The 144,179-nt window shown below is 40.5% G+C and overlaps 4 pseudogenes; 2 read left to right on the plus strand and 2 right to left on the minus strand.

Annotated features, from left to right (window-relative positions):
* The first annotated feature begins 1,798 nt into the window (after nt 1–1,798).
* LOC148015435 (putative LRR receptor-like serine/threonine-protein kinase At1g56140) lies at nt 1,799–10,255 on the plus strand (annotated as a pseudogene).
* Nucleotides 10,256–18,204: 7,949 nt separating this feature from the next.
* Nucleotides 18,205–19,126, minus strand: LOC148015436 (thiol protease aleurain pseudogene; annotated as a pseudogene).
* A 1,147-nt stretch (nt 19,127–20,273) lies between these two features.
* Nucleotides 20,274–21,179, minus strand: LOC148015437 (thiol protease aleurain pseudogene; annotated as a pseudogene).
* A 2,314-nt stretch (nt 21,180–23,493) lies between these two features.
* Nucleotides 23,494–93,923, plus strand: LOC148015438 (plasmodesmata-located protein 8-like; annotated as a pseudogene).
* The last annotated feature ends 50,256 nt before the right edge of the window (nt 93,924–144,179 follow it).

The following is a 144,179-nucleotide window of genomic DNA, read 5'->3' on the forward strand; positions in this document are numbered from 1 at the left end:
TCAGCTAGGAATCAAGTTGGCTCTAACCACAGCATATAATCCAGAGGGAAATGGGAAGAGTGAAAGAGGGCATCCGCCGATAGTGAAAGCATTAGCCAAAGCATGCAGAGGACGGATTGGAGAATGGCCAAGACTTCTACCATTTTCTTTATGGGCTGATCGTACGACTCATAGTGTTACCACAGGATATATGCCTGCAGAGTTGATGTATGGTTAGAAACCTGTTATGCCGATTGAGACTTGTGCTTTGACTTGGTCAGTTTTACCTTGGCAAGAGGATTTGATGAGAGAGGAGCTCTTAGCTCTTCGGATTCTACAGTTGGAGAGGAGACCAGAGGATATTCAGCTAGCTATTGACAGGTTGAAGGTTGCTAGACTAAGGAATAAGGACAGGTTTGACAGCAGGCATCGCTTGCAGCCTAGAGCAATAGAAGAGGGAGATTGGGTATTGGTCTTTGATAGCAGCCTTGAAAATCAGCATACTGCACTTCGGAAGATGGTGAAAAGATGGTTTGGGCCGTACATAGTCAGACATGTCTTTGATAATGCAACATATGAGTTGACAGAATTGGATGGGACAGTGCTTAGAGTGCCTATTGCTGGAAAAAGAATCAAGATTTTCAAGAAAAGAAATGATGAGGAATATGCATTGGAAGAATTTTCAAGAGAAGAGCAACGATAAGAAATTCCAATGGAAGAAACAGATGATATGACACCGGAAATGCATAATGAAGAGATTGATCTGTTTGTGGATCTAGATGATAATGATCATGGGTAGTTGGCCCATCCGGAGGATGCGCAGGATTAGAGGGGGTGGATGTCATATTGCTGTGCATTCGAGGTGTGAAAACCACCCAAAAGTTGTGCGTGAGATTTGTTACTTTGTACATACTTAGACATAGACGTTGTGCTTTGCTTTGCTTGAACATTTTGCTTTCAGTTGGTTCATGTTCAATTTTACAGAAGAGACAAGCGCTGTTTGGGATTGAATCTGATATTTGGTATAAACAAATTAGAAGGAGAATGGGTTCTAGATCTGCAATGAGTATGGTTTTTCCGAGCTTCCCAAGTTGTTTGCTTATGCTGAAGATACAAATGGTATCGACAAGGGAGTTTAAGAAGACCAGTGAATTTTCAGATGAACATGAGGCTCATGTGCAGCTTGCCCTTGAGCATGGAATCCCTGCCATTTCTGCAGTGATGGGGACTCAAAGGATTGGGAATTGATTGGAAGAAAATCAAGAATATGATGGACAAAGGGGGCGTGAAAAAGCAAAAGCAAAACAAGAACTATTTTGAAAGAGCCTTTGTGGGGGGAAAAAGAATACTATTTTTGAACAGAGAATCAGAAAGGGGGAAAATCTGGTATTCTGCGGCTGAATGAGGAAGAAAATAGACGAATGATGAGGAAAATAGAGGAAGGAGGAAGGGGAAAGACACGCAGAAAAACAGGGAAGGGAGCTTTTTCAAGGACGGTGAACGATATACAATACTCTGCAGTTCAATAGTGGACTGGTTTTGAAGAGTATTCTTGGACTTGAAGGAATGAGAAGGATCGATTAAAGGTAGCATGGAGGGGAGGACATTGAAAATGCAGTAGAACAGAGGAACGAAGGGATTTTGGGAGACGATGACAAGGAGAAGCTGAGAGAGCGAGAGCGAGCAAGAGAGCTATGGCAACCTCCCTCCCAGCGGTGCCTCATACCAAGCTCGGGTCACAGGGCCTGGAAGTGTCTGCCCAGGGGCTCGGTTGCATGGGCATGTCCTTCTCGTACAGCCCCCCAAGCCCGATCAGGACATGAACGACCTCATCCACTACGCAGTCACAAAGCTGGGCGTCACCTTCCTCGACACCTCGCATGTCTATGGACCACATCTCAATGAAATTCTTCTAGGCAAAGCACTTAAGGGAATACGAGACAAAGTCCAATTGGCTACAAAATTTGGAATCACTATAGAAAATGGACAGCGAACATTCAGAGGTGATCCCACATATGTTCGTGCCTGCTGTGAGGCAAGCTTGAAGAGATTGGGTGTGGATTGTATCGATCTCTACTATGTGCATAGAATTGACACAAGAGTACCCATTGAAGTTACGATAGGAGAGATGAAGCTGCTGGAGCAATGCTATCTTTTTCAGCAAACAGAAAAGGTTACTCAAAATTTTCTAACATATGTCAGTAATTTACAAAGAACATGTGCTAGACTTGAAGATGATAATGCTGTGTTGGGCTGTGAGATATGCTGTCCTAGTACTGCAATCAACCAGGCTAAAAGTACGGAACTATATCATTAAAGATGATGCATAAACAGTGGCTGTGTTATACAATGATTGATGTACAAGTGCATGGAGAGGTTACAAAGCATTCAGAGCTGAGTTGGATGATATGAACATGACGATTGTAGTCCTACTTTGTCAGTCAATACTCTATCTACAGTATAAAAGGCTTTGTGCCTATCAACCGTATACTATTTCCAACACTCTAGGCTGTAAACTAGCTGGTCCCATGCAGTAGCTTATGTATGGTACTGTTTGCTATAACAAGCTCTGCATTTGGTGTTATCTACTACATATTCAGTCATGAACAAACTACTTGGAACATTCACTGATTTCACCTTATTTGTTGCTACAAAGTTTTGTTTTGTGTCTCTTACAGACTGGAAAAGGGTTACTAGCTCAACTGGTCACTGTTAAAATAGTGACAACAGCTTTGTACATAGATTTTTTTTTTCATCTTCGCATCTTTGCTGATCTTCTATCCAGAAATTTATCAAAGTCTTCTGAAGACGCGACATTGCTTTCATAAACCCTTCGACACCGTCTCCCTCCTCCCATGGCATCTTGCCTATTGTATGCATTTATACATGTAGTAGGGGAGCAATACCTTTACAAAGTGAGTGTTAATAGTGTTCAATGGTATTAATGTCCACTTGAGTGTGCCCCCATTTTAGTCCCTTAGTCATTCTTCGAGAACCCAAAATTTTTTTTGGTTGGTTTCAAAGGTTTTTGATTTCAATTCAAATCATGTGAGTCTAATTCCAAAAATAATCTTGAAGCCAGTTCTTAAACTAGCTCATGCTTATAATAGCTTACATATAGTGTAGTAGATTGAAACCACCTTCAAGTGGGAGTTTCAAGCACTGACTTTGGGTGATAATAATTGTGAAATTCCTTTTGATTCTCTCTCTTTCATTAATATGGAGTTAATGCTTTTGGTGAAACAATGTAATGATTTAATATTATTTTATTTTTCATGAAAAATGATATAAATATACTACTAAAATAAAAATACAATTTTCCAAAAATTTGATGAAAACATGATTAGAAAGCTAAAGCCAAAACCACGGTCAAAACTAGTTTTTGGTTTTGGCCTACACATGGGCAATTTCTTCTTCTTCTCATAAATGCTATAAATACTTGCTTTCCTAATGTAGTATTTTTTCATTCATGAGTGCATCCTCAATGGTATTTTCCTATAAAGAATTAAGACTTATGTAAGCTTACACATGCATGGTGAGTGGGTTTAATTAAGACATATAATAAGTTTTACCAATGAGGTAGATAAATTCTGAGAAGTGACTGCTTGATGTTGACTAAATCATAGTTAGGATCATAGCAACAAACATACCTTATAAATATTCATCAACATGATAAAGCATGAGATAAGGTAAATCTTAATATTCAATGTGAGATTAGAAAAGGATGTGATTGAAGGTACATTACAATGAAGGAATTAATCCCCTATATTTACAATAGATATTGGGAGATCTCCCATATCTTCAACATATTACCATATAGAAGTCTAAATAATAGAGAAATCTTAAAATTTTGAGCCAACTACTTGCAATCCTGGAGATATTCATCAATGCTTTCACTATGACATGAGGAAATTGCCGATTACAACACTAAGATATGAATTGACTACTTGGCGCATTCTAGAGGTATGATTGAAGCATATTTGCAACAAGCACTTGAGAAATTCGATGGTAACATCGAGTCCTCCAAGTCTTACCTCAAGTTGAATCAAAGTTAGAAGAAGACTACATACTATTTTCATCTGCATAATGAATCTTATTGCCCAAGAATATTCTAAGTAAAAGTGCCAATACAAATTTATTTATTTGGCTTTTATGTATTTTATTTGAAAAAATTGGGCCCTACACAATCAACTCAAAGATTCCATGGGGAAGAAGATACACAATGTGGATGTAATGACATGGATATGGTTAACTACCTCTCAAATTTGGTTTAGGGCTAAGACATGATGTAAAGACCTAGAGAACTAATCCAAGCACGTTACACTTGTTTTGAAGAGTGGAAACAATCATGGATTTGTTTTGTAATTATAGTTAATTCATATATTGGTTACAAAATCTTAGTTATTTCATATCTTAGTGATAGGCTTGAAGGATACAACCACACATTCAAGTGTAGCCTTGGGGATCCATTCTCCTTATACACACATTCTTGTTCCATCAAAATTTATGAAACCCTAAACCCACCATCAAGTGTCTTTGATGGAGTTGATACACCATTCCCTTATAATGAATGAAGCCTCATGACAAAAAAAGAATGCACATATGGGGTGAATCTACACTTGAACATGCGCATTACTTTTCAAGCTTATCACTACAACACGAATACACTTGGACAACAAGCATTATTTGTCAAGCCTATCAATATAGCATGCATTGTTGATTATGAGCCTAAGATATCAATTGAGCACCTAATACATTCCAAAGTTATGATTGATTCAGTCTCAAGAATAAGCAATAGAGTAAATTAGTAACCCAAGTCCTCTTTGTCATCCCTTCAAATGATTAATCAAAGTCAAAAGTGGGATAAAGAGCATCGCTAGTCCCCAAGTGGTTTTTATTTCTCGTTGATTATAAGTGGTAAATGTGTGGGAGTTCATTTAATTCTTGGGCTTTAAGGCTCATTTGAGTAAATTGGGGCCTACTCACCTTAAAGAATTCAAGGGAAATACAATTCATGATGGGGTGCATTTGTGGCTATTGTCTAATACCTTTGATTTTGTTTGTGATTTGAAGGCAAATCTATGAGACTTGGAGGGATGATCCCTCTCAAGTGTTGACAACTTGACTTCCATAGCTTTTTCATATAATTGTAGTTAATCCATATCTTGGTGTATGTATTTGCAACAACTGATTCAAATCCTAGTGATAGGCTTGGAAGATTCCAACATGCATTGAAGTGTAGTCTTGGAAGTCCATTCATGCCTTTTACATGTTCTTGTTGTTGTCTAAGAGGTCAACCATTGACCACACTAGAATATCATTTTCCCACATAAACTTCTAATCTTGATTTTTTGGACTTTCTAGCAAATTCAAAGCCAAAAAGGATGAGGCTTTGACTTCATTGGAGAGTCTTCCAAATCAAGATTGAAAGCTAACATGGTGAATGGGCTTTTTGATGCTACGTCAAGTCAACCTATGCATTCAAATTTTTTGGGCTAAGACAAGTTAATGGGTAAACCTTGAAACCTTCAATGCCATGACCCCCTACTATCACTTTCCATACATAAAGCTCATATAATGACTACAACTAATAATTTAAAGAATAAAAAACTCAAACTTGTTTTGCAATGGAGATTCCTAAACCTCCATCCATGGTTGTAAAAACATAGGACATCCAAAGAGGAGGAGGCAACCTAAAAACAATAAACAACAAAACCTTGTACAACAAAAGTGAAGGAGTAAGGTGCCATACTTTGAAACCTTGAAACATTGAAAGCCTAGAGGTAGATGAAGAGTGTTTTGAAACACCTTTTGTGAGAATCAAAAGGCTTCCCATATATAGCTCATGGAAATGTCATATCTTTTGGTGTCTCTAAGATTTTCATCACCAAATATTTTGATGGGCACATAAATATCAATATTTCCCTTAGGTTTGAAAACGAAAAGGCAAAATAATATTTCAGTTTAGAAACTAGTGCGTCCTCCTCTTGTTGAGAGGAACATCTACTTGTCTTTGTTGGGGCTTGATGGAAATATGGTAGATTTTGATCTCTATAATGAGGAGGATGTTTTACATGGAATATTAGGGGCCTTTGCTCACAAATCTAAGATAATGACATGGTTAAAAAAGACAAGAGTGGAATTAGTAAAGCTTCAAGAGGTTAACTTGGGTGAAGGTAAATGGGAAGGAGCAGAAAAACCTAGGTTGTGATGTATTTTCTAGTTCTTGTCATACAGAGAAGGTGGTATGTGATTGCTTGTCAACAAGCAATAGTTCAAGCCAAAGATTTTGTGCTAGTTAGAGGGTTTTGAGAGCAAGATTATGATGAGGTTGCATACGGGTGATAAGTCCTTCCTTGTGCTTTTGGTATATGAACTTTCTATTGTATCTAGGAAATGGAATGCATTCAAGGAAGATTTCCTAAAATAAGATGTTGTTTTGGTGATGGGGGATTAGAATACAAGACTAGGAGAAAGTGTTACATCACATGGTTCATGATCAATTATTTATGAGGAAAGATGGAGTTGGTAAGCTTGTTACCTCAAGATCATTTAATTAATAGATTCTCACTTAGCATAAGAGCCATGATAATAGTTTGTGGAGGGATGCTAGATCAAATGAGCTCTATTCCATTCATGGTTGGTAGTGGCTTACTCCAATATATAATGTTATATGCTTTACATCATGTTGCACCCTCGAATGATGTGATTTTGGTACTCTCTTTCAATTTGATTAGGACGATGAAATGTATTGGAGGAATTCTTGCTTTTCAATTGGTTTAAAGGAGAAGGATTACTTTTAAGCTACTCAAGAAGCATGGTTTATTAATGGTATTGAAATAAAAGTAGATTAGTGCTATTAATGTTGTTATTTTTTAATTAAAATGGTATGGAAAGAGAAAGACACCTAGCAATACAGTTGTGAGTGAAGGGAAAAATTTCTTGATGTGCTTGCATGCATGAGCTTTGTACCTTTTTGATTGTGTTCTCTTATAAAGCTATATTCAAAGTTAGAATCTCTTAAAATTGAAGGTATCAAAGTACAATTGAAGGTATTAGAAGCATTTAACATTGAAGGCATCATAGAACTTAGAAGGAGATGCACCTAACAAAATATTTCAATGCACTCAATTGTAAACATAAGAGAGAATAGTTGCAACATTAAAGGATGTAGATGGTTACATGTGCTAAGGATAAAAAGGTAGTTGAAAGCTTTGAGTCTTAGTTGAAATTGTACATATTGAGCCAGATTGTGATGGATTGTATGTGAACAGACACACCTTTAGTACTTAATCAACCTGTTTCTCTAGAATAGATAGAATATGTTGTTTTCAATATTTAGAGAAGCAAGCAAAATATCTTGGTCCTAATGGGCTACTAATGGAGTTCTCATAACCTCAAGATGTTTGTTAACATTATCTATGCAAACTTTGGAATGAATGCATGAATATGGGAAATATTTCTTGTAAATGAAGGTCTCCTCAAGCTCATGCCTAAGACTTTGGAGAGAAGGGTAAATTGTTGGAGACCTTTGGTCATGGTTAATTTTTTGTACAAATTAATGGCTAATGAAATGACATTAAGGATTAAAATTTTGGATTTTTAAACTAGTGCATTGTAGGAAACATGGGTATGTTACAATGTAATATTTCCGCCTCAAAATATTGAAGACTCGTAATCCATGCAAAGAGCAAACTAACATAATCTCCCGCATCGGTAAATGTGGTGGTTAAGTGCTTACCCCGCACGCGCGTCAGTAAACTCTAGCCGCGTTGTGCAAAAGAGGCCAAGGCTAAAAACCCGTAGGCCGCACGGGAATGCCTCTTCAAAGGAAAAGGTAAATGGATAATGGTAAAAATCAAGGCAATTTTTTTTATTATTAACCCCCTCCCCCCAGCCGATGCATGATAGGGAGAGGGAGTGTGAGAAGGCTTGAGCTAGAGTGGTGGAAATGCATGAGGGAGGGAGGAGGCATGTGAAGCCATGTGGGTGGCTATCTCTCCCCCCCCCATCCTATATGACCCCCCCCTAGAGCTTGTAAGAGGAGGAGAGAGAGGGAGCAGTCATGCTGCCCGCTATCGCCCCCTTCACACCGTGCTCCTGCCGCCCCTAGCCCGTTGCCACTAGGTGCCACGCTGCCTTCATCGCCACAACCACCATCATCATCATTATTATCATCATTTCCATCATTATCCTCATCATCATATCCTCCATCACTTCATTCTCTCTCCGCGATTTTTGACAGAGACAGAAGCTTAGAAGCTTCTAATTTTAAGCCTCCATAGGCCTCGTTCCCCCGTGCTTCCTCGGGTTTCCTAAAACCAAGTCCCTAAGGCTTGTGTCCTGTGTGGGAGGAGGAGTTTATCGTACAGACATAGATTCGATACACGGAGTAACTCAGTGGAGAGTTGTTGGAACAAAATTACTGCGTCAAATGGCCCCCAAGAAAATGGCGAGAGGCGCACATGCGGGAACTTCTACTCCGAGTTCGCGTGTGGATAACACCCCGAACCCCAATGCCTAGGTTCTTAGAAGATTAATTCCACATAAAAGGGATGCATTAGGCACGTTTAATTTTCATGGGAAAAGTTATGAATGCAATTATTCATTCATCTTACAAGATTTAGTTGCATGTTGCACATTGCTTGCACTTCCAAGTTGCAAACCTAATCCCATATTGCATAAAAGGTGGATTTGTTCTAGTTGTGGATTCGTATGAGATAATTGTTGTTGTCCATTGGATGTTGTCCAAGTAGTTGCATTACATGAAAGGGATTTATGTACCTTGCAAGTTGCATGCGATGTTAATTACATCCTAGGTTGGGTTAAGTGTTGTAGGATCGATTAAGCCAACAATAGTCTTATGACATTCGTCATGCATGAACTTCTTTTATCGAAGTTGTATTTGGAAAAAGATGCATTTCATCTTAAAATTTGAATTCAATGCATTAAGCGAAGGGTTATGAGCATAGTTCTTGTTGAAATTCAACGTAGGTTTTTATATGAATTAGCCCTAAATTGTCAATCATTATAGTTTAGGCAAGAAAAAGAAATGGTCATTGTACATTTTAGTTGCATAGAAGGAAAAAGTCAATGAATCGCATATTTGCATGTAATGTCATGTCTTGCAACTATTTACACCTTTTTAGGAAAAATATTAGCATCCCCAAGAAAAGACCACCTCTTGTCGCAAGACAATTAGATCGATTTAGGTAGATCACTTGTAATGGCATAACCCACATGGGATAGAGGGTATACTGAAGCTAGATTGGCCTACTCGTTTTGGGATCATTTTGGGCATGGCTCGTGGGTTGGCGTACCTTCACGAGGAGTGCCACGATCGTATCATCCATCGAGATATTAAGTTAAGTAATGTTCTATTGGATTACCGTCTCAACCCAGTTATTGCGGATTTTGGCCTTGCGAGGCTCCTCTTAGAAGACGAGTCACATATCAACACAAGGGTGGCTAGAACCTTGTAAGTGTATGACTTATTAATTCCTACAATATTATTGATGGGAGGGGATGATTATTAGATATTGCTTGTGCCTATCATATATATGCTAGCTTTACCATAGATAGAGTAGCAAGTCGAATTATGTGCATAATGCCCTAGTGTACTAATTAATTACATTTTATTCTTCATATGAAAGATGATATCTTGCCCCTAAATATGCTATCCATGGGGAGCTCAGTGAGAAGGTTGATGTCTTCAGCTTTGGTGTCGTTAGCCTTGAGGTCGCAACCAGAAGGAGGAACTTCAATGGAGGAGTTCCTGACTTGGTAAGAGATGGATGCATGAGCCTTCCTTCATCAGCTATTATATATTGGGATATTCATTTACGTAATGCTTCTCATTAGATTTTGCTTAGAAACAAGCACAATGGCCATTAATTAAGTCTTCCCTTCTATAGCATATTATATTATTAAACCAATTGCTTTGTTGAAACTTGTTGTACTAGTAGGCATGGAGATTGTTCCAACAAAGGTGACAGCTGGAGCTTGTAAACCAATGTCTAAGAAGTGATGCCTTGTTTGCTGGAGAATTTTTGCGTGTCATTCATGTTGCTCTCTTGTGTACGCAAGCAAGTCCAACATTGAGACCAACCATGACAACAATAACCATGATGCTTTCTGGGGAGTCTGAAGTATTACAATTACCTACGAAGCCAGCTTTTGTGGACCTTACCACAAATAATGCTAAACCTTCTACCAATTGAATATCCAATCATAGCTCATGGTCCTATGTAGAAAGGGGATTTTAGATAGTTACTCCACACCTACAACTTCTTGTGTTAATCCAAAAAGGAAAAAAAAAGTTATGTCATATATTGCTCTACATACACTAAGCCTTATGATCGAATCGTGTATTTATCTCTATAAAGTTTCTCTTAAACAAATGTGGGTCAATATTGATACAACACATTAACGAAGGTGAGTGGAAGGCTCATTGCTCTTGTTTGCCAATGGAGAATAGATGTATGTTGATAGGTCTCCATTTTGCATGTCTATATGCATTGTATGCATGTGTGTGTGTGTGTGTGTGTGTGTGAGTGAGTGTGTGTACATGCATTGTATGCATATATGTGTATGTATGTGTATATGTGGATGTGTGTGTCTATACATGTGCATGTGCTCATGTTTGTATGTGCATATTTTATAAGTGTGTCTCTATTATCTCTCCGTTTGCTCTGTGTGTGTGTGTGTGTGTGTGTGTGTGTGTGTTCTCTCACTCATATATATTTATGTGTATGAACATGTCTCCACACACACACACACACACACACACACACATGTGTGTGTGTATATATGCATACATGTGTGTATGTGTTTGCACAAGTGTGTACACTCGAGGAGGTCAATTTTAAATGTATGTATGTATTATGTGAGTTCAACGTAAGGGAGTTTCAAAATACCATTTTAACACACTTTTTACATACAAAAGGGTCCCATATGAAGGGTTTACTTACATATTGAATAGAAAAGGGTTATGTTTTATTAAGAAAAAAAATTACAATTAATGATATTTATAAATAGGCATTGAACACATGTGATATAGAGGATATACCGATAGTAAACTACACGACTATGTACATGCTTGCATGTGTATATGTACATATATTATTCGTATCTTTTTATAGTCTATGTATATTTGTGTGTGGTTTTAGAGTATGTATATATTGCATGAATATGTTCAACAATTAAAACTTTTAACCCATCTATAATCTTCAATGAAAAAAGAAATTCAACTCTTTTTTTATTGTATATGTGCATTTGTGGATGTTTTTAGAGTATATATACATTGCATGCATATGGTCAACTATTAAAATATCATTTCATTTAATTTGTCTAATCAAAAAAACAAATTCATCTCTCTCTCTAGAAAGAGAAAGAAATAGAGAGAGAAAGAGAGGGAGGGAGGAAGGGAGAGCCACATACAATTATTCAAAGACTCACCTTTCCCCTTTTCATAATCATATCTCCTTTTCATAATTCATTAAAAAAGAGAAAGAGAGTGTGTGTCTATTCTCTCACTATGTTAGAGGACTTAGCAAAATATATAAGATGGATGAATCAACCATGCTTACACATAGATGTCAATTGAAGATAATAATTAACTATAGTAGGTGCAGTCTTGGGAGGTTCACCCCCTAGGAATAATTCACAAACTTCTCTCAAATTGAGCTAAGAATGATTTGTTTCTTCTTATGAAATATAGTAATAGATTAATTTTAGACATATTTATATCAACCCCTCAAATAGGGGAGATGAAGTCTAGTTGGAAAAACAATATACACCCTTGGTACACCAAAGCAGCACTGGACACACGGATTAGACTACGAATCTACCCTTAGACACACCATTATCAAGTCCGCTGCCACTAGAACCATCACTGTCTAGCCCAATTCCACCCCAACCACCAACAAGTCTTAAGCCTTCCTACGAGCGATGCTCATTTCTATCGGTCCTCGCCGAGGACCTTGCTGAGAATACGGGAGATGACTTGGTGACTTGCATCAAGCTCTTGGATAACACCTTTACCACATTCTCTAGGAGCTACGAAAGACTTAATATCGGCTTGCTTGATGAACCCCTTGTCACTAAGGTTCATTCCTTACCTTGCACTTGGGAAGAATATGAGAGGGCTGTAGGCATCTGAAATAAATCATTATACTCCTCAAGTAAAGCCTTCAAGGATGAATTCTAAGACACTTTGGAGGGTTGATTTGAATTTTTAGTATTCAAGTGCGAGACAAAGATCTGTGAACATTTCTTAAACTCCCTTTTGAGTTACTTTGTTGTAATTAGCCAACAATCAATATTATCATGAATTCCCTCTAAGTGGATGAGTTGTCCATGCATAATAAACTCCATGTAGAGCTGAGAGAAGTCTATAGCAATTTTACTCAAATTTTTTAGCCAGTCACAAAACCCAAGACAATATCAATAGGGCCCATGTCTAATATAATTAGATCAACTAATGCCATATAATTTTCAACCAAGCATAGAGGAACTATGGAGCATACATGTGTATTGATTTCTTCTTCACCATTTGCTACCTAAACTTTTAGGGGGGTGCTATAATTCCATAGTAGTGCATTTCAATTGATCTGGTTGATTTACTGATAAAGTTGTATGTACTACCACTATGCATAAGGATAAATACATGTGTTCCGTTAATACTACCTTGAATGCATAGAGTATTGGAGTTCCTAGAGCTAGTCCATTCATCCATGTAGATGGAGCAAAGGAAAGTGGTAATTAGGTGGGGTGTAGTAGGGGTAGTCAAATCAAGAGCATGAGATGGGAAACCACCTAGGTTAAAGGGAAACCCATCATCTAGATCATAGAACTTCTCTGGTCCAAATCCTTAGCATACTCCTCATTTTCTGCATGCAATTCCTTCTTCTCATTATTTAGATCTTCCATTACATACATGCTATGAATTGGCATGGTTGGCCGTGTACTTGTCACCCCATTTAGAACATAGGCCTTTTTATTTCTACTCCTTCATAGCATCTTGGGAGATAAACTTTTGACCACTTGGATTAGTCGAGGTTGATATAGTTTGGGGTCTATTTTCAACATATTTACTCTCCCAATTAGAGCCAAGTGCTGTCCCAAAAGTACCATGTTTTCTTTCAACATTAAGGGGGGTAAGTAGATACTTTGGGGTTGCTACTAGGCATGGGTTTGCCTCTAAACTAAAAACACCCCCATATGGGACTGACCTCAATGGGTTGCAGGGTTGTCCATAACCTTGCTAAAAATTCTCATTTTTACAGTACTTTCTTGCATATCTTTCAACCAACTAGATTGCATCAAATAAAGTGGAAGGCTTTTGAGCCAATACATTAGTCCACAAGCTAAGCTCTAACCAATAGATGTACTTATGCAATTCTACATCATCACTAATAGTCTCAACATACAAGGTCAAGTTCATGAACTAATCAATATACTACCATACTGTGAGATTACGTTGGTCAATCTGATACCATTGTCTTTCTAACTGTTCTTTCTCCACTGGGGATACAAAAACCTGAATCATATGCATCTTGAAGTCTTCCCAATCAATGAATTGATTATTTTCACGGTAGATGTAGTGCCACCATGTGTGGGCAAATCCCTCTAGATGGAGAGAAGCAAAGAGAATTTTTCTAATCATCAATGCATGGATAAATATTGAAATAGGACTCTAATTTGGATGTCCATTCTTTCAAATTCGATGGGGATGGTGATTGCACATTATACTTGGTAAGAATGATCTTGTCACGAATTTCGTTGGGGCCTTGCTACCCATGGTAGTATTACTATCCATGCATACCATGTTACCCATACATACCATGTTGTCCATATATGCCATATTGTGCATTGAACCCATACTACCCATTTTTACCATGATAGCCATTAATACCGTGTTGTCCATGATGGGGCTGAGCCAGATAAGGCCCACTAGGGCTCTTAGGGAGAGTGGGTGAGGTTCGGCTAGTATGGGGCAAGGGTCTTACAGGGGGATTGGGTGCATGGATGATGGTAGAGCTCAAGAGAGACTCATCTTGACTCTGAGAAGGCTAACCAATCTCAAATGTGGAGGGGGGGATATCCTTACTTCCAAGAATACCATGTGGGCCATGAAGCGGGTCCAATGGTGGAGGCCATCGTGATTCACATTTGGACTCGTTTGCCTTGTCTTATACCAAGGTGGTGGCCAATTGGGCTACAAGGGGGCACTGTATGAGTGGCTGATGGGCTTAGGAGTCTAAGCATTGTAATGAAGGAGATCTAGGAGAGAAGGGAGAGACTATAGAGAGGATGGAGAAAGAGTGAGAAGATGAGAGAATAAGAGAGAGAAATACTGGCAAAGGAGAGAGAAATATAGGAAAAGGGAGAGAAAGACAAGGGATTTCATGAAAGCTGAAAGGAAGGGTAAAAGAGACTTGATTATTGATAATTGATGCTACAATTTGGTCTCTCAACATCTTAAATACCCCATTAGTGTAATCATGTATTCTCATGCTAACCCTGTGTCCTATCCATCTATCTCCACTCTTTTACATTCCATCTTGACTCCAAAGGTTTTTGCCCTCAAATACAAAAAGAGGACTTATTGGTGTGGGTATAGCTCATAGGGTACTTCTCCACTCAACATTTCAAAGGATAATATAGGTATGGGGAAGTACAATCCCATGTTGAATTGGGGGACATAAATATGTATAGGATACATACAACCAGGTTGGACAATCACCTTTCATGTTCACATTGACACTTCTAAATTCATTGTAAGAGCGATGTTGTGCCAGTCTGGTGAACACAGCTTAGACTATCCTGTGAGCTTTGCTAGCAGATAACTCACAAATACAAAAATGAATTATTCGACAACAGAGAGAGAGAGGTTAGTCATGGTATTTGTTGTAAAGAAGTTTTAGCACGATCTTTTGGCTACACCCTTTACCTTCTTTGTTGACCATCAAGCCATGCTCTACCTTGTTAATAAACCATGCGCCATAGGATGCATAGCTCAATGGCTACTTCTACTTTTAGAATTCGACTTCTTCGTGGTTGTGCATAAGGGAAAGCAACATTATATGGCTGACCACATGTCTCACATCCCCACAGGAGAAGCCACTAGGCAAGGCATTGCAGACATACTACCTGATGCACGTCTATTCAGTCTATCCAGCAAAAGATATTTTTTTAGAGCTAATTTGATGCCTTACTAAGTAGTTGACATAGTCCAAGTGCTTGAGCACGAACTCCCTGAATGACCAATAGAGAAAGCCTGGCTTAGGCAGCTCATTCTCAAAATTAAACCTTATCAATTGATAGCAGGCCAACTCTATCGGCTAGGGCAAGACGGATTGTTGCGTAGATGTGTGTGCAAGCATGAAATGCATGATGCACTCACAGAAGCACATGATAGAATAGTAGGAGAGCATTTTAGTAGAGACACAACAGCCCGCAAGGTGCTGTAGCCTCAATTATGGTTGCCTACTCTTTTCCAAGACACAACACGATTCGTAAAGCACTATGATGAGTGCCAAAGGACCAAGATACGAGTTCACAAGGAAAAAATGGTGTTAAGTCCGATCATCACAAGGAAACCATTCAAGAAATGGAGATTCGACTTTATTGGGCCAATCAGTCCCGTAGCACAATAATCACAAGCAAAATACATCATTGTTGCCACCACATACTATCTCACAAAGTGGGTGGAAGCACGAGCTACAAGAAAGAATGATGCTAGGACCACTATCAAGTTCCTTTGGGAGCAGATGATCTCATGATTTGGTTACCCATTGAACTTGTTAGTGACTAAGGCACACACTTCACGAATGAAGTGATTGCTCATCTCCTATCCGCCTTTCTAATCATCCATCGAAAATCCTTAACATACTATCCTCAGGCTAATGGCCAGGCTGAGTCTATGAATAAAATTCTAGTAAATGTCCTGACCAAAGTAGTCTCTACTTCATGCAGGGACTGGGATAACAAGCTCATGGAAGCCTTATGGGCCTACCACACAGCTTATAAAATTGATATGAAACAGACTCCCTTCATGTTGACCTACAAAACTAAAGCAATTCCACCTGTAGAGTTCTTCATTCCTAGCTTGAGAATTGCTCTTCAAGAGAGATGGAATGGAAAGGAGGCATGGACAAAGTGCTTAGTAGACCTACCACACAGCTTATAAAATAGATATGGAACAAACTCCCTTCATGTTGACCTACAAAACTAAAGCAATTCTACATGTAGAGTTCTTCGTTCCTAGCCTGAGAATTGCTCATCAAGAGAGATGGGATGGAAAGGAGGCATGGACAAAGCACTTAGTCGAGCTAGAACGCCTATTGGAGACTCAGCTTCTAGCCACCCATGCACTAATATGCGAGAAGACAAGACACAAAAACTGGTTTGACAAGCATGTCAACCAGTGAGACTTTGAATAGGGCGACTTAGTACTATTATACTCACTCAAGGGACAAAAACAGAAATTTAAATTTTGGCAGCTAGGACCTTTCAGAGTTTGCATCATCAGACAAACTGGCAACATAGAACTTGAAACCCTAGAAGGAAAGGGCATAGGCTTCTTTAATGCATTGATGGATGAGAAAGCTGATTTTAATGTCATGACTCACAATCATTGGCTTCAAATCAACAAACCATAGCTACAACCCACTAATGCCAAACTCAGCCCGTATGGAGGCCAATCACATGCACTCTTGAGGAAGTGCAAGGTTGCCATCTCGATCGAGTCTAAAAGCATGCCAATGATCTTCTATGTGTTGCCAAACACTAAAGATGTAGGTATGGAATCACTATTAGGACGCATGTTTAAAAAGCAAAATCATTGCAATGTCCAATACGAGTCCTAGTGAATTCACCTTGCCACATGCAACGTACGTATTGTCATAGTTTTCAACAATGGCTCCGTAACTCCATCAAAGTCTACAAAGCCATTGATAGAGAATCCCACTATCGAGTCTAAGGAGGGGGGTTGTGACTTGTCACAACTTGCCAAGCTTCAATGCCAACAACCCACTAAACCCAAAGAAAAAGCCCATGAACCCTAGTTCAAATGGTCACCTAAACATCAAGCACCGATGCCTAGGCTTGAATCTAGTCCCACTAGTGCCCCTCAGACCTCAGAAGCACCTAGGAGCGCAACACACGTAGCTCCAACCAATCCCATTGAACATGAGGCCAAGCCACAACCTTAGGAGCAAACCAAGAAACAACCATCAGCCTACTAAACTCTCTAGTTCTATCAAACCTCAACCACCTACTTCTGGCCTTAGACCCTCTTATTGTTGGGAAACATGGATCTAGAGCTATGCTAGCTATGGCAGATGAAGATTATAAATATAAAACATAATTGAGATAAATAATTGTAACTCAAGCGAATTAGGTTGCAAGATAGATTATCTTGGACTCATAAACACAATCTTGAGTAACTCAAACTGAAAAGTACCATTCCATTCAAATGACTTTTAAGTACATGCCTTTATAGCTTTTTGAATAGTACCACTTTTCCTCATCGTGCTTATGGGATTTTGGACATCTCTTCTTAGAGCATTCATCATTGCTTCTCTCTAGTACAAATCCACTTATGGGCAAGCCTTTATGGGAGTACATACAAGCATCATTCACTATTCTCAACAGCCCCTCTCAAATGATGAGTCTACCCTTGCTGGCTTTTGCCCCCCCTGCATGCAAACATGGACCAGGAGACTAGCTCTTTGGCAGCCTAGTCAAGTTAAGGCTTGAAACTTTATATATTGGTAGGTTTTTTACATCCACTACGGGAAGCAGATTAAGATCCTCTATAATAAAAAAAATTTGGTTTACAGCACTGCAAAATATTTTATTCATCTTTTTTTTTGGTTTTGTTGCTTCTTTGGCAACCTTTGATCTTCTTCATCTTTTTGGACTTCTTTATCTTCATGCTCGTTGGCTTTTCTTGTACTCCTTATCCCCTTTGTCGATATGTGGTATGAGCCTTTTACTCTAGTCTTATTGACACAATCTTTTGTCCAATGCTTTTGTGATGCATATACACAGGTACATTGCTTTGACGTTGTAGGTGTTTTCTTGTATCAAGGTATGCTATAAAAGCCCTCCCAAAACCATTGTTTGATTTATTGTCACCAGATTTAAGCCATGTTTCCTTCGAGAACTTCCAAGTGTCGGTTTTACTAATGTTTTTGATAGCATATACCATGCATTTGATCACTGATAGTGTTTTGGGTTGCTGAAAAAGCTTTCATTAACAACATCATACACTTGAGCACACAGTGAGTCTGCATTAAACTCGCACACATCGTCTTCTATCTTATAAGGGTATGTTTCTTCAGTTTCCAAGCAACCGATGTGCTTGACATACTCAAATGCCTAAGAGGGCAAGCCTCCATTACATCTATAGTTGTTGTAATCTCTTATACAATCTACTAGCTACTGCTCAGAAAGCAACACCATCTATCTAGTGGCTTGAGCATGTGCAACTTCCAAAGCACTAGTGGTACTGAATGTCTAGCAGGAGCCACAATGCACTTGATTTTTGACAGGGCTCACAATGCCATCATCACGCCAATATTTCCTTGCAGGAAGGTCAGTAGAGAAGCTCCTTGGGAGATGGATACCCTTGGTGGCTGAACAATTTTGTTGCCCAGATCTCAAGTAGGTTTTCCTGAACTCGTCCCATCTAACATCAGCAAATTGATTAACAGTGAGAGTTTATGGGAGCTTCTTGATGTTGGTGGAATTGATAAGCTTAACATTGCAAACAAATGTAGAGAAGCGATGGCGGACCTCTGCGGTGGTAGAGTTTTAATGCTTCCCATTCGTATGTGGAAAGGATGCGAATCAATGTGCCAATTGAGAGGCCCAAATGATGCTTGATATATCAACATCTTTCTTAGTCTTGAAGAGGTGTTGGTTCCTTGTAGTTGCGGAGACGAAATATCAGAAATAATAGTAGAAGGAGCATCCTGCAAAGAAGCTCCATTTGTGAGGCAGCCATCTCTCTGCTTTGAGGGAGTCTCCCATGGTTTCCTTTGCCAGGACGATCCATTCAAGATCTGCAGGAACTAGACAATAAGGGCATTGCTCTTGGCCTTTGGTGGCACTGCGATCAGACCACTCCTAGGACCATTGTAGTGGGAACAACATTTAGACGGTGGCATTGTCTGGCATGTTTGATAATCGTCTATCTTTAGGATAGACATTAAGTGGCTTGGAGAAGGATCAATGAAGAAGGGAAGAGAAGAGACCTGCTAATGCTTGCTTAATATTCTTGTGTGTTTCAAAGAAGATGGGAGGGGAGCTAGGTGGATTTTAAGTGAGGAGAAGGATATGAGATGGAGAATAGGCCTAAGGTATGGATATGGAAAAGGTCTTAAGGTAGGTTCAACTCCTACTATCCATTCATTATAAAATAGGGCTAAAGAAGGACTCTACTCTAATGAAGCTAGTCATAGCTCACCATGGCTCTGATACCATGTTGGGAAACAAGGATCTAGAGCTATGCTAGCTATGGCGAATGAAGATTATAAACATAAAATATAATTGAGATAAAGAATTGTAACTCAAGTGAATTAGGTTCCAAGATAGATTAGCTTGGACTCATAAACACAATCTTGAGTAACTCAAACTGAAAAGTACCATTCCATTCAAATGAGTTTCAGGTACATGACTTTATAGCTTTTTGCATAGTACCACCTTTCCTCATCGTGCTTATGGGATTTTGGACATCTCTTCCTAGAGCATTCATCATTGCTTCTCTCTCATACAAAGCCACTTATGGGCAAGCCATTATGGGAGTACATACAAGCATCATTTTCTATTCTTAACAACCCCCCTCAAATGATGTCTACCCTTGCTGGCTTCTGCCCCCCTGCATGCAAACATGGACCAGGAGACTAGCTCTTTGGCAACCTAGTCAAGTTAAGGCTTGAAACTTTATATATTGGTAGGGTTTTTACATCCACTATGGAAACCAAATTAAGATCCTCTATAGAAAAAAACATTTTTTTTGTTTGCAACACTGCAAAATATTTTCTTTATCTTTTTTTTTTGGTTTTGTTGCTTCTTTGGAAACCTTTGATCTTCATCATCTTTCTGCAGTTCCTTATCTTCATACTTTTTGGCTTTTGTTGTGCTCCTTATCCCCTTTGTTGATATGTGGTACATGCCTTTTACTTTAGTATTATTGACACAATCTTTTGCCCAATGCTTTTATGATGCATATACACAAGTGCATTGCTTTGGCGTTGTAGGTGTTTTCTTGTATTCAAGGTTTGCTATAAAAGAACTCCCAAAATCATTGTTGGATTTATTGTCACGAGATCTAAGCCATATTCCTTTGAGAAATTCCAAGCGTCAACTTCTATTAGTGTTTTTGATAGCATATACCATGCATTTGATGGTGGCTGATAGTGTTCTGGGTCACTGAAAAAGCTTTCATCGACAACATCATACACTTGAGCACCCATTGAGTCTGCATTGAATTGGCACACATCATCTTCTATCTTATAAGGGTATGCTTCTTCGGTTTCCAAGACACCCGTGTGCTTAACATACTCAAATTCCTAAGAGGGCATGTCTCCATTACATCTATAGTTGTTGTAATCTCCTGCACAATCTACTAGCTACTGCTCAAAAAGCAACGCCATCTATCTAGTGGCTTGAGCATGTGCAACTTCCAAAGCACTAGTGTTACTGAATGTCCAGCATGAGCCACAATGCACTTGATTTTTGATAGGGCTCACAATGCCATCATCACGCCAATCTTTCCTTGTAGGAAGGTCAGTAGAGAAGCTCCTCAGGAGGTGGGTACCCTTGGTGGCTGAACAATTTTGTTGCCCAAATCTCAAGTAGGTTTTCCTAAACTCGTCCCATGTAACATCAGCAAATTGATTAACAACGAGAGTGGATGGGAGCTTCTTGATGTTGGTGGAATTGATAAGCTTAACATTGCAAATGAATGCAGAGAAGCGATGGCAGGCCTCTGCAGTGGTAGAGTTGTAATGCTTCCCGTTCCTATGTGCAAAGGATGCAAATAGATGTGCCAATTGAGAGTCCCAAATGATGCTTGATATATCGATGTCTTGAAGAGATGTTGGTTCCTCGTAGTTGCAGAGACAAAACAACAGAAAAAATAGTAGAAGGAGCACCCTGCAAAGAAGCTCCATCTGTGAGGCAGCCATCTCTCTGCTTTGAGGGAGTCTCCCATGGTTTGCTTTGCCTGGACGATCCATTCAAGATCTGCAGGAACTGCACAGTAAGGGCTTTGCTCTTCTTCTTGAGAAGCTAGTGGCCTTTGGTGGCATAGATTAGACGGGCCTTCACCACTGCTAAGACCATTGCAGTGGGAACAACATTCAGATGGTGGCCTCCTCTGTCATGTTTGATAATTCTCTATCTTCAAGATAGACAGTAAGTGGCTTGGAGAAGGGTCAACGAAGAAGGGAAGAGAAGAGACCTGCTAATGCTTGCTTAAGCTTCTTGTGTGTTTCAAAGAAGATGGGAGGGGAGCTGGGTGGATTTTAAGTGAGGAGAAGGATATGAGATGGAGAATAGGCCTAAGGTATGGATATGGAAAAGGCCTTAAGGTAGGTTCAACTCCTACTATCCATTCATAATAAAACAGGGCTAAAGAAGGACTCTACTCTAATGAAGCTAGTCACAGCTCACCATCGCTCTGATACCATGTTGGGAATGCATGATGGAAAATGGCTAAAAGCACAAGGGCGGCCTCTAAAATCAAGTCAAAGGCAAAAGCGCATTTTTAAATGCAAGGTGCTTCTAAAACTATTGTAAAAGAGCGCCAAGCTCCCTCCTGTGCAAATTCTAAAAGGTAGGTGGGCATAGGTAAGAAATAAGGCAAATAGAAAGCGCATAGAAGGAAATGGAAAAATGAACTTGCTACAATGGGTGGTCATGTAAAAAAGGGGATAAGGGAATGACAGCCCAAAAAAGGATTTAGGATTTTGTATATAAAGTTGAAAAGTGAATGAAGAGCTCATTATTTGGTGTGTGGCAAAGTGGACTCTTCTTCTTCTCTCCTTCTCTTGTCTTGCTTGATTGCTTATGAGTGCTTGAGGAAGGGAGTGTGAGTGAAGGAGTGAGTGTGTGAGGGTGAGGGATCTTGGAGAGGTTGAGATTCAAGAGTTATGTATACATAGACAAAGAGGCAACTACTACTAGTGGTTGTTGTCACTAATGCTAATCTTATCTAAGATCAATGCTACTACAAGTTCCAAACCAATGTAGCCATGTTTCCAATGATTGTTGACTTTATCCTAGGCATCTCCTCTCTTTAATCAATCTCCATGTTGTCACAGGAATTATCCACAATGTATGATGTATATGTCTTGCATGACATGCTAAGAATATCCTCATACATGGGTTGGCATCCACCGCATACAACACCCTCGATATGATTGTCACAGTTGTAGCCCTCCATATCGAGATTTCAACACAGAATTTTGATGTCTCTTAGCTTAATAAATTAAATATCAGTAGCCCTCCAGATTGGGATTCCAACATAGAATTTCAATGTCTCTAGCTTCATAAATAAATAAAAACCACTCCTTTTTAAGGTTTCAGATCTTTAGACTTTCAGAAATCCACCGCCGTAATGTTTGCGCAGCCGTCTCAAAGGCGGTTGAATGGAGTGCAGGCTAGCCATTATGAGCTCCAACTGAAGGTTTCAACCTTCATTTCTGTAGTTAGCGCAGGTTTGGGAAGGGAATGGAATGGCCGATTGGGCTGCAGAAAACACATGTTCTCCAGCTGGTCATGGTGATCTGCCCCTTTCTGATCCTGCATCAGCTGCAGCCTCAGCCAACGCCGTAGGGAAAAAACGCGGCCGAAACCCGAGCTTTTTTTCATTTCTTTTGCTCCATTGAGAGTTTTGAGAGCGAGAGCGAGGGAGAGAGTGACCGTCGTGAGAGAAGGAGAGGAAGAAGACTTGCCGCCGCCACCGTCGCCGTTGTTCGCGAAGGAGAGGAGGAGCCTTCATCGCAAAGAGAAGCCGCCCTACACTCACCATATCTCATCGGTGAGTCTCCCTCTCTCTTTCTTTTGCTTGTTCAAGGTTTAAATCACTCTCTTTTGCTTGTTTAGGAGAGGAAATGAAAGAGAAAGAGAGGGAGAGGGAGAGGGAGAGAAAGAGAAAGAGAAAGAGAGGGAGAGTGCATTCTCTCTCTCCCTCTCCCTTTTGCTTGTTTAATGTTTAAATCGCTTTCTTTTTTGCTTGTTTAGGAGAGTTTTTTGCTTGTTTAGGAGAGGAAACGACAGAGTAAGAGAGAAAGAGAGGGAGAGGGAGAGGGAGAGATAGGGGGAAGAAATGAGAGAGGGAGAGAAAGAGAAAGAGAGGGAGAGGGAGGGAGAGTGCATTCTCTCTCTCCCTCTCCCTTTTGCTCAGGTTACATGAACTGCCTCCGCAATACGACTTCCGCAACAGCGCTCAATAGCAGCGCATTCAAGACAAACCTGAACGCGCGCTGGAGAGGCTGACGGCGTTGGCCGGGACAAGGCGGTACAGCACAGCGTCTGCAGGGGACGACGTTAATCAATGGCGATAATCAGGGGGCGTCATCATCATCATCATGCCAGGAATGCGTGAGGGAGGCCACGGCGTCGCTGCAGGCCGGATGCCCGTCGTCGGTCGGGGCGCGCATCCAGCTCGACCCCTGCTTTGTGCGCTACGACAACACCTCCGACTTTTACACGGCGTCGCCGCCGGACTTCAGCTGGGTGATCGGCTTCTGCTTCGCCAAGACCAGCGACCCCGTGGCCCTGCAGGCCATCCAGACGCTGATGGAGGACGTGATCAGCAGGGCCCCCGCCGAGGGCGGTAACGCCTCCGCCAACGCCAGAGTGGAGTCGGCCCTGGCGCAGTGAGTCGGCTACCTCAACCAGACCCAGTGTGCCTCCTGCCTTACCCAGCAGTCGTGCCGCGTCCTCTGTGACTCCACCCTCGGCCGGCGAGCAGGCTCACTACGCTAGCTGCTACTTCCGTTACGAGCCTTACCCATTTTTCATCCCCACCCCTGCCCCGAGCCCTTATTACGATCCACGACGACGTCGAGTGGAGGCAAACCACAAGGTGTGTGCCATTGCCAGCGCTGCTTGAATCGAACCTAGATTTACTGTAATCCGAACTCTAAATTTTGGAATATTTACATTTAATACTAAAATTAAGATGTGAGGAAGCCTTCGAAATTTGAAAGATTTTAGTATTAGAAAAACTTTCAAATACTTCTATCTTACCTCTATACTTTCAAGCGAAAGGTTTTTCACCTATTGGGGAGAACGTTTGCCTTTCCCAAGAATTGTTTCCATGTGCATATCAAATTACTTACTCCCTTTACCATAAATGTTGGATGAACTATTGTTGGTCATTTCTATATAGGCCACAAAATCTCATCCATTCTAGGTGGGGTTGTCGGTTCCCTTATCCTGGCTGCATCCTTAGTTGCTGTGGTGCTTTGTTACCGACGCAAGAGTTACTCAAGCATTAAAATGGGTTAGTAACTTTCATCTCCTCAAATACCCAATCATTTAATAAATCAAAAGCTAATATTAAAAATAAATAGTCGGCTTTGGACACAGATACATATGGCGATTTGCTTCGGCCCAAGGTCACGGTCTTCTCTTTAAATCAACTTGAAATCGCGACTAGGGGCTTTCATCTCCACAATAAGCTTGGAGTGGGTGGATATGACCCTGTCTACAAGGTATAATCGAGATATAACTCTCTACAACAACATATCTACTATTTTACTAAAAGGCACGCTAATTGTAGAATCTACTAAATTTATTTGTGTTAAAAAACCTAGATTAGAATGCTTAAGTGACTTTAGCTGTTGATTAGTTACTTTTAAATGATTTGAGAAAACTTAAAAAATGTCTCATTGTTCCATATCACCTACATAGATGGAACTTTAAGGAAACCAATGTTCACCACACAAGGCTTAGTATCATGTAAATTGCTAAATTTTCAAAAAAATTTAGAGATCTTTGGGAGAATTTTTTGCATTTTAGGATCTAGGTGACTTCCAAATTTTAAAAACTTAAAAATATTAAAAACTTCAAATCTTAAAAACTTTCAAATTGCCAAGCTTGAAAGTTTTATACTAGATCTATCTTTTGTGAATATTGAAGGAAACTCTCATGCCTACATGACGTGCGTTCAAGGCCTATTTATAAATATACTTATCTGTGAATTTTTTATGAATAATACATAACCCTTTTCTATTCAATCTATAAATAACCCCTTTATATTACACCGTTCTATTTGTAAAAAATGTATACAATTTATATTTTAAAAATACCTTATTTTGAACCCACATGATGCACACATATATTCATGAGTAACTTACCCGAGAGGAAACTTCAAATATGTTCTCATGATTCTCAAGAACCCATAATTTTTTTTTTTGTAATGTGGTCATTTGATATCAAGTTTAAAAAAAGCATCTTACATTGACGCTTTTAGCATAAGGCCGAAAAGCTAAGCTTGGAGTAGCTTCTTATACATAACTTTATAGGATCATGCAATCTTTTATTCTCAAAGATTGTAGCATTTCTATGACTCCAAAGGAACTTAATCATTAGCACCTCTCAGTAGGTGGATATTGAGTTTAATGGTTTCCTCATCAAAGGTTCTAGGGTCACCAAGCAATGTGAAATGTGACATTTGGATTCAACGAGCCATTAAACTTGCCTTTCTCAAGCAATCTTCTAATCTACTTCCATATTGGCTAGCCCAAAAAATATGATATACACACTCCTTTTTCTTGCCATAGAGATGACATAAAGGAGACATCAAAATTCTACAGCAGCTTATCACATGTGGGTAGTTTGTGGGCAGCACTCTCCAAAGCATAAAATTAAGTTACGGAGCTTCCACACTTCTGAGTGAGAGCTCTAGTGGGGGGGGGGATCATTCATAAATATATGTATATATAACGTTGTTGCAGCGCGTAGGGTTGAAGGTCACCACAGGGGTTTGGCAAGAAAAGTGGACAAGATAGATGGAGATGTGTCTTTAAGAGATAAGTAGATTACATTGAATGTTTGAAGGTTCGAGAGGTACTTCACGATCAATCACAGGGTTTTGAGAGAGAAGAATGTATGGGGGTTCAAGAGTTTAGACTCTGGAGATGGTAGAGATAAGAGAAGGGTTGAAGGTTTCAAGCCAAGTTCTTGAAGATGTTGATAGAGCTTCCAATTGCATGTTCTTAGCAAAGATCACAAGAGTATTATCTCATAAGTTCTAACTCAAATCAAGCTTGTTTTCTTGATTGTATGAGCAATCACAAATTATAAAATCAAATACAATATGCTGTCATGTACCATAAACAACTCTGCATCCCAACTTTCATACATGATGCCATAGCATGAATCAACTTTGCATGATTACATTCAATGTAGACTGTTAGGGACAAAAGCTTATGAGTCAATTATAAGGCTTGTAGGGCAAAGAAACTTACTTCAAGAGAGCTTCAAATTGAGTTCCTGATAAGAATAAGTTACCATAGCCAAGAAATAAGAGAAAAAGCTCCTCTTAATTCAACTCAAAGCATCTATGAATGATCTACAAACATTGCCCTGCCATAGGGGCACATAATACTTGCATATTTTGACAAGATGTCTTCTGTAGAGTAAGAATTGAATTAAAAGAACAATGCTATAGCTAATTCTCTGAATATGGTTGAAGATATCAGCCCAAATATCTTTCAGAATTCACCTTTGATAATAGCATAAACTTCCCCTAACACGTTGTCAGAGTGTTTGGTGTCAAAAGTCCACCACGGGGTAAGAGACAGCATGGTGAAGATAGAGTCAGAGAGAGGAGTAGACGGAAGAGAAGGAGTTTGAAGAAATTGAAGATGTAGAAGAATACTCCCAAAAAGAATTAGAAAATGTAGAAGAATACTAACAGAGATGAAGCTTGTCAGTTTCTTTCAACATTATGAGAAGATATAACTCTAATAGACAAAAATATGTATAAAATAATACCTTCATATATACTGCTTAGATCACCAATCTGATGCTTCCATTGACTCTGAAAGGGGGTAAAATACCAGTACACCTGAAGAGAATTCTGCCAGATCACTCTTTCATCTTCCCCTTCGGAGTGTTGTTCGCTGCCTGAAAACAACGATCGTGTGTCGCACGATTTTGTCAATCTCTCTTTTTACATAAAATCTTCTCAAATTGGCTGAAAGCTACATGCTTTCTTTTACATGTCATCCTAATCTAGAAGTTGTCTACAGTTTTATGGATTTTTACAAGAGATAATATCTAAAATATCAAAAATTGACTAAAATCTAATATTTTTGAACCATGGACACTAACACTAATGTCTAAAATGGCATTGACTCTCTAACTCAATAAGAAAGCCACACTCTATAATTTTTTACACAGTGTGCGCATAGTGGCAGGACATCCACCCCCTCCTAACCTGCACATCCTCTGGCATGTGCCAAAGTCTTTTGGATTTGCAGTGTCAGAAGAAGTATCTTCTGCCATTTCAATGTCTTCATCTTCTACCTCTTCTCCTTGCTCTATGTCTTCATGCTCTTGAATTATATCCAAGTCTTCTAACTCATATGTTGAACTTTCTCTTCATTTGAAGAGCTTGATTCTTTTTCCAGCCTACGTGTATCTTCATGCTGATCCCATCCAATTCAGCCAATGAATATGTGGCATTGTCATGAACGACCTTTACCACATACAGGCCAAACCAATGCTTTACCATCTTCTTAGAAGCACTGAATTGATTGTCTAGGATGCTGTCATAAACAAGCACCCAGTCATTTTCTTAAATTGCTCTTGGCCGAAGTTGATGTCGCTTATCAAATCTTCTTTTGTTCTTTAGTCTTGCTGTCTTTAGCTTCTCAATAGCTGCTTGAACATCTTCAGGCCTTCTTTTTAGCTGCCATATACGCAAAGTCAACAACTCTTATCTATTGATGCCTTCCTCCCAAGGTAGAAGACTCCATGTGAGAATAGACTCTTCAATTGGCATAATTGGTTGTTGTCCATGCATAAGTTCAGTGGGCATATAGCCAATCATTGAACTGTGAGTAGTCCAGTCAGCCCATAATGCAAAAGGTAGCATTTTAGGCCATTCTTTGATCTTTCCTCTACAAGAATTTGCTAGGGCTTTGAGAATAGGCTGGTGCCCTCTTTCACTTTTCCCTTTGCCTTGAGGGTTGTAGGTTGATGTTAAAGCCAACTTAATACCCAATTGATCAAAGAAGTTGTGTGCCTCATCAGCATCCAACTCTCCTCTATCTGCAGTTACTTTACCCATACAACCATATCTACAAAACACTTTTTCAAACAAAAAATGACAAACAACTTAAGTGGTCTTGGTTGTTAAGGCTTTTCCTTCAACTTGATTGGGTAGATCCTCTCTTGCAAGCACTAAATACTGCATATTCCATATCCCTGTAGGCATGGTTACAAGATCAATAACCCATCTATAATGTATAGACAAGGGATAAGTCGGTTGTAACCCATCTCGTTGCTTGACCATAGAATACATCTGACACATATAACAAGTTTCAACAAAATGTGCTATATCCCGATACATGTTTTGCCACCAATATTTTTCTTTAACTTTACTAAAGGTTCCCCATATGCCTTTATGGCCAGCAATCTTTTGTTACCTAAAACTTGGACATGCGCTCCTTTATTCTTCTTTGCATGCTTCCATAGATGTCCTTCTTTAAGAAAAAAGCCATATGCTTTCCTCTTAATATGCTTGAACTCTTCATTAGTCCAAGACTCCTCCTCCTTCATTGTGCTCAAATATTGGCCAATCTTCTTCATAATCTTCTTCAAGGAAATGAACTAGAACTTGAGCAATGCAATGAGCATGTTGGCTTCTAGTTGACCACCCTTCTTCCATAGATAAATCTTTGATCTTTGTTGCTGTATGCTAATTTATAGCAGTACCTTGTCATGTTCTTAATGTACTTAATGCTATACCATTAAAAAGATCATCTTCACCTGCAAGATTCAGCTTTGGGTTTGTATATGCAGCAACTAAAAAGGTTCTTTCAACAGCCATGGAATGAAATTCAACAAGTATAGATTCTTTAGCTTTATCTTCTTCATCAGCTCTTCTTCATTGTCATATCTTGCACATGACAGCATATCAGCCTGGATTCGTCTTTCCTACAATATGCTTTAATTTGGGGTTAAGAGATTTAATATATGCAATCCATCTTAGCATAGCAATGTCAGGTGTAGAGCAATTGGCAATCATGCCCAAGAGTGGAAGACAATTAGTTTCTACCACTGCGGAATCACCTATAAAGTATTCACGATCACACTTTAATGCTATTACAACTCCCCACAATTCCCTTTTTACTTGTGCATACCTTCTTTGATGTTCATTGAGAACCTTTGCTCCACAACGAATTGCATACATGTTACCTTCAAGGTCTTCTTGGCCAATAGTCTATTCTATCCCAATGGGACTTGTATCCACAATAAGGATGATGGGTTGACCATTTGAATAATCAACCCTTTTGAGAGTGGGGGCTGAAATTAACAACTTCTTTAGTTTGTGTACAATGAGAGTATGCTCTTTCCCCTAAGAGAATCTTTGGCATTTTCTTAATAATTGATAAATATTTTTGGCTACATGAGCAAAATGTGGTATCCATATGAGATAGAATACACATGCACCAAGAAATATTCTCACCTCTGAGATATTTGTGCATTTTTCTTATATTCTGCTAATGGCATCTATCTTGATTAGTGAAGGTTTACTTCCGTAGGGGCCACATAGATGTTCAACCACTAGGACTTCTTCTACTCCAAAAATCGATTTAGCTCCAGAAAGGGTAAGATGTACCTCTTCTAGCCTTGTCAAAATCCTATCACAATCATGAATATGGTTAAGTACAAATGTCCTGCAACCATCTTCGTCAAGATCCTCATTCTTTTCATTGAATTCACATCCCTTGATAGGTACATCATCAAGAAATGGAAGAGTAAGTTGTGGAATAAAGTCCCTTAAGACTTTGTGTATGACATTCATCATATGGGCTACGAAGTTTGTTGCACCTTGTGATAGAGTGCATATGCGGACCAATCCAAGAGTTGTCTTCATTGTGGTAATGTCTCCCCTTTCTAATGAAAGCTAAAATTGGTCATATCCTGAATATAGGTTGCCCATAGAATAAATTACTCTACCTATAAAAGCTTCATCAAACTCGTCAACAATTGGTCCTGAACCAACATTTCGGATTGTGACACGATTAACAGGCTGTAGATCTTGGATGAATCATAAAGATCCATTTTTCTTGGGCATGATAAACCATCGATTTGAGTAAGGAGTTGAAAAAGGTTCTAAAATCTTCATTCTGATATTCTCATTTAGAAGTTCCAATCATTTGGGCAAATGCGCCCTTGGAACGGGAATGGGCTTGAGGTTCCAAGGCACATGTGGGACCGTAAAATTGACCATAGGAGTCACAATATTTGGATCCACACAGTCTATTTCACTTGGTTGAAATGCAAAAGCTTTTCCATGTTTCATTAGCATTTACATAAAAGAGTGTTTTTTAGCCGATGAAAGGAAAGAATTTTCACCTATTTTGAGCTCTTTTATACTTTCAGATGTGAACTTGTGACCAATGTTGGAAGGATCATGAAGACTTGACTGATTTGCTACCCTATCAACCAGCCCTTCACTTTCAGGAGGCAGTGGGACTGCCACTAGGCTTGACTTTCTTATCCACCATCTTGTATTTTGTCTCCGCTGTAGCCTTGTTGAGCAAACCAATGTCTTCCTGCTCAACAAAATCTTGAATTGTTTGATAAAAATCCAATGTACATACTTCTATGGACTGAATTTCAGCTTGATTTTATATATGAGCATTCGCATATATCTTTGCCAATGTGTCAATAGTAATCAGTCTAAAAAATGCCTGAAATATCTTCATTTTCAACCAATGTCATAAGTTTTCAGCTCCCTTTCTACATGACATAAATATTTTCTTTTAGCTTTAGCCATGGCTGGAAGAGACTTATAACAACCCATACTATTGACTGTACATATATACACATTTTCTAGAGACAGTTTCTATAGCATAAGGAGGTTCAATCTTTTTACATGACGCACTGCCATTGTCTTCTTTTATAGCAGTGCAGCCCGAAAGCCCTTGAATTCTCGGGCATTAGGAGACACATGATAATCAATAGTCGATCTTTGTTTTGATGATGTTTAACACATATAGTAAGCAATTGGACAGCTCGTTCATTATCCTTGCTTCAGATTCGAGCGTAGGAAGAACCATCATCAAGAGCTTTTGTTTCCAGGCAGGCTTCAGAAATGTAAGGTTGCCCAAGAGTGATAGGGTAACTACAAGAGTCTTGAACAAAAAAGTGAAATTTGTCTTTTACATCTCCAATAGTTACCTGCACATTAGGACATGCAACATATAACTCCCCAAAAGATTTTTTTGCAGCCCTCATTTGCCAACCTAGATCAACATCTATGGGCCATCCGCTGTCAAAGGGTTTTCGAAAGCAAAGTCGCAACCACAGAGGTTCTTGAGAAATTCCAAGACAGAAGATCAATCGAAGCAAATAATCAAGACAAATATGATGTCAAGTAACAATTGTATTACTGCCAAGTTATCTCTGAGCATAGAGAAACATCATAACAAACCACATGTGTTCTATGCAATTGACCCATGCCATGTATACAAGTCCAAGCTTATGAGAAGCAAGATTTCAAATGCACACAATTGACAACAGTTTCTGCCTGCTTTGCATCATCTATATGTGATTGCAACAGTTGACAAATCTGTGCCACCCTCTCATGAGCAGTATGAAAACTGAGAATAGCTCTTCAAATCATGACAATTTGACTCTTGAAAATGATGACTTTGTAAACATAATCAAGCTTCTGATTATTATTGTTATAGCTGGCCATGCGGCAGAACTGGTTGAAGATGGTGAAGGAAATTAATGGGATGTTCGCATCTAGTTTAAAGAGATGCATCAAGGAGCCATGGTAAAGTCCTGTTTCCATAAACTACTTGCAAGCATGCGACATAACTTCTTAACATGTGGCCTTCTGGATAGTATACTGCAATTACAGTAGGGGCTTAGAGCCTTTCAACAGTAGCCAATTGCCTTTTTCCCCTTGCCACTTTTCTAAATCTAATAGCAGAGTGACTGATAGCCTTTACTAACGATTCTCAATACATCATGATGGCTCCTCCAATTCACTATCTTTCTACAGGTTGCCATTGATTCATCTGAATAGAAGGGTAGATAGCCAATCAGCATTTCATACATGATAGCACCGAGTAATCACCACTTGTTGCTTTCTCTCCCCCAAAACAGAGGTGAATAGCGAACCATCGTGCTCTGATTAATGTGATCTTTAACTCAACTTGGTCGTCTTGACTTGTGCTAACATTCTTGGCGTACAGTACATGCCACAGCTTGGGCCCAAAATCTTATCTGTTCTTTCATGTCTATAGAGCCATCAATTGGGGCTAAGATTCGCCAGCTATGTAGGGGACGTCTAGGCTTTTGTAATAATCATGCCTCAGTTTGAACTGCTCTGGTTCTTGAAAGTGTGAAATTTGAGCTTTCCAACTGGAAGATACTCCTCTCCACGCTGATGTCTCAATGCAAGAAACATGCTGACAATTCGTGGAGTGAGATCGTCTTGGCTAAAGTTGAAACCCAGGTCCATAAACCCCTGGAGTTCTTCAAAATCTACATCAGTCATACTTCTGGAGTTTTTCCGCCGATACTTTTTCCCTGATTTTTTTGTTAAGACCTCTTGGCTCTGAAGCTTCCAGGGGAGCAATCAGATATTTTGTAGCCGCGTGCTTTGGAATGTCCAGAACTTCAGGTTCCTTCCGAGCCGGAGTAACCTGGCTCATCCACTAATGTACTGGTCCTGGTAATCTGCATACAACCACTGTAAACATAAAATTGGATATTTTCATCTCCCCAAAAAGCCCATTTGAAAAAGCTCCTTCCATCATTGGCTCTAGAAAAGCGGCCCTTAGAAAAGCATACAAGCCCTCATCTTCATATCATAGCTTACAATGGCTCTTTCATATCATATGCTTTCAAATTGCCTCCAAACTTTTGAATTCTTTTGCTTGATCATCACAATACAAGCAAACAAAACCCCTTGTCACCTTCAAGCCAAGATAATGCAGCATTCCACGAGATTACGCTACAAAGTCGATGCTTGTCAAACACTTTTTATGCTTTCGCAAATAAACCACACATGGCATACATACCAACCAATGCACTGCCAACAACAGTATCCTTTTCTAGCCTCTCATTACTATATTACCATGCAGAATAAAGATGCAAACATAACGACTAAGTATGTACAAAGTATCAAATCCCACACACACAACTTTTGGGTGGATTTCACACCTCAGATGCACAGCAATACGACACCGCCACTCTCATAGAGACTCCTTGCCATGACGTTTATCTTCGAGCCACGGTCTAAGATTGAAATACATGGTGTTTCTTTTTCTCCAATTTTGATGATTGTCTCCGTTGTTACTCTTGCCCAATGCGTACGGGAGTACTGACTACTTGGAATGAACCGAGCCTTTTTCTCCTCATGCATATGCTGTAGAGGACATTCTTTTTTAAAGGTGGGCTATCCAACTAGTTTGGACCAGCTGACCATTACATTTTCAGCTTTCACTTCTTTAATTTTTTCATTCATGCTTTTTTATCTTGAGCTTCAATTACTGCGATTAATTCTTCAACTGCTTCAAGATGAATTCCTTGTGAAGTCAGCTTATCTTCATCCTGCACAAAAACTCGAAGAACTTGCAAAAAAGCATGCACTGTTCCTTCAACTTCATCACCAACATATTGTCTTTTCTTTTTGATTGCATTAATAATTACATCATGGAATTCACGTTTGGAAATTCCAAGAATTTCGCCTAAGGTGAATTCAATTTTGCTTCCTAGAATTCATTCTTCTACACTACAAGATATAGACCTTATAGCGACGTTTAAAGCGACGAAAATACAAACAACAAAATTTGCCTCCGTCGTCGCAAAAAGCGCCGTTATTGACGACGCCGTAGAATCGTCGCTATATGCGTCGCTATTTGCGACGCATATAGCGACGGTTGTAGAGAATTTGCGATGCTCATAGCGACACCAATAGCGACGCGTGCAGTAAATTTGCGACGCAAATAGCGACGGTAACAGAGAAAAAAAAATTTTGTGGCAGGGCAGCACATATAGCACTGTGTGCTGTATGAGAGCCATACAAAATAGTTTCTACACTCCTGCATACAAAGCGTTTGCAAACAAAAAGAATGTATACTGAAATCATAAAACTGATACATGAAATAAATACATGATCACATAAAATGCGATTGGTACAATCATGAAACGATATCACTAATACATAGAAAATGTCTACATAGATCGGGTGACTAAAAACTAAAGGTGTGTGAGCTCTAAGGATCCAAGGGCGAGCTACAAATCCTCATTCCCCGAAAGCTCGACCCACTGCAAAGGAGCATCAAACGGATTCTGCAGAAAAAGAAACAACATATCAATCCACCATACAATAATACATTCAAATATCTCATGGTAACTACGGACAAGAAAGATGAGTGACTTACAGAGCCGCCGCGTCTATACAATCGGTCGATCAATGCCCTAAAACCGTGCCTCTCTGCATATCGAGTCTCAAGGCCTTGCGGATCGCGATTTGTAACGGAGTGCTGCAAAGAAAACAAAATGCTAACTGTTAGAAACATGATTGTCAGTACAAAGAATATCTCAAAAAAACAAATAAGCAAAACAAAAGAGAAACTTACAAAGTCCTCCAAATATGTCCTGTGACCGCCACTCCCAAGATGATGCACCGATCCGGCCTCGATTCGTACCCTCGCCGCCTCGTGGTGCTGACTCCAACGTCCTGGAGAATTTGTAGCCTCCTCCCTCAGTCGGTGCCAGTCGTCTGCATCTAACCACTCGGGCTTTGGAGCCCCACTCTTGATTGCCTTGCGTGCGTCGGATCGTCTATGTGACATGTATGCACGCGTGCAATCCATCATCCAGCCCGTAGAGAATCTATCCACTGCGGCTGGTACCGGGAACTCCTCGTGCAAGGATGCTACTATGTAGTCCTTGCTCCCCTCCGGTATGTTCCTCCAATGATCCAGGACGTTGTGCCGAAAAACTTGTTGGCACAACTCCCTCATGCGAGCCATCACCCTCCTCCCCTCATCATTCATGATGATGGCTCCTGACCTGCTATCCACTAGGTATTCATAACCCCTAGGAGTCTGAATAGAGGACGTCTTAATCTCTTTCTGTGAGATCCATTGCACCAAAGTCGACAACTTGTAAATGGCCCCGCGAATTTCCGGAGTTAGGCATCCCGCGATCGCGATCGGTAGGACAAACTGCCATAAATGATAAAGCATTAAGAATAATGGTCACTTTTCAAATTTCAAAATGTCCACGCTAATTAAAATCCATTATGTTCACAAACCTGATATATCTTATGCCAATCATGGGATTTTAGCCCAGACATTTGGTCATCTTTAGAAAATGCGGACATGAGAGAACGCATCATACCCGTCGGAGTGCGGATAGACTTGATTACTTGCTTCACAATGCGCTCTTCTTTGGTAGAAAAAACCCAGGGAGCGCGAGGAAGCTGCACTCCTCCTTCAGCACTCGACTATGGCCAAAGCGCCTCCATCTTACCTACCTCCTTTAAATCCATTCATGACCCTATAGTGTCTCTCTTTCCTGTGATGTGGTCCCATAGCAAGCTGCCCAATTTTTGAAAATATACATGGGATCCAACAAGTGGTTGACCTCTAAGTGGGTCCAATATGGCATCTCGTAGAAAACTGAGAACCGTCGCATTCCATTTGGATGTGATTCCAGGTTTACCATTTTCAGCTTGTACAAGCTTGCAGCGTTCATACGTGCTGGAGGTCGTCCAAGAAAACCTTCCCTGAGTTCATGATCCTTCGGCAAGAAAGCGGTGTGTCCTTGATATACCATCTTCTTCATGGTTCGTGACCTTCGGGAGTCTAACTATGGCCCACACAATGGACATGCATGATATCCTTAGGTAACCAGACCTGCAAGGCGATCCACGACCTAGTGAATACTTAATTGAATGAAATAAAATATAGATATTACCAGCGAGAACAAAGGTCTGCTCACCTGAGCACTCTCCCAATCCCGGAAAGTCATGCATCGTCCATATGAGAATGGCTCGAATGTTGGCTGACCACCGACCATCGCGCCTGCTTATATCTTGCACCGTGACCCCCTCCTCCGACAAAATCTTAAGCTCATCGACTAATGAACGAAGATACACGTCTATATTTTTTACTTTGTAGCGGCTTGGGACGAGCAAGCTAAGGATGAGATGTCCTTTCTTCGTAGAAAGCCATGGAGGGATGTTGTAGTTGACAAGCACTATAGGCCACACACTGTAAGAAGTCGAGCGCAGACCGAATGGGTTCACACCATCCATGGCGAGACCGAGCCGAAGATTCCTTGGCTCTCGTGCAAAGCCTGGGAAGGTAGAGTCAATGTGGCTCCATACGCGCGAATCTGCTGATATTCGTTGAACTCCATCCGTGGACCTATTCTGCACATGCCACGTTGTCAAGCTTGCCATGGCAGACGTGCGAAACATGTGGTTTATGCGGGGGATGAGCGGAAAGTGTCTGAGAACTTTTTGAGGGATGGTTTTCCAACCTTGGAATGCACCATACAATCTTATTTAGACAAGGAGAAAAGAAGTCAGGGATCTAGTTCGATAGCTCATGAGCAACTCTTGGTTCATACTGTCTCTACTAAATGCTCCTTTTTCAAGAAGAAGGGACATCTTGTCAATAATTGTTGGAAAAAATATCCTGAAAAAATGAAGTGCAACAAATGTAGGAAGATAGGGCATATTACCAGTAAATGTTCTACCACCCCTAAAGTACCAAAAGAATTGGATGCCAACATTGTCTCCAAAACATCTAATGATTGAATTTTCTAAGAACTAAAAATCCCCTACTTAGAAGCACTCTTGTAGCCTAATTTATAAAGGCATCCCATTTTGGTTGGGGGGGCATTAACATGTCTTATATTCCAATACCACTCCGGCATGAAGGGGGTGCTAAGAGATAGGCATGTGAACCCCATGTATGCAAGGGTAGATAAGGGTAGCTAGGTGTGAATGAACTGGAGGGCAAGGGAAACCCTAAGCCTAGCCATCTAGAGGCTATTTAAATAGCCTAAATATCACTCTTAATGTAGAGGAGAGTGTACCAATTGTACTTGTGAATAACTCATTAAGCAAGATCCTCTTGTACTTTAGCTCTCTCTCTCTCCCTCTTGTGCACACTCTCTTGCTCTCACTCTGATATTTCAACATAGCCTAGGGCTACTATGTGGATTGCTTATGTTGACATATCGTGTTTTGGCCATCGATGGTGGCTAGTATGGGTTATGAGCCAGGTAGTGATTGACCATCTTCTTATTCTTTCATGGATGCATTAGATCGTCCAATGGCATATTCGCTGGAATCCCCTTGCCATTTATGCAAGGGGCTTACCTAATAATTTGATGCATTTAGTGTAGGGCTTGAGCAACTCATCCCCTTGGTCTAGTTTTGTGCTTCAATATGGTTATGTAGGGACCAAGGGTTTGCTTTCAGCAATAGGTTGTTGAATGATGTGCTTTATGGTTGATTCCATGTTGTTGGAAGAAGATCCATTAGCCTTATCTGCCATGGAGGAGAAGGGTTCATATGCCTTTGCCGAAGACTTTTTGAATGGAGGAGTCTTTGCGGCTATCTCAAAGATTGCTTCTTCCCTCCTTCTTGTGTATTCCCTTGATTATGCTAGAATTCGCCATGCCAATGAAGTTAAGACTGCAAAGAAAGGAGGGGAACGTCAATTCAATGGACTCTTGGATGCCTACAAGAAGACTCGTAGAAAGTTTTTATAAATTTGGGGTTGTGATGGTAATGACACTTACAGAGAATCTTTCGATTATCCGGATGGATCTAGGAGAAAATCCTATAGAGCCTAGTGTTTTGAGAGAAGGCATTCTGTTTCGAAATTTGGAGGGAAAAATCAAAAGCTTTGTATCCTCAAAATGGCCTTATTAATGCTAAGTTGAGATTGGGGGCACTCAAAATTCAAAAGGGGTGCATTGCTATGGAATTTAGGGGGAAGCTAAGAAAAGAGGGGATCATTAGAAAAGGAAGGACGTCTACAGGGGCTAGCTGTCTTCGATGGGGGAACGAAGAGAGATCATTAGGAAAGGCTGCTATGAAAGAGGTGATGCAAAGGAGGGAGTTGACGGCATTGAACTCGAGGAAATGAAGCCGACGATGGTATTGCTACGATGACAGCAAAAGAACGAGTCAAAGCAAAATAATCGAGCTTCTTTCTGATGAAAACAAAAAGACAACTTCAGCGCTCTGCTGCAACAATACCATCGGGTGAGGACGGTCAAGCAGAGGAAGTAGCATGAAGGGATGGAAAGTGGCGTAGTAGGAGACGAGGGACTGAGGTGCGAAGAAGGCTAGTGCCAAAAAGATCCCGCTCTTCGACGAAGGCGAGAATCCTCTCAATGGTGCAATAGATAAAGAAAAGGCGATAAATCTGCAGAAGACATACTGATGGTGATGGAGACGAAGTTGACGAAGACATGGGCGAAAAAACAGAAAAACCAACGAGCAAGCTAAGCGAACTCTAGGATTTGATGACAGGAATTATGGCACATCACTTGGCTCTCCCTTAACAAATAAACCTTTGTCATTCCAGAATGCCAATGATACATGTCCTGACTATCTGAAAGCTATTGATTTTTCTTGGGATTGCACAGGATGTTTGTAGATGCATTGTGGCTTTTGTGCTGCACAAACTAATCAGAATGCTTCTGGATCTTATCTCATATCCTAGTCTACAATTGGTGACGGCTGTAAAGCACAATCACGGGCATGATATACAATCGGCATCTTCCATCTCTTCTATTGATGTAAACATGATATTTGGGGAAGCCACGTTTTAGAATCCTCTGTGGCCGCCGCTGCCTCTTCAAGTGCTAGCGCTCCGTCAGCTTTCGCCAAGGTTGGTGTGAGGAGCCAGCTGAAGCCTTTGTCATCAGATTTTGTGTGCCTTGTTCTATTCTCAATATCTCTGGTCCAAAAAAGGACCCTTGGAACCATATGGATAGCTGCTCATCTTCAGCGCAAGCTTCGCAAGAAGCACATTACTGAGACGGACATTTGTGAATTTGTAAATAACATCATATATTCTGAGTGAGGTGCTTGGTCAGATCCGTCGAGTATTTTACAGAAGTGCAATTAACCTGCTGTTTGATGCTCTTTTAAGCAACTTGGAAGACTGATCCAAATAATGGTTCAGATTGTATGCCTTATGAAAAGCAATTGGAAGGCAGCAGTAGGTGTTTTGGGAGACTTAGCTGATGCTTGGGTGCTAGTGCTGCAACTTTGTTTCACTCTTTATGCTTCTACAAGAACTCTCTGTAGCAGTTCCAGGCATCTAAAGATCAGTATAGCTGAAAGAGACAGCAGATTGGACATCCTTGACTAATAGCCACAATCTATCTAGATGAATTTGAATGCAGTAGTCTTCATCCGGTTCTTCAGTACAGTTGTTGAAGAAGTTGAATCAGAGCTTGTAAAAAAGGAGAAACATTCTGTCCAGCTTGCTTACAGATCGCCCTAGTCTCTGTTAACACCTAAATAAGAGTGGAGATAGAGAAGCAGTAATAAAATAGAAAGATCTTTGGTTACCAAGGTGAGGATCACTTGCTGAGATACCAAAACTGTTCATGACAGCATATAAAGAACATGGGCTTGCTCAGTTTCTTTGTTGTAACTCTACGAATTTGACAAACAATATAGTGATCTTTGGCATCAAAAATTTGACATGAAGCATCTATTTCAGTCATTTACAACCTATATGCAGCAGCAGCAAGCTCACGGGAAACGTGATAGTGATGCCATGGATGCCTTGAAAGCTGTCCAACAGGAGATGAAGCAGTTCAACGGCCAACAAGTGTCAACTTACCTACATTTGTATGAAGAAAAGATGAAGTTTTTTGGGGTTTCTCAAGATGTTTGGAGCCGCTACTTCTTGTGGATCGTGGTTCGCGCACTTGAAGTCCGAATTTCAGAAATTCAAGGAACACATGCCGGTTGGGCAGAGTTTAAAAAAGCATTAAAAGATGAATATTTCTTGGAGGATACAGGTCTTATGAACTGTAGAAAATTTTTAGCATGGGTTTCTATGCCTAATAAGGGACTTTTAGTTACCGCCCTTCTGCGAGAGTTTGAGAGCCGCTATGATCAGTTGGATGGAACTGAGCAGCAAGCTTTGGAGATGCAAAAAGTGGAATTATTTTTACAAGCTGCTGATGCTGATTACAGGAAAAGTTGGATGATCTTTTGGAAGATCAAGCTACCGATTTAGGTTTAAAGACCGAGTGGAGGCATGTCATTGATGCTGTGAATGCGCTTGTTAAGAAGCAGCGCAGGAGAGTACGATTGCATCGTAATACAGGATCTGCATCTGAAAAATCTTTGGAGACCTCTACTTCTACCCCTGCTGCAAGTTCTATGCCTAAGCCTACTCCTCCTGTTGTAAATCCACCAGTTCCTGCTGCTCCAGTGCCCTTATCCGTAGATGATGTTATTAAAGGCTTGGCAGATTTGACAATAGAGGTAGTCAATGCTAAAGTTGGGAGGTTAAAAGAGCAAAACACAATATTAGTGAGTTTGGGAATTTCCCAATTCCCATTTTTTAGATACTAAAAAGGTGGCACACAGATAACATGCCCATAAGTTTCTCAAAACCATATAATGTGACCTATCGTTGGAAAGCTCTTGAAAAATGGAATCTATTAAGCTATCGAGCGCTTGATTTGGAGTTATAGTGTTCAAGTTATGATAAATCCAAAGATTTGACCACGTGTCCCAAACTCATGGAAAATTTCCATATTCCCCAATATACTATTGCAACTTATGTCAGTACCTGCTGTAGCACCTGCTCCAGTGACTGCATTTCCAGCTGGCCAGAGAAAAGGGAGACGATGTATTTGGTGCAATAGTACAAAGCACCAACACTGCAGAGATTGTGATGCTTTTCAGGAAGCGCGTAAGAAGAACGTAGTGTTTTGGGGACAAGATGGGAAGATATGGCTGACAGAGACTGGTGCTCCTCTTGACACGAACTTTGGTAAGGGAGGCATGAAGAAGCTTGTTGATGATATGGCTGCGCGATCAGCTTATGTGAGTGTTAGAGGAGATGCTTCAGCTTATGGAGTCCAGCTTGAGCAGAAATCAGATGGAGACTCAGCTTTATGGTCCTCTGCCTTGGAGATAGCAAGAAGAGGGAAAGTTCAGGCATCCACTATGACTTGTGTGGGCTCTAGCATTCGAGGAGAAACGGGATGGGATTCTCCTGTTGACAGGTATTCTATTTTTGCTTATATGGCGAAAACACAGGGTTTAGATGCCATGGTTGAGAAAAAGTGAAGAAGAGATGAGGAGGGTCTCAGCACCTCCAAAAAGACTAGAGGGGGTGACTTTGTTTCGCCACCTATTACAGCTCCACCTATGACGAGTTCTCCAGCTCAATCAGGTCCTGAACAACCTATGGGAGACAAGCAGATGAAAGAGAAGAGGCAACCAAGAAAGGAGCCAGGATTCAAGCTCTTGTCAGACATTGATATGCAGACGGATATGAGTAAGATTTTCATGAAAGAATTTTGAATAGTGAAGTCACTTTTACTGTTGGAGAAGCTCTTGGGATTGCTAGAAGAGAAATACAGGATCAGATGCAAGATCTTTTGCGGAGGAAACGACATGCGATGGAAGGACCTGCTTTACAGGGATTATGACATGGAGCTCTTGGGGAAGAGCATGATGATGCAGTGATGGTTGAGAATGCTTCTATCAATCCGCAGTTGGAGAAAATAGTTCAGCCTATGCAGTATGAAGATGATGATACCCCTGTCCTCATTCCTCGCAGCCATTTTTCACGCAGTCATTGGGCTAGAGCAACCACTCAGACGGTGGTAAAGATTGGAGAGAAACAGATTTCTTTGGTCGCTTTAGTTGATCATGGTTCCGAGATTAATATTATTGCTCGAGGTGTTTATGAGAGTGGCAAGTGGCCTATGGATGCAGAGCATGGCTGGCGCATGAGAGCGGCCAATAATACTTCTGTTGATATGTATGATGCTTGTCCGAGCATCAGAATTTCTATTGGTAATGTTGAAGAGGATTATCATTGCTTTGTTCAGGATTCTTGTTCTTATCCGATTATTCTTGGACAGCCTTTCATTACAGAAGCAAGAATGGAGACGAAAGTGATGGATGATGGTTCAGCCTATGCACGGATACGCAATAAGGATGGTATGCGAGCTATTCAGTTTATGACTATTGGAGTAAATCATCTGAGAAATAGGAACTCCTTGCGTGAGGCACCACTACCTGCGAAGGAGTTGGATTTTCATTAGGTACTGCTGTCTTGCGAGACGCCAGTGGTACGAAGCGGAGAAAAGAGATCTCGCCTCCTGGCAGCCAGTCTTTCTCCACTAATTTTATTGGTTTTTCTTCAGATAGTTCAGTGAGTTATCAGAAAATTTCAGATTTGTCTAGAGCTGCCAGGCAGTACATTGGTCGTAAGGAGAAAGAGTTGAAGGTTGCTGGTATTTTGCAAGTAGAAGAGCATGTTGATGGGCTATATGAAGGGATGTCTTATGCGGATACATTGGCTGAGATGGGAACTATGCTGAAAACTGATGTATGTAAGGGCTCAAAGATCATACCTATGCAAACCTTGGATATGTTTCAGGAAATTTCTGATTTTATGCTGAAAACAGAGTTAGAGGCTGAGAAAACTCAGCAAATTGAATCTATGGCTGATCTTGATCAGCTTTCAGAGTTGCAGAGGGCTGAAACCTTTCAGCCAGCAGAGTTAAATGCTGGAAAAATTCAGCATATGGAGTATCAGGCTGCACCCATGTAATCCATAGAGCCGAGGGCTGAAACCATTCAGCCAACAGAGTTTAATGCTGAAAAATTTCAGCATACAGAGTTTCAGGCTACACCCATGCAGTCCATAGAGCAAAGGGCTGAGATCTTTCAGCCAACAAAGTTGAGAGTTGCTGAAAATTTGCAGAAATTGCAACAAAGAAAAGAGTGCCTGACTGATGCCAAGGTTGATACGAAGTATAAAACAGTTGATAAGAAGGTTAAGTTGGTTCAGGGCCGCTTCCTTTTGATAGTGATGAGCAGATAGAAAAAGCTATGAAGCAGCCTATGTTGAGAGATCCTGCAAATATTGGACATAAATTTATAGCTGAAACTCTTGCAGAATTGAAGATTGGAAATGATGATTTCTTGCTTCCAGTGGAGAAAGAATGTTTTAGAGAGATGCTTGGACGTCATGGTAAGGCATTTGCTTTCTTTCCTCATGAAATTGGCTGCATTAGTCCCGAATTGGTTGTGCCTATGGTCATCTTCACTGTCCCTCATGTGCCATGGAATATATGTCCTATACCTATGCCTAGAGCACACTTGCCAAAGCTGATAGAGTTGCTGAATGAGAAGATTAAGATGGGGATTTTGGAACCCTCTTCTGCGCCCTATTCTAACACGTGGTTTATTGTACCAAAGAAGAATGGTACCTTGAGATTTATTCAGGATATGCAGCCCATGAACAAAGTGACAATCAGGAATGTGGGAATAGGTCCAATTGTGGATGAGTTTGCTGAGGCTTTTGCAGGACGAGCCATCTATTCTCTAGGTGACTTGTATTCTGGTTATGATCAGTTTCAACTTGCCTTGGAAAGTAGGGATATTACTACTATGCGGACACCTATTGGTCTTGTGAGGATGTGTACCTTGCCTCAAGGTGTCACCAACTCAGTTGCTCATATGATGAATGCTATGCATAGAGTTCTACGAGACTATATTCTGCAGTATACCATGCCTTTCCTAGATGATGTGCCTATTCAGGGTTGTGCAGAAGAAGAAAAGAATGAGAGTCTTGATTTGTGAGGATGTAGACAGTTTGTGGCTGAACACTAGGTTGCTTGTGAGCAAATATTGACACAATTAGAAGAGGTGAACTTGACTCTTTCACGGCTGAAATCTGTCTTTGATGTTAATGAAGTCATCGTAGTTGGACATATGGTTGGTTATTATGGCAGGAAGCCTTCACCTGCAAAGGTGGATGCCATAATCAGGATTGCAAAGTATTGCTCGACTACTTCAGAGGTGCGGAGATTTGTGGGAGCTTGTGTATTTTACATGATTTGGATTCCTCATTTTGCTCACATAGTAGATGTTCTCTATCAGTTGCTTCGAAAGGGGCAGAAGTTTCATTGGGATGAGAAGCATTCGAAAGCCATGCGTAAACTCAAGAAGCTTTTGCAGTCAGCTCCTACTCTTCGCAAGGCGGATTATCAGTGTGGATGGCCAATCATGTTGACAGTTGATACTAGCCCTATTGGCATAGGTTGGGCAGTGGGACAGGATGATGCTGATGGAAATAGATATGCAATCCGCTTTGGAGCTAAAGTTCTTAATGAGCTGCAGAGGAGATATCCGCAGATTAAAAGAGAGTTGTGGGGAGTAGTCACTGCATTGAAGTGTGAAAAGGGTATTTTATTGGTGCTTCAGCTGTTGTGGAAACAGATTGCTTGCCTTTGCTTGGCATGATTACTAGTTGTTCAACTCCAGTTATAGCGATGCTTCAATGGATTTCCTATATCAAATCATTGAATCCAGAATTTCGACATATAGCAGGAAAAGATAATCCAGTTGCTGACATGCTGTCTAGAGCGAGATATGAGGATGAGGAGTCAATGCTTGCAAAAGATGATGAGACAGAGTTTGCAGCTTCTGTCCTTGTTCATGATTGTCATGTATCTACTGTTGAAGCCTTTACTGAAGAACTCTATGTTGACGAGTGGCTGCAAATTGGACAGTATTTAAGTTCATTGACTCGAAGAGCTGATTGGACAGATGATGAATTCAAGAAAATCAGAAGAAAGGCTTATGGGTATTTCTTGAAAGATGGTTTTCTTTGGAAGCATCCAAAGAAGAGAGGCGGCTTACCCTTGAGAGTAGTTTGTGAGGTAGCGATGCAGATACAGATTATGCGAGAGTTTCATGAGAGTTCTTCTGTAATATTCCCACCCGTGAATATTAACTTTCCGCACACGACGTAAACCTTATGCAAAGGTTATCTCTCGTATTGAAATTATTGGCGGTGTAATGTGTGACCTGCACGCGAGAAATGGGGTTCTCCGCATTGGTAAATTAAACCCGGAAGTTCAAAACCGCAAGTCTTACATAAACACCCTCTTGGGAGGGGTAATTTGAATATTCAAGGCAAATTTTTGTATTTTTATCCCTTTTCCCCAACCAATGCACGGCTGGAGAAGAGGGAGTGTGGGGGAATGGGTCAAGGAAGAGTCGTGGGCTGCATGGGAGGGGGGGGAACCCATGCAGTGGCCACGTGGTGGAGCTCACCTCTCCCCCCCATGCCTATATAAACACCCTCTAGGGAGAGGCTAGGGGGGAGGTCGCCGTGCTGAGGGGAGGATCAGAAAAAAAGAGAGGAGACGGACGCTGCTGCCACGCCGTGTTGGGGAAGGGAGGGAGACGTGGCTGCCGCCATCGCCATAGACCAGAGCGGCGTGGGAATAGAAGGGGGGGGAGTCGCTGGCCGCTGGGGAGCCGCCGACAGGGTGCCGCCGCCTCGCAGGAAACCACCAGGCCGCCGCCGTCCTCGCCTCGACCACACCTTTTCCTCCAAATCATTGGGACCCCCCCGACATTGCTGCAGACTCCCAGAAGCTTCTTAGAAGCTTCTTTAAGAAGCTTCTAAGGGAAGGCCATAAGCCTTGGTCCTATGCGGGCTTCTCAGCCTTAAAACCGGGCCTTCCATACTCCCAAAAACCCGTGAGGCCGGTACTCTCAAGGGTCCGCACTAGGGAAGGGATCTCCGGCATACGATTTTAAAGCGGCCCACAAAATTGGAGAAGACTCATCGAACGTGTAAGGGTAAAGGCAACCTGGAAGTCCGTAAGCACGCTAACGATGGCTCCCAAGAAGTTGCAGGGCGCGCCTGCGGGAGGTTCATCTCCTAGCATTCAAGTGGACATCTCCCCGAGCCCACAGACCCAGGTTTTTATGATTTTTGATTCTACGCAAAAGTAATGCATTAGGTATGATAACTCTCTCGGAATAGAAAGCACCTATGCATGTTCAAATTTACCAAGCCGAATTAAAAGGAAATTGAGGAAAATTTGTCTATTCGATTGATTACTAGAATTATCTCATGACATGAAATGGAGTTATTAACATTTTCAATATGATGAACGTGAGTTGTCTATCCATCTTACGACCTTAGTATTATGTTGTCTTATCATGCATTTCAAAGTGACGAGCCTAGAACACCTACCGCCTATCATTATAAGGCTGAAGTTATTAAGTGTATTGTTGACTAGACATGGAAAGAATAAGCTTATGTCACAATTTAGGAAAAATCTTTATTGTAATGGTTCATGGGAAAAAGTTGTTAACACCCGTAGGAGGTTATCCGAAAAGTAATGATGGCATATCAAAAATTGAATCTAGGGATTGGCATGTGGCATGTGCTTGCAAGAAAGAATATACCAACACTAACTCTACAATAATCTCATTTAACTACGTTGTAGTTATGTAAGGGTTGCATGTTGCACTTTCATCGTGCATAAAAATTCATTCATCAAGTGTTGCCGTTAGGAAAGGTTGCAGGATTTAAACAAGCATGAGATTCTAAAGTGAAGATAACAAGGTAGCAGACATGATTGTTTGAAGTAAGGCCTAGTAGGTCCTAAGAAAGTTGGTATCCAACTTATCATGTATTTTTACTTACCAATAAAAGATAGAGTGAGTCGCATGTTTACATGTATTGTGGTAGTCGAAGCCATTTTTCTTCTTTAGATCTAGTTTATTATCTCTAGGAAGGATTCATCCTTGTCGCGAGACAAGCATAGTGAATTACCCAAATCACCTAGCCGCAAAGGATTCGTATGGGCATGGTTCAGTCAATACGATAGATACCCCAAACACTAACTAGGGATTAGCACGTTAAGGATTCGGCCAAGTTTTCCAATTGTCGCTAAGTCGAAACCTTCAAGGCCAATAGTCCTAACCACATTCCCAAAATGTTGAGTTAATTGGATGCTCATGCAAACAATAATCTAGGGTTCCTACCTTAAGGATCAATCGCTCAAAATGATGAAACTCGAATTGAGTTGGAACCCTAGGACTAAACGTTGTCGATCTAATGAAATTAGGGATGGGACGGGTAAAAAGACACCCTAAACCCTGCCTCTCGTCTGAAGATAATTCCGTGACCAAAAAATGCCATCCAATAGTTGAAATGATCTCTTGGAATGGAGGCGACACTTGTGCAACAAGTTGCAATGTCGCATAGCCTTGCAGTTTGATTGTAAGAAAGTTTGCCATTCCTTGGATTGAGGTTGGCAGGTTCTTGCGCAAGTTTAACTTGAAAAGGGATGGGTAGTCATCCTGTTACATCGCCCTCAATAGGGAAAAATTTGCCAAGTTAAGGAAAGTTAAGTAATTGCTCGGCGCAAATGATTAGTCAATAAATTAAAGCGACATGGTCGCCGGGATCTACTATTAATAAAACCTAAGGTATTGGTTAAGTTGGGTATGACCCTAACCCAAGGACGATAGGAATCTTGCGAAGTTGCAATTGATTCCGGATCGAATGCGGGACGCATTCGGTGAGAAGGAGTCACTCCTTAATAGTTTGCCAACTAAACAACCACTGGAATTGATTGTGCTTGTAACAGTTTAGAAAGCACTGTTTGCATTGTTTGTTCAAAGAACTAAAGGATGAAAGATATATAAATGCTTCAGGTTGAAGGCCTGAAGGGAGTGGCAGCTCAGTTACCCCCGACTGCCTGCCTGACCCTAACCAAGGGGGTTGTTGACCGCGCCGGGAACGTGGACCGAACCCGCCGCGTGAGGTCGTTCCGTTGAGCTCTACTTGGAGCAGGAGGACGCTTGGGTGCCAGGGGGGGCTCTGGCCGTAAATCCCTCGCCTTCCGGGTCCTGCACAAGAGGCTGACGTGACTCGGGATTGGATCTCAAGGCCCGCATACTAGTCTACGGGCAGAAGCTTGGAATAGTGATCCCTCGCGGATTACTGGATAGCCTTCGGGCGGATTATGGACTAGCCTACGGGCGGAACTCCTTGTATTTCAAAGATAAAAGGATAAAATGATAATAAAGAAGTTGTTTGACATTGTTTTTCTATGTCCCGTGATAAGATTACGTGAAGGAACCAGTGTTTAACAGGGATAATCAAAGAAGCTGTTTGTTATATGTCAAATTAATGTGTTAGGTAATTACATAACTAAAACAAACCGAGGAAAGTGCGGAGGATGGACCATGGGTCCGTCCTATGGATGGGTGGTCCCGGTTAGCCGGGAACTTTTCTCAAAATCTTCGATGAACAGAGGGATGATCATCATCACCAAAACAAATAACGAGAACGATGACTTAGAATTACCTATTACCCGATTCACGCTGTTTTAGGGGAACGGAATGGGACTATGCCTTATGGCAGAGAGGTCGAGCCTTGCATCCCTCTCATTTCCCATTCTCCTTGAACCAAGTGCAGCGTGAATCCGCTTCGGACCTGGCATTTCTGCGTAAAGTAGTTCGCTCGGGTCTGACGCTAGTTGCTGTTAGCTAATGACCAAACAGGGAAACCCTAATTCCGGTCGATCCTAAGTGGGAAACGGCCAGGATACTTCCGCTACGTGGTAGACGCGGGAAGACCTAGATTGCAAAACCCGTAACATTCCAAGGGAGTGCCGGGCGGAGTTTTCTAGACATTCTTCCCGATGGACTACTAAGACGTGTCCTAGATGATTCTAGTGGACACGTTACAGTTGGTATCAGAGCCGACCAACGACAGAATTGTTTTTTTTTATCTCAATAAAATGAAGAAATAAAATTGTTGCTCATCTTCAATACTGTCTTGCAGAACTATGAAGCGTGGAACAAGTTTTTGGTGTTCCGGATTATGTTTATGACTGCAATGCATTCTCCGCATTATAGGCAGAGAATTGAAATGATGAACATCCTGGAGCAGATTTATAATCCATCACCTTTATATATAGAATGAAGATGGACTGAGTCTTCAGGAATCTACTACATAGCTGCCCACCGGTTCGCTTATCTACAGACCAACCTGAAGAGGATCAAGTGGTTGGAAGATTTGAAAGTCGTGAAGCTGTTCATTTTTTTGGAAGCTCACGTAAATTCGACTTTGCATATTCGAGGTCGGAGAGTTGAATTGAACTCATATGTATATGAGGAAGTAACCCGTGTAATTCCAGCTGATAGGATTAAGGTGTTGGGTCGCCATGGGAAGTATGGATTCCAGCGAAAAGGATATCCTGAACTCCCGATGAATTATCGATTCCTAAAGATTCATGACCCAAAACCCTACTATTACACAGTTCCTGTAGCTGAATGCAATAATATCTTATTCTCTTCGAATTAATGTATCAACTTGTTCCATTGCCCCAAGAAATAATTGTACCCCGAAAGGGCTATGCTGATATGAATGGAATAAAACTTTTTTTTAAACGATTGTCTTGACTATGAATATTGATAAAGAAGTAAAGTGATTTGGGCACTTGGCTAAAGGAATATGCGGACGTAGTTCCTGAAGAGTTAACAGAACTCTCGCTTCAAAGTGAAGTAGATCATGAGATCAAGCTAGTAATAGGAGCTGTGCCAATTGAGAAGAGACCCTATAGAATGTCTATACCGGAAGCAATTGAACTGAAGGAACAACTCAACAAGTGCTAGATCAAAGGGCTACATCCGTCCTAGCAGTTCACCATGAGAAGCACCTGTACTGTTCTAGAAAAAGAAAGATGGAACACTTCGACTATGTATTGATTATAGAGGGTTGAATCAATCAACAGTCAAGAACAAATATCATATTCCTAGAATAGATGAGCTTCTTGATAGTCTTCAGGATGCCAAGATCTTCTCCAAGATTATCTTAGGTCTGGTTACTATCAGATAAGAATCAAGGAAGAAGATACCCCAAAGACGACCTTCAACACAAGATATGGATACTTTGAGTTCTAGTTATGTCATTAGGGCTTACGAATGTGCCTGCCACATTCAATAGGTTAATGAAGGATATCTTTAGACCTTGTGCTCGTCTTCTTTGATGACACTCTGGTCTGTTCCAAACAGGAAGGAGATCATGAACCCCAACTTCGGATTTTCCTTGAGACAAGGAGGTCACACAAGCTGTATGCTAAGATGACGAAATGTGCATTCCTCAAACATTAAATTGGTTATCTGGGATTCATCATATCGGTAGAAGGAATCTCAGTGGAGCCAGCCTAAGTTAGAAATGTTCTAGGATGGCCAAATACCAACAACTGTCAAAGAAATACGCAGCTTTCTTGGATTGACAAGATGGTATGGGGTCTTCATCAAAAACTATGCTTTGATTGCAGCACCTTTGACAGAATTATTGAAGAAGCAAACGTCCATTGCATGGTCAACTGCCGAACAAACTAGCTTTGATAGGTTGAAGCAAAGTTTGGTATCAGCACCGATCCTAAAAATTCTAGACCACAATAAGGAGTTTGAGGTAGTAACTGATGCCAGCATTCTTGCCTTGGGGTGTGTACTTATGCAGGAAGGTCATCCAGTAGCATATTCTTCAAGGAAATTGAAGAGTCATGAAAAGAATTATGCCACGCATGATCTGGAATTATTAGCTGTCATCCATGCTCTAAAGCTTTGGAGACACTACCTGTTGGGTAATAAGTTTACTCTAGTAACCGATCATAAGAGTCTCAAATGGATTTTTACCTAGAACGAGCTCAACATGAGGCAACGTCGATGGATTGAAGTATTGGAGGAGTATGATTTTGAAATCAAGTATCGACCAGGGAAAGAGAATGTAGTTGCCGATGCACTCAGTCGCAAGGCATTCCTAAATTCCCTAATCTTGCAGAATCCATCAACGGCCAGATCTCTGGCTACAAAGGTATCTATGCCAAGCAACCCTATACTCGAACTAGCTAGAGAGGAAGCATGCCATGACTTAGCCTACCAAGCAATGATAAAAGAAATATCTACCAAGGATCAGAATCTGAAGTATCAGGCCAAGTATCATGAATTTTCTGTTGACAATGGACTTATTTACTATAGAACAAGGCTATGTATACCAACAAGCCAGTCACTTAAGCAGAAGATATTATGGGAAGCTCATGATTCCCCTTTCGCAGGACATCCTGGCTATGCAAAAACTCTTAATACAGTTAGGAAGAGCTATCATTGGGAGAGGCTCAAAGGTGACGTCCTCAAATATGTCACCGAATGTTTGTCTTGCCAACGTATCAAGGCTGAACATGTCTTGATGCCAGGAAAATTACAACCACTTGACATTCCCCAAATGAAATGGGAATTCATCAGTATGGATTTTGTGGTGGGCTTACCCCAAGTCCAAGGAGGATACAACTCCATTATGGTTGTAGTTGACATGCTTACTAAGGTTGCACACCTGATTCTAGTAAAGACAAACTATAAAGCCTCCGACATTGCTAGAGTGTTTATCAAAGAAATATTCAAGCTACATGGGTTACCTAGAAGGATCATTAGCGATCGAGATTCTCTTTTCACTTCACACTTCTGGAGAGCTATCTTTGAAGCTATTGGAACTCAACTCTGTTTTAGCACTGCCTACCATCCCCAAACAGATGGACAAACAGAGCGAGTAAATCAAATCATTGAGGATATGCTTAGGGCTTACTGCTGTCGAGAGCCGAAGAGGTGGATTCAGTACTTGCCGTTAGTAGAATTTTCCTACAATGCTTCTTACCAGCAGAGCATTCAAATGACCCCTTTCCAGGCATTGTATGGTCATGATTGTCGAAGTCCCCTAAACTTTTCTGATCCTACCCTAAGGGTGGAAGCTTCAAGACAAATGTTGGAGGACATGGATGACCAAATAAGGTCAATAAGACAAGACATACAACCAGCCAAAGATAGACAAAAGGCATATGCGGATTTGAAACGCCAAGAGAGGGTCTTCAGAGAAGGAGACATGGTTTTCATTCGTGTACGCCCAAAAAGGAGTTCTCTATCTCTAGGTGAATGCAAGAAGCTAAGTCCAAGGTATTGTGGTCCGTATAAAATCCTCAAATGCCTGGGACCCAATGCTTATAAATTACAACTTCCGGAGAACCTAAAATTTCACAATGTATTCCATATTAGTCTCTTAAAAAAACATGTGCCCAACCCTAATCATGTACTTGATGACCAACAAGTTGTAATGCCTAGTCAAGGAGTCCTTGAACTAAGACCGGAAAAGATTTTAGATGTTAGGGAGAGACGGTTGAGATCTAGAACCTTGAAAGAATGCCTCGTCCAGTGGAAGGATTATCCCGAAGAGGATGCTACCTGGATGGATGAAAGCTCTCTCAACCTTCAATATCCCCAGTTTATCTCGAGATGAGGACATCTCGATTCTTCTAAGGGGGAGAGAATGTAATATTCCCACCCGTGAATATTAACTTTCCGCACACGACGTAAACCTTATGCAAAGGTTATCTCTCGTATTGAAATTATTGGCGGTGTAATGTGTGACCCGCACGCGAGAAATGGGGTTCTCCGCATTGGTAAATTAAACCCGGAAGTTCAAAACCGCAAGTCTTACATAAACACCCTCTTGGGAGGGGTAATTTGAATATTCAAGGCAAATTTTTGTATTTTTATCCCTTTTCCCCAACCAATGCACGGCTGGAGAAGAGGGAGTGTGGGGGAATGGGTCAAGGAAGAGTCGTGGGCTGCATGGGAGGGGGGGGGGGAACCCATGCAGTGGCCACGTGGTGGAGCTCACCTCTCCCCCCCCATGCCTATATAAACACCCTCTAGGGAGAGGCTAGGGGGGAGGTCGCCGTGCTGAGGGGAGGATCAGAAAAAAAGAGAGGAGACGGACGCTGTTGCCACGCCGTGTTGGGGAAGGGAGGGAGACGTGGCTGCCGCCATCGCCATAGACCAGAGTGGCGTGGGAATAGAAGGGGGGGGAGTCGCTGGCCGCTGGGGAGCCGCCGACAGGGTGCCGCCACCTCGCAGGAAACCACCAGGCCGCCGCCGTCCTCGCCTCGACCACACCTTTTCCTCCAAATCATTGGGACCCCCCCGACGTTGCTGCAGACTCCCAGAAGCTTCTTAGAAGCTTCTAAGGGAAGGCCATAAGCCTTGGTCCTATGCGGGCTTCTCAGCCTTAAAACCGGGCCTTCCATACTCCCAAAAACCCGTGAGGCCGGTACTCTCAAGGGTCTGCACTAGGGAAGGGATCTCTGGCATACGATTTTAAAGCGGCCCACAAAATTGGAGAAGACTCATCGAACGTGTAAGGGTAAAGGCAACCCGGAAGTCCGTAAGCACGCTAACGATGGCTCCCAAGAAGTTGCAAGGCGCGCCTGTGGGAGGTTCATCTCCTAGCATTCAAGTGGACATCTCCCCGAGCCCACAGACCCAGGTTTTTATGATTTTTGATTCTACGCAAAAGTAATGCATTAGGTATAATAACTCTCTCGGAATAGAAAGCACCTATGCATGTTCAAATTTACCAAGCCGAATTAAAAGGAAATTGAGGAAAATTTGTCTATTCGATTGATTACTAGAATTATCTCATGACATGAAATGGAGTTATTAACATTTTCAATATGATGAACGTGAGTTGTCTATCCATCTTACGACCTTAGTATTATGTTGTCTTATCATGCATTTCAAAGTGACGAGCCTAGAACACCTACCGCCTATCATTATAAGGCTGAAGTTATTAAGCGTATTGTTGACTAGACATGGAAAGAATAAGCTTATGTCGCAATTTAGGAAAAATCTTTATTGTAATGGTTCATGGGAAAAAGTTGTTAACACCCGTAGGAGGTTATCCGAAAAGTAATGATGGCGTATCAAAAATTGAATCTAGGGATTGGCATGTGGCATGTGCTTGCAAGAAAGAATATACCAACACTAACTCTACAATAATCTCATTTAACTACGTTGTAGTTATGTAAGGGTTGCATGTTGCACTTTCATCGTGCATAAAAACTCATTCATCAAGTGTTGCCGTTAGGAAAGGTTGCAGGATTTAAACAAGCATGAGATTCTAAAGTGAAGATAACAAGGTAGCAGACATGATTGTTTGAAGTAAGGCCTAGTAGGTCCTAAGAAAGTTGGTATCCAACTTATCATGTATTTTTACTTACCAATAAAAGATAGAGTGAGTCGCATGTTTACATGTATTGTGGTAGTCGAAGCCATTTTTCTTCTTTAGATCTAGTTTATTATCTCTAGGAAGGATTCATCCTTGTCGCGAGACAAGCATAGTGAATTACCCAAATCACCTAGCCGCAAAGGATTCGTATGGGCATGGTTCAGTCAATACGATATGTTGAGATGGCAAGCTCAACACATGTGGACATGGATGATGGACCGCCTGGTTAGATGGGTCCACACGTCTACACTTAGCACGTCGGTGGTCATTATGACTCTCACATGGCCACTGACTCATTACTTATTATATTCAAGTTGTTACACCTATTTACAGCTGGCATAGTTATAGCGCCATTCGACTAGTGTAGTCGGTTATGCATTGTTTGACTTAGTAGGCCACTTTCCTTTTATGTTGTATCTTATCTATACTTTGTGTACATTGTAAAGAGTGTGGAAGAAGAAGAAGAAATCAACAAGAAAACGTTTTGGCCTCCATCTCTCTTCTTGTCTCTTGAGTGAGCTTCTCCTTGTGCATTCTGTGTGTGTTTGGCGCAGCATCTTGAGCAATCCCCTCCACCACGCGATTCTTGACATGGTATCAGAGCCGCGCCATTGAGAGAGGCTGATTTCGAAGGTTGAAGTGAAGGAGAAGAAGCAAGGTTCGAGCAAGCAAGCTACGGGTAAGAATCTCTCCCATTCTTCCACTCCTTCTCTTGGATAGTGCCTGTGGAGGCACCGGAAGCAGGACAGAGCAAAAATCTCAGATTGCAGTGAGATTTGGTGTGCGCGAAGAGCGCTGTGTATTTTGCAGATAAGCCCTTTAGGCCTTTCCCGCAGAGATTTTGGACATTTGAGGCCGTTTCAGGGCCCGTTTTAGAGTCGCAAGGTTGCGGACAGCAGTTTCAGGGTACACTGTGACTTCGGCTGTATCGACCGAAAGTGGGTGCGCAGGTTACAGATTTCAGATCTGTAAGATCAAAGGTGTTTACCAGTGAGTAAACACAAGGTTTATCTGCAAACTGGTTGCAGATTGCATGTATTGTTGAGCAGACAGTTAAAAAGGCTGTCTGGTGTATTGCTGTGCACTACAGGTCAAGGGTTGCAGAAGATTTGCTTGTTGTTTGGTATTATTCTTGTGATAATGGCAGAGAACAGTGGAACCCCCATCATTGAGAAGCTCGACAAGAACAACTACCCTTCATGGAAGTTCCGTGTCACGAACTTTCTTATTGGAAAAGGCCTCTACGAGTTTGTTTCAGGTGAAGAAAAGGAACCGGAGATGAGTGATCCTCCAACTGCAGAAGAGACAAAGGCACGGAAGGAATGGAATGCAAAGGATAAAAAGGTCATGTATTGGTTGTCTGCAGTAATTGACAATAATATGCTGGGACACATTAGAAATGCAGAGAATTCATATGCAGCTTGGACCATACTTGAAAGTATGTTTTCTGTAAATACAAAGGCACGAAAGATTCAACTCAAGCAAGAGTTGAATACATTGAAGAAAGGAAAGATGTCTATCAATGAGTATGCACTGAAGGTAAGAAGCATTGCAGATGCATTGGCAGCGATTGATGCAATGCCCGATGATGATGATTTGGTGTCGTCTACCTTGGGTGGACTTAACAATGAAAAGGCTTGGAAGTCTTTTGTAACTTCCGTATATGTCAGAAAGCCATTTCCAGATTTCGATGAATTGGTCTCCCTTATGATCACAGAAGAGATCAACATGCAGAGTGAGACATCTGAAAGAAGTGGTGAACAGGTCCAAGCTTTCTACTCCAGTTCAGGAAGGGGACGTGGCAGGTTCTCTTCAAGAGGCCGTGGTACAGGACGTGGTAGTGACAACCAACAAAACAGATTGAATCAGCAATTTGGCGATATGCAGGTTTCAGGAGGTCGTGGTAACTTTAGAGGCAGGGGGAGCTTTAGAGGAAGAGGTGGATGGCAGAACAGAGGTTCTAACAACTCTAGTATTGTGTGCCACTACTGTGGCAAAACAGGTCATATTGCAGCCCAATGTTATGCTAAGAGAGATGATATCCGCAGTGGTAAGTTGCAGCAAGGAAACTATGCATCGTCTTCACGACAGAATGAAGATAAAAATGAACGTTTGTTCGTTATGCAGCATATGCTGAATGCTGTTACAGGAAAGGGAACACATGAAGATGTTTGGTATGTTGATTCAGGTGCATCCAATCATATGACCAGCCATGCAGAATGGTTTGGGGAGATGCAGGATTTGCAGAATGCAGGTTATGTGCAGACGGGTGATGACTCATGCCACCCAATTTCACACATTGGAAAAGTTCCCTTGTCCTTGCATGATGGTAAGACAAAGAGTCTTTCAGATGTATTACATGTGCCATCTATTACAAAGAATTTGGTGTCAGTCGGTCAAATGGTAGAGCAAGGGCTGCAAGTCAGATTTAATGCAAAAGGCTGCTTTGTAGAAGACTTCAATGACAAGTGCAGGTTGGTAGCAAAGGGAAGTAGAGTTGGACGTATGTTCACTCTAGATGCCGGAATTCCTACTATGAATGCTGCTATGTATGCCAAAGGAAAAGGTGTTGTTGCAGACATTGAAATTTGGCACAAACGCATTGGACATGCAAATGTACAAAGGCTGAAATTAATGCAGTCCAAAGGGTTGGTTACAGGTTTGCCTACATTTAAAGTTGCAGAATTTCAGAAGGTATGTGAAGCATGTCAGTTTGGTAAGCAGGCAAGACAACCCTTTTCACATGACAGAGATGTAAGCAGAAATATCCTTGATGTTGTGCATACAGACATTTGGGGGCCTACACAAAATGTATCTCTTGGAGGCAGTTCATACTTTGTCACATTCATTGATGATTGTTCTAGAAAGCTGTGGGTATATTTTATGAAGGAAAAGAGTGAAGCTTTTGAGCACTTTAGAACTTTCAAGGCTGCAGTTGAAAGAGAAACAGGCTTGAAAGTAAAGTGCTTGAGGTCAGATGGAGGGGGAGAGTACCTCTCAAATGAGTTCAGTGATTTTCTAAAGTCTCATGGGATAAAGAGACAGTTCACATGCAGGTATACCCCACAGCAAAATGGGGTTGCAGAAAGGAAAAACAGGCATATTGCAGAAGTTGCACGCGCCTTGATGGCTGAAAAGAATATGCCTAAGCATTTTTGGTCTGAGGCTGTTCATACTGCTGTTTATATTATGAACAGAACTCCCACAGCTGCAGTTCATGGTATGACTCCCGAAGAATGTTTTACAGGTAAGAAGCCTGATGTTTCACACTTGAAAGTATTTGGCTGCATTGCGTATGTTCATGTGCCAGATGAGTTGCGGAAGAAACTAGATCCAAAAGCTGAAAAGTGTATCTTTATTGGATACTCTTTAGAGCAAAAAGGGTATCGCTGTTACAACCCTGTCACATGTAAGTTCAGAGTGAGCAGGGATGTCATCTTTGATGAAATGAGCAGTTGGTATGCATCTAGTGGTGATGCATTGGATGTTGATGATGATCATGACACTCATGTGCAGGCTGAAAGGCAAGAATCACGGACTCTTAGTGGACCAGAGACATCATCTGGTAGTCCTTGGTCTGGGAGACTAAGGAGTACCTCTACATCTTCGAGTGCATCTAGTAGCACTACAGGTAAAGACAAAGGAAATAATAAAGTGTCAGAAGGCATTGATGTAGTTCTTGATGGAGACTCCAGTGGCTCAGAGAGCTTGGATGATGAGCTTGGCATTCCTTCAGTGAGAACTCCAGGTGTGCAGAGAGCACGGGCTGATGCAAAGACTCCATTGAATGATCCAGTGGTACGTAGGTCTAGCAGGGTGAGAGACCCTGTTAAAAGATTTGGTTTTGAAGGTTATGCAGCTCACCATTATGCTTATATGGTGAAACTAGTTGAGGATGTTGAGCCTACATGTTTTGAGGAGGCTGTTGGTCATGCTCATTGGGATGCAGCAATGGATGAGGAGATGGCTGCATTAGAGGCCAATAAGACTTGGGATCTAGTATCATTGCCGAAGGGAAAGAAAGCTATTGGATGTAAGTGGGTTTATAAGATTAAGCACAATGCAGATGGTTCTATTAGCAGGTACAAAGCTAGGCTGGTTGCAAAAGGCTATGCCCAAACATATGGCATAGATTATGATGAAACCTTCAATCCAGTTGCTAGGATGGCAACTGTCAGATGTGTGACTGCTTTGGCAGCAGCCAAAGGTTGGAGGTTGCAGCAAATGGATGTAAAGAATGCCTTATTGCATGGTGATTTGCAGGAAGAAGTGTATATGGATCAGCCAGCAGGTTATGAAGATTTAGAGCATCCCACGTATGTGTGCAGATTGAAGAAGGCACTCTATGGGCTCAAGCAAGCACCTACAGCATGGTCTGACAAGATTAGAGAGTATCTTGTCAATATTGGTTTTTATGTTTCTGATGCTGATCACTCACTTTATGTGAGAAAAGGAGATGCAGGTTTGGTCATCACAGTCATCTATGTGGATGACTTGATTATTACAGGTGATAGTGATAGTGGGATTGCTGAAGTCAAGGGTTGTTTGAAGATGAAGTTTGAGATGAAGGATCTAGGTGAGCTAAGGTACTTCCTTGGCATTGAGGTGATCAGATGTGATGATGGTATATGGCTGTCCCAAAGACAGTATGGCTTGGATATGTTGTCCAAGTATGGTATGACAGCATGCAAACCACTTTCAGTCCCGTTGGAGCAGAATGTAAAGCTGAGTGCTGATGTTGGGGATGAGATAGAAGACCCTACTATGTTCAGGAGGATAGTGGGGAGTTTGATCTACATGACCATTACAAGGCCAGACTTGAGCTATGCTGTTGGTCTTGTGAGTCAGTTTATGCAAGTACCTAGAAAGCCACATTTGGATGCAGTGAGACGCATATTGAGATATGTCAAGTTCACATTACATTATGGACTTTTCTATGAGGCAGGTACAGACGTACATGTGTTTGGATACACAGATGCAGATTGGGCTGGTAGTATGTCTGATAGAAGATCTACCAGCGGATACATGTTCTCTCTTGGTAGTGCAGCAGTTGCATGGAGCAGCAAAAAGCAATCTACAGTTGCTTTGTCAAGTACAGAGGCTGAGTATAGAGGTGCTGCTGTTGCAGCATGTGAGGTAGTATGGCTGCAAAAGTTATTGGCTGATTTGGATGTGCAGGTGGAAGGTCCAGTTGTCATTTATTGTGACAACATGAGCAGTATACAGTTGGCTAGGAACCCTGTGTTCCATGCCAGGACAAAACATATTGAGGTACACTACCACTTTGTGAGAGAGAAGGTACTAGCAGGTGAGATTGACTTGGTGTATGTCACCACACAGGATCAGATAGCTGATATCTTCACGAAGGCATTGGGTACAGAGAAGCTTCAAAAGTTTCGAAGCTTACTTGGAGTTGCAGAGATGCAGTTGAGCTTGAGGGGGAGTGTTGAGATGGCAAGCTCAACACATGTGGACATGGATGATGGACCGCCTGGTTAGATGGGTCCACACGTCTACACTTAGCACGTCAGTGGTCATTATGACTCTCACATGGCCACTGACTCATTACTTATTATATTCAGGTTGTTACACCTATTTACAGCTGGCATAGTTATAGCGCCATTCGACTAGTGTAGTCGGTTATGCATTGTTTGACTTAGTAGGCCACTTTCCTTTTATGTTGTATCTTATCTATACTTTGTGTACATTGTAAAGAGTGTGGAAGAAGAAGAAGAAATCAGCAAGAAAACGTTTTGGCCTCCATCTCTCTTCTTGTCTCTTGAGTGAGCTTCTCCTTGTGCATTCTGTGTGTGTTTGGCGCAGCATCTTGAGCAATCCCCTCCACCACGCGATTCTTGACACGATAGATACCCCAAACACTAACTAGGGATTAGCACGTTAAGGATTCGGCCAAATTTTCCAATTGTCGCTAAGTCGAAACCTTCAAGGCCAATAGTCCTAACCACATTCCCAAAATGTTGAGTTAATTGGATGCTCATGCAAACAATAATCTAGGGTTCCTACCTTAAGGATCAATCGCTCAAAATGATGAAACTCGAATTGAGTTGGAACCCTAGGACTAAACGTTGTCGATCTAATGAAATTAGGGATGGGACGGGTAAAAAGACACCCTAAACCCTGCCTCTCGTCTGAAGATAATTCCGTGACCAGAAAATGCCATCCAATAGGTGAAATGATCTCTTGGAATGGAGGCGACACTTGTGCAACAAGTTGCAACGTCGCATAGCCTTGCAGTTTGATCGTAAGAAAGTTTGCCATTCCTTGGATTGAGGTTGGCAGGTTCTTGCGCAAGTTTAACTTGAAAAGGGATGGGTAGTCATCCTGTTACATCGCCCTCAATAGGGAAAAATTTGCCAAGTTAAGGAAAGTTAAGTAATTGCTCGGCGCAAATGATTAGTCAATAAATTAAAGCGACATGGTCGCCGGGATCTACTATTAATAAAACCTAAGGTATTGGTTAAGTTGGGTATGACCCTAACCCAAGGACGATAGGAATCTTGCCAAGTTGCAATTGATTCCGGATCGAATGCGGGACGCATTCGGTGAGAAGGAGTCACTCCTTAACAGTTTGCCAACTAAACGACCACTGGAATTGATTGTGCTTGTAACAGTTTAGAAAGCACTGTTTGCATTGCTTGTTCAAAGAACTAAAGGATGAAAGATATATAAATGCTTCAGGTTGAAGGCCTGAAGGGAGTGGCAGCTCAGTTACCCCCGACTGCCTGCCTGACCCTAACCAAGGGGGTTGTTGACCGCGCCGGGAACGTGGACCGAACCCGCCGCGTGAGGTCTTTCCGTTGAGCTCTACTTGGAGCAGGAGGACGCTTGGGTGCCAGGGGGGCTCTGGCCGTAAATCCCTCGCCTTCCGGGTCCTGCACAAGAGGCTGACGTGACTCGGGATTGGATCTCGAGGCCCGCATACTAGTCTATGGGCAGAAGCTTGGAATAGTGATCCCTGGCGGATTACTGGATAGCCTTCGGGCGGATTATGGACTAACCTACGGGCGGAACTCCTTGTATTTCAAAGATAAAAGGATAAAATGATAATAAAGAAGTTGTTTGACATTGTTTTTCTATGTCCCGTGATAAGATTACGTGAAGGAACCAGTGTTTAACAGGGATAATCAAAGAAGCTGTTTGTTATATGTCAAATTAATGTGTTAGGTAATTACATAACTAAAACAAACCGAGGAAAGTGCGGAGGATGGACCATGGGTCCGTCCTATGGATGGGTGGTCCCGGTTAGCCGGGAACTTTTCTCAAAATCTTCGACGAACAGAGGGATGATCATCATCACCAAAACAAATAACGAGAACGATGACTTAGAATTACCTATTACCCGATTCACGCTGTTTTAGGGGAACGGAATGGGACTATGCCTTATGGCAGAGAGGTCGAGCCTTGCATCCCTCTCGTTTCCCATTCTCCTTGAACCAAGTGCAGCGTGAATTCGCTTCGGACCTGGCGTTTCTGCGTAAAGTAGTTCGCTCGGGTCTGACGCTAGTTGCTGTTAGCTAATGACCAAACAGGGAAACCCTAATTCCGGTCGATCCTAAGTGGGAAACGGCCAGGATACTTCCACTACGTGGTAGACGCGGGAAGACCTAGATTGCAAAACCCGTAACATTCCAAGGGAGTGCCGGGCGGAGTTTTCTAGACATTCTTCCCGATGGACTACTAAGACGTGTCCTAGATGATTCTAGTGGACACGTTACATCTTCGGCTGGTCATAGAGGTGTGTGGGCTACCTATGAGAAAATCAAAGAAAGATACTGGTGGAAAGGGATGTATAAAGATGTTTTCCACTTTGTGGAGATTTGCAGGGACTGTCAGCTTTACTCTTTAGTGCGGCATCGTGATCAGTTGCATCCGACCTATCCACTATGTATGCATTATAAGTGGGTGGTAGACTTGGTTACTTTGCCAGTGGGACTTTGGCAGATGACATATCTTGTCTTGGCTAGGGAGGATCTTACAAACTATGTTGAAGGCAGATCTTTGCGGACGAAGACCACCACTACAGTATGTAAATTCTTGTTGGAAGAAATATTTTGCAGGTATGGATATATAGGCAAGATTACTGCTGATCGTGGAGAGCTAGATGTAGACAAAGCTAGAGAACTTTTCTCACGGCTTGGGATTAAGTTGGCTCTTACTACTGCTTACAATCCAGAGGAAAATGGCAAGAGTGAAAGAGGAAATCCGCTGATAGTTAAGGCATAGGCAAAAGCTTGTAGAGGTCGGATTGGAGATTGGCCGAGATTATTACCTTTTGCATTGTGGACAGACCGCTCTACACATAGCATGACTACTGGATATATCCCTGCAGAGTTGATGTATGGGCAAAAACCTGTCATGCCTACAAAAATCTGTGCTCTCACGTGGAGTGCTCTTCCATGGCATGAGAATTTATCAAGGGAGGAGCTACTAGCTCTTCGGATTCATCCAACTAGAGAGAAGGACAGAAGATGTGCAGCTAGCAGTTGATCGTTTGAAGGCAGCCTGACTCAGAAACAAGGACAGGTTTGATTTGAGGCATCACTTGAGGCCTAGAGCCATAAAAGAAGGAGATTGGGTTCTAGTCTATGACAGTAGTCTAGAGAATCAGCATAGTAGCATGAGAAAAATGGTTCAAAGATGGTTTGGACCATATGAGGTGAAACAGGTTTTTGGCAATGCTACCTATGAGTTGGCTGAATTGGATGGGACGGTATTGAGGGTGCCCATTGCTGGAAAATGAGTCAGGATTTTCAAGAGAAGAGAAGATGAAGAGTATGCACTTGAAGCATTGGCAGAAGAAGAGCAGGTAGAAGAAAGTCTAGCAGAAGAAGCAGAGAATATGGATGATGAAGCTGATGGAGAAACAGGTCCACCAGAAATTGATGAAGGAGTGGACCCATTTGTGGACTTGGATGATCCTGGATAGTTGGCTCATCCGGAGGATGCACAGGTTTAGAGGGGGTGGATGTCGTGCTGATGTGCATCCGAGCCGTAAAAACCTCCATTTTTGTTGTGCATCTGTGTTATCTTTTCGCATGTGTTTCATTGTGTGTGATTGATGCATTATCTTTTCGTCCTTTTCAGTACCTACATCCAGTGTACATACTCCACTTGTGTGTTTGTGTTTGTGTGTGTTTCAGTTTGTATGCATGTTGTGTGTGTGTCAGAAAAATATGAAAAACTGATGCCAAAAGACATTATTAAGCTGTTAATTTCAATGATGATCTCCAAGAAAAGTGCAGGAAATCGTGAAATCAAAGGAAGCTTTATAGAAGCCGACATTTAAGCTATGAAGATAAAGGTTGCACATGAACAAGGTCAACGTAATATGCGGGCTAAAGCATTTTGGAAGAAGATCCATTAGCCTTATCTGCCATGGAGGAGAAGGGTTCATATGCCTTTGCCGAAGACTTTTTGAATGGAGGAGTCTTTGCGGCTATCTCAAAGATTGCTTATTCCCTCCTTCTTGTGTATTCCCTTGATTATGCTAGAATTCGCCATGCCAATGAAGTTAAGACTGCAAAGAAAGGAGGGGAACGTTAATTCAATGGACTCTTGGATGCCTACAAGAAGACTCGTAGAAAGTTTTTATAAATTTGGGGTTGTGATGGTAATGACACTTACAGAGAATCTTTCGATTATCCGGATGGATCTAGGAGAAAATCCTATAGAGCCTAGTGTTTTGAGAGAAGGCATTCTGTTTCAAAATTTGGAGGGAAAAATCAAAAGCTTTGTATCCTCAAAATGGCCTTATTAATGCTAAGTTGAGATTGGGGGCACTCAAAATTCAAAAGGGGTGCATTGCTATGGAATTTAGGGGGAAGCTAAGAAAAGAGGGGATCATCAGAAAAGAAAGGACGTCTACAGGGGCTGGTTGTCTTCGGTGGGGAAACAAATAGAGATCATCAGGAAAGGCTGCTATGACATAGGTGATGCAAAGGAGGGAGTTGACGACATTGAACTAGAGGAAATGAAGCCGACGATGGTATTGCTACGATGAGAGCAAAAGAACGAGTCAAAGTAGAATAATCGAGCTTCTTTCTGATGAAAACGAAAAGACAACTTCAGCGCTCTGCTACAACAATACCATCGGGTGAGGACAGTCAAGCAGAGGAAGTAGCATGAAGGGATGGAAAAAGGCGTAGTAGGAGACGAGGGACTGAGGTGCGAAGAAGGCTGGTGCCAAAAAGATCCCGCTCTTCGACGAAGGCGAGAATCCTCTCAATGGTGCAATAGATAAAGAAAAGGCGATAAATCTGCAGAAGACATACTGATGGTGATGGAGACGAAGTTGACGAAGACATGGGCGAAAAAACAGAAAAACCAACGAGCAAGCTAAGCGAACTCTGGGATTTGACGACAGGAATTATGGCACATCACTTGGCTTTCCCTTAACAAATAAACCTTTGTCGTTCCAGAATGCCAACGATACCTGTCCTGACTATCTGAAAGCTATTGATTTTTCTTGGGATTGCACAGGATGTTTGTAGATGCATTGTGGCTTTTGTGCTGCACAAACTAATCAAAATGCTTTTGGATCTTGTCTCATATCCTAGTCTACAATTGGTGACGGCTGTAAAGCACAATCATGGGCATGATATACAGTCGGCGTCTTCCATCTCTTCTATTGCTGTAAACACGATATCTGGGGAAGCCACGTTTTAGAATCCTCTGCGGTCGCTGCCTCTTCACGTGCTGGCACTCCGTCAGCTTTCGCCAAGGTTGGTGTGAGGAGCCAGCTGAAGCCTTTGTCATCAGATTTTGTGTGCCTTGTTCTATTCTCAGTATCTCTGGTCCAAAAAAGGACCCTTGGAACCATATGGATCGCTGCTCATCTTCAGCGCAAGCTTCGCAAGAAGTAGATTACTGAGACGGACATTGGTGAATCTATAGATAACATCATATATTCTGAGTGAGGTGCTTGGTCAGATCCGTCGAGTATCTTACAGAAGTGCAATTAACCTGCTGCTTGATGCTCTTTTAAGCAACTTGGAATACTGATCCAAATAATGGTTCAGATTGTATGCCTTATGAAAAGCAGTTGGAAGGCAACAGTAGGTGTTTTGGGAGACTTAGCTTATGCTTGGGTGCTAGTGCTGCAACTTTGTTTCACTCTTTATGCTTCTACAAGAACTCTCTGTAGCAGTTCCAGGCATCTGAAGATCAGTAGTAGCTAAAAGAGATAGCAGATTGGACATCCTTGACTAATAGCCACAATCTATTTGGATGAATTTGAATGCAGTAGTCTTCATCCGGTTCTTCAGTACAGTTGTTGAAGAAGTTGAATCAGAGCTTGTAAAAAAGGAGAAACATTCTGTCTAGCTTGCTTACAGATCACCCTAGTCTCTATTAACACCTAAATAAGAGTGGAGATAGAGAAGCAGTAATAAAATAGAAAGATCTTTGGTTACCAAGGTGAGGATCACTTGTTGAGATACAAAAACTGTTCATGATAGCATATAAAGAACATGGGCTTGCTCAGTTTCTTTGTTGTAACTCTATGAATTTGACAAACAATATAGTGATCTTTGGCATCAAAAATTTGATTTCTTCTTGTTAGCCTCTTTTCTTGTTGAATCTTGAACCATGTGTTCAGTAGCTCTTACACAAACTCTACGACAACGGACCCATGGCCCATCCTCCGCACTTTCCTCGGTTTGTTTTTAGTTATGTTATTATCTAACACATTGATTTGACATATAACAATCAGCTTCTTTAATTAATCCATTAAGCACTGGTTCCTTCACGTAATCTTATCACGTGACATAGAAAAACAATATCAAGCAAGTTCTTTATTAACACTTCATCATTTTATCTTTGAAATACAATGAGTTCCGCCCGTAGGCTTGTCCACAATCCGCCCGAAGGCTATCCAGTAATCCATAGGGATCACTATTCCAAGCTTCTGCCCGTAAACTAGTATGCGGGCTTCGAGATCCAATCACGAGTCACATTAGCCTCTTGCGCAGGACCCGAAAGGCAAGGCATTTACAGCCAGAGCCCCCCTGGCACCCAAGCATCCTCCTGCTCCAAGTAGAGCTCAACAGAGAGACCTCTCGCGTGGCGATTTCAGTCCACGTTTCCGGTGCGGTCAACAACCCCCTTGGTTAGGGTTAGGCAGGCAGTCGGGGGTAACTGAAACTGCCTCTCCCTTCAGGCCTTCAACCTGAAGTATAGGCATTCATTTAATTTGTAATTCATAATTCAAACAGTGCTCAAAAAAATCTCTAGCAAGCACAAACATTTCCATTAAAATCGATCATGTTGTTTGGCAAACTATTAAGGAATTATTCTTTCCTTTTGAGTGTATCAACACTCGTTCCCAAGGTGTCTTGTAACTTGGCGGGATCCTTTATAGTCCGGGTTAGGGCGTACCTTATTAACCCAACTTGGTCAATCCTAAAGTTCATTAGATACTTTAGTTTCCGGTTTATAACTTTCCTTATTTAGAAGGATATTCACGAATACGTCTCTGCCATCCTTGTTGAGGTTATTTACCCTTTCGTCTTGTGAACCAGTCACAAGACTACATGACTTCATACTTGCTGCACAAGTCCTGCGTTGAAATAATCCGTTTAAGTTTCTTTAAGTTGACGTATGTCGAACCTAGGGTTTCTTTTTAAGAACCTCAGGGACAAACCCTAGTTCCTTATCTTTACGAATTTATTGACCCTACAATAAGAAAAGTAGTCAAGTGCTTAAGGTATAAACGTTTCTTTGGTCTTTAAATAATTTCCAAGGCATATTTTTCTCTTCAGCATGGTATTTCTAAGTTTAGATTGGTTTGGTTATCTTTTGGAAGGTAATATTGATCGCCTTGTCACAGTTTTGCTATCCTTGTGACAATTGACTTTCCAGTCGATACAGTTCAATTTAATCTTCCTTTTTCCTTGCAGACGAACTCATGCCAAATAACCATCATTTCCCTTGCTAAGATGTGCAATTAGCAATGATAACTTCCTAGTAATTTGAGCAACGAAAGAAACCTTTCATGAATTTAATCATTTACAATGATTCGTTGCAAAAAGGAATAGGACTAATGGTGCAAGATACAATTTCTATACCCTCAAGATTTAACTGAAATATACTACTATAGTAAATAGATAATCTTGCTCGTAATTCGTTATAATGCATGATGCTATTCGAAGGAAACTATGTTCTATACATTATCATTTATAAGCTAAACTCCTTCATTATAAATAACTCGGACAATTATATCCTATCCCTAACAATTTCTCTTTGCATTATTGACTTAAAACCGATTTAAATCCAAGAAGAAAAACCTGGTTTTGGGGTGAGATATCCACATGGATACTGGGAGATGACCCTCCCGCAGCTACTCCTTGGACTTTCTTAGGCGGCATCGCAGTTCGAATGTGAAGGTAGCTGACGAAGGAAACTCGGTATGGCAGCCTCTATACTATGCCAAACTCCCTTCTGCCACAAAGTGAATGACATAAGGGCACCACCTAGTCATGGAAGAGCGGACTAGGACGCTATGCAAGAGGGAGAGGAGATTGTAAGGAAGAAGAGATGAAAACTAAGAGAGGAAGAGAGAGAGAGAGTGAGTGAGAATGAGAGAACTACGAAAAAATAGATGAATCAATAAACTTAAGAGATGGAGAACCCTCGGGACATAACCAATATACACAATATGGACACCAATATCCTGGGCTTATTACATTGTAGAGCATACATAAGCTATAGTAAGAGAAGGAATTCCATAAGCTCATGAAGGAGAATGGGGAAGGCTCAATAGGGCTGAAGGAGGCCTCTTTGCTCTCTCTCCTCTTCTTCCCAATTACAAAGGAGAAGGCCTCTTTATATAGGCCTTGAGGGTGTTTAGGGAGGAGGTTAAGATGTAATAGGAATTAACACCACCAAAGCTGCATTAAGGCGGTTCCACCAATATGGAAGCTCCATCTAGATGTTTTGTTGACCAATTTGTACTTAATCAAGCTCCATCATAGGTGAGTTGTCTCCATTCTCCCCCCCATAGCTTGAGTCCAAGAGCTCTCCTATAAAAAAATATAGAGAATCTTCATAAAATAAGATCATATCTAGCAATAATAGAGAGAGAGTAATGAGAGTTCATACATTACTACTACAACTAAGGATGATTTGAGGGTGATTTAGGAGGGGAATTCTAATTGTTTATTAGCTTGAGAGAGAGGATAAGAGAGGGGAAAGGGTTGGGGGTCTAATGAATGATGTTTTATGGAAGTGTTAAGTGTGGGGAAGAAAGTATGGATGTGTATTAAATTGGGAGGTAGTCTCCACTGCAGTTGGAAAAAGTTGGCATCCACCATTTTGGCCATATCTCCCGACTCGTAGCTCCAAAAAATTATAAAAAAATACCAACCAAAACTTCAGCTCACGCGCTACAACTTTCATGTGAAAAGTTTTTTTGGATCGGAGTGGAAGTATTTTTAAAAAATCTTACAAAATCATGTGCCTGATTTTTCTTCCACTAATGCTTCCAAGAAGGGTCCCATTTGGTTGAATTGTCATAAGGCTCCAAAGTCATGACATTATGAGCCTCACATGCCCTTTGGATGGATCCAAATCCATTTCATATCTTTCCTTTTCACATTATACATTTTCCCTTCACCTTCCTCCATTGATCTTTACTCTTCACCCCCCCTTGGTAAACCGGTCCATGAAATATTTTCATCCAGTGATTTCTTGGATTTCCCAAGAGGTTGTTCCCACCCTCTTCTTTATTTCAAAGCTCCAAATGTACAAAAAATCAACAAAATGTTAGACAAATATTTTTTGTGATTTTCTCGGATCATATAGCCCCCCCCCCCCAACCTGGCTAGAGGTATTTATGCCTCTAGACACTCTTTGGTATCTAGAGCTAACCCCACCCTGATGTGATAGGGTTTTAAGCGCCATCCATTTACACTGGTCTTGTGAACTTTTCCCTCAATGTCTTGAAGTTTGTAGGAGCCATTGTTGAATTTTTTTGTGACCCAAAACGGTCCCTCCCACCGGTAGAGAAACTTGCCATCCTTTCTTTTATCAAAGCGATTGTCATATCGAAGCACTAAAGATCCCTCCTTGATGTTTTTATCTGTTAGCTTCTTGTTGAAATTTTTTCTACGCTTCTCAGCTTCCTGGGAGTAGTGGTTGATGGCTTCTTCACGATCCAATTGTAGCCTCTCTAGGTCCAGTAATCTTTGATGTAACTTCTCCTTTTGAGAGCCTACTGTGCTACCTAATACTCGAAGGCTAGCTAATTTTACCTCAATAGGCAAAAGAGCCTCTTGTCCATAAACTAGATGAAAATGTGTGAACCCTAACATGGTTTTGAAGGAGGTTCTGTAAGCCCATAGAGCTCCACTAAGGTGCTTGTCCCAATCCCGGGGCCTTGAATGTACCTATTTGCTAATGATTTTACAAATCATTCCATTTACATTTTCGACCAATCCATTGCATTGAGGGTAGTAAGGGGTAGAGTGTCGTCGTTGAATATTTAGCTTTTGCATGAGTTCACCCACCACATTAGCTCTAAACCCTGGTCCTCTATCTGATAGTATTTCAAGAGGGGTACCAAACCTACAACAAATGTGGTCAAAGATGAATTTACTCACTTCCTTAGCAGTGATTCTTCTAGTTGGCATAGCCTCGGCCCATCTAGTCATGTAATCTACCCCCATGATAATATACTCTTTTCCTGATGGAGTGCGTGGTAGAGGCCCTATGGCATCAATTCCCCACTTCTCAAAGGGTCCATAGACCTTGATTGGGGTTTGGGGTTCTGCTATGAGCCGTCGTGGTCCTGATTTTTGACATTCTTCACATGTTTGACACCAATATTTGACATCTCGGTGTAGACTGGGCCAAGTAAAGCCGGCTTGTAGAACCTTTCTACTTGTGATGTCGTGTGCAAAGTGGCCTCCACACACATCATCATGGCAAGCTTTTAAGATTTCTTCAATTTCCCATTTTGATGGCACTTTCCTAAGCACACCATCCTTACCAAGACAATACAAACTTTCATTTACTATGCGATATCTTGTAGCCTTCCGAGCTAGCCACTGTCTTTCTCCCTTAGTCAGGTGTTTGGGAGCTTCTCCTTGTTCTAAGAGATGTAGAATATCTTCTAAGTCTTCCTTGCCTTGTCGAAGTGGGGGTTTGATCGCCACTGCTCCCACCATTGACTCATTCAGCTTTGATGATGCTAGATGGTCGGCATCTTTGTTCTGGTCTCTTGGCACATGATGTACTTGTGCCTCCCTAAATCTTCTCATAAGAGATTTGGCCTCTCTCATTTTACTAGAGAGGTTTGTATTTTTGCATGCCCATGTACCTTGCATCTGCCTTACCAATAGCATGGAGTCTCCAAAAGCATTCAATCTCTCGATTGAATTACTAAGACACCAACAAAGACCATGAATTAAAGCTTGATATTCTGCCTCATTGTTAGAGTGGACACCTTCCAAGATGATTCCTTCACAATAGATTTTCTCTCCTAAAGGAGAGAAAACAACGATGCCTGCAGCTGCCTTATCCTTAGTTCTCTTGTATGCACCATCAAAGTAGAGGCTATAAGCATCTACAAGAGTTTTTATGGATGGGGGTGGTGGAAGATTCTTTCTTTTCGCCACGAGATTTTTCTCATAGCTCCTATTTGTCAAAATATCAGCCAAGCATGCCCGAGTTGTTTTTTCAACCTGCACTGTATAGTCAAACTCTTGAAGTCGGACCACCCACTTTGCTATTTTGTCAGAGATTTCCATATGTTGTAGTGCATAGGGAAACATATCCTCCACAGTGATGATCACAAACCTCTTTGGAAGTAAATATGGCCGAAATTTGGTTACTGCAAACATGAGGGCCAACACTAGTTGTTCCATGGAGGTGTAAGCCTTCTCTGAGGCTTTCATGAGGCGGCTGGCAAAATACACAGGCCTCATGAAGGATGTTTTTGGATCTTTTTGTAGGAGAGCAGCACCAATGGCCTCTTCTCCCACACTAGGGTTTACAAAGAATGTTTCTTCCCAACAAGGCTGGAGGATTATAGGAAGTGACCCCAACATTTTCTTTATCTCCTTAAAATGTCCTTCACTTTGTTCACTCCATACAAGTGTTTCTTGGTGTGTCAGTTGCTGTAGGGGGTATATGGCCTGAGAGAGTAAGTGTATAAATCTACCCAAATATCTTAGCTTTTGTAAGAAGGAGACCAATTGTTTGATGGAGGTTGGGGAAGGTAGAGCTAGCAATGTTTCTACCTTATTTGGATCTACCTCAATTCCTTCAATTGACACTACATGCCCTAGTAGTGTAACCTTGCTTTCCCCAATGTGACATTTATCCTTATTTAGTTGTCCACCCAACCTAGCTAAGCGAGTAAATCCTTCATCAACCTTGCGTAGATGTATGTTCCTTGAGCTGTAAATACAAAAGTCATCTATGAAAACCCTTATGGACTTACCAAAGTAAGGTTGGAAAACCATATTCATGAATCGTTGAAAGGTTGCTGGGGCATTTGTGAGACCAAAGGGCATGACCCGAAAGGCAAAACAACCCCATGGTGTGATGAAAGTGGTCTTCTTTTGATCCTCCTCTGCAATGCGAATCTGGAAGTAGCCAGAGTAGCCATCACACACCGTATACCGCTCATGTCCCGCTACTTCATTCAAGATTTCATCCTGAAATGGGAGAGGGAAGTGGTCCCTCTTTGTTGCAGCATTTAGTGGCTTGTAATCTATGGATACTCGCCACTTACCATTTTTCTTTGGCCTCACTACTACTGGGGAGACCCATTCTGAATCTTCCACTGGGTATATGAATCCTGCATTCAAGAGTCTCTTCACCTCCATCAACAGTGCATCCTGTTGCACAACTCCCAGTCTTCTCAATCTTTGTACTATAGGTTTGCTTCCTTCTTTGAGTTGGATGTGATGCTTCACTGCAGTGACACCTGTAATGTGAGTATAATCAAAAATAAACAATGATGCATGCTTCTTGAGAACATTCACATAACCCTTCCTTTCTTCATCCTTTATATCCTTGGATATCATCTTCTCTAGGCTAGCATCCCACACATCTTCTCCTTGGATTCTTGGGTTGTCTTCTGATAAGGTAGGTTCCTTTAAGGTGACGCCCATAACTTCGAGAGTGCTATCACTCTCTCCACTTGAACTCTCTTCCTCTTCTACTGATGAGGAACATCCACTTGAGCTCCACTCATCGGTAGATGTTTCTAGTTCAAGGTTCTCTTGACGCCCACTCTTCAAGTTGTAAACCACCTTTTGATCGTGGCCACCCACCTTACGTGGCCTCAACTCCAGATCTCCTGTTGCCCAATCTTGCCTAGCTCCGATGCCCATAAGCCAAGGTCTCCCTAGGATGAGGGGATATCCTTCCCCCTTTACTGGCATCACATAAACATCCACTGCTGCAGTGATTCCAAAAACAGAAACTCTCAAAGCTTTCACTACACCCACACATGTGACCGCATCATTGTTGGCCATCTTTGCCCTGAAGGTTGAGGATTCCATTACTTCTAAACCTAATTGATGCATAAGTTTTTCTGTCATGACACAAACCTCTGCTCCACTATCGATGTATGTTTTTCGAATCCGTTGACCTTTAATTTGAGCCTCCACTATAGGCACTATATCTTTGAGTCCATATGCCTTGATTGCACTAACCATTTTACCTTGCCTTGCCCTTGTGCTTACCATTTTTGACCATTGTCGTCGTAGCTTTGGAGAGGCATGAAGTAGTTGTGGCCAAGTAATTTTTGGCCCTTGAGAGCTCACGTCTGCTACCAGATCATAAGGTTGTGTCCGAGAACCCAAAGGGAAGTCAGAGATATCAATTTTAGACCTAGTTCGAGTCTTTCTCTTCTTCCCTTCATCTCCAGGTGCCCGTGATGTACTTGCCTCATTGGTTGCTTCCTTGCTTGCCTCAGTCTGGACACGTACCCGCTTGATAGGCATGGTCTCTACTACATCTACCTTCATCTTACCTCTTGCTATTTCTTCTTGGAGCCTTCTATCCCTGACCACCTCCTCTATTTTTATGACATTAACATTTGGTTGAACAACAGGGGTTTCAGCTTGAACATAAGGTGGTTGTAAGATTGCAGGTCGTGACTGCTCTTGCTCTTGAGTCCTAGCACGAGGAGGGCTTACTTGTTGTCGAGGACCTCTGGCAGGGTGATCATATCTTCTAGGGTGAGGACAATTGTACATGCCATGTCCATTTTCTCCACAGTTGTAACACAACATCTCCCTTGCTTGTCGCCGCATTTGTGGTCGATTCCCACCATTCCCCTCGATAGGTCTTCTTGCACCTTGCACAAGATTCACTCTCAAACCCTCTAGTTGATTAGTAAGATTGTTTATTTGTTGGATCATGTCTTCTTGACCTCTAACAAGGCCTGGTGCATTAGATACATTTGGGGAAACTTGAGAGGCCTCCATAGTTGTGATGTTGTTTCCCAAACCTGTTTGGCTAGCTTGGGCTTGGTACAGAATCTTTCGATTCTTTTCCCTAGTGATTCTCAAAGCATCTTCAAAAGTGTTTGGAAATTTCACCTTTACCTTCTCCCTAAGCAAGGGATACAAACCTGAAATAAATCGATCCTTTTGAAGGCAGTTTGGAGCTCTCTCTCCAGGGTTTAGTGAGTCTGACCATTGTCCCCAAAGCTTCAAAAACCCTTCCTCATAAGTTGCATAACCATAAGGATCACTTTGATGGAGGGCCAAAAGCCGTTGCCATAACTCTTCAGCTGAGTTAGTTTGTTGAAATCTCTGCAAGAAAGCTGCCTTCAATCCTTCTCATTCAGCTCTTTGGGCCGGATTTAGAGTTTGGAACCACATTCTAGCTTCTTCCTTGAGCACCAAAGGAAAAGCCCTCAACTTTAATGCTTCATCATCCCTCCCAGAGACAAGGAAGGCCATCTCAAGGTTGTCCAAAAAATCCAATGCATTTTCTCCATTGCGCCCAAAGAAGCTTGGAAATGCCATGTTGCCTTAGTAGAGTACAAAGATGAACACGTCTAGACTTAAGTTGTATTTTATGAGGGGAAGGATGAATGGGTTTACAGATGCATTGATTTCAGCAAGACGTCTAGGCCCCAATATGCTTCTAATAATGCCTTGGAATCTAAGCTTTGTGCTAGCTACAATATGCACAGTTTGCATAGCAAGTGGACGGATAGGTCCATACAACTCGTTGTGATTCATGAGAAACTATTATAATAGGATAAAGACATGTACATTGAAGGATGCATTGTAGTCTAGCATTGGGAAGATTATAGGTTCTGGTGATACAAGAATCTCCCTTAATCTTTCAGCTCCAAAGTACATGACAAGACGCTGTTGGAAGAAAATCTTCCTACTGATGCATACATTAACTTGGATGTTTTGTACAGAGTGGAAGGTGTAGAAATTCAGGCCATTATTATTATTCATGAGTAGAAACTACTTAAGGGAGTAGAGGGAATGCACTTTCTTGAATTATGAAGGATTTTTCCCAGAATGTTTCTTTTTGGATCCCACCAACTTTGCTATACGGAGAATTTGCTCACCAGTGATTGTTCTTGCCTTAGTGTGTCCATCCTCGGCGACATATATTTCATAAGGTGTGATGGCCACCTTTTCAACCACACCCAACCTTCGAGCTAACAACAGTTGAAGGTAGTCTTCATACTTTGCACTTCTACAAAACTCCACACCGTTCATGCATAATTGTCCTCCTTTGATGTGGATTAGGCCAGAGAGAGAGAGGGATTTGATGATTTGGAGACGAGGACCCTCCGGAAGAGCCTTTACTTTGTTTGCAAAACACTCACCACAATTATGAGAACCTAGCAATTGATGGCAACATGATTTTTTCCATTGTGAGAGAATGGAATTTCTGAGGTGAACACCTTTTACCCGCATACGTGCCGTCATCCGATAGGCATACTTCCTTTCTTGGGCTTCCTTGGGAGACCATTGTGGGAGTCGTGGACTTCGATCAGCTTCAAAAAGAGTTGGTGAAGGCGTTGGAGAAGAGCCACTTGGAGTACTTGTTTTAGAGGATGCACCACCATGTGTTGTATCGTCCCGCATGGATGAGAATGTCCTCAGCGGGGGCACCAATTTATGACGAAGGAAATTCGGTATGGCAGCCTCTATACTATGCCAAACTCCCTTCTGCCACAAAGTGAATGAGATAAGGGCACCACCTAGTCATGGAAGAGCGGACTAGGACGCTATGCAAGAGGGAGAGGAGATTGTAAGGGAGAAGAGATGAAAACTAAGAGAGGAAGAGAGAGAGAGAATGAGTGAGAATGAGAGAACTACGAAAAAATAGATGAATCAATAAACTTAAGAGATGGAGAACCCTCGGGACATAACCAATATACACAATATGGACACCAATATCCTGGGCTTATTACATTGTAGAGCATACATAAGCTATAGTAAGAGAAGGAATTCCATAAGCTCATGAAGGAGAATGGGGAAGGCTCAATAGGGCTGAAGGAGGCCTCTTTGCTCTCTCTCCTCTTCTTCCCAATTACAAAGGAGAAGGCCTCTTTATATAGGCCTTGAGGGTGTTTAGGGAGGAGGTTAAGATGTAATAGGAATTAACACCACCAAAGCTGCATTAAGGCGGTTCCACCAATATGGAAGCTCCATCTAGATGTTTTGTTGACCAATTTGTACTTAATCAAGCTCCATCATAGGTGAGTTGTCTCCATTCTCCCCCCCATAGCTTGAGTCCAAGAGCTCTCCTATAAAAAAATATAGAGAATCTTCATAAAATAAGATCATATCTAGCAATAATAGAGAGAGAGTAATGAGAGTTCATACATTACTACTACAACTAAGGATGATTTGAGGGTGATTTAGGAGGGGAATTCTAATGGTTTATTAGCTTAAGAGAGAGGATAAGAGAGGGGAAAGGGTTGGGGGTCTAATGAATGATGTTTTATGGAAGTGTTAAGTGTGGGGAAGAAAGTATGGATGTGTATTAAATTGGGAGGTGGTCTCCACTGCAGTTGGAAAAAGTTGGCATCCACCATTTTGGCCATATCTCCCGACTCGTAGCTCCAAAAAATTATAAAAAAATACCAGCCAAAACTTCAGCTCACGCGCTACAACTTTCATGTTGAAATTTTTTTTTGGATCGGAGTGGAAGTATTTTTAAAAAATCTTACAAAATCATGTGCCTGATTTTTCTTCCACTAATGCTTCCAAGAAGGGTCCCATTTGGTTGAATTGTCATAAGGCTCCAAAGTCATGACATTATGAGCCTCACATGCCCTTTGGATGGATCCAAATCCATTTCATATCTTTCCTTTTCACATTATACATTTTCCCTTCACCTTCCTCCATTGATCTTTACTCTTCACCCCCCCTTGGTAAACCGGTCCATGAAATATTTTCATCCAGTGATTTCTTGGATTTCCCAAGAGGTTGTTCCCACCCTCTTCTTTATTTCAAAGCTCCAAATGTACAAAAAATCAACAAAATGTTAGACAAATATTTTTTGTGATTTTCTCGGATCAGTAGCTTTTACTCTTTCTTCCGGATTTCCACCGACTTTTTTTCGAGGCAAGGTGCCGTTTGAATGGTTGATCACGAGAAGGAATGATAGGACCTTTAGATTCTTAGATTCTTCGGAAAGGGAAAGATTTACAAAGCCTAAGAAGGCCCTATAGGGTCTATACTTGGCAAAAAGTTTATGGGTGAGTGTGGTTTTGCAACCACATGAACCCTTGGAGAACTTTGGGCTTGGGGTAAAAGGTATAGAAGGCACTTATTCTCTTTCCTTGCACTTCCTCTACTTTTTTCTTCTCCTTCCCTACTCCTCCTCCTTCATTCCTCTTTTTTTCCTCCCTTTTTACCCTTCTACCTCCCTCTATTCCTTCTTTCTTACCTCTTTTATCTTCTTCTACCCTATTTCACTCTACTCTTCTTTCTCTACTTTATCTTCTTCCACCCTACTCCTCTCTACTCTTCCTCCTTCACCCTCTTCTTTTCTTTATCTTCTACCTTATTCCTCTCTACTCCTCACGGGACAACATCCAGGGCCCATGATGATGGTTTGGATTTGGGGTCCAGGGGGGGGGAAAAGAAAGAAGTAATGGGGACACGGGGGATTAAAAAAAAGGCTTAGGGGGTTGTGTAAAAAAGAGTTATGAGGGGGGGTGGTGAAAAGGTTAAAAGGGATATAAGGGGGGGTGAAAGGGGGCTTGGGAGGAGGCCTTTAGAAGTTCTAGAATCTTATATAGCTTCAGGTTGCAGTCGTGGCAGGGAGGGGAGATGGAATGACGAAGTCGAATGTGGCCCGACGGTCGTGACCCAGCAAGCAAGTGGCGGCTCCTTGTACCAGCGGACGGCGGTCTGATCACCATTGGCGGTGGCGATATGGCGGACCTCCCTCTCTTCTCACAGCATGTCGACGGCAGTAGTATCAGATTCGTCCCTCCTCCCCTCCTCCCTTGCAACTACGGCCCTTCCTCCTTATATAGGGGAGGGGAGGGAATCCTTCCCCCCCTTACCTGTCAAGCTGCATGGCACGGGAGCCAAGCAAGCTCCAGCGAGGAGCTTGCTGGCTCCTCCATCCCCCCTCACACATGCCAACTCGATGCGCCGCCGTGGGGCTAATAAAAAAATTCTTTTATATTTTTAATATATTACAATACACTCAAGACTCACGTCCCCTTTTGAATGCTCTTGAGCCTTGATGCTCTTTGAAGGATCTTGATAAGGTACTGTGTCTCCAAACTAGTATTGTTGTGCTCTCTTTCTCTCTCTCTCTCTCTCTCTCTCTCTCTCTCTCTCTAGTAGGTGGTCTAATCAAGTAGCTTAGAAGACAGTGGGTGCCAGGTGATGGATGGGGTGGGGTGCAGCTTGTTCAAGCTAAGTACATTAACATCCCTCTTCTACATCAAGGCGATGGTCTTCTTCTATCGCGGCCAAGTGTGTGTAATAGCCCCTCCTCCTCCTCCTCCTCCTCCTTTTTTTCATCAAGTGGATGAAGGCATCCCATATCTGGTCAATTTCGGGCCTCTCCTTTCCTCGCTTACATTGACACGCCTCTCTCTCTCTCTCTCTCTCTCTCTCGTAGCCACACCCGCTTGTATTCTACTAGCTTTAAGCTCTCATATTCTAAAGAGGGAGTGTGCACATGTGGAAGGGTACCATGTTGTGATTGAATTTTAAAAGTTCAACTCAACAAATTTATTTGGGAATTAGTACTAAATTTTGTCTACTTAGGACATTACATCCTCTCCCTGCTAGAGGAATCAAGATGTTCTCATCTTAAGAAAAATTAGGGTTAGTGTGTTCAATGGTGAATTGTTATTGGATCATCCGAGGAATTATGGGTTATGGATCCACAATACTTTTGTTGTGCTACTCTACTTGCACAGAAGTATTCAAACTTTAAGTTAATACAATGAAATCAAAGACAAATTTATTGCAACACATTGTGGTTCAACTGCTATAGCAAAGCAAGGCCCATTACAAGTATATGGTTTATTGCTATCACACCAATTTTTCTCTAGGGTCTCTATTCATCTTGGGAAGTCACATTGGTTGTAGGCCTTCATCACTATCCACATCTTGAGGTAGACTCAACATTGAACTTTTCTAGCTTCATTTCTTTGCTGGTTCCACATCTTCTTGGTCCAATTCAAGGCAATCAACTTGGATACAAGATGGAGCCCCAATGATGTATTGTTGCATTTTTGAGGTGCTAGACAAAGTTTTGAAGGATAGAATGTCATTTAGAGATAAGGTTATTCTCTTTAGCATAGTTCTTAGGTGAATTCACATGTTGTACCCAAGGATGGCTATGGATATTATTGCTATAATATCCATATATGAATTTCACATGTTGTACCTAAGGTTAGCTATGGATTTTATTGCAATAACTCTCTATTATTCCAATTTGTGGTAGTGCATAAAGCTTTTGAAATTTATGTGAAATAAGATTATACAATATTATTCCAATGCATGTAAGGCATTTAGTAGGAATGCTATTGAGGTACAAATAAATACCAAGAACTAACATTAAAAATTGAGATTCCATTGAGAAAAGATATCCAAGCATAGCAGGGTCACTATAGCAGAAATATGATCAGTCTTGGCAATCTCTTCACTCTTTGTAATGCTTCTTTCTTTTCCCACCCCACCCCCCTCCGTTTGAACTTGGGTCTAGGAGGGGGTGCACTTTTAAAAAATTAAACCATAGGAAAAAAATTGAACGTCAAGACCAGTCGAACTATGCTACCGTCATAGGATCAAACGAGGACACCTTCCCTTGAGCTTACCGCCATCATCTGCATAACCACCTCCCATTAAAAATAAACGATGCTTACTGCTCAACACCTTCTAGGCTACCATGCCATCACACATCATGCGTTACAATTGAAGTGGAGCATACGACACCATTACCACAATAAGGCACCTAGCCCTTAGCTAAGGCTTATAAAATCCTTAGCTTAGGCTAGCTAAGAAATCTTTTCTACCCTCTAGTTGTTGCTAATATATTCTGAGTGAGAGAGAGAGAGAGAGAGAGAGAGAGAGAGAGAGAGAGAGAGAGAGAGAGAGAGAGAGAGAGAGAGAGAGAGAGAGAGAGAGAGAGAGAGAGAGAGAGAGAGGGGGGGGGGGAGGAGGAGGAGGAGGAGGAGGAGGAGGAGAGTAAGAAAGAGGATAGAAGAACAAAGAAAAGAATAGAAGGAGGGGGAAGGAAGAGGATAGAAGAAGAAAGACAAGAGTAGGAGGAAGGAAGGGGATAGAAGAAAGGAGAGAAGAACTATAAGGAGAAGAAGTAAAACATTTTAAGGATTAGAAGGGGATAGAGAAGGATAGAGGAGTGAGGGAAGTAGAAAGAGAGAAGAAGAAGAGATAGGGAACGAAGGGAAGGAGAGAAGAAGAAGAGGGTGGAATAGTAAAGAGATGGAAGAGAAGAGTTACAAAAGAAAGAGGGTCAAGATTATTGGACCAAGAACCACTACCTTTCACAGAACTCCGCTTGCCTCAACTATAGCATCTATGAACATCTCCTTCATCTCTACAAGATCTTCATCTTGAAGATCTATAAAGCTTGGAAGGCTACCCTATCTACGATGGTTCTCAAGAGATGATACTCTGGAGCGGGGAGCGAGGGAGTTGCAAATGGAGCCACGAGTGTATACAACGGACCATCTCTCACAACACAATCCCAAGTTCCTTTCATAGGCATAACAAAAGCTCTTCTAGATTTTAGATGCAAATTTTATAATTAACAAATAAACAAGTTAAATTTTTTATTAGAATGGAGTAGGAAATATTAATTTTGAAAGGAAGGATAATTGCATGGCATCATAATGCATCAAATAGGCTCATACTTTAAAAGAAAAAACTCAAGCATAGTTGCATGTAAACATGTGTATGGAGTAGATTAATATTAAATCCAAAAGGGTTAAATCTATGTCAAATTTTTTATTAATAAATAGGGAGCATACAGTTGTATCAAAAATATTTTAGGCATACGAGCCATGTAGTCATAGAAAAAAGTGATTAAGATAGTTAAATGGAATTTATTAAATTGGTTATTAATTTAAACTAATTAAATGGAAGGTACTTTCTTTATAGAGTAAATCACATTTTTTATTAGTTAATTTGAAATTATTTAATTACATACTTAGCTGTTAGCTAAGATGAAATGATCAAATTACATACTTAGTCGTTAGTTAAGATGAAATTATTAAATTGTGTTCCTAGCCATTAGAAACCAAGGATAATTAGAATAAAACTTATAAAATATTTTAGTACAAAGATTAGCTAGCTAAAAAAAAAATGTAAAAGCCTAAGTGATCCTCTTTTGGAAAAGTTAGAAGCTTAAATTTTCCTAGGAAAAATATTTGCCTTATTAGCTTATGTAGCTTCTAAACAAGCTCACTTGAGAGGACTCTAAGGTTGTCAACTTAGCTTTTGCAAGCTAAGATAAGCCTTATCCATACCCTAACACATAGAACTCTAGTAAAATAGATAGGGCTCGTATTAAGGGAAATTGACCAACCTTCAACAAGGGGAGATAAACAGATAATGCTTAAGGAGAGGTCTAATAGAAAGAACCATTTGAGGGTTCAGGGAAACCTAAGAAAATCCAAGAAGGGAACAAATCAAGTTGGAAAAAATTGATGTTAGGTTATAGAAATAATATTGGAAAATAATTGCTTGTGATTGCAATGGTGCACGCAAGTTTTGCTTGATGCACTTAGGAGAATTGATTGTACTAGTTAGAACCCTAATACACCAAATTTACAATAGGATAAAACTTGATGCACTTAGGAGAATTGATTGTACTAGTTAGAACCCTAATACACCAAATTTATAATAGGATAAAAGGAATCATTCTAAACCTTCCCTAAGGCTGGCTACAGAACCCTTCACCAAGGGGGATTGGCTTTTTTTCTGCCTCGAAGATCTTCGATTGAGAGGTCGCTCTGTAGGGAACCCTTGGATAGGAGGAGTTAAGAGTGCCAGGGGGGCTCTGGGTAGTAAACTCCTTAGACTCTTAGGAATTGCCCAAACCCCTATGTGATTGAGGATGGACTTCTTGATGGTCGTGTTACTAGTTAAAGGTGAAATATTGGTCAAATAAAGGCATTCAGGTCATTCTTCCATATGGTGGACACTTGTATAAGACTCTTTAATACATAAAGAAATTGTATTTCAAAGCATTATTTTCATTGTTTATGTATTGGGACTTAAGTTACGTGAACAAACACTGTGACTTAAAAGGCTAATTTAAGAAGTTGATTTTATTTATGCAACACAAATGTGTTAGGTAATTGGTTAACTAAAGCTATAATTCAACTGAGGGAAGCGGGAGAGCGAGATTCACAATGAATCCGCTCTAACATTGGGTGGTCTCGATAAGCTAAGAGTTTCTTCATAGTTCGAAGCATTATAGTATAGGTAGCATTGACCACGTAAAATCAATTAGACCTTGACTTCATATCATTTTAGGGGAACGAAGTGAGACTTTGCCCTATAGGCAAAGGGTTGGTGTGCCCATAGTCACCCTCCTCAAACTAAGTGTGACATGAGTGAGTTCAAAAGATCTAGCACAAGTAGATGCTCGAAGTCATGTTGATGCTTGTGGGAATGGCCAAGACCTTCCATTGTGAAGTGAACTTGAGAGAGCTTAGGCAACAAACTGTTGTTATTTGAAAGAGTACCACAAGTAGCATTATATAGAAAAATATCTCGATGGACCATTAAATCATGCCGTTGAAGATATCTTAGTTGGTCATGTCTCACAAGGTATCGGAGCAAAAATTGAATTGATGTATAGAAATATTTGTTTGCAACCTTGTTTAAGCAAAATTTTGATGCAAAAATGATTAATAGATGGGATCTCTTTCAGATTAATGAAGATTGGCAAAAAATCTTGGCGTTCTGAGCAATGTTTACCTCTATAATGTATTCCCTTGATTTTGATTACCGGGATTGCTTCATGAGAATCTTGGAGCGTATATATAATCCCTCACCACTGTATTGGGAGTGTCAATCAATGTAAAGCAAACTCTAATGTTTCATCAATGCCAATTGACTTTCCTATCTTCATAACAACCTCAAAAGAATCAAGTGGATGGAAGATCTTAAGCTAGTCAAGCTATTCATCTTTAAAGAGTTATAGAGAATTGATTCGCCAAAATCGTTATCTTTGTGATCAAGTGCTCTGCATTCTCCCAACCAAGTAAGTTTCCATTTTAGGGCACTTGCATTGCAATAATTATTGTAAATATAATTTCTCAAATCTTTTCAAAATCCTAAATATATTTGATGAGCCTCCAACCTATATAATCATTGATGTATCTGAATTTTATAATTAAAACACTTTTGTTGCCCTATCATTACAGATACATAATAGGATAGACAATGCCTCCTGGAAAAAATACCTAAGTTTATAGCAGAGACTCATAGAAAATCAATCACATAGAGACATAAGAACACAGACTTCAACATTCATAATCAGAGAATGAGAAGTAGAACACAGAGAACATGTTGAGAATAGAACAGGAACATAATGAATGATGGTGCCAACTATCAGATGATTTGCTGTATAATAGTGAGAATCCATCATACACAAGTTGTGAACATCAGAGAAGAGCCCAAAAATGAGAATGACATCATGTGCCTCATTAGGTCATGTTTCTACAACTGCCTACAAATTGCACTTCATGAGGCATTTTAAGACTACTTCATATAGCAAATAGTAAAGACTAAGGCTCTAAACCATGCCAAGGGCAAACATAGTGTATTAGGCCAACAACTAACACTTGGCATAGCATGGTGGATGGTTGGCATAGCCATGGATCAAACCCTTGCATGAATCATGGTGTCAAATTCCTTATCTGAGAAAACTAACATATATAGTGAGAAAAATTATGCCTTACTCATAGCCTTGCACCATGAAGTAAGCCATAAAGAGTAATGATAAGTAGAGCCTCTTTTGTAGGATACTTATGGCCCTCTAAATGGTTGTATAATTCCCTCAAAATACAATCACAAAACATAAAGGCATACATAGCAAGTACGATGGAAAAAACAAAGAGACAAAATTTGACAGTGGAACAAGAAAGTGTCTCATGAGCTATGATGCTCATGAGCATCATGAGAGTCAGTAATAAACTGCTCATGTGCATGCTGCTCATGTGATACAAGAGGTAAAACATTTATGTCATGAATTTTATAAACTGTAAGCTCCCTAATCTTTACCCATTCACTAATGGCATGCAATACATTAGTAATATTAGCCTTGATAATATCAACATCAGAAGACCAATTTTCAGCATGATCAATCTACTTAACACTCTACAAACTAGCAACCATTTCTAGAAGTCTATGATACTCAACATGTATCCCATCAACTTTCTTCTTAAGAGCATTCTTTTCATGAATAAATGTGTTAACCCTTAGAAGAACAAGGTGCAAAATCTGAAAAATCTAAAGCAAAAGACAAGGCCAAGGCAAAAGTGAAATGGAAGACGAAGGCGTACTAAGAAAAATCTGGAAACACAAGAGGTGCAAAAAAGTCCTAAATCATGGAGAGAGGTGCACAAGAAAAAGCGCAAGTCAATACTTTTGTAAAAGAGTGCAAGATGCATCATGATTTATTTTGTAAAAGAGCACCAGGCTCCCTCTTGTGCAAATTGTAAAGGTAGATGGGCAGTAGAAAGGAAGCTAGGGAGATAGGAGGACAATGGGAAAGAGGGCCTAGTAGGCCATGGCCAGCCATGTAAAAAAGGGGATAAGGGGATGATCGCTCAAAAGGGATTTAGGGTTTTGTATATAAACTCAAAAAGTGAATGAGAAGCTCATTCTTTGGTGTGTGGCAAAGTAGACTCGTCTTCTTCTCTTCTTCTCTTCTCTTCTTGCTTGCTTGCATGTGCTTAAGACAAGAGGCAACTCGTTTGGGCATCAAGGTAAGCTCACTACACCCCGATAGAATCAAATATGCATTGGCTAGGTGAGAGATAGCCATAGGTGTTCACTTGAAATGCTTGAACAACAAGCAGTCCATGGGTCTTGATGGTTGAGCGTGAGAGCGCCTCTACATTTTGGTTCCATTTTTAGGACCAATGGATTCAAGCCTTGAGTACTTGCATGCTCAGAATCAAGCATTGAAGTAGGGCTTTCCTCGAATCAGTGCTTGAGGTAGATAGGTAGGAAGCGAGGGAGTTTGAAGAGGTATTCGATCCCCTTAGCAAGTAAGTTTCTGGTTTTTTTAATTTGGAAAAGTAGGTTGGACTAGTGTAGATGTTTGCTTTTTGATTTGGATGTATTAGGGTAGGGGAAAAAAAAAAGGAAAACAAGCATTAGGGTTTTTGTTGTCATAACAGGGCAAGAGGGCTTGATTTGTTTGCCGATTTGTATTTTGGAGTTTACTTACTATTGTAGGTATATACAATCCTTCATTAGGGTCTATTCTTAGATTCTAGAAGTTTGTGTGACCCCTTATAACTAAAATCATTAGAATTGAGTTGATTTTCATTATCCTAAGAAACTTGTATGTAGGAATCAAACACTGTTACCAGAGTCTGACTCCTAGAATATCAAACTCGGATGGTTTGATTCCCTAGTCCAATTTTCGGAATCGGATATCCTAAAAACCCATCCGATCGAACACACAGAATTCATCCGATTCAGATGCTCGGATCAGTACTAACCCAAAATCGGATATCTGATTATGATAATGGGACTCTTGAGAATCGGATAGAAAATTGTCAAAATTGGATAGGTGAGCATAAAACAAATTTAACACATCTAACCCCTGAAACCCTTGCAGAGGGGGCTCTGCCCTCTGCACCTCCCCCAAGTAGACTGGAGAGAAAATGTGCACCATGCTAAGTCCTCCAAATTAGATCCTAGTGTAGTAATGGCTCTACACAAGCATAGATTCTCACTTGCAAAACAATAACCAAAAGCCCATACCCGAAGAAAGACAAACAGAGACCCTAGAACCTCAATGGGCCAATCTAACCAATAAGGGAAAAAAGGACACACCACAAAAACATGTATATGTTGCATTCGGACTGCATCTAGGAAAAGCGGAATGCAATAACATCAAGTGCAACTGCGAGGATGATTAGATATGACAGCCTTGACGATAGATGCACCTTGAATGGCACTACACAGATGACACAAGAAATCAATAGAGAATCCATCTAATTGTGCAGTTGGGGACTCAATGGCATTGATTAGAAGGCTTAAACTTATAAGTCAAGTCCCAAAAGATGAAGACATAGTATGGCTTTCTTATCTTAGGGTCAAACTCACCACAAAAGGAGAGCACGGTGTCGATGCTCTCATCAATGAAGGAGTAGATTTTAATATCTTGACCTATGAAGCATGGACTCTACTAGGCTAACCAGAGCTCAGACCGACTAATGAAACTCTTAATCCTTATGGGGGACACCCACAAGCACTTATAGGGAAGTGAAGAATCCTTGTAACTATTGAAACGAAAAGCTTTCCTATCCCATTCCATGTTCCTCCAAATAGTGCAATTTGTGGAAAGAAAACCCTTCTAGGAAGACCCTTCAAAAGAGCAACAAAGTGTGAGGGCGATTATGTAGCATAGAGGATACACTTGACACTACCAGGTGTGAGGATAATCACAACCTTTAGCAAGGGTGACCAATCAAACCTCGAGGAAAAGACTGAATATTCTAACATACCAGGAAATCCTAGTAACGAGAACAAGGACTTGTTGAAAGAGTTGATACAAGCGCATGTTGAACAAAGAGAACCAGTGAGTGAGGCCATGCTTGAAACGAGAAGGTTAGGAGAGAATGCTAAGGATAGACTTTGGGCTTACAAATATCGTCGAAGACCACAAAAGAAGCCCAAGCCTTATAGACAAAGGTATCGATAGAGAGCCAGTACAATGCTGTGATGGATATCCAAAATGTTGCTATGCGCTCAAGGGTATTATGCAAGTAACCGATTGATTTGGGTACCAAAACCCCCTGTTAAACCACCTATGTCAGCAGAAGACCAAATCGTATCAAAAGCAAAGAAGCATAGGAGGATATCTAAACAAAAATCAAAGTCTCGAGTCAACAACATTGGAGTGATTGAGCCCTTCATGATTGAAATCAATATATATATTTATATTTATATATTTATATATATATCTCACATCCAAAATTTATTTTTATACCTCTCTCCTCCCTCTCTTCTCCATTGAGTCCTAATACCCTTCCAATTGAAATTCCTTACATTCAAAGTATCTAGAGAATGTATTTTTTTTTTAAAGACTAAGCAAAACATTGATTAATTACTTAATCAAGGTGGATTAGAGTTTGTATGAGAAATAATATTTAAAGATATGTCTTTATTTCTATAATATATACTAGATAAACCTACATTGATTTGTCTCTTTATGTGTATATGTGTGTATATGCATGTACCCACATGTGTGCCTCATTAAGAACTTGTTTCTATATCTCTCTCTTATTCAAATACTTTGATTCGTCTCTCTATGTGTATGTGCATGTGTATGCATACACGCCTATCATTACAAGGATATAGGAAAATAGTGATAGGCAGTTTTGATGCATATTAGCAATGCCGCTAATAGCGACGATACTCAGACAAAAAAAAACAAGCTGAAACCCGAGTGCAGCATTTTACTGCAAAGAGAGAAAGAGAGAGCCAAATAGATCGCGCGTTTGGGAGAAGAGAGAAGGAGAGAAGGAGACATTATCACCGTTGTTGCCAATGTTCGCGAAGAAGAGGAGAAAGTGGACGAAGGGTGAAGAGGAGCCGCTGTCGCGAAGAGGAGATGAAGAATCTATCCTTGGGCCTTTGCGATGAGTGCATTGCTCTGTCTTGGTTTATTCTTGTTCTTTCTCCTTTTCTTTTGTTTGTTTTTGTTGAGAATAAGGTGCATTGAGGGAGAAAGAGAGGAAATGAGAGAGAGATTAGAAGAAAGAAAAAGGAAGAAAGAATGAGAGAGAGAGGGAATAAACATGAAACATAATAAAGAAAGAGAGAAATAGAGAGAGAGATGGAGGGGGAGAGGAGAATGAATGAGAAGACACGAGGGGTAGAGAAAAAAAAAGAGAGGGTTTGTTCTTGTTCTTTAATTTCTTTTCTTTTCTTTTTAACAATGATGTGCATTGAGGGAGAAAGTGAGGAATGAGAGAGAGAGAGAAGAAGAAGGAAAAAGGAAGAAAGAATGGGAAAGAGAGAGGAAATAAACATGAAACATAATAAAGAAAGAAAGAAATAGAGAGAGAGGGAGGGAGAGAGGAGAATGAATGAGAAAATACGAGGGGGTAGAGAAAAACAAAGAGAGGGTTTGTTTTTGTTCTTTAATTTCTTATTTTCTTGTTTGTTTTTTTTTACAATGATGTGAATTGAGGGAGAAAGAGAGTAAATAAGATAAGAAATGAGAGAGGGCGGAGAATGTGGTGCATTGAGGGAGAACGATAGGAAACGAGAGAGGGAGAAGAAGAAAGGAAAAGGAAGAGAGAATGAGAGAGAATAAACATGAAAGATTACAAAGAAATGGGGAAAGAGAGAGAGGGAGGGAGGGAGGGAGAGAGAGATGAGAATGAGTGAGAAAACATAAAGGGTTGAAGAGAAATAGAGAGGGGCAACAAAGAAAGAGAGAGAGAGAAAGGAAGATAGGAAATAAGAGAGGAAGAAGAAGAAAGGAAGAGGAAGAGAGAAATGGCCATTGCATCTGTTGTACTCTCGTGTTTTGAAACTATTGAGTAATATATGAAAGGTGGAATGGTGGCTATAGTAGTAGTAGTAGTAGTAGTAGTAGTAGTAGTAGTGGAGAGAGAGAGAGAGAGGTTTTGTTAAAGGTACACCTTGGGTTTGTTCGATGCTTTAGAAAGGTGCGGAAGGCCTGTGTCTCCAGGCCTAATAAAGCGAACGAGAGATTGGACTTGGAGGTGAATGGATGGTTTTCTTGACATGTTTTGTGCTACCTCCTCCCACGCTCTGTATATCGAGTCACACACAAATGAAAAAATGTAGCAAGGTCCAGTACAATAACATGGGATGGGGAACACTCCGACGTAGGGTAGCTAGTCCCTCGCCCCCATGCATAGCATATTAGACTTTACATACTATAGACCCGCCCATAAGGGGGTGGAGAGAAACAAAGAGAGAGGAAACAAAGAAAGAGAGAGAAATAAAGAAAAATAGAAAATAAGAGAGGGAGAAGAAGAAAGGAAGAGGAAGAGAGAACGAGAAAGAGAGAATAAACATGAAAGACAAACAAAACATGAAAGAGAAAGGGGAGAGAACATAAAACAAAGAGCGCAAAGAAAGCTGCAAAGAAAGGGGGAGAAAACCAAGACTTTAGTTGATGTTAATTTTTGTTGAGTTACAAGAGAAGAAATCCCTTCTCAAACAATTTAAGAAAGAAAAAGATAATGAGAATAAAAACAAATTGTTTGCCATAACGTAGACCCAATGGAAAATGATGAAGGTCATGATGTTCAAGATCGGGAGGCGTATCTTAATCAGTGTGTCCCGTGCCCTTGTTCTCAATGCAAGCCATGAATTAAATGAAAACACCGATTGTCTATAGAACACGTACGACGCTTCGACAAGTTTCAATCGTAGATAATTGATTAGGCGATCTTAGACTTTGAGAAAATGGTAAGAAAAGTGTATATCAATCATGCATTGTATTCATAAACTAATTGAATATCATATACTAAAACATTGGATGTGGTCGTAAAATTTATTACAAGGAGGTGATGTCTCATCCCAAGGAAGAGTGCCCCTATTGCAGCCAGTTAGAAGAGTTCAAGGGCATTCGATGGATGGAGTGCCTGAGCCAATCCACCACTTGGAAGGCACTACCTAGTCTATACCATTAATACCAGAGGAGATAGGTAGCCTTTCAAAAATTCCTACAAACTTGGAGCCTGAGATGGAGGCAATGATCGATGCATTGATGCCCATGGATGCCGAGACATCTAATTCGATTAGAGAGGAAGCATCCATACCATTATATGATGGGTGCCGAGTATCTCACATGAAGACGTTGCTTGCACTCCTAAGTGTGAAAGCAAAATACGGGTGGAGTGATGCAAGTGTGACCGAGTTGTTTAGGTACCTTCTACGAATGCTTCATTGATTTCTTTTTGGTAACATTATAAAAAACAATCGTGCTTTTTCAAGGTGTTTTATGATTTCTTTTCGGGTTGCTAAAGTATCATATATTAACACTTGCAAATACCATGCTTGAGTCTCATGATGATGTGTAGCATGTTTAGAAAAGCTTGGCATGGACTACAACAACATCCACGCATGTGTCAATGATTGTGTGTTGTTTCAAGGAGAATATGAGACTACGGAGACATGTCCAAAGTGTGGTGTTCACAAGTATTGACAGGACTTGCAAGGGCAAACCATCCCTCAAAAAGTTCTTAGATACTTTCCACTTATCCACCGTATATATGACATGTTTCGTACGTCAGGCATGACGAGCTTGACAACGTGGCATGCACAAAATAGATCCATTGATGGAGTCTAATGAATATCAGCAGATTCATGTGCATGGAGCCACATTGACTCTACCTTTCCAGGCTTTGCATAAGAGGCAAGGAATCTTCGGCGCTTGGTCTTGTTATGGATAGCGTGAACCCATTCGGTCTCTACTCAACTTCTTACAGTGTGTGGCATGTAGTCCTTGTTAACTACAACATCCCACCATGACTTTCTATGAAGAAAGGACACCTGATCCTTAGCTTGCTCGTTCTGAGCCGCTAAAAAGTCAAGAATATGGACTTCTATCTTTGTCCATTAGTCAATGAGCTTAAGATTTTGTGGGAGGAGGAGGTTTCCATGGAAGATATGAGCAAGCATGATGGTCGACGGTCTGCCAATATACGAGCATTCTCATGTGGACTATGCATGAATTTTTGGGATTCGCAGAGTGCTTAGGTAATTAGGCTTCCGTTCTCATCGGTAATATCTATCATAGCTCGTTTAAGTTTGTATTCACATGATAGAGCTATTGGCTGGTTACCTTAGGGTATCATGCATGTCCATTGTGTAGGACACAGTTAGACTCCCAAAGGTCACAAACCGTGAAGAAGATGGTATATCAAGGACACATCACTTTCTTGCCGGAGGGTCATGAACTGAGGAAAGGTTTTCTTGGATGACCTCTAGAACGAATGAATGCCAAAGTTGGTATAAGCTGAAAATGGTTCCCTCAGAGTCACATCCAAATGGAATGTGATGGCTCTCAGTTTTCTATGAGTTGTCATATTAGACCCACTTACAAATCAACCACTAGTTGGATCCCATGCATATTTTCAAGAATGTGGGCAGCTTACTATGGGACCACATCACAGGAAAGAGAGACATTGTAGGGGCACGAATGGATTTGAAGGAGGTAGGCAAGATAGAGGCGCTTTGGCCATAGTCGTTGGCCGCAGTTGAGTGTTGATAGTTGCTTGCAACTACCTCACACTCCTTGGGTTTTTTCCACTAAAGAAGAGTGCTTTGTGAAGCAAATTATCAGGTCTATTCGCACTCCAACATGTACAATGCATTCTCTTAGATCCGTATTTTCTAAAGACGACTAATTATTAGGGCTAAAATCCCATGATTGGCATAAGATATGTCAAGTTTGTTTTACGAATGCATTGTAAAGTGTCCTGCATATTTTTTTATTTAGAGTGTAGTCATTGTTCGTAATGTTTCTTCATTTGTGGCAGTTTGTACTACCAATCGTGATTGCAGGATGCCTTACTCCAGAAATACGTAGGATGGATTTGCACGACATGTTTGTGTTGTCGGCCCATTGTGAACAGGTGTATGAACTCATGTTTTTTTAAATTTTATTACGACATGGTATATATCACAAATGTTAAATCTCTCTTATATCAAATTTTGAACAAGTAATTTTCTATTCAAACCCTCGACAACCTCGATGGTGGTATGTTGTACCTTCAATTCCCTGAACTGCAAGAGTATATGATGAAAGCAATGTTTCCAATGTAGATGAGGATTGTATGCAAATAGAGGGGTCGATATTGCAAAGGGTAGAGGCTGCCCAAAGCTTGGAGCAAGTAAAGGAGGCAAAATCGGGTAACAATGATGGAAAGACAGGAGGCCAAGAATTGAGAACGAGGTGGACTCATCGTTTAGTGGTGACCTTTCTATCGACCTTCTAGTGTATGCGGAGTTGTGTTGGGAGATTGATATAGGACCATAGGCTATGTCATACTTGAAGCATCCATCTACTCAATTCGTTGATGAATCGCTTATAAGGGTACTCTAGAATATACATTTTAAGTAAGATCATTTTTTTAAGAGTTATATTATCATGCTTTGCTAGAATCTTTATATTGATTATGCTAACATCAATTTTTGTTAATGCAGGTAACCTTTGTGGATATTTGGACAACACAATGAGTCAAGGGATGAGCGAGAGGGCCTATAGGAGATCTTCACATGTATGTCTCCAGAGCAGATGGCTCAATTCAGAGATATGGTAAAGCTGTCTCAAACACCATCATGTCATTCCGTTAGATCTACTTCAGCACGCTCTGATGCTTTGGTTTCCAGTAGATGAGATCGACACTCCACACTTGGTCCGGTGGGCCGGACTGAGGGAGTGGTTTCGAGGAATGCTGTAGAGACATGGATGTGGTGAGCCCACAGTCGGCTTGAGATACAGGTGCTACTCCTCACTCTCATGCAGGTTCAAAAGAGGGTGGCTCAAGTGGTTGTTATGGAGGTACCGACATAGTGTCTCCGTTTTGTCATTCTGCTAGAGTTGCATCACATGTGGTATTTGTCACATCTATGGGAATGTCTACTCTAGTCACTCCAGCTTTTGCTCCAGCCATCTGCAGGCCCTATGGGTACTAGTCTGAGAGATACTACCCCGGTGGGTACACCAGATATATAGGGGTCTCCTAGATATGCCCACGACCGCGGTTGTAGGTAGGAGATGACACATGTTAGACATACCCCAGAGGGGTATGGATGCCTTGTAGATGATAGGATAGGAGCCGTCATCATGAATGATGAAGGGAGGAGGGTGATGGCTTGTATGAGAGAGTTGTGCCAACAAGTTTTTCGGCACGTCTTAGATCATTGGAAGAACATATTGGAGGGAAGCAAGGACTACATAGTAGCATCCTTGCATGAGGAGTTTCTGGTACCTACCATAGTAGATAGGTTTTCCATAGGCTAGATGATGGAGTGCATGTGTGTGTACATGTCACATAGATGATCGGACACACGTAAGGCACTTAAGAGTGGGACTTCAAAGCCTGAGTAGCTAGACGTAGATGACTGGTATCGACTCGAGGAGGAGACTACAGATTCTCTAGGACATTGGAGATAATATCACAAGGCAGTGTGGGCACGATTGGTGGTAGGAGTGGTCCATCATCTTGGGAGTGGCGGCTGCGTGACTTATCTTGAGGACTTTGAAAGTTTTTTTTTGTTCTTCTCACTTTTTTTTTTTGCAATATCACTTGTACTAACAATCATGTTTCTAACAATTGTATTTTATTTTCTTTGCAGCACTCCATTACAAACTGTAATTCCATTGGCCTAGAGACTCAATATGCAGAAAAACATGGTCTCACTGCAATTGATCGATAGATTGCATGCACGCGACTGCCCAGTGAGTCACTCATTTTTCTTGTCCATAGTTACTAGTTTTAATTAAAATGCATTATTGTATGGTGGACTGATGTGTAGTTGTTTCTTTTTTTGTAGAGTCGGTCCGATGCTCCTTTGCGAGGAGATGAGCTTTCGAATGGCAAGGATCTATAGCTTGCGCTTGGATCCATGGAGCGCACAGCCTCTTCTTTTTTGGTATTGTGATTTATGTAGGGCATTTTCTATGCACTATGTTAGTATCATCCTTTGTATCTTGCCATGATTCCATAAGCGCTTTCATTAAGCGATCTTTTATTTATTTTATGTATCAATCTTATGGATTCAAGTATACTTTGCCTTCATTTTGACGACCATTGTACACTTTACTGTAACCCTTTTGTATAGTCCAATTATTTTTTCTCTATAACTATCACTATTAGCATCACATATTTACCTGTATGCATCGCTATTATCGTTACAATTTGCATCACAAACCGTCGCTATTGGTGTCGTCGTTATTTGCATCACAAATGCGATACAAACAATGACACAAATAAGGATGCCAATAGTGACAGTTCTATGGCGTCATTAACACTAATGTATTTAGCAATGACAAGGGCAATTTTTTTTGTGAATAGTTTCATCGCTTTGAATGTTGGTATGAGGCATGTATCTTGTAATGTGTGTGTCTCTCATTAAGAACTTGTTTTTATATCTCTCTCTTATTAAAAAACAATTATCACTAAAAATCTCTCTCTCCCTCTCTTTCATTAATATATATACATATATATGTGTGCATGTATTTATCTGTGTATTTTAGAAGTCCTAATACGCACACACACATATATACACATATGATTAGTTCAAAAAAATATAACTATACATATTTTATAGCCTATGAATATTAATATTACAACAACATGATATTAAGTTAGCAAAGGCATGCACAATGAGAGATCAAGATGATGGTCTCTCTCTCTCTCTCTCTCTCTCTCTCTCTCTCTCTCTCTCTCTCATTAAGCATATTGATTGAGCATCAAATTTATACTTATTTTCACCAATCAATATCCTCTCTTGCCACCACAACAAATAATTCACAAATATGCAAGCTTTAATAATAAGTTTTTATTTTTTAACCAATTTTTAATGAGGTTGCTAGAGCCATGTATAAAGAAAAATGTTTAGCGAGTATTTGGAATGGATTCAAATATAGACATGTTTATACACCAATCCATGCTTATTGAAGAGAACTTGCATCTCATATTTGGAAAGAGAAAAAGTTTTCCAACATCGCCTATAATGTAACTAGCAAAGGAAAGACTGCTAATTCTTATAGCAAATGTATTTTATTTTGTTGAGAAAATACAGGCATACATCACTTGGTTAGCTATGATCAAACTTATGATAATGTTTTACTATCATTGTCTATTATATTATGGAACAATAATACACTTTCCACAGATCAATGTAATATAAATCTAGATCCGGATTGCTTGTAGAAATTATTTTGTATTGTAAAAGAGAGAGAGAGAGAGAGAGAGAGAGAGAGAGAGAGAGAGAGAGAGAGAGAGAACTATTTACAAGTAAAGAGCAATTGCAATACATGTTATAATCCAATGTAAAATAAGTTCTGTTAAACCTAGAGTACTCACAAAAATACTCTTGTCTTGCAAATGTGTGTGTGAGAGAGAGAGAGAGAGAGAGAGAGCTCTATATATCAGTAAAGAGAGAATTGTTTGTTGCAAGACATATCACAATCCAATGTAATACAAGTTATATCAATTTCGAGTGCTTCTACAAATGTTTTCATATTGCAAACATGAGAGAGAGAGAGAGAGAGAGAGAACTATTTGTTGAAACACCTTTCATAATATAATATAATATAGATTCTATCAATCCAGACTACTAGCACAAATTACTTTTGGGTTGAGAGAGAGAGAGAGAGAGAGAGAGACTAAGAATGTGTGTTGTGTGAGAGGAGAGAAAGACAGAGAGAGATAGAGAAAATTGGATATTTATATGTAGAGTGAGTGAGTGAGTGAGTGAGTGAAGGTGGTGGTGAAGGTAATAGTGGCAGTGGTGGTGGCAGAGCTAGTGGCAACGACGATGGCAGTGGTGGTGGTAGTAGAAGTGGAAGTGGAAGTGGAGGTGGGTACATCTAGCTGGAATAAGTACTATGTGGAATAAGAATAGAGGGGTTGCCAAAAAAAAACTTGCTCAAAAAACTCACTTTTTGCCCTTCCCCAATATGTTTGCTCCCGCGATGTAGTTGTCGTTGAAGAAGTCATAAAGGAAATCCCAAAAGCCACAGCTAGAGAATTACACTTGATACCCTCACTCTATAGTGCTCAATGTGAGACAAACAAGGAAAAGCTTGAAGCAATCAAATGAAAAGGGAAAGAAGAAGGTAACCTTGTGCAGAAATGGTACTCTAATCAAAGTTTGGCAGCCAAAATTGGCCACTGACTAATGACACTCGCTGAGCACAAGAAAGCCCTTTGGACATCAATACATGATCCCACGTACATTTCCCCGACCTCATTAAGAGTGTTGGAAATGGTCCATGAGGTCCATCTTTCTATCATTGTCTAAAAACATCCCTTGTATGATAAATTGCTTCTAGAAGAAGATCTACACATGGCTAATAGGCTAGGTGTAGGGAGCATGGTACTTAATGTTAGCACATATGTCTTCTGCCTCACTCAAGACCTTGCAATCCTAGATCTATATGCTTTCCATAAATACGACCTTGACTTCTTTGGCTAGTTTTGTCCAAGCCTACATGACAAGAACCCTAAACCGTCTCTTGGTTCTACACTAGAATCACCCAAACCTCCAGAGCAAGAGAAAAACAACTCTAAACACAATGCCTGCTCTGATAAGAAGCACTGGAGGCATGTTCTAGTGGGTAAACACAAGAGTCTAGAGAAAATGCTCGACAAGGAGCAACTGCCAATACAATCGGATGAGGGGCTAAATGGAGGGGAATTAGCTGAAGAGATAGATTATCCAAAAAAAAAGGTAGTTACCCTCACAACCTAGAGAGGCTTTTCAGCAATAGGCCGCTGCTATGATCCATGAGGACACACCAGAGAAAGAGAATACTGAGGCCTAACCAAGCACATCAACGGTTGACCTAGTTCAAGGTCTTGAGTCTTTAAAGGATATACCTCGATTTCCCAAGAAAAAGAGGAGAAAACAATGGCAATTGCAAGTGGCTATAGACTCCAAGAAGATTGAGACCAAGAGTGTTGAAGAGCTGAGGAATAAAGCATCAAGTCCACCCATGAATGAACCCATTGCCATCTCTCATAATGGCGGTGAAACCTTAGACACATCCATGTATTTTGATAAATCAAAGCAACCATTACCATCAACGGTTGCTTGCAACGCTCAATCCATCGACAACAGAAATTACATTGACCAATCAAGAGTGGATACAACATTGCCACAACAAGTTGACAAAACTCTATTAGTCACATCTAAGGAGAACCATAACACAATAGCAGTAAGGCCTCAGGAGAAACATGAAAACCATGAGGGCATAAGCAATCCTAGCATTGACCAATCTTGCTCATCTAGGCGTGAGCCCCTAGCTATGCTAAAGCCTAGGGAAACTCCCAGGACCTTGCATGAGATAGCAACTAAGCAAGCCCTCATCAAACATAGTGCTTGATTGAGTTGGATGCTAGACTCAAATTATTTGCATGTGTCTATGTCCTTGCAGACATGGGCACATTCCCTAGGGAGCAACTTGAGGAATATTTGCCATATTCGCTATCCTGGGAAGAGCAAGGATATCTTAATGGGCACTATATCACTATAACAGAAACGAGGCATACACGCGCATGTTAGACACGCAAAGTCAGGCGCGTCTATCATTGTGTCTATATGTTGTCGAAGGGTTTTCGAAAGCCAAGTCACGACCACTGAGGACATTGAATAATTTCAGGATAGAAGGATAGATCGTCAATAGCGGCAGCCTCCACAAAGAATCATATTTATATTTCTTCAGAATAGTTACAGTAGCAATAAAGGACAAGTACAGAAGATCCTCAGAGGTATATACAAGAGGTTTAGAAAACAGTTTTAGTATAGATCATAATAATGTCCAATACTATAAGGAATTTGAAGTCACAAATCTGTTCTTGGCATAGGAGAAAAACCAGCAAAATCACTCCTTAATACGAAACATCAAAACTCGGTAAGTCTCCCCTCGGGTAACAATAATTTAGTACATATGAAGATGGGAATCTTCAGTCATGAACGGACTGGGACCTTATTCTGTCATCCAACCACGATGAGATATCATTCAATATGATGGTCACATTGTCATCAGACTTCCCTTGCAGAAGAAAGTGCATCATCCCTTTATAAACTCGTATGATCTTCTCTTTGCTTTTTGCACTGTCATACAGAGCCTGGTTATGTGCCTGCAATAAATTCCCAGTGCTGTTTTATGAGGCATCAACCAGAAAAAGGCCTCTGCAATGCAGCAGGACAGATTTTTCTCATTTCCATCGAAGCAATAGTAGACACTCAGTGGATTCTGCTCATAACCAACACTAGTAGGCACAGTAAGCAAGTATACTGGGCCCACGGTCTACGCGATACTGCGAGCTTGCTGAGCACTCAAGTGATGACGAGAGGCTGCGGAATTGAACCAGGAAGGTGCAGAATCCAGGTTGACGAGGGCATATCGGACGTGATATGCGAACTTGTGATGGACGGGAGTCCGCCTCTCGTGCAAGGCGGTGCCTTCATACAGAGAGAAGGCCCCTCTCCTGTATTCGATGCTTTTCCATTGAAGCCTCCTCCTCACAGCTGATGCCGTCCTCCGTTTTATTTCCAGCGCAGAGTATCCGCACTCACTCTGCCTTTGTAGGGGTAATCTTCCTCTAGCTGTAAGCCTCCAGCTTTCATAATGTAACTGTAAGCACTGGTCATCAGACCACCACGGCACCTTAAATCATAACCATCCTTCCCATAATCTGGATCACACTCATGATCCCAATCCACGAGCTGCTGCTCACTCAGACTCAAGAGCTTTTTCTCTGCGTGTCGACTCTTCTCCTCCCCCAGAATTCTGCGCCCGTATTATGCTCCTTCTCTCCCTTCTTCAGACTCCTTGCCTTTTCCCTCTTTCTTTTCAATTCAAAAAGCTCCCTTTTCAAAAATAACCATTTTCTTTTCTTCCTTTTTTAGACCCTGTTCCTCCTCTGAAATATAGGTTGAAGGATAAAAGAAAGCAAGCACTGTCATATGAGCACGGTCCAAACCAATTTTTTTGGATTGTCATTACATCACAAGATGGTGACCAAAGTACCAGTCATTAATCAAATCATCCTCGGACTACGAGCTAGCCCATTGGAAATGGTGCAGTCTGGCTCAAATACAGTCCAACCAAACAGCACAAGCTTGCATAGTTCCCTCTTCATCCAATTAGGGGCGCACCATGACAAGTAGGGAGGAACAGATACAAGGATGATGTCCCAACTTCATTAAGTTTACCTACATGTATGGCATTCAAAACCAAACTGACTTCGTTCTCTTGTTCTGAAAGTGTGTCAAATACTTGATAAGCCTCATCCATTTGTAATTATTGGAAACATCCTCACAAAGCTCATAATCAGCATATCTTGAAATAAGTGTAGCCCATGAGATTGCATCTCGGGTTACCAGTCTACCAAAATTCCTTATTCTTCTCCGTCTTCGGCATAGAATGAAAGAACAAACATAACAACTAAGTATGTACAAAGTATTAAATCACACACATGACTTTTGGGAGGTTTACACACCTCGAATGCGCAGCAATACGACATCCACCCCCTCTAATCCTGCGCATCCTCCGGATGGGCCAACTACCCATGATCATTATCATCAAGATCCACAAACAAATCAATCTCTTCGTTATGCATTTCCGGTAGATCAACAAGATTATCAGCCATATCATCTGTCTCTTCCATTAGAGTTTCTTGTCATTGCTCTTCTCTTGAAAATTCTTCCAATGCATAATCCTCATCATCTCTTTTCTTGAAAATCTTGATTCTTTTTCCAGCAATAGGCACTCTAAGCACTGTCCCATCCAATTCTGTCAGCTCATATGTTGCATTATCAAAGACATGTCTGACTATGTATGGCCCAAACCATCTTTTCACCATCTTCCGAAGTGCAGTATGCTGATTTTCAAGGCTGCTATCAAAGACCAGTACCCAATCTCCCTCTTCTATTGCTCTAGGCCGCAAGCGATGCCTGCTGTCAAACCTGTCCTTATTCCTTAGTCTAGCAACCTTCAACCTGTCAATAGCTAGCTGAATATCCTTAGGTCTCCTCTCCAACTGTCGAATCCGAAGAGCTAAGAGCTCCTCTCTCGTCAAATCCTCCTGCCAAGGTAAAATTGACCAAGTCAAAGCACAAATCTCAATCGGCATAACAGGTTTCTGACCATACATCAACTCTGCAGGCATATATCCTGTGGTAACACTATGAGTCGTACGATCAGCCCACAAAGCAAATGGTAAAAGTCTTGGCCATTCTCCAATCCGTCCTCTGCATGCTTTGGCTAATGCTTTCACTATCGGCGGATGCCCTCTTTCACTCTTTCCATTTCCCTCTGGATTGTATGCTGTGGTTAGAGCCAATTTGATTCCTAGCTGAGAGAAAAACTCCCTAGCTTCATCTGCATCCAATTCACCACGATCCGCAGTGATCTTACCCACACAACCATACCTGCAGAAAATTTCCTCCAATAAGAACTTACACACTGCACTAGTGGTCTTCGTTCTCAAAGATCTGCCCTCAACATGATTGGTAAGATCCTCTCTAGCCAAAACAATGTATCTCATCTGCCATAGACCCATAGGCATGGTAACCAAATCAACTACCCACTTATAATGAATGCATAGTGGATAGGTCGGATGAAGCTCATCTCGATGACGCACTACTGAATACATCTGGCAGTCTTTGCAAGTCTCAACAAAGTGAGAAACATCTCTGTACATACCTTTCCACCAATATTTCTCCTTGATTTTCTCATAAGTAGCCCATACTCCTCTATGACCAGCCCAAGGACTCTCATGAAACTCCCTCATCACCTGTAACTGTGTCTCTCTATCGCAGACAACCCGCAAAGGTAATCCGCCTCTTTTCTTCGGATGTTTCCAAAGAAATCCGTCCTTGAGAAAATAACCATAGGCTTTCCTTCTGATCTTCTTGAACTCTTCATCTGTCCATTCATCTCTTTTGCTTAGTGTACTAAGGTACCTGCCAATCTACAACCAATCTCCAACATAAAGTTCTTCTGTGAAAGCCACAATATCATAGACATGACAAACATGATCAACCATAGTGGCTGAAATTTCTGCATCATCCTCTTCTGCAAGTAGAGTCTCCTCATCATCATATCTGGCTCTAGACAACATATCTGCCACTGGATTATCCTTCCCTGCTATGTGTTTAAATTCCGGATTTAATGATTTGATGTATGCAATCCATCTCAACATGGCTATATCCGGAGTAGAGCAACTCGTGATCATACCAATCAATGGCAAGCAATCTGTCTCTACCACAACTGAAGCTCCAATAAAGTACTCCTTGTCACATTTGAGAGCCGTGACAATCCCCAATAACTCCCTCTTGATTTGCGGATATCTCCTCTGTCTCTCGCTTAGGACTTTCGCCCCAAACCGAATAGCATACCTGTTTCCCTCTGCATCATCTTGACCCACAGCCCAACCTATGCCAATTGGACTAGTGTCAACTGTCAATACAATAGGCCTATCACAGTTATAATCCGCTTTCCTGAGAGTAGGAGCATTCTGCAATAACTTCTTCAATTTCCGCATGGCTCTAGTGTGGCTCTCATCCCAATAAAATTTCTGCCCCTTTCGAAGCAGCTGATACAAACAATCTGCTATGTGTGCAAAATGAGGTATCCAAATCATATAAAATACACAAGCACCAATGAATCTCCGTACCTCTGAAGTAGTAGAACAATACTCTGCAATCTTGCCTATAGCATTCACCTTATCAGGTGAGGGTTTCCTGCCATAATATCCACACATATGCCCAACAATGACAACCTCATTCACTCCAAAAACAGATTTTTGCCCTGAAAGTGTCAAGTTCACTTCTTCTAACCTGGCCAAAATCTTCTCACATGCTGAAATATGATCAGCCACAAAGTATCTGCATCCCTGCTCATTTAGGCTCTCATTCTTCTCTTCTTCTGCACACCCCTTAATGGGCACATCATCCAAGAAAGGCATAGTAAGTTGAGGTATGTAATCACGAAGGACCTTATGCATGGCATTCATCATATGCGCAATAGAATTAGTGGCACCTTGAGGCAAGGTACACATCCTCACAAGCCCAATAGGAGTTCTCATGGTGGTTATGTCCATGCTTTCCAAAGCCAGCTAAAACTGATCATAACCTGAATACAAATCACCCAAAGAATAGATGGCACGTCTGTCAAGAATCGCGTGGTGGGGGGAGATGCTCAAGATGCTGCGCCGAACACACACAGAATGCACAAGGAGAAACTCACTCAAGAGACAAGAAGAGAGATGGAGGCCAAAACGTTTTCTTGCTGATTTCTTCTTCTTCTTCCACACTCTTTACAATGTACACAAAGTATAGATAAGATACAACATAAAAGGAAAGTGGCCTACTAAGTCAAACAATGCATAACCGACTATACTAGTCGACTGGCGCTATAACTATGCCAGTTGTAAATAGGTGTAACAACCTGAATATAATAAGTAATGAGTCAGTGGCCATGTGAGAGTCATAATGACCACCGACGTGCTAAGTGTAGACGTGTGGACCCATCTAACCAGGCGGTCCATCATCCATGTCCACATGTGTTGAGCTTGCCATCTCAACACTCCCCCTCAAGCTCAACTGCATCTCTGCAACTCCAAGTAAGCTTCGAAACTTTTGAAGCTTCTCTGTACTCAATGCCATCTGACACTTTATTCTTTCCTTTGTCTTTACCTGTAGTGCTACTAGATGCACCCGAAGATGTAGAGGTACTCCTTAGTCTCCCAGACCAAGGACTACCAGATGATGTCTCTGGTCCACTAAGAGTTCGTGATTCTTGCTTTTCAGCCTGCACATGAGTGTCATGATCATCATCATCATCCAATGCATCATCACTAGATGCATACCAACTGCTCATTTCATCAAAGATGACATCCCTGCTCACTCTGAACTTACATGTGACAGGGTTGTAACAGCGATACCCTTTCTGCTCTAAAGAGTATCCAATAAAGACACACTTTTCAGCCTTTGGATCCAGTTTCTTCCGCAACTCATCTGGTACATGAACATACGCAATGCAGCCAAACACTTTCAAGTGTGAAACATCAGGCTTCTTACCTGTAAAACATTCTTCGGGGGTCATACCATGAACTGCAGCTGTGGGAGTTCTGTTCATAATATAAACAGCAGTATGAACAGCCTCAGACCAAAAATGCTTAGGCATATTCTTTTCAGCCATCAAGGCGCGTGCAACTTCTGCAATATGCCTGTTTTTCCTTTCTGCAACCCCATTTTGCTGTGGGGTATACCTACATGTGAACTGTCTCTTTATCCCATGAGACCTCAGAAAATCACTGAACTCATTTGAGAGGTACTCTCCCCCTCCATCTGACCTCAGGCACTTTACTTTCAAGCCTGTTTCTCTTTCAACTGCAGCCTTGAAAGTTCTAAAGTGCTCAAAAGCTTCACTCTTTTCCTTCATAAAATATACCCACAGCTTTCTAGAACAATCATCAATGAATGTGACAAAGTATGAACTGCCTCCAAGAGATACATTTTGTGTAGGCCCCCAAATGTCTGTATGCACAACATCAAGGATATTTCTACTTACATCTCTGTCATGTGAAAAGGGTTGTCTTGCCTGCTTACCAAACTGACATGCTTCACATACCTTCTGAAATTCTGCAACTTTAAATGTAGGCAAACCTGTAACCAACCCTTTGGACTGCATTAATTTCAGCCTTTGTACATTTGCATGTCCAATGCGTTTGTGCCAAATTTCAATGTCTGCAACAACACCTTTTCCTTTGGCATACATAGCCGCATTCATAGTAGGAATTCCAACATCTAGAGTGAACATACGTCCAACTCTACTTCCCTTTGCTACCAACCTGCACTTGTCATTGAAGTCTTCTACAAAGCAGCCCTTTGCATTAAATCTGACTTGCAGCCCTTGCTCTACCATTTGACCGACTGACACCAAGTTCTTTGTAATAGATGGCACATGCAATACATCTGAAAGACTCTTTGTCTTACCATCATGCAAGGACAAGGGAACTTTTCCAATGTGTGAAATTGGGTGGCATGAGTCATCACCCGTCTGCACATAACCTGCATTCTGCAAATCCTGCATCTCTCCAAACCATTCTGCATGGCTGGTCATATGATTGGATGCACCTGAATCAACATACCAAACATCTTCATGTGTTTCCTTTCCTGTAACAGCATTCAGCATATGCTGCATAACGAACAATCGTTCATTTTTGTCTTCATTCTGTCGTGAAGACGATGCATAGTTTCCTTGCTGCAACTTACCACTGCGGATATCATCTCTCTTAGCATAACATTGGGCTGCAATATGACCTGTTTTGCCACAGTAGTGGCACACAATACTAGAGTTGTTAGAACCTCTGTTCTGCCATCCACCTCTTCCTCTAAAGCTCCCCCTGCCTCTAAAGTTACCACGACCTCCTGAAACCTGCATATCGCCAAATTGCTGATTCAATCTGTTTTGCTGGTTGTCACTACCACGTCCTGTACCACGGCCTCTTGAAGAGAACCTGCCACGTCCCCTTCCAGAACTGGAGTAGAAAGCTTGGACCTGTTCACCACTTCTTTCAGATGTCTCACTCTGCATGTTGATCTCTTCAGTGATCATAAGGGAGACCAACTCATCGAAATCTGGAAATGGCTTTCTGACATATACGGAAGTTACAAAAGACTTCCAAGCCTTTTCATTGTTAAGTCCACCCAAGGTAGACGACACCAAATCATCATCATCGGGCATTGCATCAATCGCTGCCAATGCATCTGCAATGCTTCTTACTTTCAGTGCATACTCATTGATAGACATCTTCCCTTTCTTCAATGTATTCAACTCTTGCTTGAGTTGAATCTTTCGTGCCTTTGTATTTACAGAAAACATACTTTCAAGTATGGTCCAAGCTGCATATGCATTCTCTGCATTTCTAATGTGTCCCAGCATGTTATTGTCAATTACTGCAGACAACCAATACATGACCTTCTTGTCTTTTGCATTCCATTCCTTTCGTGCCTTTATCTCTTCTGCAGTTGGAGGATCGCTCACCTCCGGCTCCTTTTCTTCACCTGAAACGAACTCGTAGAGGCCTTTTCCAATAAGGAAGTTCGTGACACGAAACTTCCATGATGGGTAGTTGTTCTTGTCAAGCTTCTCAATGATGGGGCTTCCACTGTTCTCTGCCATTATCACAAAACTAATACCAAACAGCAAGCAAATCTTCTGCAACCCTTGACCTGTAGTGCACAACAATACACCAGACAGCCTTTTTTACTGTCTGCTCAACAATACATGCAATCTGCAACCAGTTTGCAGATAAACCTTGTGTTTACTCACTGATAAACACCTTTGAACTTATAGATCTGAAATCTGTAACCTGCGCACCCACGTTCGGTCAATACAGTCGAAGTCACAGTGTACCCCGAAACTGCTGTCCGCAACCTTGCGGCTCTAAAACGGGCCCTGAAACGGCCTCAAATGCCCAAAATCTCTGTGGGAAAGCCCTAAAGGGCTGAACTGCAGAATACACAGCGCTCTTCGCGCACACCAAATCTCACTGCAATCTGAGATTTTTGCTCTGCCCTGCTTCCGGTGCCTCCACAGGCACTATCCAAGAGAAGGAGTGGAAGAATGGGAGAGATTCTTACCCGTAGCTTGCTTGCTCGAACCTTGCTTCTTCTCCTTCACTTCAACCTTCGAAATCAGCCTCTCTCAATGGCGCGGCTCTGATACCATGTCAAGAATCGCGTGGTGGGGGGAGATGCTCAAGATGCTGCGCCGAACACACACAGAATGCACAAGGAGAAGCTCACTCAAGAGACAAGAAGAGAGATGGAGGCCAAAACGTTTTCTTACTGATTTCTTCTTCTTCTTCCACACTCTTTACAATGTACACAAAGTATAGATAAGATACAACATAAAAGGAAAGTGGCCTACTAAGTCAAACAATGCATAACCGACTATACTAGTCGACTAGCGCTATAACTATGCCAGCTGTAAATAGGTGTAACAACCTGAATATAATAAGTAATGAGTCAGTGGCCATGTGAGAGTCATAATGACCACCGACGTGCTAAGTGTAGACGTGTGGACCCATCTAACCAGGCGGTCCATCATCCATGTCCACATGTGTTGAGCTTGCCATCTCAACAACGTCCAGCAAATGCCTCTGCAAACTCATCCACAACTGGACCTATACTAATATTCCTGATAGTAACTCTGTTCACTGGCTGCATGTCCTGAATAAATCGGAGAGTACCATTCTTCTTTGGAACTGTAAACCACCTGTTTGAGTATGGTGCAGATGAAGGCTCAAGGATTCCCATCCTGATTTTCTCATTCAATAAATCAATCAGCTTTGGCAAGTGTGCTTTAGGCACTGGAATAGGTCAGAGATTCCATGGGATATGAGGAATAGTAAAAATGACCATAGGAGCAACAACATCAGGATTCACACATCCAATCTCATGTGGGACAAAAGCAAATCCCCTTCCATGACGCTCAAGCATATCCTGAAAGCATTGCTTCTCTATGGGTAACAAGAAATCACCATTTCCAATTTTCAATTCAGCAAGTGTCTCTGCTGAAAATTTATGACCAATATGCTCCGGATTCCTCAAAATCTGCTGTTTAGCAGCCCTCTCTATTTGCTCATCACTGTCAGGTGGAAGCGGTACAGCAACCGGCTTCACCTTCTTATCCACAGTTTTGTATTTCATGTCAACCATGGCTTCATTATGCTCTTCTGCATTACATAAACCTTGCTGTAAATCAGCAATTCTGCACTCCAATGGCTGAATATTCTCAGCCCTCTGCTCTATGGACTGCATAGGAACAGCCCCAAACTCTGAATGCTGAAATATTTCAGCTGTAAACTCTGTTGGCTGAAAATTTTCAGCCCTCTGTCTCTCTGAAAGCTGATCATAACCAGCTGGAAACTCTGTTTGCTGAATTTCTTCAGCACTCAACACTCTTTGCTGAGTTACCTCAGCCTCTGACTCAATCTGTGACATAAAATCTGCAATTTCATGAAACATGTCCAGGGACTGCACTAATACATTACCATGACAGTTCAGCATATCAGTTTTCAGCATATCTCCCATCTCTGTCATCGTATCTGCACAAATCACACTGTCATACATACCATCTATGTGCTCATCATCCTCCAAAATTCCTGCATTTTTCAATTTTTTCTCCTTCCTGCATATATACTGCCTGGCAGCTCTAGACAACCTAGAAGTCTTCTGATAGCTCATCGAACTGTTTGCTGAAATCCCAACATAACCGGAGGAGAAAACACTGCTACCAGGAGGCGAGAACTCCAATCTCCTCTCCTCTGTACCACCGTCGTCTCGCGAAACGGCGGTACCTAATGAAAACCCGAATCCCTCACAGTGGGTAAGGGTGCATCTCTGAGAGTATCCCTGTTTCTAACATGGTTCACACATACATTCATAAACTGAACTGCTCTCATACCATCTTTACTGCGAATCCGTGCATAAGCAGATCCATCATCCATGACCTTTGTTTCCATGCGCATCTCTGTAATGAATGGCTGTCCAAGAATTATGGGATAAGAGCATGAATCCTGCACAAAGAAATGAAAATCCTCCTCTACATCACCAATAGAAACCCTAACACTAGGGCAAGCAGCATATAAATCACCTGCAGTGTTATTGGCGGCTCTCATACGCCACCCATGCTCTACATCCATAGGCCATCTATTACTCTCATAAACTCCACGAACTATGAGATTAATCTCTGAACCATGATCAACCAATGCAACATAAGGCACCTGTTTCTCTCCAATCTTTACCATCGTCTCTGTAGTTTCCCTAGCCCAATGGCTCCGCGAAAAGTGACTACGCGGTATCAAAACAGGCTCATCAATTTCAGCATAATGCATAGGCTGAACCCTCTTCTCTACCTGCGGCAAAACAGAAGCATTATCAACCATAACCTCATCATCATCCTCATCCAACTCTCCAATTAAAACTCACTGTGTATCAGTGGTAGCCAATGCATGTCTTTTTCTCTTCAGGACCTCCTGAAACTGATCCTGAAACTCTCTTTTTGAGATGCCCAAAATCTCAGAAATAGTGAAAGTCACCTCACTGCCAAGTATCTTATCATTAAAGATTTTCTTCATGTCTGTAGAGGTCTCAATGTCGGACATCAATCTGAATCCTGGCTGCTTTCTCTCTCTAGGCTCTTGCCTCTTTTCTCTCTTTTGAGCATCCTCCATCTGTTGATCTGGCCCTGATCGTGAAGACGGTCCTGCAGTAGGTGGAGTAACAAACTCACCCCCTCTAGTCTTCTTAGCTGCACTTGGATTTTCTTCACCCCTCTTACACTTCTCCTCAACAAATACATCTGCACCATGAGATTTAGCCAAATAAGCATAAATAGAATACCTGTCAACAGGCGAGTCCCAACCTGTCTCTGATCTGATGCTAGAGCCTGCACTAGTCAAAACAGTTTGCTGAATTTTTCCCTTGTTTGCAGTCTCCATAGCATAAGTCCATAGTGTGGACTGAGTCTCTGATCCCTTCTCAATCTGTACTCCATATGCAGAAGCATCACCTCTAACTGTCACATAAGAAGTACGCGCAGTCATGTCCTCCACTAACTTCTTCATTCCACCTTTACCAAAGTTAGTAGCAAGTGGAGCTCCTGTCTCAGTCAACCAAATCTTACCATCTTGCCCCCAATATACCAAATTCTGCCTCCTTGCATCCTGGAAAGAGTCACAATCCCTGCAATGCTGATGCTCCGTACTATCACACCAAATACATCTCCGATCTCTCCTAGGTGCACTAGGAGCACTCTTAGGTGCACTAGGAGCACTAGAAGAAGTAGTAGGCACAGTCGAAGCAAACTGCTCCTTCAACTTACCCACCAACTCCGCTTTGACTGACTCAAGTGTCAAATCTGTGATGCCTTTGATTATGTCATCAAGAGAGGTAGGCACCGATGGAGCGGATGGTTTTGGAGTAGAAGGTGTAGGCATCGGTCGTGGAACAGGAGGAATAGGTGGAGTGGAAATAGTAGGCACTGGCATAGGCCAAGAAACTGGCTGAGGAGGAGAAGAAATAACAGGGATAGAAGTAGGCATAGGAGCAGATGATGATGTAGGTGTCATGGAACCATTCTGTAGGCGAGTCTTCCATATCCTCCTCTTGGTCAAAGTCGAAACTGCATCCTGAGCATCCTGCCAATCAGTTTTAAGACCCATAGGCTTCGTACGATCTTCAAGAAGCTCACCCAATTCTTTTTGAAGAGCAGGATCTGCAGCTTGCAAGAAAAGCTCAACTTTTTCAACATCCAATGCTCTTTGTTCAATAGCATCAAGCTGACTATACCTCTCTTCGAATTCTCGAATCAACTCCGAAGCAGCAAGACCTTTGTTTGGCATGTAGACCCACTCTCGGAATGACCGCCGAGTAGCCATACCAAAGTCCTCAAGGAAGTATTCTTCTTTTAGAGCCTTCTTAAAATCTTGCCAATGTGTGTTTTGAATAAAAAGATCAGTCACCTTTGTCCTCAAAGCAGGTGTGACAAGACGAAGGAAGTACTTACTCATAAGTCCAGCAGAAACTCCAAAAAACCCCATCTTGATCTCATATGTCTTCAAATATGCTGAAACATTACGCCCGTCAAATAGCTTCTTCTCACTCTCAACTGCTTCAATAGCCTTAGTCGCGCTGTTTGCATTCTCCTGCTCCGAATAGAGTTGCCTTTGCTGAGACAACTGTTGTTGATGCAGTTGTTGTTGCTGCTGCATATACAATTGTGTTTGCTGATTTTGGAGCTGCATATACATGGACATATTCTGCAAAATCTGTTTTAGATCCTCCGTTGAAGTACTTGACGCAGCAGTCATAGATGCAGCTGAAGTAGAGGCAGCTGGAATTGTAGAAGAAGCTGAAATAGAGGCTGAAGTGTCTCCCATCCTAAAATTTCTGCGACGCTTTCACGTCGGGTTCACCAAAGATGTCGAAGGGTTTTCGAAAGCCAAGTCACGACCACTGAGGACATTGAATAATTTCAAGATAGAAGGATAGATCGTCAATAACCACGATGAGATATCATTCAATATGATGGTCACATTGTCATCAGACTTCCCTTGCAGAAGAAAGTGCATCATCCCTTTATAAACTCGTATGATCTTCTCTTTGCTTTTTGCACTGTCATACAGAGCCTGATTATGTGCCTGCAATAAATTCCCAGTGCTGTTTTATGAGGCATCAACCAGAAAAAGGCCTCTGCAATGCAGCAGGACAGATTTTTCTCATTTCCATCGAAGCAATAGTAGACACTCAGTGGATTCTGCTCATAACCAACACTAGTAGGCACAGTAAGCAAGTATACTGAGCCCACGGTCTACGCGATACTGCGAGCTTGCTGAGCACTCAAGTGATGACGAGAGGCTGCGGAATTGAACCAGGAAGGTGCAGAATCCAGGTTGACGAGGGCATATCGGACGTGATATGCGAACTTGTGATGGATGGGAGTCCGCCTCTCGTGCAAGACGGTGCCTTCATACAGAGAGAAGGCCCCTCTCCTGTATTCGATGCTTTTCCGTTGAAGCCTCCTCCTCACAGCTGATGCCGTCCTCCATTTTGTTTCCAGCGCAGAGTATCCGCACTCAGTCTGCCTTTGTAGGGGTAATCTTCCTCTAGCTGTAAGCCTCCAGCTTTCATAATGTAACTGTAAGCACTGGTCATCAGACCACCATGGCACCTTAAATCATAACCATCCTTCCCATAATCTGGATCACACTCATGATCCCAATCCACGAGCTGCTGCTCACTCAGACTCAAGAGCTTTTTCTCTGCGTGTCGACTCTTCTCCTCCCCCAGAATTCTGCGCCCGTATTATCCTCCTTCTCTCCCTTCTTCAAACTCCTTGCCTTTTCCCTCTTTCTTTTCAATTCAAAAAGCTCCCTTTTCAAAAATAACCATTTGCTTTTCTTCCTTTTTTAGACCCTGTTCCTCCTCTGAAATATAGGTTGAAGGATAAAAGAAAGCAAGCACTGTCATATGAGCACGGTCCAAACCAATTTTTTTGGATTGTCATTAAATCACAAGATGGTGACCAAAGTACCAGTCATTAATTAAATCATCCTCGGACTACCAGCTAGCCCATTGGAAATGGTGCAGTTTGGCTCAAATACAGTCCAACCAAACAGCACAAGCTTGCATAGTTCCCTCTTCATCCAATTAGGGGCGCACCATGACAAGTAGGGAGGAACAGATACAGGGATGATGTCCCAACTTCATTAAGTTTACCTACATGTATGGCATTCAAAACCAAACTGACTTCGTTCTCTTGTTCTGAAAGTGTGTCAAATACTTGATAAGCCTCATCCATTTGTAATTATTGGAAACATCCTCACAAAGCCCATAATCAGCATATCTTGAAATAAGTGTAGCCCATGAGATTGCATCTCGGGTTACCAGTCTACCAAAATTCCTTATTCTTCTCCGTCTTCAGCATAGAATGAAAGAACAAACATAACAACTAAGTATGTACAAAGTATTAAATCACACACATGACTTTTGGGTGGTTTACACACCTCGAATGCGCAGCAATACGACAATGTGCGTGTAAAAGTGCGTGTAAATAGACGCAAATTTTACGTCTATATATCCGTGCAAATAGACGCCAATATAGACGCGCCGGCAGACGCGCAATTATTTAACCACCTAAAATTGGAATTAATATAATTAAAAACCAAAGTTAATAATTCTTTAACCATCTGAAATTGATTCTTGAGCATGCACGTGTGCACATGATAAAAACCATAGAATTAAGAATACACATTGAATCATTGAATTAAAAAAATAGAGTTAATAATTACTTTTTCATTGCTCTCTAATGAATGGCAGTTCCTCCAGTTGACAAGCCTAATATAAGTAATTAGCGGCAAACGACAGAAACCTTACAATTACTAGCAAGCATTTCAATATGTATCTCGTAATTTCTCTACTTGAAGATGATAAAAAATACCTCCTTTTTATTATGGAATATTCAACTTAGCTTTAAACTTGACTATTGATTCTTGAGTATGCACGTGTGCACATGATTTAAACCATAGAATTAAGAATACATATTAAATCATTAAGCAAATTAAGTATGTTACAGTGAATGATCCATCTCATCTTCAATGAGATCAGCCCTTTCTAAACTATCTACTTCTAGGTCTATGTTACCAAGAGGTAACGAAACAAATAAGTTTATCCCACTATCACATGTGTTGCTATATTGCTCAATAACTTCATCAATATCATCGACAATCACATTATTGTCTTCTTCTGCATTTCCTTGAACATCCTCACGAGGTTCATCTTGTACTATATCACGCATATAATCCATTATGGTGTCATCATGCACATCGTCATTAATTGTTGGATTGTCATCTACTATCTCCATGTTGGTAATATTACCATATATTGATTTTGAATGATTAGATATAGGGATGACATACCACCATCGGTTATTGTTTACCATTGGATGATACACAACCTGTATTTGAAAAACAAAAGCAAGAAACTTAAATACTTATTATATTATGTATATGTATCACATGTATATAGATTTCAGTCCAGTACGGAAGACGAAAAAATATAGAGAACCTAAAAAACAAACAATCTCCGTATCCTGAAAAGTCATGCATGGTCCACAACAACATGGCCTTCAATGTGAAATCTCTAGAGGATGCAGATGCACTTGTATCTTGCACCTCAATACCTTCCCATAAAATTTCTAACTCTTCAATCAAAGGCTCTAAGTAAATGTCCATGTTTTTAACCTTGTGCTTTCCAGGAATCAGAAGGGACAATATTACATGTCCCTTTTTAATTGCCATGGATGGATGAATATTATAGTTCACCAATACCACTGGGCATACACTGTATGATGTGCTTTTGATGCCAAATGGATTGATTCCATCCATACCTAAACCAAATCTCAAATTTCTTGGCTCTTCTTTGAAAACTAGCCACAAATTATTTATATGTTGCCATGCCGGTGTGTCTGCAAGGATCCTCCATTTTCCATCACTTGAACGATGACTAGCATGCCATGACATGAGCTTTCCAATAGACTTACACTTGAACATAAGTTTTATACGTGGAACAATCAAAAAATGTCGCAAAACCTTACGAGGCACATTCATTGACTTCATCTCAACTTCGTATCTTGATTCGCCACAAACAGGACACTCTCGTGCGAACTTATGGATCCCACGAAATAAGACACAATCATTGACACATGCATGGATCTTGACATAATCGAGGCCTCCCAGAGATATCAAGTAATGTCTTGCTTGCTCTCTCTTAGTTGGCAATTTGTTTCCTTTTGGAAGCATTTGTGATAATAACCTATATATATTTTTAAAAGTGAGTTAAAAAACCACCAACATATATTTCTGTCTGATTTCAAAATAGAACAATTAATATTATGATTCATAAGCCAAACTGAATTGATACCTACTTCAATAATGCATCCAAACTGACATTACTCCATCCATAAATTGTTTGCAAGTTAAGTATCTCGAGGGACGCACGAAGAATGGAGTGCGTACAACCTTCATACAACGGAGTAGATGATGCTACATATAGTGGATCATCTGGCTTCATAGAGTGACCTTCTCCCTAAACCGGTTGCGAAAATAGATGGTGTACCATGTTGTCCAAATTCTCACCCTCTACGACTTGATGGGGCATTTCATGAGGGTTACTATAATGGTCATCAATCTCTACTCTTCTTGAAGACTCTGCCTCCTCGCATCGACATTTTGTAGCCTCTCAACACCCGGGAGGAAGCATCTGAGGATGTGGTACCGCATCCTGCTCAACCACAAAAGGGAGTTTCATGTACGTTGATATATAATTCTCGTAACATAAACTAGCAATCTTAGTGGTAAAAAAAACAAATGAATACCGGTGATTTTTCTTGGTCCCATTCTCCATACAAGTTGAGGTGTGACATTGCAATTCGATGTGCTCGAAAAATATACCCTCGACAACGATCACACATGCATTTAATTTTTCGTTGTAGCCATGCATCTCGATTATGAAGACGCAATATTTCATCCTCACTTGAGGATGTGCTCATTGACTCATTAGCATGCACCACACTAGGTGATGACGACGACATGATTAAACCTAATTCATGACAACATCAAAATATTTGTCATTCATATGTTTACATAAAAACTTAAAGCTAGCGTATTAATTATTCTAAGATCTCAATTTTAAATACACAAAAATCATCATAAATACATTAAAACTTATGATAAGAATTCACTATCAAAACTTATCTTAAAAACAAAAAATTATGATAATGCCTAAATGCACGTCTATATCCGCATTTACGTACACGTCTCTATGCGCGTCTACTTGCGCGTCTATGTTCACATCTATACTCACATCTACATGAACAATAGACGCGCATATACACGCAAAAATAGACACACACGTCAAAATTCAAACCATACTTAAATCATTTCTTTTCAAACTGCGTCTTTCCTTTCCTGCGTTTTTTGCGGTTCTGAAGCTTGAGTTTAGCCGATATGCAGTCTCTTCATGCCTCACCTCGTCGTGACTCACCTCTTCTTTCATTTCAAACACACAAGAAGGAAAAAAGGAGAGCCAAGGAGAGGAAGAAAGAGAGAACAAGAGAGAGGAGAACAAGAAGAATCAGCAAGCAAGCAAGCAAGCATCAAGGGAGGGTAACTTACCAAGGAGAGGAAGAAGGAGAAGGAAGAAGAGCCACCACCCGCCACACCAAACACCTAAGGTGAGTCTCTCTCTCTCTCTCTCTCTCTCTCTTTGATTCTCTCTTTCTCTCTCTGCTCTGTCTGTGTATTAGGATTTCTGATTTCATTATATATTGCATTTTGTAAATCATCAATGGTGGTCGTCGAGCTAAAATCAGCCGATTGAGCGCGCCTGCTAGCGCGTCTACATTTCAGTGTAGACGAGGTATAGACGCGAAATTTTTTTTCCTCTCATTGCGTCTGAGGGTGCTTCTTAGAGCACGTGTACTGGTCAATCTACACACGATGATACACGCGCACGCAGATTGACCTGGAATTTACGTCTAACAGCGCGTTTGTACTGCATCTTAGATGCGAATATAGATGCCCTGAACAGAAGGTTGACTTTAGGATCGCGTCTGAGAGCGCGTCTAACCTACAATTTAGACACGGTTATACATGCGCCAGCTCTCCTAGCTCTGATAAAAAACAATATATTTTTGTAATGATGAATGTGACCAATCCCATGTTTGTGTTTATCAATTTTCCTATTTATGAGAAGCATTAGCACTTAAGTTTTATGCTTAATGTCTAAAGAAAGCTCTTTGAAAATGTAGGTAATATATTATTTTTTGTATGCAAACAAATTTGTCTTTTTCCTGTGTTTTTTTTGCAGATGTCGTATCCTGGTTCATCTAGCAATGACCCGGATTTGGATCGCATGAATGATACATTGGCCTCGTTTTGCAGGGGATCAATGCATTTTTTGGAGGTTTTCCTAGTAGGAAAGACTTCATGGGAGAGATGACCAGACACCTTGGCCACTCTCCCACAGCGGACGAGGTGTTCAGTGTCATGTCTGGAACGCCTCTGATGTCTTTGCCTGGCACTACTTCCCAAACTCCACATGCAGGTACTCCATATGCAGGTACTCCACGTGCAACACCTGTATGTGCATCAACTGAAGCACAAGCATCTGCAGAAGCACGTGCATCCAGCGAGGCAGAGGGTAGTTGACAAAGAGGGCGGAGAGAGAGTCGAGGGGGAGGACGAGGCTTGTGTGGGGGTTGCCTAGGAGGTGGCGAGTGATCACCCTCACCAGTAGATCACGTAGAGGAGCTTGTACTCCAGTACTATATAGTTACAGATGCTGGTGGCATCTTCCATGATGATGAAGGAAGGGATGTAATGGCGTACATGAGGAGCATCGTGTATACGACGTATAAAGATTGTTTCATTGCCTTTAAAAATCAGAAAAGTGGCTTGTGGCAGGAGGTGTTGAGGGCAGTCCATAGAAGGTATCCAAATCCTGAGGGTCAGCGATTCTCGGATGATTGGGGATGCACAAAAGTGAGGGATATGCTTCACAACAAAAGATCCCACCTCATGACACGTGCGAGAGACTCACTGCGAAGGCAGGAGGAGGGGTGTGGAGCCTATAGCCAACCACCTATGTGCCACCGCATAGAGTGGAAGAAAGCCAAGAAGAAAGTAGCAGAGAAAGTGAAGAGTCTCCAGCACGCAAAGGCGCGACGGATCCAAATGGAAACCCTGGGATCATCGCATTACGGATTGGGCGGCAGAGAGTCATGAGAGGCAGATTTTGTAAGTATATTTTGATTTTTAGTTTTTTAAAATTTATATTTCTTTCAATTCTTTATATAATTTATTCTAATATATTGTGACTCATAATTGTTTGTATATATCATAATTGTTTTGCAGAGTACTATCGTTGGTAGGATACCTACTCCTAGAGAGGTAAGTTATCATTGAGGCCATAACCTCGTAGCCACATGACTTCACTTCTATGAGGAGAGTCTCATCACTGAGGACCAACACAACTGGGCCATGAGGATTCAACAGCCAGAGGAGGTATGTTTTTCTTACTTTCCTATTAAAAGTATAGCTAATTATAACTTTTTCTCCACCATGTCTATGTAAGCATTTTGTTTGTAGGCGAACCCGGATATGGAGCATAACGAGAAGGGGGATAGCAACGCTAGTAGCCATGGTGGTACTAGCGAAGATGTTTCTTCTTCAGATTTGTAGAGGAGCACCATACCTCCTCTATGGCCTTGTTTTCTTGTATATGTATGATCCATCTTTGAGCCTACTGCTTGCGGCCACGCTTTAGGTCGCAAGTACTTAAACTTCCCATGTAAATGCTTTTGATCTATAATGAATACATGGACTTTTATTTTCAATTCTCGTGCTTTTAGATCCATTGTCTTTTTTCCAAATGCACAATCTGATGTATGGGAGGGGGAAAAAAAACCCAGAGAGCATGTGGTTGCATGCTCTCCGGGTTTTTTTTTCCAGTTCTGTTTTGCGCATCTATCTGCGCGTTTAAATTGCAGAAAATACGCGTTTATACGCGCGTCTACAGTGCAGAGTACATGCGCTTATACACACGTTTCATAATTCAGATTTAAAAAAGAAATTAAATATTTTTATAAAAAATGAGATTTTTTGTTTTCCATTCGCGTCTACGGGTGCTTGTAAAAGTGCGTCTATAAGCGTGTCTATATGCCCGTATAACTGCCACATAGACGTGCTAATAGATGCACAAAATGAATTAAATAAATAGCAATTTTGGTTTATTATGTGCATGTATCCACGCGTGTGTATGTGCGTCTATTGCGCGTCTATTTTTGCATGTAAATTCATTTATACATGCGATTATAGACGCGACACGGTAGACGTGCAAATAGACGAGCGAATAGACGTGCTCGTAAGATTTTCTCTATATTCAAAAATCGTGTCTAAAAGTGCGTTTATGAGGCCTTTTTGTTGTAGTATATGATAAGCTCCTACATGAATGCATGCAAACTGTGACATTCAATGAAGCGAGAATTAGAGATTCAAAGTCAATTTGAAAACATTGGTTTGAAAATTGCACTATAATGGAACTTGGAGCCCAGATTATGACAAAAGTCTCAAAGGAGCGACTAGCCAAATGGCGGCGCTCTCAAAGAGACCTGACCTATGTGGTGTCAACTTCCTTTCAAGGTATTGACTACAGTTTGAGGTATAGACTTAGCTGAAGCTAGCCAAGAGAAATCTCTGATTGATAAAATTCTCACTAAGGAGGAGCTATATGTTGCTAGTAGACTCAGACAAGACACCATGCTACTCAATGTTGCTCGATGTTGCAAAATATCTGTTGTTATTGAGTAGCCTACCATGATTAGTAGATATGTATGCCACACTCTAGTACAATCATGAGTTCTACAATTGGTTTTTATCTTCACGAAGTGACATGGATTCATAAATGTGTACATAAATAAACAATGTGTTTTGTGACTACGTATAAATAATACCAAAAAAAGCAAAGTCATCACACACACAAGCAATGATAATCAAGTGCAGATGATACTATTGAAGTCAACACTATGGGATTCAGATAAGTGATGTCTCTTTGAGCTGCATTTGTTCATTATGGTTGAAGCATATTACTTGCATGTACTCTCATGAGTTTCCAAGTGAATGCAAGATGACATAGGTCTTTGTACAAAAGTGTTCAATTTCCAAGTCACCACAAGACCACCAACCGCACAAAGAACCATTATGGAGAAAAAGACATAAATACCAAAAAACAAAGAGCCATGATGGAAGCCCCATTGGAAGAGAGAATTACCCCTACAGAAAAAGCACACATTGCATTTGAGCATGGCCCAAAGCATAGTCATTGGCTACTCTCTCTTTCTTGGCCAAAATCTATATCTGGGTAGGAGCCATGCTCTCAAAAATGATAAATGTTTCTTCATCAATCAAGATTTAATTTTCGAGATGCTCTGTCCCTTGTCCATACATAGCTCACTCTAGTTGCTACCTCAATTGGTCCAATGTCTCACATGTTACAAAGAGGTTTGCAAAATCTCAAGTGTATCTCTTCACCTCAACAATTGTTGCTGCGTATCCCCTTTGAACTTCATATAGCAAATTCATTTTTTGTCCATAAAACAAAGTCATTTTTTCTTGGCATCAATTGAAGTCATTTTGTTATTAAACTTCCACACTAGAGTTTCAAAAAGCATGGCAAGATTACCAAAGTGTTGTTGCCCTATCTATGCAGAATACATAAAATGTCAGATAGTGTTTCATGGAAAGAATACCTAATTTTATAGCAAAAACTCATAGAAACTCAAAGATAATCACATAGAGACATAAGAACTCAAACTTCAACACTCATAATCAGACAATGAGAAGTAGAACACAAAGAACATGCTAAGAATAGAACAAGAACATAATAAATGAGGGCACCAATTGTGAGATCTGCTATATATTAATGAGAATCCATTATACACAGGTCATAAACATCAGAGAAGAGCCCAAAAACGAGAATGACACCGTGTGTCTCATCACGTCATGTTTTTACAACTGCCTATAAACTACGCTTCATGAGGCATTTTAAGACAATTTCATATAACAAATAGTAAAGACTAAGGCTCTAAACCATGCTGAGGGCAAACATAGTGTGTCAGGTCAACAGCTAACAAGTTGTAACAAAAATCTTCCTAGCTTGATCTTAATAATCTCTACTTGATGTAATAAAGAAAATTTGGCTAGCATTATTGCAACCATGAATAAGGGAAAAGGGTCTCAAATTCTTTGCAAGATTGTGTATTTTTATTCTAGACTTACGTTGTAAAATTAAAATCTGGGTTCAATTCTTGAAAATCCTTAAGAGTTTTGCTCCATAGATTAAACCCTCCATTGAATACTCATCTCAAGAAATACACCCATTTGACTTACAAGACACATTAATTGGAGCAAGGGCCATTGTCCAAGAGCTTCAAAAAATATCCAAGAGTGGCAAATTTTGGTGGGGACAAGATGCTCTATACAAAGGACTACATGGATATGTCAAGAGGATCCAAGGATAATATTGGACCAGTTAAAGGAGAGGGCAAAGACAAATACACTTGGAAACTTTATACCTACAATTGGCAATAAGGAAGCTTCAAGGTATTTCCATTGTGAGGAGCCTAACCACTTCAAAAGACAATGCCCAAAATTAGGCTAAACAATACACTAAAGACAATTTCGTGGCTAGAATCGAGCAGCTTGAATAACAAAGGGGAAGGTTGCTGGAGTAACCTTCAAGGGAAGGGATCAGAAAATAGATGAAGGCCAAGATCCCACTTTAGAGAGAGACATGTAAAGCACAATAGTACATGCTTCCCTCAACAAGAAGGGCCCAAATAGCCAATTCTTGGTGATCCAACCCTTGATAACCTATCAAGGTAAAGCCTTTAAGATTTGGATTGATAGTGGAAGCACCCACTCATTTATATCACTGAAGTTTGCAAAAATACTAGCAATAGACATTGCAACTGCATCAAAGTTGTTAGTAGAATTAGCAAATGGGAAAGAGGTAATTTCTCCTCAATAGATTAGAAAAGTGGAATTTCACTTAAGAGGCAATCTTTCCAATATGGGGTTCACAATTATGAATCTAGGAGCTTACAAGTGTTCACTAGGGATGGATTGGATAATCCCTAGTGATGCTCATATTCATTACAAGAAGGCCAAAGTCGCGTTCCAAGATAAAAAAAGAGAGTTAGTAACCACTTAGGAAGAAGCTGGGAACCCTAGAATCCGACTAGCAAAAGCTTCTCAGATTGTGAAGAGGCTAAGAAAATGACTACATATTTACCTAATCAAACTTAATAAGATTGAGCAAGGAAAGAAAGCTGAAGAAGGACCATCTTGGTTAAAGGAATACGTAGATGTATTCTTGAAAGAGTTGATAGAACTTCCCCACAAAGAGGAGTTGTTCATTAAATTAAGCTAATACCAAGAGCTACTCTAGTAGCAAAATGACCTATCATATGTCTATTCTAGAAGCCATTGAGTTGAAAGAACAACTCAAGAAAATCTTGGATCAAAGATACACCAAGACAAGTAATTCACCATGGGGAGCCCCAATGTTATTCCAAAAGAAGAAGGATGGGACCCTTCGTCTCTACATCGACTATTGTGGGCTAAACTAGGTGATATTCAAGAAAAAGTATCCAATTAGAAGGATAGATCAACTACTTAACCATTTTTAAGGTGCAAAGATCTTCTCAAAAACTAATTTAAGATCATGTTATTACCAGAATAGGATCAAAGAAGAAGACATTCCAAAAATTTCCTTTAACACAAGGTACAATAATTACAAATTCATTGTGATGCCTTTTGAATTAATCAATATGCCTGCAAACTTCAACAAGCTAATGCAAGACATTTTTTGGCCCTATCTTAATGGCTTTTTCCTTATCTTCTTCAATGACATCCTAACCTACTCAAAGAAAGATTAGGATCATGACCCGCAATTCCAAGTTGTCATCAAAAGAATGAGGATACACAAGCTTTATGTGAAGAATAAGAAATGTGGCTTCTTCAAGAGACACGTTGAGTGTCTTGGATTTATCGTATCTAATAAAGGGATTGTGGTAGACCCTACCAGGGATAATAATGGTTAAGAAAGTCCAAAGGTTTTTGGGCTTAACTGGATGGTACATGATTTTTATCAAGGATTATGCTTTGATTGTTGCACCTCTAATTGATTTACTCAAGAAGCAAGTTGCTATTGTGTGGATAGCACGCTCGTTGAAATATGCTCCAAAGTCTCTCATTGTGTATGCTTCACTATACACACTATCAACCGATGTTTCAATGGAGTGTCCTTTCAATACCATGCCAAATGGAATATGTAACTTATCACAATTCTTTGTAATACCCACTCCATCCCCTATTCCTTGAATCCAACTAATAAACCCATTATCCATTACATCACCAATGGTTGACATTCGCATATTCCGAGACAACCTTAGCACCTTAACATACTGCCATAAATGAGAGTAACATAGCATCACATTAACAATATCTTCATGGGAGCCCTTCATCACGACATGTGGGATCTATCTAAAATCACCTCCAAGTAAAGTGACATTTCCACCAAATGGTTTATCACAACTCATAATATCCCTTAAAGTTCTATCAACCACTTCAAATGCATACATGTGCATCACGGGAGCCTCATCCCACAAAAGAAGGCTTGACCATCTCAATAGTTGAGCAAGATCACTCTAAACAATAATATTACAGGTGAATCGATTACTTAGATCTAATGGAATTTTAAACCTCGAGTGAGCAGTACGACCACCCTGTAGAAGCAAAGCAACAATGCTAGATGATGCCCTTACTAATGCTATACAATGATCATTCCATAACCTAGCATACTTATAAAGAAATGTCTTCCTAGACCCATTGAGACCACCCAGAAAAAACAAAATCTCCCCCAGTTTGCACCAATAGCATCTATAAATGCATTATATGCAACTCTCTGTCCATCATTCAACATTGCCTCCATAGAAACACAAACTCTACATTGCTCCAACACATCATATCTTCCAAAATAGGGTTAGCACATAATTGAGAATTTGTTTGATGAGGTTCTGGCAATCCATCAAAGTCAAATAATCTTCTCCCATGTTGTTGTAAAAGATCTTGAAGATGCAATAAAGCCTTGTTTGATGCCTCTTATTGTAGAATTATAGAAGATACATTCACATCTTCTAGCTGTAATTTATATAGAATATCCTCTACCATTGGTGCCATAAACCTATCCCAAAGCTAACCAGGCTGAGCATGCTCACAAAAGACCGAAATTGCAACAAACAAAGCATGCAATTGAGCACCAATCTGCACAGAGGCAGCTTCTTCCAAGCACATTGCACACTCATCATCACCCTCTAACATGCCCTTTGCAACACACGCTTCCTTAAAAGTATTGTATATCACATTGCCAATGCTACACAAATCCTCAAAAGATGTACATCCCCAAGACATTGTCAAGAGCATTCTCAAGTAATAACTCTCCCCACACATAGGCATCACAAATTATATTCGACCACATGTATTTTCACACTTTCTCTTCGTCCACACCTTTCAACTGTTCATTCCACACCCAATACACTTGGAAGTCTTGATAGCAAATAGCTCGAGCCTCTGGATGAATACAATTGCATGTAAACCATTCTATAAGAGTGGTTTTCTTGATATCTTCATTTTGCATAATATCTAATATATTGATGTATCTTGAAACACCACATAATTCTCACGAGGAAAGTGCACATAAAAATGCTATATACCAAGCTTCTCATTATGCAATGCATAGTCATATATTCACCAACATGATTCTGAAGTAGAAACATATCATGCATCTAAATAACTCTCAATCTTGTCCACTTCATGGATGCTTGTACCATTCAACCCTGAGCTTCCAATAAAAAATTTAATGGTTGCACGATCATGTCACTTGTATATATACTTATACAAATACCTAACATCTGCCATTGTTGAGCACGCCTCAACATTTATATGTGCATTGTATTTTTTACTTAAGTAAGGATTGTATGGAACAATCCATCGATTATCAATAGTATTACCCTTTATTGTGACTCTATTTCCATCATCCCATCTTCTATAAATAGGATAGCCAGAGCTATCAACAGTTGTCACATTCACAAACCTCCGATGAAAATTTTTAGTGCATTGACCATCATGCATGCAAGGCCTCCTGGGATTCAATGCACTGCAAGGACCATGGACATTGCACTTTGAGATAGTTTCAAACAAAGCTGAAAACCTTGCTCTATCAAGAAACTTGGCACAAACAAATCTATCATAATGTCATGCTTCAGAGGGTTTAAAAGGATGCTCCAAAATTAGCAAAGTATGAGAATGTGGTAGCCCTCGTTTTTGAAACTCAATCACACTAGCATAGCCTACAACATTTCCAAACAAATTCCCTTTCAACAATGTATGCATCATATCAGCATGTTTTTAATGAAAGACCCGAGCAGTCAAATCAAGTCGATCATAATCAGTCTGCTGTCCAAGAAACAAAGCATTAGTTATCTCTGGCTACTTTGGATTACATGTCATTGTTATAAAGAGATTAGGTTTCCCCTTACTTTGCACTATAGCCATGGCATCTTGATACAACTGATACATGTGTCTTGGCCCACCAGTAAAAGAAGATGGCAAAACCACCCTTTTACCAATAGAGGCACTAATAACTTGTATTGTCCCATTATCCATCACTCCCATCATATCTACCAAGCCTTTATAAACTTGCAAGCGTAAAACTGATTGATTTGAATGACACCAAGCCAATCTACATTGCTCTATACTACAATAAGAATCAACAACAAGTTGTTGCAACAATCGACCACCACACGCAACATGCACACCCCAGTGTCCTCATGCACTTGTAGTCAAAATGCACAAAATTGCATCTAAGTAACACGGTCCTTATTAGACAATGCATGTATATTAATTGAAATATCAACATTGCTATAATGTATCTTTATATGCCAGCCATCATCACCCATAGGAAAAAGAAGAACATATAACATTGACATACACGCCCTATGCAAGTTTGAAATAGCAAAAAATTATCCATCTCAACTATAACATGCATGTCTCGATGATCAAGAGTATTCTCATCACCTTATCTTGGCATGATAGTCGCAACTTTAGTTGCCTTTGGAGCTGACTACTGTCTATTAGCCTTTTGAACTCCAAAAATAGTCATTCTTAAATCATGCAAGGGATTGTTTTGCAATTGCATATCCACATATCTAAAAGCTTGTGTATACACATTGTGTTGATGCATCATAGACTGAAGATCCCCAAGTAAATTTGGTAATAAATTAGGCATAACACCCAATCGATTAGATAACTCATGCTTAGTATCATCAACATAAAGTATGCAAATCTTGGCCTTTCCTGTCGTTGCACATTAGGAAGTAGAGGGCCTATATGATGATAAATGGAGCCATGTACTCTAGAGGTATAATAATTCCTGCAATAGACAAAAACTCATCAACATTGGCACCAAGTGACACAAATGCAAGAGCACTATTATATGCCCATATACTATCTTTGAATACTCTACTTTGAGGATGTATGCCATGCAACAAATCATGCAATGGTTGCAGTGGATGTTGCAACAGTGGCAACATTACTTTTCCATTCTGACAACAATGTTTACCAAACAAAATTGATCCTTGCACTTGAGTCTCACATCTCCACAATTTAGTTGAACATTGCTCACACACCTTAGAAAGACTTCCCATGGAATGCACAATCGGGTCTTGAAATAGAAATATTGTAGTTGTAGGATGAATATCCATTGTGGGTAAAGCATGCAAAATGGAGCAAAAACCTCCACTTTGAGGGCTAAAGATTGGAGCATTATTGACACGTGACTCATCAATAATAGGATTTCCTAGATTTTGGTGATTTTTAGTATTGCAATTATAATTCATAGCAAATTGTTGCTCGATTCACTATTCCCACCTAAAATCCCCACGCGAGAAGGCATATTTTGCATACATGCACCAAACCCTGACTCCCACATGAATCAAGCTATCATGACTTAGAGCTTATCTCTGTGAAATATCTTGGCATCCAACAATGGCAGAACACATCTCTTTGTGCCTTCTCTGATTATGTTGTAGCCAAACCATTTGCGTCTTAAGCCTAGCAACTTGTCGTCATGTACGCCGCATAGAGTTGAGTCTATGCCTATGAACACGTAATACATTATCTCTACTAATTGTCCAATGTGAAAATCCCATATTGATTGGATTCCCACAAAGCCTACACATCAAGAGTTTTTATGTGTTCTTTCAAGGAGAGACTTGATTGGGATTATTATTTTCAAAAAGACTTAAAAGTAGGATCAATAGAATCACATAATCCAAAACATTGTAGCAATCAAATTTAAAATTACATATTCTATATAATCCTATATCTCATCCAAAGAGAGACAAATAAAAAGTCTATCTAACCAATAAGCGATCCCCCAAGCCTATAACTCAAATGAATGCGCATTATACCCAAAACATTAAGATTCTTAAACTATTTCCAACACTAATAACTTCCTCAAACGTTATACATGGGTATCACTAAGAGTTGAGAGAGAGAGAGAGAGAGAGAGAGAGAGAGAGAGAGAGAGAGAGAGAGAGAGAGAGAGAGAGAGAGAGAGAGAGAGAGAGAGAGACCCAAATGAGAATACGTTTTTAACATTATTCAATATTAAATTATCTACACATGATCTATATACAAATTCAAACACAAATCTCTAGCCACAAACTGGACATCTAAATGATTCTCAAAGCTTTTTTCATTATCAATTACCTTCCTAAGTGCAATGGATGCACAGAGAGAGTGTGTGTGTGCAAGTGAAAGAGAGGGAGAGAAACCAATGCATACATATGCATTTAATATGAAATTATGCCACTACTTACCGAAGACTTGATGGAGATTCAGAAACTACCTTTGCCATGACAAAAACAGCAGCAAAATTGTTTCTTGATACATCTTCTCTAGCTTAGTTTAAGTTTGTCACATCAAAAGTGCTGCGCCCATGAAATGCAACTTTATATAAAGAAAGCACACAACATTACAAAAAGAATGTGTCATGCACTAAGTATTTTGTAGAGAATGTTAAATCCTAGATATGTTTGTCACATCAAAAGTGCTGCACCCATGAAATGCAACTTTATATAAAGAAAGCACACAACATTACAAAAAGAATGTGTCATGCACTAAGTATTTTGTAGAGAATGTTAAATCCTAGATATCAAAATTTAACTATACACTAAGTATTCTGTAGAGAATATTAAATCCTAGATATCAAAATTAAACTATACACTAAGTATTTTGTAGAGAATATTACTCTCTCACATGTATAACATTGCAAAAATCAATTAAGTCTTCTCTCTAGATTGCAAGACACAATAAGTCTTTACATAGATTAAACCTCAAGAAAGAGGCATTACATTGTATGTACCCATTACAATTCAAAACCGATGCAGGCCTCACAAAAAGGAAGTATATATTACCACAAAAAAGGGTCAGCCCAAGCACTTTACAATCAACAAGACAATAGTAGCTTATAAGTTTCATCCCGAGCAACAAATACATAACATTGTAGGTACCCAATACATTTTACTCAGCTTAGCTTCGTCACATCAAAACCAACGCAGACCTCACAAAAAGGGAGCACACATCATCACAAAAAAGTGGTGGCCCACACACTTTAAGACAATAAGTGAGATAATAATGGCCCATAAGCTTCATCCCGAGCAAGTCCTCCTCCTTAGTTGTGACCATTCATTTGAGAATTCAATTATTGCAGCAAAGCATTAAACCTATTAACATTCATTTGAAAATGCAAGAATGGTAGTCGACAACCCCTTTGACCAATAAATTCATCAACCTGCTTGTCTCAGAGACAATTGTCAAAAGTTCCCTTCACCACCCAAACCACTCAAAACTTGTTGAAGAACAGTCTGGGTGTGCTTTGTCTTGAACACAACACTATACAAACCTTTAGTTGTTCATGTAGCTTTTTAGAGTAAATGGTAAGTGCATGATCGACAGTGTATATAAACTCATCTGCAATCTCATCAACTCATTCATATTGGTCTCGAGATGCTTCAAGTCTGAAGAACTTGAAGTAGCCTTTGTGGTTCTTCGAATCCTTGATGTTCTTGTAGATTTAGCAACATGTGTTCCCTGTCTCCTTGCCACTTCTTTCATTTTCCTCACATTAACTTTATTCACTCTATTAGACTCCACATTTTGGCTACAACAAAATATAAAAATAATTAACTCCAAAAAAAGCATACAACACCTTGATATAAACACAATTAGAACTACCTCCCATACCCATGTGAATAGCTCCAAGTAGGAAGAGATGATGTCGTGGTCGTTTTCATTATTTCTACTGAATGAACTGCATTCAATGAAGTTGAATGCACTATGTCTAGAACATAGTCCATGGCTTTGTTTTGTTCCATGATGGCTATGCGAAACTTTCAAGAGAGTATAAGAGTTCTAATAGAGAAATCTCAAAGATATTCAAGATACAATTAATAAACACATTTGTAACCGAAAACCCTAAATCGATGACCTAGACTCAAAGATGAAAGATGGGAAAATAAACCATTAAAATGGTTCTAAATTTTTTTTGTAATTTGGAAGAGATAAACAATGTATTTCAAAATGGAGATTTTCATCATAACTCATTCAAGAAGCCTTGTAGAGGTTATGTATATATATAAAGCAAAGCATGGATTCAAGGATGTGTTTGTGTGGCTATTCATCCAAGTCAACATTGCCAAAAACTGTCAAGATAAACTTTGAAAGAAGCAAGTTGCACATCAACGGCAATGTTCTCTAGTGCAAGGGGATGAGCCTACATGGCGATTCATCTGGGTCAACATCATTGAGAACCTATTAAGACAAACTTTCAAAGAAGTAAGTTGCACATCAAGGGCAATGCTCTCGGGTGTGACCAAGCTCTCATTCTTGTGAGCAATTAACTCATATACTCCATCCTCTATACGACCTGCACTGTCAATGAGATCTTTCATCTTCTCATCACGATCTTCCAAGGATCTAGCATGTGGCCAATATTTTCAAATATGGTCATATATCTCCCCTATATGGCCCTTGATTTCTTCTAACTCGTCATATATCCTCACTCCATCACCAAGGTTCCCTTCATATTTCTTCCCCAATATTCTCTCAATCCTCTGTAGATGGCTACTAATGTTCTCACTAAGAGAAATCAAAGCTCTTTGATGTCGAAATAGTGTCTTCACTTACTTCTCAATCCTATCCAAGCAATGAATGATTCTCAAGAACCCAATAGAACTATCATACCCTCCAACATGCTTGAGTGCACGATGAATTGCCTTCTTCCTTGTAATCTCTTTTGCCTTACGCATACCCATTTCCACGTTGGGAATGCATTGTACAACATTTGATGTAGACACGTTCTTGTTTGCTACAAAATTCTTCATGCTACGCAAAACACATGCGTTAACATTGAGGTGCATATCAACTATCCTTAAAATTTAGAAACATGGAAAAATCCTAGATGGCATTAGATTAGCCTTCCAATGCATTAAATTTGAAACATACATGCTTTACACCATGTGATCGATTACGATAAGATTTACTATAGCAAGCATCACTTGGAGTGAGGTTCCAATATGTTTATCTCACACAGAGAACTCAAGTGGGTCTTTCACCAACTCACATACAAGTCATGCACGTGTGTTCAAGCTTCCTAGTAGGCGAGAGATTAGAGTTTTTGTCACGATGGATGTATTCATTTGAATATCCCTATGAATACATCCATCATGATGCGAAACCCCTCTCTTAGTCTCAAGTTTGACAATTTATCTTTGTTCACAACCGATGGAAAAATTCAAAGTTCTCTATAATTATACCCACCTCACAAATTGTAATGAGAAAAATCGAGGATGGATCTTTTAATGTACCTAATGTTACAACAACCAGTGAGTTGGCCTTTTAATTGGAATGAGGTTTTTTCCCTAGACAAAGAGTCTCATTACTTGTGCACACTACAAAACATCCTTCCCTAGAAAATCATGCTCTGCAACAATGCAACAATCCCCATCCCTGCTAATAAAATCCACATTAAAAAACTCCCAAAGTTTAAAAATGTGAATAATAGGGTTTTTTATGTCATTAAAGTATTATTATATGCATACTAGCCTCACAAATTGCAATGAACAAAGTAAAGGATGGATCTATCTCTCAATAATGAAAGTCATGAATAAATAGTATTATCACTTAGCCCATGGTGCACTGAATGCTACAACTACCAATGAGTTGGCTTTTCAATTTGAATGAGGCCTTTTCTCCAGCACAAACAGCCTCATTACTTGATCTCATTTGCATGTATAAGATGGACCCCTATAGTCCAAGGGTGCACACCACACAATATCCTTCCCTAGAAAAGTGTTATTTGATAATCCGTGAAGAATATAAGTATAGAAATTCGTAGTCTCTACATTTGAGTTTAAGATATATGGCACCATCCTGGTACCTATAGGGGTTGAAAATCTAACACATATCTTAAAATTAGTACAAAAGATAATAAAATAAACATAGATTTAAATCCTCATATTGTTGATATCTTACATTCCAGGTCTTAAAATGCATATCTTAAAATGTTTATACATAATGTAGATCCTCATATTTTAAAGTGTGTGGCAGGTGTTCTCTATATAAATCCAACATTGAAAACTCCACTATTTTAAAAGCTGAGAGAGAGAGAGAGAGAGAAAGAGAGAGAGAGAGAGAGAGAGAGAGAGAGAGAGAGAGAGAGAGACATACCCACACATTTTGCCTATAAAACCAAATTATTACACAAACTCAAATCAAAATACTAAAAATTCATACCCTACACGAGAGAGAGAGAGAGAGAGAGAGAGAGAGAGAACTGAATCTTCCACTCCATGTACTAAAATCAGTGTAAAAGGTAATAAAATAAACATAGATTTAAATCCATGTATTGTTGATATCTTCCATTCCATGTCTTAAAATGGATATCTTAAAATGTTTATTCTAATCTAAGGTAGATCTCTCTTCCCACTAACAAATAAAATAAGCTAACAAATAAGAAACTACACACACACACACACACACACTCTCTCTCTCTCTCTCTCTCTCTCTCTCTCTCTCTCTCTCTCTCTCTCTCTCTCCACGTCACAAAGAAAACTCTCACTAACTTTAATTATTAACTACCAACTCTAACAAACAAACAAATATAATATAATAAAACAAAACAAAAATAACTAATTAATCAATATCCAACTAACTATAATTAGTTAAGGACTCTCTCTCACTCTCTTGCTCTCTTTCTCCATTAACAAATATGATAACTATATAAAAACAACTAATAACCAATAACAAGTTTAAAAAAATCCTATCTTAATCTTAATCTTATCATTATTAATATTAATTATCAACTTTTAATAATAATATAACCATATAAAAACAACTAATAACTTATAATTAATAACTAATCTTATCTTAATCTTATATTATTATTATTATTATTAACTCATCAAAATCAAAATCAATAATTAATAGCAATAACAATTAACAACAACAATAACATTAATATTAACATTAACAATTATAGTTAACAATAATAATAACTTACCTAACAATAATAATAATGATATCAAATAATAACAATAACAATGTTAATAATAACAATATAATATAATACGATAACTATTAGTAACTAACAAATACAATATAATATACCTATATAAAAAAAAACTAAAAACTTAACTAAAAATAATAATCTAATCTTATCCTAATAACTAATAAAAAACTAATAACTAACAATTAACTTAACTAACCATATTATCTTAATTTTAATCTGAATTCTTATTGTTAATAACTTTAATAAATATTAATTAATTAATCAATTATCAGTTAAATATTAAATAATAATAATCATTTTCAATTAAATTAACTATGCTCTAATTATTTAATTATATATAATTAGCATTAACCATAAACTATATATTTATAACTATAATAACAAAATAACTAATCAAAATCAATAATTAGCAATAATAATATTAATTAACATTGACATTAACATTAACATTAACAATTTTAATTAATAAAAAAATCTTAAAAATAATAAAATAATAACTTACTAACTAACAATAGCAACAACAACAATAAATATAATATAATAATAATATAATAATAATAATTAATCACCATGCTAATAATAACAACAATAAAAATATAATAACTATAACAAACTAACAAATACATACAATATAATAAATTATATAAAAAATAACTAATAATAATAATAATAATAATATCAATATAATCTTATCCTATCTTATCTTATCTTAAATTAATAATAATAATAATACTTTATAACTAAACTTATTAGTTATCAATCAATTATCCATTCATTCAATACCAATTAATAATCTTAACTAATTAATAATTGATAATAATAATAATACAATATAATACGATAACTATTCATAACTAACAAATACAATATAATATAACTATATAAAAACAACTAATAACTAACAATAACAATAATAGTAATAATAATAATAGAATATAATATAATAATAGTAATATGATAATAACTATAACAATATAAAAATAACTCATAAGTTAAGTAATAATATTAAAATAATATTATCTTAATTGTGTGTGTGTGTGTGCGTATATGTGTGTGTGTGTGTAATTAATTATCAATCAATCATTCAATTAATTCATTCAATCAATTCAATTCAATATTAAAATCTAAACTAAATAATAGTTATAATTATTAATAATAAGCAACCATTAACTATTAACTATTAATTAGTATTAATAGTAACAATAATCTATAATGTATTTATAGTTATAACTATAATATAATAAAAAATATTGAAATATTAACTTAATAATAATAATAATAATAATAATAATCGTACTAATAATAACTTAATAATAATAACAATAAATATTAACACTAATATTAACATTAATAATAATAATAATTAATAAGTATATATTTAACTAATCAATAATTAATCTAAATTAATTGTAATATGCTTGTGTCCAAGTATGTTTTAGCAGTCCATCAAGAGACGAATCTAAGCGAAGCTGCGCATCGGCATTTCCATGGAATGTTATGGGGTTTGTCGCCTAGGGTTTCTCGAGTCCACCTTGCAATGGAACATTCGCGGCTAAACCCACTAGGATCGACCTGAAATTTGGGTTCCTAGTGGTCGAGGTCTCTTAACAACATTCTAGCATCAGGTCTTGGATATCCTACTTTACACAAAGATACACAAGCCAAAGCAGATCCATGTCGTACTTGGTTCAAAGAGAATGAAAAATAAGAGGGATGCATCACTTAAACTCTCTGCCCATAAGGCGTAGTCCCATTCTAGTCCCCTAAAATGATATGAACCAGGGTTCTAACCTAATATTTTTCTAAGATCAAGATAACTTGTGAGAAGCCTCCCAGTTCTCTAGGACTACCCTGCCGTAAGGTGGATCTGTCGAGGGTTCCGTCCACTCGCTTCCCTCAGTAGGCATTCTTTAGTTATTTAATTAGGTCCTACCACAATTATGTCTAACATTTAAAATCAACTTCCTTAATTAAGTCTTTCAGGGAACGTGGTTCATTCATGTAATTTATAGCACAGACACGAATACAAAGCAAGCAGTCCTTTTGGCAAACAAGGTCAAACAAGTTCCTGAACTTATCTTCAAGTTAATCTTTGTCTCCTACTCATACAGGAGAAATTATATGTTCCTTCTACCCTGCAAAAGTAACTGGTCCAAATCACATGGCACCACAATTTCCATCCTTTATCTAGAATAGGATCTTCCAATGCCACAAATGTTGAGGCCACGGAGGTCTTCAACTCCATTCCGGACTTGGCAAGGGGTGTCTAGAGCTCCCTTGACCCGCAAGCTGCCTAAGAGTGAAACATTATTCCCGTAGTTGGCCTTTTCACCACTCGACCTTCAGCCCATGAATCAAGCAGTGCCTTTTTTTGGGTTGATCTGTGATGCAATCATGGAGGTGATCCACCAGTGCAAAATATAATTCCTTAATTAATCCAATTCAAGCACAATCAAGGCATTCAATCCTAATATCACCTTTCAAAAAATGCATCCTTTTATCTCCATGGCAAATTTGTCATCACAGACCCTATCACGAAATTATGTAACTAATCAAGCACTTGGACGATTTCCAACCAATAATTAGTTTGGAAGCACAACTATTATGGCAGATGTTTGATCAACCAGCAAGACCATTGCATTTCTTCAAAAGGTACACGAATAAGTACAATATCACTTTTTCCTCATGTTTGCTCTCCCCCTTGGGATGCGGGAGCAATACTATGCAAAATTTTTCTTAACACTCCCTTCCTTTGGCTAAGGCGTATGTTAAGGTCTCATACAACTATACAAGTTGTAAGTTCTATTGATCACTTACATTGATCGACAATCCAACATTCTTCCTGTAACATGTCCACTTGTTCACTCGTAGGACACGTCTTAGTAGGCCATCGGGAAGAGAGTCTAGAAAGCATTGCCCGGCATCCCCACGGAATGTCACGGAATTTGCGATCTAGGTCCTCCTGAGTCTACCACGTAGCGGAAGCATTCCGGCTGTTCCCACTTAGGATCGACCTGAATCAGGGTTTTACTAATGGTCAAGTTCCTTGGAAGTAACTAGCATCGAGCCCCAGATGAACTACTTCGCGCAGAAACGTCAGGGTCAAAGCGGATTCATGTTGCACTTGGTTCAAGGAGAATGGGAAATGAGAGGGATGCAAAGCTCGACCTCTCTGCCCATAAGGCATAGTCCCATTCCGTTCCCCTAAAACAACACAAATCGGGACTCTAGCTTCCTAGATTCTAGGTATCGTTACCTTGCTGTCAACTTCTTTGAGAAAAGTTCCCAGCCAACCAGGACCACCCTTCCGTAGGACGAACCCATGATCACATCCACTGCACTTTCCTCAGGGTTGCTTTAGTTGTCTAATTACCTACCACATTTAGTTTGACGCACAAAAAGAGCTTCCTTAATTAGCCAATTAATCACTGATTCCTTCACGTAATCTTAGCACTGAAATAGAAAAAAATAGTGTCAAACAAGTTCCTTTTCAACAATTAATCTTATTTATCAGTCTTTGGAATACATCATATAATCTAGCCCGAAGGCTATTCCATAATCTGCCCGAAAGCTAATCCATAATCCGCCCGAAGGCTAATCTAGCAATACTCAGGGATTACTAATCCAAGTTTCCGCCCGTAGACTAGTATGCGGCCCTCGAGATCCAATCCCGAGTCATGTCGGCCTCTTGTGTAGGACCCAGAGGCAAGGGATTTACGACAAATCCCCCCCTAGCACCCAACCGTCCTCCTGCTCCAAGTAGCACCCATGGAGAGACCTCTCACAAGGGTTTGGTCCACGTACCCGGCGCAGCTAACAACCCCCTTGGTTAGGGTCAAGCAGATAGTCTCGGGTAACTGATGATGCCTCTCCCTCTAGGCCTTCAACTTGAAGCAATAATTATTTTTCCATCTTTAGTTCCTTGAGCAAAGAAGTACAAATAGTGCTCCTAACTGTACAAACACAATTAATCCAGTGGTCGTTTGTTTGGCCAACTGCTAAGGTGTGAATCCTTCTCTCCGAATGCATCCAACATTCGATCCGGGATCAATTGTGACTTGGCAAGATCCCCAAGGGTTTCGTTGCTTGTTTACCCTTTTAACCTTGGGTTAGAGTTTATACCCTATCAACCCAACTAACAAACACCTTAGGTTCCTTAAACTAAGACAGTAAATCCGAGCAACCTTGTCACTCTAACTTGATTTGTCAATTGCTTGCTAGGCAATTCATAGTTATTCTAACTTGGCAACTCAGCCTCACAAAAGGGTGATGTAGCAGGATGACTACTCATCCTCTTGCAAATTAAACTTGTATTTAGATCCCGCCAACCTTGTTCCAAGGAGTGGCAAATCTCTCTTTTGATTTAAACACAAGGTCATGCGACATTACAACTTGTTGCACGAGACAAGTATCGTACCTAACTTGTGGGATCATTTCTCCCATCGAATGGTGTTCCTTGGTCAAGAAATACATTTGGTCAAGATGTAGGGTTTTGGGATGGCCTCTTGACTCAACCCAACCCTAATCTTACTAGGCTGACAACGTTTGGCCCTAGGGTTTCTAAACTCAATCGAAAGTCTAGTATTAGGCCAATTTACCCTTAGGGTAAAAACCCTAGATCGTTCTTGCATTTAACTAATCCTAACATTCCGTGAATGTGGGTAGGGTCTTTAGGATTGAAAATATTAAGTCGGTTTGCCGAGTGCAATACTAGGCAGAATTTTAACGCAGCCTAACTCTACCTAGCACATTGAGGTGATCATCGCTTGAGTTACACCTTTGCAAGCGAATTACCTAATCGATCTAATGGTCTTGCGACAAGAGGTGATCTCTTCTTAGAGATGCAAATACTTTTTTCCTAAAAATATGTAAATAATTTCAAAATGCAACATTCCATGCAAATATGTGATTCATGGACTTTTTCCTTCTATGCAACTATGAGATTTACAATGACCATTTCTTTTCTTTGCCTAAACTATAAAGATTGACAATTTAGGGCTAACTCATATAAACCCTACGTTGAATTTCAATAAGAACTATACTCATAACCCTTCACTTAATGCATTGAATTCAAGCTTTAATATGAAATGCATCTTTTTCTAAAACAACTTCAATAAAAGAAGTTCATGCATGAGTGAATGTCATGGGACTATTTATTGACTTAATCCGTCCTACAACACCTAACCCAACCTAGGATGTAATTAACATCGCATGCAACTGGCAAGGTACATAAATCCCTTTCATGCAATGCAACTACTTGGACAATATCCAATGGACAACAACGATTATCTCATACGAATCCACAACTAGAAAATTATTACCTAAATGCCTTATGTGTTTTTCTTTTTTGTGGGCAATCAAGGATGCATTTAACAAATCCACCTTTTATGCAATATGCGATTAGGTTTGCAACTTGGAAGTGCAAGCAATGTGCAACATGCAATTAAATCTTGTAAGATGAATGAATAATTGCATTCATAACTTTTTCCATGAAAATTAAACATGCCTAATGCATCCCTTTTATGCGGAATTAATCTTTTAAGAACCTGGGCATTGGGGTTCAGGGTGTTATCCACACGCGAACTCGGAGTAGAAGCTCCTGCATGTGCGCCTCGCATCTTTAGCTTCGGAGCCATCTATGCATTGTATTTTGTTGCAACAACTTCGTTTCAACAATTCTCCTTGCCCTTGTTCTTGATCTTCGAAACTGCCTATTAGGCCGATAATTCTCTCTCGCGCAGAAACTAGGGCCTTTCAAGGAAGCTTCTTGTGTCACGCTAAAGTCGTGGAGAGAGAGTGATGATGAATAGGAGAGGGTGATGATGTTGATGATGGTGATGATGATTATGACAAAGATGGAGATGGGGATGGCAGGGCCCGTAGCCTGCTGGCAGCAATACAGCGGCGTGAAGGAGCACGGCATCCTCCTCAGGCAGCAACAATCCATCTCTCTCCTCCCCTAACCTTAAGGGGGAGGTTATATAGCCTTTAAGGGGAGGGGGAATAGCCACCCCCATCGCATTCTTGCATGCCTTCTCTCTCCCTCATGCTCTCCACCTCTCAAGGACTTCTCACCCTCCCTCTCACACTCCTCTCCCCTGCCATGCATCGGCTGAGGGGGAGGGGTTATTAATAAAAAAAAGTTGCCTCAATTTTAACCATTATTCTTTTGCCTTTCCCATAAAGGGTGTTCCTTTTTTGGCCTTGCGGTCTTCAGCCTGCGGCCTCTTATGCACCATGCGGGTGGAGTTTATTAACGCGTTGTCGTATTGCTGTGCATTCGAGGTGTGCAAACCACCCAAAAGTCATGTGTGTGATTTAATGCTTTGTACATACTTAGTTGTTATGTTTGATCTTTCATTCTATGCCGAAGACGGAGAAGAATAAGTAATTTTGGTAGACTGGTAACCCGAGATGCAACTGCCCAAAAAGGAAGAAGAAACATGCAAATAAAGGTGTGGAAAGCTTACCTGCAGATCTTAGCCCAAAGGAAGGGGAAATTCAGATTTTTTCTGGTCAATCAGGAACCAAAGTAACTGATGCTGAACCTAGTATTATTTGAGGTTTACCTCAGGAGAATTAGTGGCAAATACTGAAGGCAAGCAAGCTGATGCACGTGCGAGTTATCCTGCTTTAGGTAATGGTCTAGCTGAAAAGAAAGAAAAGAAGAATGCGTGTGGAAAGAATCAAAAGGTTGCAGAGGATGGTAAACATATACTTGGTAACACTGTCTCTACTAGTTGTAACGGAACTGCAAAAGAATTGCCAAGGATAGAGTCTTTAGAACAAGGGGATAAAGAAGATGTGGATCAGGCTGGAAAGTAAAAGCTTTTGAGCTATTTTTAAAAGGAGGCATTTTGGGCGGGACGAACAGGCAGAAACAGGGGAGGAGAGTGCGGGACGAATTGGAGAGAGAGGGAAAATAGATGAAGGAGGAAAGAAAATAGAGGAAGGAGGAACGCCATGGACGGAGCTATCGGATTGTGAGCACTGTAGCAGAAGGAGAGGCAGTCACAGGACGCTGTGATATGGAGGATTGTACCCTGGGAACGCAGGTTATGATGCCTTAATTCCAGGATTGAGGAGTTTACTGGAAAAATTGAATTCTTGATGTCGCTTGTTACTGCATTTCCATTGACGGGAGGAAAGGAGTCGACTTGCACAGAGGAAGGGCTGGACCTTGCTTACTTTGGAGAGGCTTGATGCAATGCCTGGGGCGAACCCTGTAGAGCATACAAATCAGACGCGAATGTTTGGAAAACGATTGCTGGTGCAGAAGAGCTCAGAGGATGTGGACGTAGATGCAACAGAGAAGACAAAGGAGGAGGATATTCTGCGCTAAGAGGACGAATTTGCTGTGATAGAGGAGAACAAAGGGATAGCTTGGGACGAAGTAAGGAATCAAGGATGCTGTGGCAAAAGAGCTCGGAGGTGCAAACACTGTGATAATTGAGAAGTTTGGAAGAGTGAATTCTAGTGCGATAGGTAAGCCGAAGAGAAAGAAGTAATCAGAGTTTCAGTGGCTAACAGAAGAAACGGCATCAACAAACACGAAGCAACGGAGAGAGGACGCAACGTGTAGACAAGCCGAAAGGACGAGAAGACGTTTCGGTGATCACCTTCTCTGATAGAGACGAAGCCAAACGTAGAAGAAGACGGAGAGTCCACGCAAAAGGGGGGGAAATCGAATTTAGAGAGCAGCTGAAGAAGAAAAGCTTGATGATTGAAGACAATACGAAAAAGCTCGACTCTTCTGTGGAGAAGTCAATATCTGATTCCATGTGATTAACCGTGGGTCGATGAGCTAACCAACCTGCGTAGCCGTTAGGATCTCCCGCCTACCTACTTCGACAACACAAATCAGATTGGCCAAGGTGACAATTCACATGACACTCGACATGGCAGAGCCCTCCACGTTACTGCGGGGATATCCAGTGTGGGACAGAAGAAGAGTTTGACGAAAGGAGATGAGTTTTGGCATTGACTCAGATGATTGACAAGAGAAAAAGGTTCAGTACCAATCTCTGGAATCAAGGAGGAGACAGAGAATAATGCTTCTTCTTCATTCAATGAATATGGAGTTCTACACAGAACTGATGATGTCTTTGATAACTGGGGGTTTAAACCAAACCTGTGGCTGATTCTATATACTTATGGTATTGTTAACTGCACTTTTCAATAAGCTAGCCTTCAGAAACTTTAAATGCAATGATCTAGTTCTTGCTGAGAATGGGAAGGTGTCCTTTTACAACTTGTAAGCTCAGGCTTTCCAGAAAGTGACCATGAATTGCAAAATCCTTTTGTGATCCACACTTTTCAGTGTGCTGGTCTTTTATCCAGAAATACGGAAGCTGCAAAATTAACAAAAACAAGCTTTCAAATCCTGTTAATGAATACAAATTACCAACTGTGGAAAATTGTTTGTGAATACATTTCTACTGCTGTGATTTTGAGGATAGAGGGATCAACAATGTGGAACTGATTCAATTTCTCCTTGAACTTGGATTTCATATTGTTGGGGAGAACTTATTTTTGAGACCTTGTACTTCTCAACTGTGCACGGCTTTGAATAGAAAAGATCTAACACAGGATGATCCATTGATCCATCTATTATTACAGATATTTCTTGCTATAGAATTGATCTTCTATCTTGAAATTTGTCAAGGTCTTCTGAAGACAGGACTTTGCTTTCGAAAACCCCTTCGACAGCGTGAGGGTGGAGCATTTAGCCCAGGGTTCTTCTAGTCTCGGGGAGATTATTTTAACTTGCTCTTGCGTGGGGCGTGTAGTGGTCAAAATTCATTAATATTTCATGTGGAAAGATTACATTCTCTCCTCCTTAGAGGAATCAAGATGTCCTCATCTCGACAAGAACTAGGGGTATTGTTGGTTGAGAACACTTTCATCCATCCAAGTGGCATCCTCTTCGGGATAATCTTTCCATTGGACGAGGTATTCTCTCAAGGTTCTGGATCTCAAATGCCTCTCCCTAACATCTAAGATCTTCTTAGGCCATAGCTCAAGGACTCCTTGGCTAGGCATTACAACTTGTTGATCGTCAAGTACGTGACTAGGATTAGGTACATACTTCTTCAGTAGACTGATATGGAATACATTATGAACTTTTAAGTTCTCACGGAGTTGTAGTCTATAAGCATTGGGCCCTAGGCACTTGAGGATCTTGTAGGGTCCACAATACCTTGGACTTAGCTTTTTGCATTCACCCAAGGATAGGGAACTCTTCTTTGGACGTACACGAATGAAGACCATGTCACCTTCAACGACGGATCTATCTTGCCAATTCAACTCCGCAAAAGCCTTTTGTCTATCCTTGGCAGCTTGGTTGTCCTGTCTTATTGACTTGATTTGGTCATCCATATCTTCCAACATTTGTCTTGAAGCTTCAACCCTCAGGGTTGGATCCGAAAAGTTTAAAGGACTTCGACAATCGTGTCCATACAATGCTTGAAAAGGTGTCATCTGAATGCTTTATTGATAGGAAGCATTATAGGCAAACTCAACCAGTGGCAAATATTGAATCCACTTCTTGGGCTCATGGCAACAATGTGCCCTTAGAATATCCTCAATATCTTGGTTGACTCGCTCCATTTGACCATCGGTTTAGGGATGGTAAGATGTACTAAAACAGAGTTGAGTCCCAATCGAAGATAGACCTCCAGAAGTGTGATGTGAAGAGAGAGTCATGATCACTAATGATTCTTCTGGGCAACCCATGCAGTTTGAATATCTCCTTGATAAATAACCTTGCAATGTCTGAGGCTTTATAGTTTGTCTTAACAGGGATAAGATGTGCAACCTTGGTGAGCATATCCACCACAACCATAATGGAGTTGTATCGTCCTTGAACTTGGGGCAGGCCAACAACAAAATCCATACTAATGAATTTCCATTTCACTTGGGGAATGTCAAGTGGTTGCAATTTCCCTGGCATTTTAACATGTTCGGCTTTAATACGTTGGCAAGACAAACATTCAGTGACATTTTTGAGAATGTCACCTTTAAGCATCTCCTAGTAATAGCTCTTTTTGACTGTATTGAGGGTTTTGGCATAGCCAGGATGTCCTAAAAAAGGGGAGTCATGAGCTTTCCAAAGTCTTTTCTACTTGAGTGGCTCGCTTGTCGATATACATAATCTCGTTCTATAGTAGACAAGTCCACTATTGATAGAGAATTCTAGATACTTTGCCTATAGCTTCAGGTCTTGATCCTTGATGGGGATCTCCCTTAACAATTTCTGATAGGTTGGGTCATGGCATGCCTCTTCTCTAGCTAGCTCAAGAATTGGGTTGTTTGGCATGGATACCTTTGTCGCTAGAGATCTAGCTGTTGATGGATCTTGTAAAATCAAAGAATTCAGAAATGCCTTGCGACTGAGTGCATTGGCAACCACATTCTCCTTTCCAGGCTGGTATCTGATTTCAAAATCATATTCCTCCAGCACTTCGATCCATTGACGGTGCCTCATGTTGAGCTCATTTTGGGTAAAGATCCATTTGAGACTTTTGTGATCCATCACTAGGGTAAACTTGTTACCGAGCAAACTAGTGTCTCCAAAGCTTGAAAGCGTGGATGGCAGCTAACAGCTCCAAATTGTGGGTACCATAATTCCTCTCATGGCTCTTTAGTTTCCTTGAAGAGTATGCTACATAATGACCTTCTTGCATAATCACTTATCCTAAGGCAAGTGTGCTAGCATCAGTTATTACTTCAAACTCCTTGCTATGATCTGGAAGTTTCAAGATAGGTACTGATACCAAGCTTTGCTTTAGTTTGTCAAAGCTGGATTGTCAGCAGTTGACCATACAATTGATGTTTACTTCTTCAGTAGATTGGTCAGCGGTGCTACAATCAAAGAATAGTTTTTGATAAAGACCCTGTACCATCCTGTCAATCCAAGAAAATTACATATTTCTTTGACATTTGTTCGTGTTGGCCACTCCAGAACGTCTCTGACCTTGGCCGAATCCACTGAAATTCCTTCCGCTGAAACAATGAATCCCAGATATTCAATCTGTCGCTTGAAAAATGCACACTTTTTTTTCTTGGCATAAAGCTTGTGTGCCCTCATTGTCTCAAGGACAATGCAAAGCTGGGGTTCATGATCTTCTTCCTGTTTGGAGTAGACTAAGGTATCATCGAAGAAGACGAGTATGAAGTCATCAAGATAGGGCCTAAAGATATCCTGCATTAACATGTTGAAGGTAGTAGGTGCATTTGTCAGTCTGAATGACATGACTAGGAACTCAAAGTGTCCATATCTTGTGTTGAATGCCGTCTTTGGGATATCCTATTCCTTGATCCTTATCTGATAATATCCAGACTTGAGATCAATCTTGTAGAAGATCTTTGCACATTGAAGACGGTCAAGAAGTTCATCTATTCTTGGAATAGGATATTTGTTCTTAATGGTTGATTAATTCAACCTTCTGTAATCAATACATAGCCGAAGCGTTCCATCTTTCTTCTTCTGGAATAGCACTAGAGCTCCCCATGGTGAACTGCTAGGATGGATGTAGCCTTGGTCTAACAGTTGCTTGAGTTTCTCCTTCAGCTCAATCGCTTCTCAGATGGACCTTCTATAAGGTCTCTTTGCAATTGGTGCAGCTCTTGGCGCTAGCTTGATTTCATAATCAACTTCCCTTTGAGGCGGAAGTTCTATCAACTCTTTAGGGAATACGTCTGTGTACTCCTTTAGCCATGAAGGTTCTTCCTCAGACTCCTGATTCTGATCTAGCTTATTAAGCTTAATCAAATAGACAGGTTGTCCCTTTCTAACTCCCTTTATTATTCGAGATGCTTTGGCCAATTAAATTTTTGGCTTCCCAACCTCTCCTTGAGTTGTGACAAATTTCCCTTCAGAAATTTGAAAGGAAACTTGGCCCTTTTCCACAGTGAATATGGGCATCATTAGGTTTAAGCCAATCCATTCCGAGTAGACTCTCATGGATACCTAGGTTCATAACCCTGAATTTGACTAAAGTCGACTTTCCACCCAATAGGAATTTCACCTTAGCAGTTTTCCTGGTATACAAGTGACCTCATGAATTCCACAAGTAAGGTAGGTGCATCTATTGTGGCTATTCCTAATCTTTTTGCACAAACTGGTGAGATAAATGAATGTATACTGCCACAATCAATCAAGGTTCTGAAGCCTTTACCTTGATAATCCAATGGAGTCCGAATCACCGAAAATTGGCTATTCGGGCTTTTCTTGTGAAGGGGGGCATGGACTATCGCCCTCTCAAAGTCTGCTTCCATGGTCGGGTCTTCTTCATCGCACATCTTCCTATTGGTAATACTAGAGGTTCTTCCTTTAGCCGTGACGACGGCTCCTTGGCCAACGGACGGTTCCCTGGAATGGTCCTTGACATTGTCCTCCATTAAGCTTAGGACACTGCCTTTTAAAATGACCGGGCTCATTGCAATGAAAGCAATGGAGATTGTGGCCATTACCTTGGGTGGGAACAAAATTATTAACAGTGTTGGGCCTAACTTTCTTCCTTTGTCCCTAGTTTTCGCTCGTGCTCTCTTGGCCTGGGACCTATACACTCCCTTGTTTTGATCCTTGTAAGACCAAGTCTTGTTATTTCTTGGCCTGGTTTGCACTTCCTGAATTATGGGTGCAGCTCAAATGAGTGCATCCTGTAGATCTGTTGGGAACATTGATTCGAGGCGGGTGTTTGTAGGTGGGTTTAATCCGGCACAAAACTTTGACACTTGTTGTGTCATATCCATTTGTGGTGTGTACTTCAAAAGAGAGACGAACTTTGAATAGTATGCATCAAGAGATAGTCCAAGCTGCTTCAGTTCATAGAAGTCGTTCATCTTCTGCATGCGGTAGGCAGGTGGTAAATATCTTTCTTGCACAGCTCTTTTAAGCTTTTCCCAAGTAACTGACCCTTTCGAGATCCCTTGGTCTCTGCACCATTGCTTCCACACCAGTCTTGCTTCGTCGGTAAGCTTCAGCTTTGGCAAGCATAGCCTAGTTAGTAGGTGCAGTACTTGCTACTTCGAAATAATCCTCCATGGATTTAATCCAGATCTCGACATCAGTTTGGACGGTCCTTCCCTTGCCATCAAATTATGGTGGCTTGATTTGCTTGAGAAGAAGCTTCTTCTCCTGAATCACGACCATACTTGGTATAGGGGTCATACTAGGAATCTGCACTTGAGGTTATGCTTGGGCATTGAAATTCTCTACGTTAAAAACTTGCTAAACGTTTCTCACATTACATTACATGCCCAATTCAGCTTTTAGCCAAGTGACCTAATCACTTAACTTCTTTATCAATACTCAATCAAGACAATCATTGATAAAAAATCTATTTCATTCATATGGGCATAGCCCTTTTCGAGTACAATTATTCTTGGGATAATGGAACAAGCTGATACATTAATTTGGGGAGAATAAGATTGTGTTACATTCAGCTACGGGAATTGAGTAATAGTATGGATTGGGGTCATGGATTTTCAGGAATCGATAGATCATAGGAAGCTTGGGGTA

This window comes from Lygodium microphyllum, chromosome 24, assembly GCF_053477565.2.
Source record: "Lygodium microphyllum isolate KBCC chromosome 24, Lygodium_microphyllum_v1.1.10, whole genome shotgun sequence".
Lineage (NCBI taxonomy): Eukaryota > Viridiplantae > Streptophyta > Polypodiopsida > Schizaeales > Lygodiaceae > Lygodium > Lygodium microphyllum.